General features: G+C 41.9%; 1 protein-coding gene across 1 annotated transcript; it reads left to right on the top strand.

Annotated features, from left to right (window-relative positions):
• The first annotated feature begins 97,493 nt into the window (after window positions 1-97,493).
• On the top strand, window positions 97,494-142,169 carry LOC136879143 (uncharacterized). Its single transcript, XM_067152896.2, has 3 exons — window positions 97,494-97,782; window positions 127,069-127,238; window positions 141,097-142,169. The coding sequence occupies exons 1-3, from the start codon at window positions 97,728-97,730 to the stop codon at window positions 141,349-141,351; spliced, it is 480 nt and encodes a 159-aa protein (XP_067008997.1). The 5' UTR covers window positions 97,494-97,727; the 3' UTR covers window positions 141,352-142,169.
• The last annotated feature ends 2,010 nt before the right edge of the window (window positions 142,170-144,179 follow it).

Genomic DNA, 144,179 nt, shown 5'->3' with positions numbered 1-144,179 from the left:
TCGGTATTATTTATCCGCAAAAGTGTCGTCATTTGTTATTTCATAGGCTCCAGAACCCATCATGTGGCTTAGAATATATATTAGAACCTCCAAAGACTTGGACCAGTGAAACGTAGAGCGGTTGTGTTTGCTGTTGACATATCAACGAGACAATCACTCTACATCAGACGCTATCCTAGCAGGCCCGACGAACAGGTTCATCATTCACCTAACCATCAGGAAGAAAGCGAACGATCGCTAACCAGATGAGGTTCATTTGGAAAGTGGTGGTGGTGGCGATTGTTGTCTTAAGCGGAAGTACAATACGGCAACCATCCTCTATTAACTCTAATCAGAAAAAAATTGAAGAGATCCAACATTTAGGAAAATGAAGGTATCGGCCAAAGAAAGAAAAGGGGCTGGAAGGGTGTGAAAATGAAAGACTCCCTAAGTCTCGAATTCTCCCGAATGCAAGCTGAAAGCTACGTGACCAAAAACGCAGCCACTTGCTTGATCTCTCCGTATATATACTAAAAGAGTCTAATAAAAACTGCTTTGGCAAATCCGTCCGTCCGTTCTACAGGACCGATTTGATTCATTTTTATTTTATTCTTTCCGGAATTACCTGCCGGTGAATTGTGAGACATTAATAGGTCTCTAAGGTCAGCCAACTTTGAGTAATCATAAAATAGATTCACTAAATGATCACTCTAATAATTGCAGGCGAAGGCTTCCATAAAGCCGCAATACATTCTGTACTTAGCAGGTTGCTAACCGCCTAATACTTTCATTAATATTCTGATATATGTTCGATTACTACCTGTCAAACCAGACCGTATACATACACTTCGTCTGATCATGGATGAATTCTCTTCCCTGCCAGATACTCTTTGATTCTCTAGCCCTTTCAAACTTCCAAATATATTCAGCAGATGGCAGAGTGCTCCTAATAACCTACATGCTGCTAAGAGAAAAAAGTCCACGTACAAACAGACCCTATCATGACATACGCTTTAGACATTATCTGGGAAAACCTATCGAAGGATTATCTAGCTGCACTAGAAAGAGTGAATGCAGTGAATTTTAAAAAAATTCTCCACCTGGCAAAAAACGCTTCTTCAAGACTAACCTATGAGCTCACAAGACAACCGTTCTATATAGAAGATCTGCGATTAAAAATTCCGTTGCCAAAAACGACACAATACGACACTTTACATCAAGAACTGCATGATGAAAAAAAAAAGCGAAAATATGGATAGATGATGGATGATGAATTCTGACTACGAACTGCTGCATGACATAACGCGCTTCTTATTGAATGCCCATAAAACCAGTGAAAAGCACAGCCAAACAATATGACTACGACAGACATATCAGGACGAGTTATCTGACCTATGTATAACTAATGCTGTGAAGTACCACGGGTCCTCTAGTGTATAAGCTGCTTTCCAAAACAGTTAAGCACCCAGAAAGAGTGGCTGAAAGTGAATGAAACTACATATGCTGAAATTTGTGCCCTTATTGAACTGATTACAATATGGGATGAAAGAGACAAGGCCGTTGGCATTTACAGGTGGAATGTTGGTGCCAGGTCAGTTGAGTATCGCACCCCGCCCTGGCCTCAATGCATGCCCTTTTGCGGTTCGGAATAGTTGATATACACGTTGATTCCCATAGGGTAGTGAGCTCTCACAGTGCATTGGCACTGCCGGTGGCTACAATTAGCCTACGCAGTGGCCTCCACGGTATGCACTAGCCATGCATCTTGGTAGGTGTGCTAGGTTCCAACTGATGAGCCCAGCCTAGCAGATGGGGGCGAAACGCTGGCAACCAGGAATGAGTTAGCTGTAAAATTTAGAATGTCCAATAACAGACCATTTATATTGGTTCGGAATGGTGTCAAACAGGGTTTGGATCTTCTCCTGAGGTAAGTTTGTCCACAGCTGTTGAAGTTGTTCTTCCAGATCCCGCAGGTTGGTACTGGGACGCAGTCCCATTCCAATGTCATCCCGCACATGTTTAACGATCCGGGGATCATACTGGCCATAGGAGGACATCAGCATGCTCTAGGCGGTCCATATACACATGTGCTGTGTGTGGACGTGCTTTACTGTCCCAGGTTGCTGTGCCATAAGGGGTAGAACATGCGGACGCAGCATTTCTGTGACGTATCGCTGTGCCTTAAAATTCTCACGAAGCACTATTGGAGGTGTCCTGAAAGCATATCTTATGGCTCCTCACACCATGATGCCAGGGTTTTCGCCTGTGTGTCTTTCCGCAATATGGGCAGGATCTAACCTCTGTCCTAGACGCCGCCAAACCCGCACACGATGGTCGTCGGAGGTTATAGAGTAGCGGAACTCATCACTGAACATGATCCGATGCCAGTCGTCCTCTGTCAATGCCTCCCGGGCAAGGCACTACTCCAAACTCAGGTGTTGGTGTTCTGGTGTCAATTGTAACCAATGCATGAGGCGGTAGGACCCAAATCCGGCGGATGCGAGTCGTCGAGACACTGCAGAGTCTCCAGTACATGTTCGTGGATGGCGCGTGCCGAAGTTGTGGGATCCCGCAATGCTTGGCGCACCATACGACGGTCCTCACTCGGGGTGGTGTTTCTTGGTCGACCCAAACCTGCACGACGTGATTGGGCACCACCATGTACCCATTGAGTTCAACATCGGTCCACTGTGACATCTGAATGGCCCACATGCCTGGCAGTTGCACGATACGACTAACCACCTCATGCAGTCACACAATGCGGCCTCTGTCAAATGCTGTCAGTTGGTGGATAGGCTGTATAACGCGTCTGCGAGGCATCGCGAGTGCTTCGTAGGCTACTGTATGTAGTCCTCTCTGTACGTCTTGCTTAACTGTCTGATGTGGTGGTAGTGGTGGTGGTGATTATTGTTTAAATAGGAAGTACAACTAGGCAACCATCCTGCATTTAACACTAACCAGAGAGAAAAACTGCAAGGGGTCCGACACTTCGAAAAATGAAGGTATGGCCAAAGGAAGACAAGGTGGTGGTGGTGGTGATTATTGTTTTAAGAGGAAGTACAACTAGGCAACCATCCTGTATTTAACACTAATCAGAGAGAAAAAATGGAAGGGGTCCGACACTTCGAAAAATGAAGGTATGGCCAAAGGAAGACAAGGTGGTGGTGGTGGTGATTATTGTTTAAATAGGAAGTACAACTAGGCAACCATCCTCTATATAACACTAATCAGAGTGAGAAATGGAAGGATCCGACACTTCGAAAAATGAAGGTATCGGCCAAAGGAAGACAAGGGCCACGAAGGGCGTGAAAATGAAAGACTCCCTAGCCCTCGCAAACCTAATAGCGTCGGGGTCGGAAAAGAACAAGAGTTGACCAAGGGAGGTCGGATAGGATAGATAAAAGTGAGGAGCCTGGCACAAGTAAGTGGAAGCAATGCCAGGACTCAGCTGAGGGCCCCGTGGTCGCCAACCCACGCTCCAAAGTTCAGAACCCCTGAGGCCCCTTTTAGTCGCCTCTTACGACAGGCAGGGGATACCGTGGGTGTTATTCTACCACCCCCACCCACAGGGGGAAAAAGGAAGACAAGGGCCACGAAGGGCATGAAAATGAAAGACTCCCTACGCCTCCATACGTAGTACCGTCGAGGTCTGAAAAGAACAAGAATTGACCAAGGGAGGTCGGATAGGATAGATGAAAGTGAGGAGCCTGGCACAAGTAAGTTGAAGCAATGCCAGGACTCAGCTAAGGGCCCCGTGGTCGCCAACCCACGTTTAACTGTCTGACTCACAGCAGTTGACTGGAAACAACTTTTCTACAACAGGACGGTGCCATCACGAATGAACTCTGGTGGACGTTCTACACATTACAAATCCTTGTAAATCTAATCATTTACTCACAAATCAATGGTATGCATGTATCCCGAAATGGGATAATATAGGATCACACCTTCTGGGTGCTTAACATTTCTTGTCGGGGGAGTGTTTATGATGTAATGTTTAGAAAATTATATCCTGCAGTAGCCTGAACTGTAAACAGTACCCTTAATACAGATTTCTTTTTATCTATTCATGTAGCTTGCATTTCATCAATGTTCTTTTTCGTAAACGACTGTGACTTTCCACTAAGCAAGTCTTAATCTACCTCTATTTCTATATGGTACCTCTCCATTTCCTCTTTTTGTATGACTATAAATTATTTGTAGGGATTGTTGAAAGAACTTCGTAGAATTTGTCATTCTCCCTAACAATCAATATCTTTAATTCTACTTCAGAATATGTAATACTGAATTGTATAGTTTTGTTCATGTTGTACTCCATTGTATTGTGCTGTATAAATATAAAACCTATTATCTTTTATTGCTATTGGCCTTTCGTCGCACCGACACAGATAGGTCTTATGGCGACGATGGGATAAGAAAAGCCTAGGAGTTGGAAGGAAGCGGCCGTTGCCTTAATTAAGGTACAGCCCCAGCATTTGCCTGGTATAAAAATGGGAAACAACGGAAAACCATCTTCAGGGCTGCCGACAGTGTGATTCGAACCCACTATCTCCAGGATGCAAACTCACAGCCGCGCGCCTCTAACCGCACGGCCAACTCGCCCGGTACCTATTATCTGAGAGCGGATTATTCTCACTAACTGGGACAAACTGGGTATGTAATCCTGAATCGATCAATCCAACAATGAATCAATCAATCAATCAATCAATCAATCAATCAATCAATCAATCTCCTTATGAGTCAGTTACTGTCAACGATTCACTTGCATACAATGCCACGCTCCACACACAAGCCTTCAAAAACATCTTTCTAGTAAGCATTTCTGTGCTTCATGTACGCAAATTCCTTTTCTTAAGAAAGCGCCTCCTTGCTTGTGCTAATGTGCATCTTATGTGCTCTTTACTTCTGTCACTGTTAGTCATTCTGCTACGCAAAGGAAAACATACTCGTCTGCTTCCTTTAAGACTTCATATCCTGATCTAATATTTCTTGCGTCACTTGACTTCGTTCGACGGCATTCCATTACTTCTATTTTGTATTTATTTACTTTCATCCGGCACTTCTTCTCCTGTGCCATTTCGAAATCTCTCCAGACATTCTGTAGTCTCAGATAAAATAAAAACATCATCGGCTAACCTCTCAGCATTCATTTCCTCTCCTTGAATTTCGCATTCATTTCCATATTCCACTCTGATCTCCATTACCTCCCGTTTACAGAAAGAAAATTGAAGCCCTGTTTCACCACTCTCATGATAAATGCATCCTCCTCACAGCCCTCAATTTTTACCATTGCAGACTTGATTTTTGCACAAATTGTAGGTAACGCTTACTTTTTCCTATTTTATTCCTTCAGAATCTCAAATATCTTCGTCAATCAACTTTATCGAGGTATTCCATAATTAGAATACCATATAACTGTCATAGCAAGTTTACTGCGTGGTTCAAGTTGTGTAGCAGTTAGCTTGTATTCGGGGGATAGTGGATTCAAACCTCACTATCGAAACCCTTGAAGATGGTGTTTTGTGGTTTCTAGTCTTCATGGACGTCAAATATTGGGTCTGTACTTTAATTTAGGGTACGTTCGCTTCGTTCCCCGTCCTATCCATTTGTCCCCATAAGATCTGTCTTGAGTCGTTGCGACGTAAACCCATATATGTCCTTCTTAATTTGATCCTTTGAAATCAAACACAGAGTCGTAATTTTTAGCGTATTCCTACGTTTCTTCGAAAGCCGTTTTCTCCGTACTCGGCTTCAACTCACGTCCTCATTCCTTTGCAAATATTACATTATGTGTTAGAAAAACAGATATCGAAACTACAATAGTCCGTACGCCTGACGGACACATTATCCAGGCCATTTCAAGTGAGCATCCCGCCTCCTTGGCCCAGAACACGTTGAGCACTTCTACATTGTTCAAAGCACCGCCGCATGGCTATGTAGGGCCAACTGCGAGATGGAAGATCACCTCGTGTTCCGTGGCGTGTCCACTCACAGCAGGAGGCAATCTCCAAAATATTCGAACGAGGTCGGAACATTTCGGAAGACATCGGGTAATTAATAATGAATTTCTGGCTAATAACCTTCATTGTGAGAGATGTCGACACTGTCAGTAACGAGGAAATAAGTAATTAAGAATTATGGGAAACGTTTGATGAAGCTAACTTCACAGGGTGCAAATGTATTTGATTATGCTCAGGAAGAAGTTAGCATGCTTGAAGGCAGAGTGGAATTACACGTGACAAGGACATACGATCAAAATACGCGGAAATCATCGTACACGGAATTAATTAATTACAACCGTGAAAGAAGTAGGAGAAATCAGTGAAAACCACCATTGAGATTGAAAAAATAGACGGAATCTCTGGGGTCCAGAGATCATCAAATGGAACGATTGCAGAATAATAGATAATGAAACGTACCGCGTCTCTAGAGAATGCATAAATGCCCCTTCTACCAGCGAGACAGGCAGTCATAATTCAGTTGTCCGAGGGAGCGAACCTTCGTCAAGGTTTATCAAGAAGAGGACTTCCGAAGTTAAAGTGTGGGAGATAGACTGGTAAATCTCAAAATCCAGTTGGCTTGAGAGACGAAAATTCTACAAAGTAATAATGAGGAGTGAAGACAACTTAGATGTTTAAACATTGTATTTACGACATCCATTCTGGTAGGTGGGAATATCATAGGATGTATTTGTAGGATTCATGAACTTCTGCGTAGGAAGACAGCAAAGTCACAGATAGATCTTTGGAATTATTGCGGACAAGGTTATTTTGATAATCTGTAAGGGAGGACAGTTGGGGTCTGGCAGAGATAACATCGCCTGTCTCAAGGCCATTCACATCTGTGGAACACCTGGTGAGGAGGAGGTGGAAATATTCCACAAACTGCGTCAGTTGAATACTCGACACGAGGCTGTGTGGTTTAATTTTTGTGTATACTGTATGTGTATAATAAAATTTCTTATAATAATATTCACGTCATGATCATCATCATCATGATTAATGTGTGTTGCTTCAAGACGAGTGCATAATCAGTATATTGATAAGGTAGTATTTAAGCGAAGAATGCCTCGTACCATTATATGAGGGGCTAAATTCAGAGGTTGCTGGCTAGCAAGATGCAACCGGGATAACACCACGTCAAACGGTACAATTACAGGTCTGTCTAATTCAAATATTATGTGTTTGTAGTTAGACATGTAAATGCTCTTGTCCCTTTAAATTAATTAATAAATCAAAAAACCGCGTTGTATATGTGGCGTATGTAGAATTAAGTATGTTGCGATCATGATGATGATGATGATGATGATTATGTGTATTGTCGGTATTCCATTGTAGAAGCGAATTATCTGTTATTTATATCACTACGTGAGACGTTAAACTATGTTTAAATTTCTTAAATATATGAAGTTAAATATTACAATGAAGTTCAGTGAAATGACATTCGAGCCGGTAAAAGTTATAATAATGATACTGATAAAAAAACGTTATAAGTGTGATTTATTTATTTAGCGTATGATGAATACAATATTATTTACAATATATACAACTACCATCTCAAGCTCGTAACTAAAGTTCCATGTCAAAATTTAATAGCCAGAGAAGAGCTTCGTTTGAGACACAGTTTAAGTCCTCAATAGAGCCTCTGTAACTACGCAAAGGACTCTCAAATGCAAGGTGTTCCACTGTCTGTTCCCCTTGTCCGCAGTCACATTGCGGTGATGTCTTCCATCCCCATTTGAAGAGAGTATAAGTGTGATAAAGTCAAATAATAAAATAATAATAATAATAATAATAATAATAATAATAATAATAATAATAATAATAATAATAATAATAATAGAATTAAACTGAAATAATAATTGTACCGGTTGGTACACCTATACGCCGCACATTTGAATTTTCCGCCTTCAAGTACTCCTCTACAGCTGAAACTCTGAACTTTAAAACTGAATTAATTCAACCGTTTATCAGAAGATGTCACTGTGTTAATTTCGAATTGTTTTTGTTTACTAATTATCAAGAAGTGTGGACATTCTCTCACAGATGTCTCTACCAAAAACTATGATCATGCACCCTGGTGCGAAGTGAAGGAACTTTTCTTGAAGATATTTTGTTATCATAAGTTTGTTCTTTACTAAATGTTGTTCTTTCATTTGTGGGTTGGCAATATTAATCTCTCTTTCCGCCAGTTTTGAAATTAGCCAATCGTAAATTTCTGTCATTAATTTTCAGCCAATGGTGTCTTTCTTCCCCAATGTTGATGTGTAACTGTAAGCTACCCAATAAACGACTGTGGGTGTGTCTTAATCATGCATGAACGGTCTCGAATCTTCCCCGAGAGTATAAAAACTGCTGATTTTCATGGCTCTCTGCCACTCGTACAACATCTAGCTTAGTGTATGGAAGTATAGCAGGAGACGGGAAGCGCCTCTTTCATCAGCCAGCAGCTCTTCTACAAGGTAATGGCCTTTTAACATCTTTATTTCTTGCTAGCTCAGCAGTTTAGCCCTCGGGGAAGGTCCGAAACCTTTTCAATGTAACCTAACTTTTTAAAAATGTAACTTAGTGCCGGCTTATGTAAAAGTTTCTTATTACTTTAACGGTAAATCGGGGATACAGAGTGCTTTACCCTCTCGAGCTCCCCTTCATTTTGAGTTGAGGTGACTACGTTTTCATAACCGATTTTCTACTCTTAATGTATTAAAGTTTTCTCATACGAGTCACTTCTCTAGTTTGGGAATAGCCCCTGTGTCATCAGCCTAGTGCCCCTTAGGTTTTATAAGGTTTCATGTAGGAGTGCAAGCAACGCCTCCATTCATATTGGTATTTTTGGGCCATTTAATTAACCTATTAATTTTCTTTTAAGGCCCTGTAAGCTGGGTACGAGATACCCCTGTTTAATTCTTGTAAGTTGCGCCTCTATGGCAAGTGATTGTAAAGCATTGTATTGCCTTTAATAGGCTTGAAAGATTGAGATCGGGTCAGCTGTTTATGGTGTTTTGGAAAGGTGCCTCTAGAAGGCTTGACATTACCAGGTGGGAGCAAGTGCTCCATATAATGAGGGGTTTTCTGCCCTTTGGTAATTTGTGGTTGTGAGCTGAGGGCTCAGGAATTATAAACTTGGGGCTCGAAGCCCAGCCTTTGTAAAGACCCCTTAACTTGTGCTTTCGTTTGTAAAGTTATAATTGTACCTGATTTTTCATTGTTATTTCACCTAGTGAAAATTTGTTAAATCTTGTTGTCTATTGAAAATATAACCTTTATTTAAATTTTAATTAATCTTTCGGCCTTGTAGTTAGACCCATTCCAGCCCGCACCTTCTTTCACATCTGTAAGTCTGTATTTTATGAGTGATGTAGAATAAGCAGGATGCCGAGGATAAGAGGCCCTGTAGTTCGATGGAGAGGAAACTTTTTGACTTGGTATATATGTTGATGTGAAATATTTCTGAGACAGGCTGTATAAGAGCAGCGATGTCCTGTAAAGAGTTGTCAAATCCAAGTGAATGCGTTGTAACGCCTATTTTAAGTACAAATTGATGTTTTTCCATGACTATTATTTTATGCAAGATCGTAGGTAACGGCAGCTAAGTCAAGGTGACGATTCTATTTTATACCAGCGAAGTGCCTTTTGTGATAGCCGTCCTCACAAACAAAATACGTTATTACACACGGTCCAGATAATACCTATTGTAAACTGAATTTTATTCTATATCTTTACGAGATGAAAACGTCACGGATTGGAAACATTGCTGGTAAGAGAATGAAGTTTATTAGATTGATAGTTTAACCTGCGTATGTTGATGACAAGTTACTTCCCTGGACAGTTCACGATGATATATATTTGGAGTGTTGACATTCCAGGTCACTTGGATGGTGGTGGTGATTATTGTTTTAAGAGGAAGTACAACTAGGCAACCATCCTCTATATAACACTAATCAGAAGAAAATAATGGAAGGGGTCCGACACTTCCAAAAATGAAGATATCGGCCAAAGGAAGATAAGGGCCACGAAGGAAGTGAAAATGAAAGACTCCCTAGGCCTCCATACGTAATACCGTCGGGTGGTGGTGGTGATTATTGTTTTAAGAGGAAGTACAACTAAGCAACCATCCTCTACATAACACTAATCAGAGGGAAATAATGGAAGGGATCCGACACTTCGAAAAATGAAGATATCGGCCAAAGAAAGACAAGGGCCACGAAGGGCGTAAAAATGAAAGACTCCCTAGCCCTCGCAAACCTAATACCGTCGGGGTCGGAAAAGAACAAGAGTTGACCAAGAGATGTCGGATAAGCTAGACGAAAGTGAGGACCCTGGCACAAGCAAGTGGAAGCATTGTCAGGACTCATCTGGGGGCCCCGTGGTCGCCAAACCACGCTCCAAAGTTCAGATCCCCGGAGGCCCCTTTTAGTCGCCTCCTACGACAGGCAGGGGATACCGTGGATGTTATTCTACCGCCCCCACCCACAGGGGTCACTTGGAGCCTCACACTCGAGTTATACCGTGAATATCGTGATGGTTGTGATTATTGTTTTCAGTGATATTATGTAATATCAAACGAGATATGAGTGTACTTTTATTTAGCGAACTTCGCCGCAGGTGTTTAAATTGTAATGAGTAATAGATCAAAATATTCGAACGTGTTATTTAATTTCGATCTCACGCTTTATCGTAGAAAATAGACGCAGTAATATTTCCAGATTCGAGTTCATTTCTGAAGCGAATTTTACTTTATGTGTTCGAATTTCAACGAGAATCAGATTTAAATATCCGGACATTGTGTTAAAGTTTCGATTTCGCCCGGCAGTATGAGCTTTGTGTAGATACCATAACGTTGGCTCAACGATAGATTTAGGATGCCGCGTGTATTATAATTATCCTTAGAGGTTGAGTAGACACTGTACCGTTGACTCAACGACAGGATTAGGACGCCGTCTGTACATATCCAAGTCGTAGGTTTTACATATTTGCGAGTTGGTGGTGGTGGTAGTGATTATTGTCTTAAGAGGAAGTACAACTAGGCAACCATCCTCTATATAACACTAACCAGAGGGAAAAATAGAGGGGATCCGACACTTCGAAAAATGAAGATATCAGCCAAAGGAAGACAAGGGCCACGAAGGGCGTGAAAATGAAAGATTCCCTAGCCCTCGCAAACCTAATAGCGTCGGGGTCGGAAAAGAACAAGTGTTGACCAAGGGAGGTCGGATAGGATAGATGAAAGTGAGGAGCCTGGCACAAGTAAGTGGAAGAAATGCAACGACTCAGGTATGACCCCGTGTTCGCCAATCCACGCTCCAAAGTTCAGAGCCCCTGGGGCCCCTTTTAGTCGCCTCTTACGACAGGCAGGCGATACCGTGGGTGTTATTCTACCGCCCCCACCCACAGGGGGAATATTTGCGAGTTGACTTGAACGATTTTTGTGTCTGCAGTAGTGGATACAGATACAGAAGATATTAGCAGGTACTATTTAGGTCGTGTTTCGACATAATCTTTACTAGCTGAAAGGTGCCCCCATAATAGTGTTGCATCAGTAGTGACATGAATGTAAGAGTTGTCCCGGGTAGAAACCTGGCTAATGGAGACTGATCCCTACTACTTAGCCGCGTGCGTTCAAGCTCGATGAACTTTGGTTTCTATTTGTATCTTTTCCTTTACTTCAAGATTTATGGTTCGGGTGTACGGTATTTTTGATACTGCAGTGTGTTGACAGTTATTTTTTGTAGGATTTATACTACTATACCAGGCAAAGTATTCACTGGCATCTTGGAAGGGAGGGTGCGATCAGTCGTTGAGAGGAAGCTGGATGAAAACCAGTGTGGTTTCAGACCACAGAGAGGCTGTCAGGATCAGATTTTCAGTATGCGCCAGATAATTGAAAAATGCTACGAGAGGAATAGGCAGTTGTGTTTATGTTTCGTAGATCTAGAGAAAGCATATGACAGGGTGCCGAGGGAAAAGATGTTCGCTATACTGGAGGACTATGGAATTAAAGGTAGATTATTAAAATCAATCAAAGGCATTTATTTTGACAATTGGGCTTCAGTGAGAATTGATAGTAGAATGAGTTCTTGGTTCATGATAATTACAGGGGTTAGACAAGGCTGAAATCTTTCAAATTTGTTGTTCGTAGTTTACATGGATCATCTGCTGAAGGCAGGGAGGGATTCAGTTAGGTGGAAATGTAGTAAGCAGTCTGGCCTATGCTGACGACTTGGTCTTAATGGTAAATTGTGCCGAAAGCCTGCAGTCTAATATCTTGGAACTTGAAAATAGGTGCAATGAGTATAGTATGAAAATTAGCCTCTCGAAGACTAAATTGATGTCAGTAGGTAAGAAATTCAACAGAATTGAATGTCAGATTGGTGATACAAAGCTAGAACAGGTCGATAATTTCAAGTATTTAGGTTGTGTGTTCTCCCAGGATGGTAATATAGTAAGTGAGATTGAATCAAGGTGTCATAAAACTAATGCAGTGAGCTCGCAGTTGCGATCAACAGTATTCTGTAAGAAGGAAGTCAGCTCCCAGATGAAACTATCTTTACATCGGTCTGTTTTCAGACCAACTTTGCCTTACGGGAGCGAAAGCTGGGTGGACTAAGGATATCTTATTCATAAGTTAGAAGTACCAGACATGAAAGTAGCAAGAATGTTTTATGGTACAAACCGGTGGGAACAATGGCAGGAGGGTACTCGGAATGAGGAGATAAAGGCTAATTTAGGAATGTCGTAGTTAGCAGAACGGGAAAGATTTCATAGTTTGTATTATATTGTGGACTTGTATTTTAACTAATGTAACGACGTAAATGTTTCATAACCTGAAAGCTGGTTTAGTAAGGACACTTTTCGAGTGATTTATCACTTTCATTTAACTTCAGTGTTTGGGGTTTCGTCTAAACGCATATTGAATTAATGTTTCCTTGCACTTCGCAGTTTTGTTCCTTCAGAACGATAAAACGTAAGATCCCCTCCAACAAGTGGTGTTTGGTTCATTCTGAACATGTGTTTGGGGTGATGCATATTTCGGCATCAGGATTCCTCTGTAACTTTAGCGTGTCACGAAATGACAATACATGGTGGAATTTCATTTTTGACTGTGATAATTGCTGTTAACTTGTAATAAACACCATGCTTTCAAGTAAGATTTCGTAACCTATCAAAAACAACTGCTAGTCAATTTGGTTCGATTAAGGATCCATTCGGGGGATGTTCCAATATCCTAGAGGGTGGTCGACTGGTGGATAACCTTAATTCAGTGTACATATAAATCTGGATTACTACTTGTTGAAAGTCAGATTTTCCACGGATCGTGTGGGTTAATTCTCAGTTGTCGTTTAGATCAATGTTGCCCCATTTTCAGGTTTTCTGTTCTTTTTCTGGTTTTGCTGTCCACAGATCTTACATTGCGTTTTCATTATTTGGAAGACAATAGTATAAACAATTTCAAGATAGTTTTACCACTCACTTTATGCATTGTGACTGCGTTATAACCCGTTGTGACAAAATTTAACTGATATTTTTTCTTGCCTGTTTAGTACAATTATCGTGATTTCATTGAATAAAATGTTAGTAAGCACAATTTTGCTCCTCATTTGAAGTAGTTATACTCTCCTCTACACCCTACCGATTGGTCAATGAAGTGACACAAAACACTGTAATGACCCCAATATCCGAGAATCGACGTTACTCTACCGAAGTACCGAGGCAGACGACCAACAATGGAATGGTAAGTTCAAGAGTTCAAGGTGGTGGTGGTTATTATCGTTTCTAAGAGGAAGTACAACTGGACAACCATTGTCTATTAACACGAAAAAGAGAGATAATATTGAACGGATCCTACACTTCGAAAAATTAAGATATCGACCAAAGGAAGACAAGGGCCACGAAGGGCGTGAAATTGAAAGACTCCCTAGGGTCGAAAAGAACAAAAGTTGACCAAGGAAGTTCGGATATGGTAGATGAAAGTGAGGAGCCTGCCACAAGTAAGTGGAAGCAATACCAGGACTCAGCTGAGAGCCCCGTGGTCACCAACCTACGCACCTAAGTTTAAAGCCCCGAGGCCCCTTCCAGCCGCCTATTACAACAGGCAGGGGATACCGTGGGTGTTATTCTACAACCCCCACACAAAGGGGGATCCAAAATTTTACAGTTTTATAATAACGTGGTTTATTTTCAGCTGGCGTAAAATTAGGATTTTATCCTAACATGGTACTGGTTCTTATATGTGTCCATAGATATTTGGCATTCGTAACTCGTTACTCTAAAATTAACGTTATAACTGGCGGGGGAGGCGGGTGGAGGGGTATCTTTCCTTTTCCTACATTAATCAATGAATGCACATCTTCTATTCTCGTTGTGTTTACAAAAATAATTGCTGTACACGCGGTATTAGTTAATCACTAATGTTTAATTATTTTCTCACTAAAATAATAGGAATATAAAGGCAAGAAACAACCTACGGCACGAATTAGTTGATTTTTCGTGGTGGTGGGGGTGGTGGTGGTGGTGATGGTGATTATTGTTTTAAGAGGAAGTAGAACTAGGCAACCCTCCTCTGTATAACACTAATCAGAGAGAAAAAATGCAAGGGATACGACACTTCGAAAAATGAAGCTATAGACCAAAGAAAGACAAGGGCCACGAAGATGAAAATGAAAAACTCCTTAGGCCTCGAGTGTACTATTACGGCCGGGGTCGGAAAAGAACAAGAGTTGGCCAAAGGCGGTCTGATAGGATAGATGAAAATGAGGAGCCTGATACAAGTATGTAGAAGCAATGCCAGGACTCCGCTAAGGACCCCGTGGTCGCCAACCCACGCTCCAAAGATCAAAGCTATTTGGTCCCCTATTAGTCGCCTCGTACGACAGACAGGGGAAACCGTGGGTGTTATTCTACTGCCTCGACCCACAGCGGGATCGTGGTGGTGGTGATGGTGGTGGTGGTACGATTATAAGGGAAACAGGAGGATTACCTAAAGTTCAGAACTGAATATGAACAGACTGGCCATCTTTATAATACTCCGTTGGAGTATGCAACGCTGCTTCACAGGAACGTTTGGTGGGTTGCCGATGATGCCGGCGTCAGATTATTACAATGCAGGATTTTATCCTATGGTTTTTACACTCGATAACGCAGCATTAGTATAATATGGGCTAATAACCTAGAAGAACTATGGTCTGAACATGGCGGGACATTTTATTATCTATGGTGAGGCACACATTTATTAATACCAAAGAATGAGCAAGTTATGAACAATGAATGATGTTGGAATGAATATTGTTGCAGTAGAGAGAAGAAGTCTCAGATCGCGTGTGTCTGACAACGCTGACGCAAGTAGAACAAACTAAATTGCTGTTTCGCAGAACAAGATTGAGTTACAGAAAGGAAGAATAGAGACCGGAACTCAGATCGTACCAATTACAGATCCCACATTGTCGTGTAAGATATATCACTGTTCTTCTCCTTTTAAAGCAGACCTTCAGAGATCCATTGTAACATCCTGAAGAGCAATATATTCATCTCTCGAAGGGTTTCTGCTAAGAAACTGGATGGAAAATACCCTTCAAATAATATTGCATTGTTTCCCTTTATGAACCAAGTGACATTTATAGGACTATGAAATAATATACAGCTCCTGTTGATTGATTGATTGATTGATTGATTGATTGATTGATTGATTGATTGATTGATTGATTGATTGATTGATTGATTGATTGATTGATTGATTGATTGATTGATTGATTGATTGATTGATTGATTGATTGATTGATTGATTGATTGATTGATTGATTGATTGATTGATTGATTGATTGATTGATTGATTGATTGATTGATTGATTGATTGATTGATTGATTGATTGATTGATTGATTGATTGATTGATTGATTGATTGATTGATTGATTGATTGATTGATTGATTGATTGATTGATTGATTGATTGATTGATTGATTGATTGATTGATTGATTGATTGATTGATTGATTGATTGATTGATTGATTGATTGATTGATTGATTGATTGATTGATTGATTGATTGATTGATTGATTGATTGATTGATTGATTGATTGATCAATGTATAGGGCGTATCAGGATGAAAAGTAAATACATTGTGAAAGGATGTTATGGCTATTTCTAGCAAAAGAAGGTTATTTAAACGTGTGTCCAACTTAGAATGTGTGCGTAATTAAAACTGTTTCCATTACACACATTTTAAGAAAGAGGTGATAGCGATTATTGTTTTAAGAAGGTGGTAGTGGTGGTGATGGTGGTGGTGATATTGTTTTAAGAGGAAGTACAACTAGGCAACCATCCTCTATATTACACTAATCATAGAGAAAATATGGAAGGGATCCGGCACTTCGAAAAATGAAGGTATCTGCAAAAGGAACACAATGGCCGCGAAGGGTGTGAAAATGAAAGACTCCCTAAGTGGTGGTGGTGATTATTGTTTTAAGAGGAAGTACAACTAGGCAACCATCCTCTATATAACACTAATCAGAGGGAAAATATGGAAGGGGTCCGACACTTCGAAAAATGAAGGTATCGGCCAAAGGAAGGCAAGGGCCACGAAGGGCGTGAAAATGAAAGACTCCCTAGCCCTCGCAAACCTAATAGCGTCGGGGTCTGAAAAGAACAAGAGTTGACCAAGAGAGGTCGTATAGGATAGATGAAAGTGAGGAGCCTGGCACAAGCAATGCCAGGACTCAGTTAAGGACCCCGTGGTCGCCAACCCACACTCCAAAGTTCAGAGCCCCAGGGGCCCCTTTTAGTCGCCTCTTACGACAGGCAGTGATACCGTGGGTGTTACTCTACCGCCTCCAACCACAGGTGGTGGTGGTGGTGATTATTGTTTAAAGAGGAAGTTCAATTAGGGAACCATCCTCTACATAACACTAATCAGGAGAAAAATGGAAAGGATCCAACACTTCGGAAAATGAAGATATCGGCCAAAGGAAGACAAGGGCCACGAAGGGCGTGGAAATGAAAGACTCCCTAGCCCTCGCAAACCTAATAGCGTGGGGGTCGGAAAAGAACAAGAGTTGACCAAGAGAGGTCGGATAGGATAGATGGAAGTGAGGAGCCTGGCACAAGTAAGTGGAAGCAATGTCAGGACTCAACTAAGGGCCCCATGGTCGCCAATCCACGCTCTAAAGTTCAGAGCCCCTGGAGCCCCTTTTAGTCGCCTCTTACGGCAGGCAGGGGATACCGTGTGTGTTATTCTACCGCCGCCACCCCAACCTCTGGGGGTAGATAAGAGTGGAGATTCCGTTTGTATATAATTTTGTGGAGTAGAAGTAAAGAGGGTTAGCAGGATCTGATTTAGTTTAATCCAATTTAGCTCATGGAATGCAGGAGTTATGTAATGAAATTCTGTAATGTTCATTATAAAACAGACAAAAGCATTCCGAACACTCTGAAGACTATTAGAGAGGGTGCCATTTAGTCCGCCACACAGGTGGTGGTGATGATTATTGTTTTAAGAGGAAGTACAACTAGGCAACCATCCTCTATATAGCACTAATCAGAAAATGGAAAGGGCCGACATTTCGAAAAATGAAGGTATCGGCCAAAGGACGATAAAGGCCACGAAGGGCATGAAAATGAAAGACTCCCTAGGCCTCCATACGTAATACCGTTGCGGTCGGAAAAGAACAAGAGTTGACCAAGAGAGGTCGGATAGGATAGATGGAAGTGAGGAGCCTGGCACAAGTAAGTGGAAGCAATGCCAGGACTCAGCTAAGGACCCCGTCGTCGCGAATCACGCTCCAAAGTACAGAGCCCCTGGAGCCCCTTTTAGTCGCCTCTTAGGACAGGCAGAGGATACCGTGGGTGTTATTCTACCGCCCCCACCCACAGCGAACAGGACGTCACAACAGTCAAGCAGAGGCGATATTACCCGTTGAACAACAAGTTTCTACCTTTAAAAGGATGTGCGCCTCTGTCAGCCAACGGGGAGGTGCTTTCCATTTCTCCTGATAAAATAATTTTGTATGATGGTGGTGGTGGTGATTATTGTTTTAAGAGGAAGTACAACTAGGCAACCATCCTCTATATAACACTAATCAGAGGGAAAAATGGAAGGGATCCGACACTTCGAAAAATGAAGATATCGGCCAAAGGAAGACAAGGGCCACGAAGAGCGTGAAAATGAAAGACTCCCTAGCCCTCGCAAACCTAATAGCGTCGGGGTCGAAAAAGAACAAGAGTTGACCAAGGGAGGTCGGATAGGATAGGTGAAAGTGAGGAGCCTGGCACAAGTAAGTGGAAGCAATGCTAGGACTCAGCTGGGGGACCCGTGGTCGCCAACCCACGCTCCAAAGTTCAGAGCCCTTGGGGCAATTTTGTATGAGCCAATGTCGCTGGGTTCATTCTCTTCGAATATCCATAAGATATCAATCACCTCTCTCCTTTGAGGTAGTGATCCCTTCGGTCGTGTCGTGTAATAATTGCTCTTTGGATTTTTAGTGGAAGACAAATTCTTCTGACACTTGTAAAGATCCTAAAATCTTTCCGTGGAAGGATCTTTTATTTTGACCAGTTCTTCGCAGCCTAGTGACATTCTGGTTGAACTACTGTGCGATAGTGTCTTACCTTTGCCTGGCAGGAAGTGGGGCTGGGTATGTAAGTACCACGGCACAGTTTAAAGCCTATTTCTGGCGCACACGTATTTGAAATACAACGCACATAAAATCGTCAAGAAATGATTGAGCCGGAAGTTGTAGGCTGGTGGCAAGAAAACAAGGATGTATAATAAAGAGCTCAACTCTATTTTAACACATGAAGCCATTTAGAGAAAAAGAAAGATGTAAATTTCAAACGGTATTGGCCTATTGATTTAATACAGTAAAACAATTAATTCGGCTAGTCAATAGATTCATTTTTAATGAACTATGCAATTTAGGGCCTACAGGTTTCGCACTTCTTGAGGGCTCTCTCTGTATGATTATTTAGATTAACATCAAATTAAGGTATTTTTCTATGAATATGAATGATTTTAAAATATTTTGTATTGTTAAAATAAACAAGTATAGTAAACTTAAAAACTAAAAATATAATACGTAACTAACATCCAAAAATTAAAATAAGGTGATGAATGCATGACAAGTAGATGTTATGTAACCTTTACTGGTGGTAGTGCTGGTAGAGGAAGTACAACTGGGCAACCGTCCTCTATATGTCACTAATCAGAGAAAAAAAATAGAAAAATGAAGGTATCGACGAAAGAAAGAGTGGTGGTGGTGGTGATTTTTTAAGAGGAAGTACAACAAGGTAATCATCCTCGCTAAACAAATTAAGTGGAAAAGAAATTTAAAATAAAACAAATATGTTTATTCATTGAAGGAATTTGGGAATGAAGTACAAAATAAAACAAAAGATATTGATTTAAGCCGAAAAAATTACAAACGAATCAAAAGGGAACGTACGTTCCGTGAGTAACAGTATACTTGAAATTTATATACACTTGATTAATCCACTGTCGCAGATAAAGCGGATTACGAGATCAATAGTTGTCGCGTCATCGGCTATTATGTCCGATTCGTTGGTTGAACGGTCAGCGTACTGGCCTTCGGTTCAGAGGGACCCGGGTTCGATTCCCGGCCGGGTCGGGGTTTTTAACCTTAACTGGTTAATTCCTACGGCACGGGGGCTGGATGTATGTGTTCTCTTCATCATCATTTCATCCTCATCATGACGCGCAGGTCGCCTATGGGAGTCAAATAGAAAGACCTGCACCTGGCGAGCCGAACCTATCCTGGGATATCCCAGCACTAAAAGCCATACGATATTTCATTTCATCGGCTATTATGCGTTCGAGTGTTTGCTGCAGGCCGAGGCTCCGTCTTAGGCCAGAGAGATCGGCGCATTCTGTGAGCATGTGGGCCACGGTGAAGTCGGCAGCACAAGAACACAATGGGAGTGGCATCCCTCTGTAGGAAATATGAGTGCGTAGATCGTAAATGACCTATCCTCAGCCTACACAATACTACGGCCGGAAAGAGGACCGTCGCACGCTGGTTGTGTTCTCAATTGCTCTAAGCTTGTTGGGATAGATAGCTACTCCGATTTCCAGCAGGTACATTAATAGGTCTTGGAGGTAAAGAACCGTATCCGCAAGTTCATTTCCCGCAATCCCAACGTGGTTTGGAAGCCACGTGAAAGTGATTCTGGTGCCAGTATCAGTTAACCTGGTTAGAAGGTCATGAATCCGCTGCACCAGTGGGTGTTGCGAGAAACAGGTTTCAATAGTCGACAGAGAACTTAACGAGTCGGTACACAAACGAAAATGGTTTCTTTCGTCACCCACTTCAAATTGCAGAGTTTCTAAGGTGGCGTAAAGCTCCGCAGTATACACCCTGTATACACTAGGAAGCGAGATCTTCATGCTTATATCATTGTTGATGAAAGAGCAACCATAAGTTTCTCCGATTCTGTTGAATAAGGTGAGAATATCCTTGACTCATCGGTCACTCAAATGCTTAACCATTTGATTGTGAATTTTGTCCACTCCAGGAGCCGTGTCTCTTCACAGCGCTAGAGCACTCCGCGACTCCTACACCGTGAAAGGCACGCTATAAGAATGCGAAGCACTAGAGTCGCAAGAGAGATGGTGTGCCTCTGCTTCGCGCTTAATTGGTATAAATGCATAGTCGTATCTCCCAGAGCTGTATGTATCTGCGAAATGTGAAGCGATGTGCTCTACAATGACTGAACGAGTCATAATTATATCCCCATTAATGGAGATTCCGGGGACTGAGGGCATTTTCAGTACTCCGACAATACGGCGGAGTTTTGTCCACACTTGTGATGACGTAGTATGTGCCGTTATGGAAGACGCATACTTTTCTCACGTAGCCTTTGCGTGCAAACGCTTAAATGTGATATGATTCGCCATCGTAGGATTCCGACGATAATGTTTAAATGCCCGTTGGCGATCACGTGTGGCTGCTGCAATTTCGTCGGTCCACCATCGGACCTGTTTACGGCGAGGAATACCGGACTAGGAAGAAATTGTTTCCTCTGCAGCAGCCATAATTCTAGTAGTGGAAGAAACGTGGTCGTCAACAGACTCCAACATATCATCGGCTATCACTGCGCCCACCGAATTAACCAGCGCTTGGGTACTGCGGACTGTCTTTGATTCAAAAGAGATAGAATTATCGGGAAGTGATCACTATGACAGAGGTCGTCGTTTACTTGCCACCGTAACAGGGGAACTAGCGCATGGCGGCACAAAGTGACATCCAGGTGTCAGAATGTGGTATGTGCGCTGCAGAAATGTATCGATTCCCCTGTGCTTAGCACGCAATTATCGAACTGGTCGATCAATTGTTCGAGCATCACCCCCTAACACAGGAAGACGGAGAACCCCAGAGTGTGTTACGGGCGTTCACGTCTCCCAGTATGAGAAAAGGAGGAGGTAACTAAGCGGTCAAATCTTCTAGTGCATGCACTTGAAGATTGAATTCCGTTGGAATGTACACGTTGCACACCGTTGGCATTACTGGCCACGGAGCGTGAACTCTAGCTGCATCTACCTGAGTACTTCGTCGTTGAAGATGTCAGAGCGAACTAGTGTACTAACGCCCCCAGTCGTGGCGACATCCACAGCTACTCTGTCGTTGTATTAAAGACTATATCCTGTCATAGTCGTATCGTGTGCAGGCCTCAGACGAGATTCCTGTTGACAGATTATGGAGGCCGCAGAGACGGATATCAACTGAGGTACCTCAGCTGGGTGATAGTGATAACTATTGAAGTACCACTGCACTAGTGCTATTGTGTGCATAGGTAGCACTTTGTTAGAGCAATTTCTTGCTCTTCCTTTGGTCCACTACCTGCCAGGCTCCGATGTCTTTGACGGTGTCTTTTTTGTCATCATCACCATCCAAAACCATGAGTCATTCAGTCTCCATGGTCTCCTCAGAAAAGGGAGACGCGGTGACTGGGCATTCCGCGGATGGTGATCTCACTGATCGGGAACAGTGGGCCTTCTTCTAGAGAGAACTAGTTTCCCCAGAAACTGATCGAGTAGAGGGATGTCTAGAGCGTTCACTCTTGCCCACCGTTTTCGAAAATTTTTGGAGGAGGGCTGCAGATTATTTGTCAGGTGTTATGGCGGATCCAGTGTTCCCCGATTTCGTTGGAGAAGATTTCTTCTCCACTCCTATAGAGGAACGCTTGGTCTTCCTGTTCTCATCATTTTTCGGGCCAGTTGAAGAAGGGCTTGAAGGAGGCTTTCCAGTCCTTGTTGAGGATGTCATTCCCTCCGTCCCGGTGGGGGAGACTTCCAAGCCAAACGTGCCTGGGAAGTGTTCCTTCCAGACTGTCTCAGCAATAACGCGCTTGTTATTGTTTCGACCGTTTTGATCTGATCTTCTGTGTTTTGTGTAACGTTCTGGATGGCTTTCACTTTCATTGGTTCGCTTTCTTGTGGTGTGGATGGTACAAAACTTTGGGGTGATATGCGTACTGTAGCTGCCTTTTCAGCAAAGGAGGTGGAGAATTCTGGAGGTGCTATTGATTGGATCTGCCTCCGTGCTTCTGGATAAGAATTTTAATCCAAGGTCATAATTTCCTAGATCTTTTCCTCCTTATTATATGTACCGGGCGGTACACCTCCACGCCGCTAATTTAAAATGTGCGCCGGTTGAAACTCCTCTGCTGGAGGAAGTCTGAACTTTATTGACGGTATTAATTTTCAAGTTTCTCAAATTTTAGAGTTTTTGAACTGTGTCATTTTCGACATATTTTCGTTTTGCTTGTAGAAAGAAGTGTGAACTTTCTCTTCTAGAGGACACTACTGAAGATCAACAATAGTGCACCCTAGTGCGGAGTGAAAGAACTATTTTTTTTTGGAAAAAAATTTTATTTCAAAAGTTTGTTTCTTGTTAAATTTCTTTCTGTTATTGTTTAAGTTGGCTGTATACCCCTCTCTTTCCCCTTGTTTTGTATTTAGCCAATCCCGAATTTCTTTTATTAATTTCTGACCTATCAGAGGTATCTTCCCCCAACTTGAATATGTTGCTGTATCCTACCCAATAAAGAGTTTGTGGGAGGGTGTTTTCATTCCCCTAACGCCTCGAACCTTCCGCGAGAGGATATAAACTGCTGATTTTAGGGTCTCTGGGCCACTTCTGTTCCATCTTTCAGTGTGTAAAGTACATAGCAGGGGGCGGGAAGCGCCTCTTTCTTCGGCGACAGTCAACAACCAGGTAATGGCCGATTAATTACTTCTTTTCTTGCTTGCTCAGCAGTTTAACTCTCGGGGCGGGTCCGAAGTTTTTCCATTATGTAACCTTCCTTAAAATGTAAAGGAACTTGTATCTATTCCATCTTTTAAACTGCATATCGGGATAGAGAGTGCTTAACCCTCTCGAGTTCCCAATCATATTGTTTTGAGGTGAACTTATTTTTCTCAACCTATTCTTAGTTAACGTAAAACAAATTGTTCTTTTCTAAAGTCACCTCTGTAGTATGGGATTAGCCCTTGCATTAGTGGCCTAGAGCCAGATTAGGTTTTAGAAGCAAAGTGTATTAGGAGTGCAGATCGCCTCCTCTCAAATTGTTATTTTGGAGGTCATGTAATTACCCCTTTTCATTTAATAGACCTCAGTAGGTTGGGTATTTTACCCCCGTGTCTATGTCCAGTGAGGACAACTTGAAGGTGGAGTTTGGTGTGGCCTTTGAGAGGCTTAAAGTTGAGAGCGAGTGGCTCTTTTTCGAAAATTGAGTGTTGTATGCCTCGTGGAGGCTTTTCGGTGTAATTTGGAGCAAGTGCTCCTGAGCATGAATGGGGTTTTCTGCCCCTCTGTTAATACTTATTTTGAAGTAAGGTTGGGCTGATTGCCCAAGCATTGTGAAGTCAGGGCTCGAAGCCCAAATTCTGTAAATATTGTAACTACCCTTTTGACTTGCTACTCTGTACCTGCAATGCTTGTTATTTCTTCATTTTAAAAAGAAAATATAACCTTGTTAAATTTTACATTAACTTTGATTCCGTAGTTTGAGACCCGTTCACGCCCGCACCTTCTTTCACCTCTACCTACCACTAAAACACGGTAACAAGTGGTAGCAGAGCGTGGTTGAATGGGTCTCAATTTAGCCCCTTTTGACGGCTAAACATTGTTTTGATCCGAACTCTAACCATTTTCTCTGTTGCTGGAATTTTTTGAGTTTTTCAAAATTGTTCTGTCATCATGCCCGGCCCTCGCGATGTTCTCCATCTTAACTATTTGCGCAAGGAGGAGTTGATCTATGAATTGACTATTAGAAATGTGCAATCTGGAGGCACGGTTGCGATAGACACAAACAAGCTTAGAGAGTCCCTTGAGTTGCCTATTTCCATCCCCACCTTGGGAGAGAAAGAAATTGACGACTCTCTTTCCACGATCGTCGAGAATATTACTGGGCTAGCTTCTGTAGTTAGTTTTTTTGATGAAAATGATCCTTCTCCTAATCAAATTAAGCGTGTGCAAGCCAGGCTACATCACTTTTCAAATAGAGTTAACGATCTGTTGTCTCTGAAGTTGAATGACGTTCAGAGGAAGGAAGCTAGTACGCTGCTTGAAAATATTTCTGAATTGTCTAGCAAGGTCACTCAATTGTTAACGGGGGAGGTTCCTCCCAAAAGCGATCTACCCACCACAGTGAATGTAGGTAGTGAGGAAGAGCCTCCTAAGGGAGAAGCAAATAGGAAAACCATTGCTGCTCAAACAACCTCTGCCCCATTGGACGAGTCTGAACGCCGTAACTCATTAAATAATGTAAGTTCTGAATTAACTTCCTTGCCATTGAAACCTTTACCTACTATGTCACCCGGGTTTAGTAGCTTGCCTCATCCATTGGCAATGTTGCTCAGAGGTATCTCTAAGTTTTCCGTTAATACCACCAGTGACGTAATTTCATTTTTAAGATTTCTAGTTGAATTTCAGGATCATGCCCTTGTTCTTTCTCTTTCTCCATGCCAAATTTTGCAAATTATCTATCCTTATGCAATGGGTATTCTCTCTGACAAAATAGTAAGAGCCATAGCTGAACAGTCATCTATTGAAGATTTTCATGCACACTTGCTTGCAAATGTTATTCCCGCCCGCGCGAGGTCATCTCTGATTCAGAAGTACTATTACCGTGTACAATGCTTGGATGAAAACTTGGCTGATTTCATACAGGACATTAAGTTTTATACTAGGGTGTTTGCTCTTCACTTCCCTGAGGATCAGATTGTACAAGCCATTGTGGAAGGTATCTCACCATCCTATAGGTCATATTTGTGCTTCGCGGCGTGCCCGCAAACTTTCTCTGAATTTGAAGCATTGGCCGTCTCAGCGGAAGGAGTTAGATACGCCGATTCTTTGCGTGTCGCGAAAGAACCCCCTCCTTCTTTTAGTAATCCTCGGCCTCCACCTCGCCGACCAGTCAATTCCCGTAAATGTTATGCTTGCGGGTCGCCTGACCTTCTTCGCAATAAGTGTCCACTGATCAAGTCGAGTGGGGCAAATAATGGGGCTGGTTCATCACAAGGCTGTTTTAAATGTGGGACTTTCTCACATATCGCCAAGAATTGCCCAAACTCAAATAGCACCCCCTCCTGCTCAACTTCTGGTGCAAATTCCACCAATGCCAATAATAAAATGTGACTAGCGGCTTCGGCTGAGTCGACTAATTCTGCTTCCCTAGGCTCAGCCCCTGGCAAAAAGGTCGTGAATTCAGGGAACGATCAGTCTTCAAATTCATCTTTTGAATGCCCTAAAGAATGTCTTAGGATTGCGGCGGATACCCCCGCACCTGTTCCTTTTCTTAAGATTGAGTTAAATAACGAGCCTATAACCGCTCTATTAGATTCAGGCAGTGTTTGTTCAATTATTTCGGACCAATGGTATTCAAAATTTAAGTCTGTTTGTAAATTACCTGACTATGATTCATCTCCTGTTCAATATGTTTCGGCTAATTCATCCCCATTAGAAATTCTAGGTTCTGTAAATGCCAAAATTCGTATTTTTAAATTTACATGGAAAATCAAACTGTTTGTGGCTAAGCACTTGTCTTGCCCCATCATACTGGGAGCGGACTTCATTTCTCACACTGGTCTTGTGCTCGATCTCCAGAGTAAGTCGTGCACATTCAAGTTTGCGTCCAATTGTAAAATTCCCTTGTTAAAGTGTAATTTTGTATCATGTTCATCTATTTCGCCTACCCAGGATGAGATGTTGTTAGACCTTAGACATCTACCTGAGGAGCAGGCTGATAGTATTCGTAAATTATGTCAGTCATTTCCAGAGGTGTTCTGTGATACTCTTGGTGTTACTGACCTTATTGAATACAAAATTGAGGTCACGGATTCGATTCCTGTCCGTTTTCCACCATTTAGGTTATCTCCACCTAAAATGAAGGCTCTGAAAGAAATCATTGATCAGATGTTGAAGGATGGTATTATTAGGCCCTCTAAGTCGGCGTATTCGTCACCTATTTTTCTAGTCCCGAAATCCCAAGGAGGCTTCAGGCCTGTCATTGATTATAGGGCTCTCAATCGGAAGGTGGTGTTACAATCTGTGCCCCTTCCTGACCTTCATTCTTGTTTTTCATGGTTTCGTAAGGCCAAGTTCTTTACTATCTTGGACTTGAATCAGGCCTATAATCAAATTCCCCTTGCCGAAGAGTCTAAACACCTTACAGCGTTTGCCACGGACTGGAACTTATACGAATACAACCGCGTGCCTTTCGGGCTCCCCACGGGAGCAGCTGTACTCACTAGGCTACTAGATAGGGTCTTCTCCGACATCAAATTTGAGTACTTATATCACTACTTGGATGATGTCGTCGTATTTTCAGAGACTTTTGAAGAACATCTAGATCATCTGCGAGAAGTCCTCGATCGCCTTCGTAAGGCTGGGTTAACTGTCAAGTTGTCCAAGGTTGCCTTTGCTAAGCCCTCTATGTCATTCCTAGGGCATATTGTGTCACCTGATGGTGTGGCAGTCGATCATTCTAGAACACAGGCCATCCGTGATTTTAAACCTCCCAAGGACATTAAAGGTATCGCCAGGTTCATTGGTATGGTGAATTTCTTCAGGAAGTTTATTCCTAACTTCGCTAATAGAGCGGCGCCCTTAAACCTTCTTCGTAGGAAAGGCATCAAATTCGAGTGGGGACCTTCTCAACAAGCCGCTTTTGAAGATCTTAAATTAGCTCTCTGTAATGCCCCTGTACTTGCTATGCCTGATTTCTCGAAGAAATTCATCGTCCAAACCGACGCGTCGTCGTCAGCGGTAGCGGCAGTCCTTCTTCAAGAGACTGAACTAGGGAGGCGACCCATCGCCTATGCATCTAGGACTCTATCGGCTCAAGAAGCCAAGTATTCCATCTATGAGCTCGAAGGTTTGGCAGTCTTATTCGCCTTAGAAAAGTTCCGTCTCTATCTGGAACACGTCAAATTCGACCTGGAGACAGATAATCAAGCCCTAAGCTGGGTCTTAGGTAGGCCGCGTCGTACTGGTCGTATAGCACGTTGGGCCATCCGTATTTCTGCCTTCCAATTCGATGTCAGGCATATCAGAGGTACCGAAAATGTTGTTGCTGATGGACTCAGCCGTATGTTTTCCAACGACGTCGAGACCCATGAACCGGTCGACAGTTCATCACCTTCCGAGTCCATACTATCTGATGTTAATGCCATCTTAACAGATGCCCCCATGCTTTTTAGGGATATCGAGAAATACCAACGTGAAGATCCGACGCTGGCTCCGATAATGGAAACCCTTTCTTCTGGGGAACGTGTGGTCCCTTATGTTCTGAGGAATGGTGTTTTATGTTGCCCATCGAGGCATGATAAGATGATGAAAGTTGTCGTTCCAGCTGTTCTTGTATCTATGATCTTCAAGTATTATCATGAGACCCCATTAGGAGGGCATCTTGGTATCTTTAAAACTCGTGAAAAGATTCGTGAAAGGTTCATCTGGAAGGGTATGGACGGTGAAATCCGTGAACTTGTAAAAGCTTGTAAATTTTGTTTGCTCAGTAAACCCACCATGTCCACCAAGGTAGGCCTTTTGTCTTCGCATCAAGCGTCGCGCCCCATGGAACGCCTGTATATTGATTATGTAGGACCCTTCCCCCAGTCTAAGGAAAATGCCAACAAGTTCATCTTTGTATGCGTAGATGGCTTTACGAGATTTTCCAACTAAGCTGGCTACCGCGCAGTCCACCATTACTTGCCTAAATTCTATTTTTGCTTCTTTTGGTCCGTGCCAATATGTTGTATCTGATAATGCTAAGGCTTTTACATCTAATTTATTTCGTAAATTCTGCTTTGACCTGTCCATCTCTCATGTGACAACTTCTGCTTATTACCCTCAACCATCTCTGGCTGAACGGGTTAATCGTAATCTCAGGTCCGCGCTTATTGCCTATCATCATGAAAATCATTCCAGGTGGGACACGTCCCTGAATTGGTTAGCTTTTGCTTTGAATTCGGCGGTTCATGAATCTCACAAATTTACTCCAGCTTCTTTGATGTTCAAGTTCGTTCCCAACACGCCGCTCTCTAACCTCTGGTCTCTGAGTGACATTCTACCCGAGACAATAGATCCGGATAATATTAAAGATCTTTGGAAGAAGGCTAAAGCCAATCTTAAAGTGTCTCATGAAAAGGTTAGGGAAAGGTATGATCGTGGACGGAGACCCACCCCTTTGAAGGTAGGTGACCAAGTAATGGTCAAGAATTTTGTTCCCGCGGGCAAGCTTGCCCCCAGATTCCATGGGCCGTGTGTCATTCTCGATTTCCTTACGCCGGTCACATTATTATTAAGCAATCCAGCCACCGAGAGGATATTTAGGGTTCACCTGTCACAGGTGAAACCGGTGTAATTTCTGTGTTAACTTGCTTCATATTATCTTGAAAGGAATATGAAGGTTATAATTTTTATTTTTGAGTTTTCACGTTGAAGGCATTCTGCCCCTTCTATAATATTTTGTTTCATATGTAAGTTTTGTAAACCTTCCCCGCGCGGTTAAACTGCCATTCTGTCCTTACCTCGTCCATTACCACGCTCCCGTCTCCTGCTATACACACTGTGGCTTGCTTATATTAAATGCCATGGATATCTGCACGCCGCTGGCCCCTCAACCTCTCCACCAAGCCTGTGCCCTCAAAAAATGATGATGGTCCAACAATTCTGCCGCCTAGTTTTAATGTTTCAGTGCCCCCGCAGCCGCGTGGCGCCGTGCCGCGACTGGGCTAGAGGAAGGGCCCCCTCGACCCCAGCGAGGACGACATGTGCACGGCGAGCCGGAGTTCTCCTCCCGGCCAAGGCTGATGTGCGGCGCACGACCTGCTACTTGCCCGCAGCCTGTATATGTTCACCGCGGGCGCGGCGTGCTTCAACACCACTGCTCCCCTCATAGTGCGGGCGAGCGGTATCTCAGGGTACTTGAGGGGTCCGAGCGGCCTCCTTTGGACGCAAGCTGCAACGGCCGGTCTGGCCATCCAACTTAATCAACATCAACTACATGGACAGTTACTATAAGCAATGACTACACTTGGGAATTCAACAACAAAATCTGGTGGACTTGGAAAATTTTTCCTCGACGTTAAAACTAAAGTTTTCCTTCTCAATTCAACCTTCTACAAACATTAAAACAGTACTTCCGCTGTTACTACAAAAAATTTTGAAACTGAGTCAAACCAAATTAAGAAAATCTTATAAATGCTTCTGCAATCAATCTTCATATCCACATCATAACTTGGACCTTGTCTCAAACAGATTTCATGTGTCACCCCTGGAGGAACTTTTGGGGGGGGAGGTCTGTACCGGGCGGTACACCTCCACGCCGCTAATTTAAAATGTGCGCCAGTTGAAACTCCTCTGCTGGAGGAAGTCTGAACTTTATTGACGGTATTAATTTTCAAGTTTCTCAGAAGATGTCACTACCTGGAAATTTTAGAGTTTTTGAACTGTGTCATTTTCGACATATTTTCGTTTTGCTTGTAGAAAGAAGTGTGAACTTTCTCTTCTAGAGGACACTACTGAAGATCAACAATAGTGCACCCTAGTGCGGAGTGAAAGGACTTTTTTTTTTTTTTGGAAAAAAAAATTATTTCAAAAGTTTGTTTCTTGTTAAATTTCTTTCTGTTATTGTTTAAGTTGGCTGTATACCCCTCTCTTTCCCCTTGTTTTGTATTTAGCCAATCCCGAATTTCTTTTATTAATTTCTGACCTATCAGAGGTATCTTCCCCCAACTTGAATATGTTGCTGTATCCTACCCAATAAAGAGTTTGTGGGAGGGTGTTTTCATTCCCCTAACGCCTCGAACCTTCCGCGAGAGGATATAAACTGCTGATTTTAGGGTCTCTGGGCCACTTCTGTTCCATCTTTCAGTGTGTAAAGTACATAGCAGGGGGCGGGAAGCGCCTCTTTCTTCGGCGACAGTCAACAACCAGGTAATGGCCGATTAATTACTTCTTTTCTTGCTTGCTCAGCAGTTTAACTCTCGGGGCGGGTCCGAAGTTTTTCCATTATGTAACCTTCCTTAAAATGTAAAGGAACTTGTATCTATTCCATCTTTTAAACTGCATATCGGGATAGAGAGTGCTTAACCCTCTCGAGTTCCCAATCATATTGTTTTGAGGTGAACTTATTTTTCTCAACCTATTCTTAGTTAACGTAAAACAAATTGTTCTTTTCTAAAGTCACCTCTGTAGTATGGGATTAGCCCTTGCATTAGTGGCCTAGAGCCAGATTAGGTTTTAGAAGCAAAGTGTATTAGGAGTGCAGATCGCCTCCTCTCAAATTGTTATTTTGGAGGTCATGTAATTACCCCTTTTCATTTAATAGACCTCAGTAGGTTGGGTATTTTACCCCTGTGTCTATGTCCAGCGAGGACAACTTGAAGGTGGAGTTTGGTGTGGCCTTTGAGAGGCTTAAAGTTGAGAGCGAGTGGCTCTTTTTCGAAAATTGAGTGTTGTATGCCTCGTGGAGGCTTTTCGGTGTAATTTGGAGCAAGTGCTCCTGAGCATGAATGGGGTTTTCTGCCCCTCTGTTAATACTTATTTTGAAGTAAGGTTGGGCTGATTGCCCAAGCATTGTGAAGTCAGGGCTCGAAGCCCAAATTCTGTAAATATTGTAACTACCCTTTTGACTTGCTACTCTGTACCTGCAATGCTTGTTATTTCTTCATTTTGAAAAGAAAATATAACCTTGTTAAATTTTACATTAACTTTGATTCCGTAGTTTGAGACCCGTTCACGCCCGCACCTTCTTTCACCTCTACCTACCACTAAAACACGGTAACATTATATATAGGATATTCCTTGGAACGAAGGGCAGGCTCACCAGTGCAGTTAACGCGCAATTGTGGTGGTGCGCATTCTCCGCCGTCATGCACCCCTCTTCCACGTGCCCTGCATGTTGCTGATCCTTAACAGCGTGGTGAGGTGTGGCCAAGGGGTTGGCGGTTGTATCACGTCATGGGTCATGGGTGAAAGAAATATTGTCTCACAGTAAGAGTATACTTAATACTTTAGGACAATGTCTCACTCTCAAAAGTTAAGATAAAACACCAGTGTCGTACATTGTGTCACCGATACGCCTCTTGAGACGCTTAACGCCGGAAAAACCTCGACGAGCAAGGCTTCAGTTAAGGGCGTCATTCGATGCTCTGATCAGGTCCCTATTAAAGATAACCCCTTTGCAGGAGTTAAGGGACTTGAGCTTTTCAATCTAAACGGGCAGTGGCCCGAACATAGTGGCATCCAAGAGTTTCCTAATCTGCTCAATTGTAGTTGTCTTAATAGGCACGCCACCATACCGCAATTTCCTCATCTCATCCACTTCACCAACGAGACCTTCCACAGCATTACTGATTAAGAAGGAGTTCTCCGGAAGAAAGTTCTGTCCACCGACACTGGCTGCAACCAGAAATCGAGGCGGACGATCTTCAGGCACTTCTTTTCTATTCAGTCTGTTGAAACGTTTGCGTTTCTTCACAATACGATTTAAGTACGCAGTTTTAAAGCCTGCAACCGTAGATTCATTAAAACTAAGAAACCCGGATAGCATGGACGGTCCTACGAGTACCCGGGATATAAGAGGTCGTCCTTCGGCAGAGCTCTCACGTACCAAAGGCAAGGCTGTGTACTCCAGAGGGCGCCCGGTATCTGTAGGGGGTCGCCATTCATCATCTCGCCACGATCCGAAACTTGTGATTTGGGTAGGACGCTAAGAACTACTCTCCCAGTAGCCATGCATCTCCTCGCCACGACCCGAAACTTGTTATTGGGAGAGGGGAAAAACCTCCATATAACGTTACTACCAGAGGCAAAGAGGTTGGCTGGACAGGAAGAGGAATGAAATTTAAGAGTTTGAGACTTGAAAGGTAGAAGTATTAATGAAAAATAAAGAGCACAGACACATCTCAGGCAACTCGGGGGAAACCTTGTTAGTCTGGCCCTACACCGAGGCCAGTCCACCATGGGTAACCCTGAGCTGGCACAGCCCTCGGGATCAACAAGCACATAAGCCCCCACAGCGACGTCCAGGTATTAGTGTCCCTAGAGGGGGAGCCTGCCCCAAGTAAGTGGAATTAGTGTCAGGACTCAGCCGAGGGATACAAACTTAAGAGTCCCTGGAGCCCATTTTAGTCGCCCCTTGCGACAGGCAGAGGCTACTGTGTGTGTTATTCTACCACCCACACCAACAGGGGGATAATCTTTACTATTCGAACATATAATACGTTAAACAACGTCGTTGACAGTACTGTTACCTAATACCTAAAGATGAATTTGTTGTGTGTGTTTGACCCCAATCACGGAAAAAGTGCGAGAATTACGCCTGCGTTGGCGTGGACATGTACTACTTAACAGGGAAGCCTCAGTTGCAAAAGCAACTGAAGTTGGAGGGTCGCCGACCTCGAAGGTGACCTCTAACAAGTTGGCTGGACGATTGAGAGACGACATGTGCCTCACAAAATTCAGTCCCCGGGACGCTACGGATTAATTGAAGTTGAGGAAACACTGTATGAAGGCAGACCTCATATAAATGAATAATACAAAGTAGATTATGAGATTAAAATACCCATTGGCGTGAGAGAGCAAACTTGGTGGTGGTTATCATTGTTTTAAGTGAAAATACAACTACCCAATCATTCTCTGTTAACAGTGTGGCAAATATAGGGCAAATGGGAAAGGTCCGACACTTCGAAGAATAGTATGTTTATTTGTTTATTTTTCCCTATGTGGTTTACGTTGCACTGATAGAGAGATTGTGCTGGTGGTGGTGGTGGTGGTGGTGGTGAATATTGTTTTGAGAGGAAGTACCTCTAGTTAACCATCCTCTATGTAACAATAATCAGAGAATAGACCTCTTATTTACCCTTGGGAATGTCGATCAGCGGTAAGCTCCTTTATCTTCTTCTAACACGGCGCTCTGTAATAAAGTATACTTATCGCTAGGAGACATTCATCTGCTTGGGGCGCCATCAGTTTGTTATAGGCCTACTTCTTCTTTCTCTTCTTCAGGTACACAAGGATATCAAGTACTACGATACTTCGATAAATGAAGGTATCGGCCAAAGAAAAGCATGAGCCATAAAGGGCATGAAAAGAAAATACTCCCTAGGTCTCACGACCTAATGCCGTCGGGGTCGGAAAAGAACAAGGGTTGACCAAGGGAGGTCGGATGGGACATTTTTAAGTGAGTTGGTAGTGGTAGTGGTGGTGGTGATTACTGTTTTCGAGGAAGTACAACTAGGCAACCATCCTCTATATAACACTAATCAGAGAGAAAAAGTGGAAGGGATCCGACACTTCGAAAAATGAAGGTATCGGCCATAGAGAAACAAGGGCCACGAAGGGCGTGAAAATGAAAGACTCCCTAGGCCCCCATACGTAATACCGTCGGGGTGGTGGTGGTGGTGATTATTGTTTTAAGAGGAAGTACAACTAGGCAACCATCCTCTATATAACACTAATCAGAGAGGAAAAATGGAAGGGATCCGACACTTCGAAAGATGAGGCTATCGGCCAAAGGAAGACAAGGGCCACGAAGGGCGTGAAAATGAAAGACTCCCTAGCCCGCGCAAACCTAATAGCGTCGGGGTCGGAAAAGAACAAGAGTTGACCAAGGGAGGTCGGATAGGATAGATGAACGTGAGTAGCCTGGCACAAGTAAGTGGAAGCAATGCCAGGACTCAGCTAAGGGACCCATGGTCGCCAACCCACGCTCCAAGGTTCAGAGCCCCTGAGGTGGTGGTGATTATTGTTTTAAGAGGAAGTACAACTAGGCAACCATCCTCTATATAACACTAATCAGAGGAAAAAGGGAAGGGATCCGACACTTCGAAAAATGAAGATATCGGCCAAAGGAAGACAAGGGCCACGAAGGGCGTGAAAATGAAAGACTCCCTAGCCCTCGCAAACCTAATAGCGTCGGGGTCGGAAAAGAACAAGAGTTGACCAAGCGAGGTCGGATAGGATAGATGAAAGTGAGGAGCCTGGCACAAGTAAGTGGAAGCAATGCCAGGACTCAGCTGAGGGCCCCATGGTTGCCAACCCACGCTCCAAAGTTCAGAGCCCCTGAGGCCCCTTTTAGTCGCCTCTTATGACAGACAGGGGATACCGTGCGTGTTATTCTACCGCCCCCACCCACAGGGGGATACCTTCGGGGTCGGAGAAGAACAAGAGTTGACGAAGGGAGGTCGATAAGCATAGATGAAAGTGAGAAGCCTGGCACAAGTAAGTGGAAGCAATGCCAGGACTCAGCTAAGGGCCCTGTGCTCACTAACCCACGCTCCAAATTTCAGAGCCCCTAGCGCCCTTTTAGTCGCCTCTTACGATAGGCAGGAGATACCGTGGGTGTTATTCAACCACCCCCACCCACAGGGGGTTGGTGTGGGAAATACCACAGTAATCTCTCTGTTACACTGAACAGTGTTCTTCCACTGTCGAGGCTTTGACAACCCGTAGGCTCTTGTTAACTGAAAGGACACTGACCAAACGATATGCGGCCACGTGTCAGCGTGACTTGCCCCAGTTGTACCACGAGGGACGCTCCACGTGTGAACTCCCGAGTCGATGCAACCTTCTATCGATCTCAAAAAAACCGTCACGCAAAGGTAAACTACACTGTGAACCAGGACAGGAACTAAAGGAGCAAGTGACTAATAACTGTGTACGTAGCGAAATCTGACCACAGGACATCGCGTGATTGTTGTGAATGATACTGAGAACACGAGAAAAATATTATCGGACAGCATGAAAGTTGAGTAAGCTGGAAACAAGTCAAATTATGTTTTCTCTATATGCGAGTGTACACATAGCGATTGTTGATTTCAGAGTCACCCCTCATAGGATGTCGCATGGTGGTGGTAGTGTTGGTGATTATGGTATAAGAGGAAGTTCAACTTGGCAACCGTCCTCTATCAACACTAATCGGAGAGAAAAAAATGGAACAGATCCGACACCTCGAAAAATGAAGATATCGGCAAAGGAAGACAAGGGCCACGAAAGGCATGAAAATGAAAGACTCCCTAGCCCTCGGAAACCTAATAGCGTCGGTGTCGGAAAAGAACAAGAGTTGACCAAGGGAGGTCGGATAGGATAGATGAAAGTGAGGAGCTTGTCACAAGCAAGTGGAAGCAATGCCAGGACTCAGCTAAGGTGGTGATTATTGTTTTAAGAGGAAGTACAACTAGGCAACCATCCTCTATATAACACTAACCAGAGAGAAAAAATGGAAGGGATCCGACACTTCGAAAAATGAAGGTATCGGCCAAAGGAAGACAAGGGCCACGAAGGGCGTGAAAAAGAAAGACTCCCTAGCCCTCGCAAACCTAATAGCGTCGGGGTCGGAAAAGAAGAAGAGTTGACCAAGGGAGGTCAGATAGGATAGATGAAAGTGAGGAGCTTGGCACAAGTAAGTCGAAGCAATGCCAGGACTCAGCTGAGGTCCCCGTGGTCGCCAACTCACGCTCCAAAGTTCAGATCCCCTGGGGCCCCTTTTAGTCGCCTCTTACGACAGGCAGGGGATACCGTGGGTGTTATTCTACCGCCCCCACCCACAGGGGGACAGGACTTAGCTAAAGGTCCAGTGGTTTCCAACTCATGTCCCCAAATCAAGAGCTACTGGGGCATTTTTAAATCGCATTTTTGCCACAAGCAGAGTGTACAGTGAGTGTTATTCTACCGCCCTCACCCACAGGGGACGTGGCAGCCATCCCACGCTGCGAAGTTAAGAGCCCTTTGATCTGATCAATGGGTCAATAGTAGCGTATCGGGTAACAAAATGGTGGGTTTGGATTTTTGAAAGGTCGAGAAATGGGTTCAGCGGATGTCATGCTGTCGACAACACATCAAAATAAGACGCGGGGGTTTCCTTTTCTCCCGTAGGCCTATCTTATGACCGGCAAGGGATAACGTGGATGTATTTTGCCCCCTGTATCCTGAAGAGCCCATTCAATGTAATAGGAACCAATTTTGTCGTAGGTGGTAGTGATTATTGTTTTAGCAGGAAGTACAACTAGGCAACAATCCTCTATAGGTCCTTAACACAAATCAGAGGGGGGGGGGGAATAGAAGGGAATCGACTCTTCGAAAAATGAAAGTGTCGGTCAAAGAAAGACAAGGGCCACGAAGGGCGTGAAAATGAAAGATTCCACAGGAATCGAGTGTTTTAGTACCGTCGGGGTCGGAAAACAACAACAGTTGACCAATGGAGTAAGTAAGTGAAAGCAATGCCAGCACTCAGCTAAGGGCCCCGTTGTCGCGAACCCACGCTCCCAAGTTCGGAGCCCCTTGATCCCCTGGGTGTTATTCTACCGCCCCCACCCACATGGGGGGCCCCACAGGGGATTCATTTCATGAAGCTTTAACCTCTATGGATCAACTTGCTTTGGAGGTAGATATGAAGAGGTTTGCCGCAGGTCCTAGTCTCATGAGAGATCGTAACGCTAGAAAAGAGCTGCGAAGGAAGAGCATTTCCATTCCGGTGATCTCTCCTACATAACAGGGAATGGTATGTGTGGTGATTATTCTTTTAAGAGGAAGAACAAGTTTGCAACCATCCTTTATTAACATTAATCAGAGGGAAAAGTATGGAAGACAACGAGGCTTCGAAAAATGTAGATATCGGCCAAAGAAAGTCAAGAGCCACGAAGGACGTGAAAATGAAAGTACGGTTCTAACAGCACTGATATTAGATATGATCTTGATAGCTTCTTTCCACTACTAAGGTTTGCAAACATAATGCAGTCTGGGTCAGAAAAGAAAGTTGAAGAACCAGGCACAAGTAAGTGAAAGTAATGCCAGGTGGTGGAGGTGATTGTTTTTTTAAGGGGAAGTACAACGGGGCAGCCATCCTCTATATAACACTAAACAGAGAGAAAAATGGAAGGAATCCGACTCTTCGAAAAATGAAGGTATCGGCCAAAGAAAGACAAGGGCATGGTATGTGGTGAAAATAAATGCTCCCTAGGTCTCGAGTGTTCTAATACCGTCGGGGTTGGAAAAGAACCAGAGTTGACCACGGAAGGTCGGATAGGATAGATGAAAGGGAGGAGCCTGGCACAAGAAAATGGAAGCAATGCCAGGACTGAGCTAAGGGCCTCGTGGTCGCCAACCCACGCTCACATTTCAGATCCTCCGGGGCCTCTATTAGTCGCCTCTTGTGACAGGCGAAAATAATGCCAGGGCTGACCTAAGGGCCCCGTGGTTGCCATTCCACGCTCCAAAGTTAAGAGCCCCTAGGGCCCCTCTTAGTTGCTTCTTACGGCAGGCAGGTGATGCCGTCGGTGTTATTCTACCACCCCTTAACCACAGGAGGAAAAGGGGAAGCCTGAAGAGCTCAGCGGTGGGGAGTGGAAAGAAGCTATCAAGATCACATCTAATATCAGTGCTGTTAGAACCGTACTTGGCAATCACATGTTTAGGGTTCTTGATGGTACGGGGAACCACTTTATAATTCGAGGCATCATGAAATAATTTCTGCCGTTGCTGTCGCTTTAAGAGGAAAAGGGTTTTCTTCTTCACGAAAAGGGCCATGGGATCTCAGAACACACATCACAAGGCGTATCGACATGATAGACATCTACCCCGAGACGAGAATAGGTAGTATTATAGACCCAACCGTAAGGACAGAGTCGTGCTGGTGATGGTGGTGGTGGTGGTGGTGGTGGTGATTAATTTTTTTTTTTTGCTTTACGTCGGACCGATACAGGTAAGTCTTATGGCGACGGTGAGATAGGAAAGGCCGGAGAATAGGGAGGAAGCGGCCGTGGCTTTAATTAAGGCACAGCCCCAGCATTTGCCTGGTGTGAACATGGGAAACCATGGAAAACCATCTTCAGGACTGCCGAAAGTGGGGCTCGAACCCACTATTTCCCGATTACTGGATTATAACAAGGCACCCATCCTCTAGCACTAACAGAGAGAAAAAAGGGAAGGGACCCGACACTTCGAAAATTGAAGGTATTGGCCAAGGAAAGACAAGTGCCATGAAGGGCGTGAAAATGAAAGACTCCGGTGGTGGTGGTGGTGGTGATTATTGTCTTAAGAGGAAGTACAACTAGGCAACCATCCTCCATATAACACTAATCAGAGGGAAAAACTGGAAGGGACCCTACACTTCGACAATTGAAGATATCGGCCAAAGGAAAACAAGGGCCACGAAGGGAGTGAAAATGAAAGATTCCCTAACCCTCACAAACCTAACAGCGTCGGGGTCGGAAAAGGACAAGAGTTGACCAAGAGAGGTTGGATAGGATAGTTGAAGGTGAGGAGCCTGGCACGAGAAAGTGGAAGCAAGGCCAGGACTCAGCGAATGGCTCCGTGGTCACCACCCACCCTTCGAAGTTCAGAGCCCCTGGGGCCCCTTTTAGTCGCCTCCTAGGATAGGCAGGGGATACCGTGGGTGTTATTCTATCACCACAACACACAGGGGGATGAAAGACTCCCTAGTCTTCACAACCTAATATCGTCAGGGTTGGAAAAGAACAAGAATAGATGAAAGTGAGGAGCCTGGCACAAGTAAGTGGAAACAATGACAGGACTGAGCTAACGGCCCCGTGGTCGTAAGTTGAGAGCCCCTGGGGCATGACAGGCAGGGGATACAGTGGGTGTTATTCTACTGCCCCATCCACAGGGGGAAAACTATGGCATGCTTCAGCAAGGATTTTTTCTAACAATGCCTTTGTTCTGAAAGGCTTAATTCAAATATTACGCAATCACTTTAAGAGACCCTAAACTAAAAGATTTTTAATGGTTTTCCAAATTATCTCATTTTATATTACGAAATCACAGTGTTCAGTAGGGTTTGACTTACGATATGCCATGAGTTCCTTTCTCATGCAATAAAAGTAAATATACTTTCTAACTCAGTATTTCTTATGATTGAGGAACGTTGACCAGTATCATCAAATAAAGGAATTCTCTAACGTTATATTTTCCAGGGTTCCACACTATTTTCTGCTAGTTCCCTCTGTGGATTAATTCAGTTACAATTGAAATACTAGTATTTACGATTTAATGTTTGCCTGGAATATCAGTATTCGAGATATTTGGTTCATATGTCGGCTAAACGTTACGATACGACTGTTATATTTGCCGTGAAAGCCAGCCATTCGTTCTGTATGCATTCCATTACGCTGGTGTGTTATTTTGAGCAGAAGAGGTCTATCCAAACGCTGTAATGCATAAGTTAAACAGAGGTAGTATCTCACAGCTGAGCTAATCGCTTTTTGACTGTTGGAGCTAAGCACACAAACGCACACAGAACATAGACAAGAAGGCCTAGAGATGTTTACTTCTGATTACAACCTATGTTTAGATTTGGTGTATTCATATCGATGTAACAACAAATAAAAGGTTTAATTATGGTGTCCTTTGTCTTCATAGTAATCGTATCTTCAACAAAATTCACTCTTAATAAAAAATACACTCATAATGATTACCTGTAAACTCATTGTAGAATAGCAAAGGCCGAAGTTGTACATACAGTAAACTAGCAACAAAAGTGGTAAGGTTGTGATGGTGATTATTGTTTTAGGAAGTACAACTGGGTGACAATCCTTTCAAAGAGAAAAACGTAAAAAAAGTCCGACAGGTGGTAGTGGAGATTGTTGCTTTAAACAACAGAAAATACAACACAAATAGGCAACCATCCTCTATATAACACTAATCAGAGAAAAAAAATGGAAGGGATCCAACAATTCGAAAAATGAAGGTACCGGTAAAAGAAAGACAAGGGCTACGAAGGGCGTGAAAATGGAAGGCTCCCTACATCTCGGGAATAAAATACCGTCGATTTTGGAAAAGAACAAGTGTTGACGAAAGGGAGAACCCTGGCACAAGTAAGTGGAAGCAATGCCAGGATTCAGCTAAGGGCACCGTGGTCACCAACTCACGCTCCCAAGTTCTGAGCCCCTGGAGCTATCGGCCAAAGAAAGAGGTGCTGGTGGTGATTACTGTTTTAAGAGGAAGTACAACTAGGCAACCATCCCCTATATAACACTAATCAGAGGAAAAATATGGAAGGGATCCGACACATCAAAAAATGAAGGTATCGGCCAAATGAAGACAAGGGCCACGAAGGGCGTGAAAACGAAAGACTCCCTAGTCCTCATAAACCTAATAACGTCGGGGTCGGAAAAGAACAAGAGTTGACCAAGGGAGGTCGGACAGGTTAGATTAAAGTGAGGAGCCTGGCACAAGTAAGTGGAAGCAATGGCAGGACTCAGCTGAGGGCCCCGTGGTCGCCAACCTACGCTCCAAAGTTCAGAGCCCCTGGGGCGGATTCTGCTGAGGGCCCCGTGGTCGCCAACCCTGGCTCCAAAGTTCAGAGCCCCTGAGGTGGTGGTGGTGGTGGTGATTATTGTTTAAGAGGAAGTACAACTAAGCAACCATCCTCTATGTAACATTAATCAGAGAGAAAAATGGAAGGGATCCGACAGGTGGTGGTGGTGATTATTGTTTTAAGAGGAAGTACAACTAGGCAACCATCCTCTATCTAACACTAATCAGGGGGGAAAATGGAAGGGATCAGACACTTCGAAAATGAAGATGTCGGTCAAAGAAAGACAAGGGCCATGAAGGGCGTGAAAATGAAAGACTCCCTAGCCCTCGCAAACCTAATAGTGTCGGAGTCGGAAAAGAACAAGAGTTGACCAAGGGAGGTCGGATAGGATAGATGAAAGTGAGGAGCCTGGCACAAGTAAGTGGAAGCAATGCCAGGACTCAGCTATGGGCCCCGTGGTCGCCAACCCACGCTCCAAAGGTAAGAGCCCCTGAGGCCCCTTTAAGTCGCCTCTTACGACAGGCAGGAAATACCGTGGGTGTTATTCTACCGCCCCCACCCACAGGGGGAAAGGGATCCGACACTTCGAAAAATGAAGGTATCGGCCAAAGAAAGACAAGGGCCACGAAGGGCGTGAAATTGAAAGACTCCCTAGGCCTCCATACGTAATACCGTCGGGGTCTGAAAAGAACAAGAGTTGACCAAAGTAGGTCGGATAGGATAGATGAAAGTGAGGAGCCTGGCACAAGTAAGTGGAAACAATGCCAGGACTCAGCTGAGGGCCCCGTGGTCGCCAACTTACGCTCCAAAGTTCAGAGCCCCTGGGGCGGATTCTGCTGAGGGCCCCGTGGTCGCCAACCCTGGCTCCAAAGTTCAGAGCCCCTGAGGTGGTGGTGGTGGTGGTGGTGATTATTGTTTTAAGGGGAAGTACAACTAGGCAACCTTCCTCTATATAACACTAATCAGAAAAAATGGAAGGGGTCCGACACTTCGAAAAATGAAAGTATCGGCAAAAGGAAGAAAAGGGCCACGAAGCGCATGAAAATGAAAGACTTCCTAGGCCTCCATACGTAATACCGTCGGGGTCTGAAAAGAACAAGAGTTGACCAAGGGAGGTCGGATAAGATAGATGGAAGTGAGGAGCCTGGCAGGGAATATGGTGGTTGTTATTTTACTGCCCCACACCAAGTTGTTGTCCTACAGAAGGATGCATGATATCGTTATGGTAAAGCCCATTATCCAAACAAATTGGTGGTGATTACTTTTTAAGAGGAAGTAACACTGGGCAACCATCCTCTATATAACACTAATAATCAGAGAGAAGAACTGGAAGGGATCCGACACTTCGAGAAATGAAGGTACCGGCCAAAGAAAGACAAGGGCCACGAAGGGCGTGAGAAATAAAAGACTCCCTACATCTCGGGAACCTAATAACGTCGGTTTCAGAAAAGAACAATGGAGATCGGATAGGATAGATGAAAGTGAGGAGCCTGGTAGAAGTCAGTGGTAGCAATGCCAGGACTCAGCTAAGGGCCCTGTAGACGCCAACCCACGCTCCAAAGTTCAGAGCCCCTGGGTCTTTGAAGTGAAAATGGAAGGTAGGAGGAACAAATGAAGACCTAGAGTGCAGTGTATAGACACTTTAATGGCAAGCACACCAACGAGCGGAAACATTCATATTACCAGCCAGTCCTAGGATTGAGGAAAAGAAGAAAAAGATGCATTTATCCTTTAGTTATTTTATTTATATATTGTTTATTTATTTATCAGATACTTTTTTTTCTTTTTCCAGGTGGAATGTTTGTTATAAAGCTAGGTGGATAATTGGATTAGAAATATGCAGCAATATTAGGATCAGTTTCGCCAACATTCATTGTACAGTATATTATACTTTTGTCCTTGAAGCTGATGTTCTAAAATCTCATCTTTGTTGCCAAATGTAATTAATATTATAATTATTCATTGTACAGTATATTATATTTTTGTCCTAGAAGCTGATGTTCTCAAATCTCATCTTTGTTGCCAAATGTAATTATTTGTACTGCACCATTATGAGCCTTGGCTCAGGTGCCTGTTTTGAAAAAAAAATGAATTGTTTAAAATATTTGTCAATAATGCAAGAAACTTGCCGTTGTTTCTAGTAATCTTTAAACGGAACTCAATGACGAAGTCTATTCATAATTTGAGCATTGATTCCAGATACTCGACTCATATCTCTGCTAGGCAATCTCCACTCATGTTACAATATTTACGTAGCTGAGATAATAAACCTTCGTAGAAAAGCTGCACTTCATAACCACGTTCCATGTGATCAATAACCCTCGGTAGACAAGCGACGGTACGAAGAAAACGTGGTCAGAGAACGTATTAATACCGGAATAACGATCGTGCTGGGGGCGGATAGATTAATCCCATCTCCCATTGCGATTCAAATCCGTAGACCAACTTGCTAACGAATAAACCCCGAAATGATTCTGTGATTTTCGCGTGTCAAATCTTAATTCCATCCTCACAATTGTGCCTTCTCGAACATTCTTGAGAGGCGATGGTGGTGATTATTCTTTAAAGAGGAAGTACAGCTACTCAAGCGTTCTCTATTAACACTCATAAGAGGGAAAAATGGAAGAGTTCCGGCACTTCAAAAAATGAAGGTATCGGTCAAAGATACGTCTCGGTACCTAATACTGTCGGACTAGGAAGAGAGCAAGGGTCGAGCAAGGCAGTGGTGGAGGTGGTGGTGGTGATCATTGTTTTAAGAGGAAGTCCAATTAGGCAACCATCCTCTATATATTACTAAACATAGATTAAAAAAATGGAAGGGATCCAACACTTTGAAAAATGAAAATATCGGCCAAAGAAAGACAACGACCATTAAGGGCGTGAAAATTAAAGACTCCCTAGGCCTCGGAAACCTAATACCGTCGGGGTCGGAAAAGAACAAGACTTGACCAAGCGAGGTCAGATAGGATAGATCAAAGTGAGGAGCTGGGCACAAGTAAATGTAAGTAATGACAGGACTCAGCTAAGGGCCCCGTGGTCGCCAACCCACGCTCCCAAGTTGAGAGCCCATGGCGCACCTTTTAGTCGCCGCTTACGGCAGGTAGGGGGTGCCATGGGTGTTCTACAGCCCCCACCCTTTGGGGGGGATCGCCTACCAGATATTCAAGACCTGGTGAAATGGTTTGGATTGATCTCTTATAATTTTTAAATGCTTTTCTGTAAGCTGATTAGTTATTTTTGATTGGCTCATTTTAAGACGGAAAACATTCGTGGTACTGAACATTGGAAGTATCTTAGAGGGAATTACGTACTGCCTCCAACAAAGCCTATATCCTATAAGAGTGACGTAGCTGATTACTTTCAAATATTTCAAACGAATGTTTTTCTGTATTAGACCAATTAATTGTTAGTACCTGCCAAAAAATAAGTACCGGTATAGTCTTGAGTGATTTATTTATGTTTCGTTCCTACAATCCAAAGCAGAGCTGAACGAATGAGGTCAATTTTGTGAAAACTATGTATTTTACCGCGGGGGCCGTATGTTGACACTTCAATAAACTAAAAGTGAATCAGAAGATTTTAGTTTTATTGCATTTAAATTAATCTGCAGTCATTCCACTGAAATTTCTTTCAATTAAAGCTATTATTCAGGTTTACAATACGAAAAATTGACAGATGAATGAACACTGAACTCTTGCGGTGTCATCTCTTGTAGTTTGTGCGATTGTCAAATAAGTGACCATGTATGCCGTAACATTACGAGAGACAAGGGCCACGATGGGCATGAAAATGAAAGATTCCCTAGGCCTCCGTACGCAATATCGCCCTGGTCGGAAAAGAACAAGAGTTGACCAAGGGAGGTCGGATAGAATAGATGAAAGTGAGGAGCCTGACACAAGAACGTGGAAGTAATGCCAGGACTCAGCTAGGAGCCCCGTGGTTGCGAAACCACGCTTCCACGTTAAGAGCCCCTGAGGTGGTGGTGATGATGGTATTATTTTAAGAAAAAGTACAACTTGTCAACCATCCTCTATTATAAAACTAATCACATAGAAAAAATGGGAAGCATCTGGCACTTCAAAAAGTGAAGGTCCAAAGAAACACAAATGCCGCGAAGGGCGTGAAAATTAAAGACTCCATTGGCCTCGAATACTCTAGTACCATCGGGGTCGGAAAGGAACAAGAGTTGAACAGGGGAGGTCGGTTAGGATAGGTTAAAGTGAGGAGTCTGGCACAAGTACGTGGAAGCAATGGCAGGACTCAGCTGAGGGCCCTGTGGTCATGGTAGTGGTGGTGATTATTGTTTTAAGAGGAAGTACAACTACGCAACCATCCTCTATATAAAACTAATCAGAGGGAATAAATGGAAGGGATCCAACACTTCGAAAAATGAAGATATCGGCCAAAGGCAGACAAGGGCCACGAAGGGCGTGAAAATGAAAGACTCCCTAGCACTCGCAAACCTAATAGCGTCGGGGTCGGAAAAGAACAAGAGTTGGCCAAGGGAGGTCGGATAGGATAGATGAAAGTGAGGAGCCTGACACAAGTAAGTGTAAGCAATGCCAGGACTCAGCTAAGGTCCCCGTGGTCGCCAACCCACGCTCCAAAGTTCAGAGACCCTGGGGCCCCCTTTAGTTGCCTCTTACGACAAGCAGGGGATACCGTGGGTGTTATTCTACCGCCCCCACCCACAGTGGGGGCCCTGTGGTCACCAACCCACGTTCAAAAGTCAAGAGCCACTGGGGCCTCTCTTAGTCGCCTCTTACGACACATAGCGGATACCATGCGTGTTATTCCACCGCTTCCACTTATAGAGGGAGATCTATCGATAAAGTTGCTAAGTTGGCAGCACTGAAATTACCAAATTCATTGCTGCATGACTGGCAGGCTCATTTCGACAGCACAACGTACCACATCCTCTCCATTTTGCTGGAAATTCAATAATGTTGACAGTTGAAGCTGTCACATTTGTTGACACTCGATGCAGGAGGGGATCACTGGCTATCTCACGTTAACGCTTAAATAAATAACGAGCCCGTCAGTCCGAAGCGCAAACATCAATTAACTCTATAGCTAATGACGTAACCAAAGAATAATCCGGAAATACAAAGCGGCCATATTGTTCGCATTGTTCTGTTTTGCTACGGTACCGACCGGACACGAGTCTAACGCATTGTCAAAATGAACTTTAAAATGAGAGATGTATTTTCTCGGAAGTAATATGCATTTCGTAGTGGAGGCGAATATTGCTTCAATAAGAAATCAATATTAATATCGGGCTCACATGTAGTTATTCACCGAGATGATTAGAAAGTGTCTGAAATTATTATTTTAAGGGGTAACAGGCCTACTACTGGATAATAATCCCCTCTAAACACTTAACGAACGATAGCAGGCAAGTAATTTACTTTTTAAAATAATGGAGGTATTTACTGCAGAAAGGGAATGTCAACAAGGGACATGGTAACGTCAGATTCCCTAGGTCTGACTAACCCAATACCTTCGCCGTCGGAAGAGAAATAGAGTTGACCAAACAGGTCGGATAGAAAGGGTGAATGTGAGATGTCTATATAATTTGAAGCAATACGAGGCTGAGCTAGCAGCTTCAGTGTTCTCCCTAGGACCTTTTTGATGGGCGCACCGCCCTCCTGTTTTTACAGGCCGCCCGGCTAACATAACCTAGGTAATTGCTAATTACATAATATTTATACATATTTGAATCACTGATTGCTCCAAATTAAATTGTACATACTGTAAAACTGTTTATTTGCATGATATATCACTTTTTTATCAGCATAATTGCTTCAATTACATCGGAGGTTAAATGTTTAGCTTGACTATCATGTAGTGTAGTACTCGAGCAGTTGTCTGGATTAACGTGGAATCGCATGCGTGCATTCGATTCCGCATGACGTCACAAAACCCGTATGGCACTCCACAGCAACGGAGTGGTAAGCCCCGGTCTCAGGCCTATATGATTATGAACGAGCAGTAGTCGAACCCCACTTTCGGCGGCCCTGAAAATGGTTTTCCGTGGTTTCCCTTTTTCACACCAGGCAAATGTTGGGGCTGTACCTCAATTAAGGCCACGGTCACTTCTTTCCCACTCCTAGCGCCTTACTATCCCATCGTCGCCATAAGACGTATCTGAGTCGGTATGACGTAAAGCAACTTGTAAATCAAATATGAAAATAGCGAGCTGTAGAACGCCAGAAGTTCGAAATACTCTTATATCTTGTTCGTGATAATAACACTAAAATAGTTATATTTTGCAGTTAATGTATACCTGTCTGATATTATTGTCAATACCTGGGAGGAATAAACTGAAATATTAGCATGTTCATTTTTTACGTAGTATTCTCCGCCCGGCTGCTCATTCCTGCCACCCAGCTGACGAAAATTTCTGGGGAGAACACTGAGCTTATATCCGCCGCTACACTAATCAGTTTTTCATACTCAGAGTCCCTGGGACATTTATTCACTTGTTACGGCAGGAAGGATATAAAGTGGAGCATAAGGTGGTGATTATTGTTTTTGAAAGGAAGTACAACTAGGCAACCATCTTCTATATAACACTAAACAGACATTTAAAACAACGAAGGGATCCGATACTTCGGAAAATGAAGGTATCGGCGAAAGAAAGGCAAGGGCCATGAAAGGCATGAAAATAAAAGACTTCCTAACCCTCGCAAACGTAATAGCGTCGGGGTCGGAAAAGAACAAGAGTTGACCAAGACACGTCGGAGAGGATAGATGAAAGTGAGGAGCCTGGCACAAGTAAGTGGAAGCAATGCCAGGACTCAGCTACGTGCTCCGTGGTCGCTAAACCACGCTCCAAAGTTTAGAGCCCCTGGACCCCTTTTAGTCGCTTCTTACGACAGGCAGGGGATACCGTGGGTGTTATTCTACCGCCCTCATCCACAGGGGGACAGGAGGGGGAGAAGGGGGGAAATGTCTCTAACTTCGAAAATAAAAGTTACATTGATGTTCGACTACAAAAAATTTGTCAGTATCTGTTGCTAAAACGTTTTGATAACTAAACTGTATTAACAATTGTTGGTAACAATCGTTGTAAACGCGGCTTTAGATTAATGATAAATACATTTTGTGAATTTTAGTTCTTACAACTTGCTTTCCCTCGCACCGACACACATGTCTTGTGGTGACGATGGGATAGGAAAGGATTAGGAGTCGAAAGGAAAGCGACCGTGGCCTTAATTAAGGTGTAGCCTAAGCATTTACCTGGTGAGAAAATTGGGACCCACTGAAATGTCCGGCTCCATGGCTAAATGGTTAGTGTGCTGGCCTTTCGTCACAGGGGTCGATTCCTGGCAGAGTCGGGAAATTTAACCTTAATTGGTTAATTTCGCTGGCACGGAGGCTGGGTGTATGTGTCGTCTTCATCATCATTTCATCTTCATCACGACGCGCAGGTCGCCTACGGGAGTCAAATCAAAAGACTTGTCCTCGGACACTCCCGGCACTAAAAGCCATACATCATTTCATTTCATACCACTGAAATACATCTCCGGAAGTGCCGACAGTGGGGTTCGAACCCTCTATCTGCCGAACCCAAGCTGATAGCTACATATCCAAACCCCACAGCCAAATGCTCGGCAGAGATGATGATTTTATCCATGTTTCCTCTCTGCTGCTGCTTCTTGATTCACGGTAGTGCTTTTGCATTTGTCTGTTAGAACAAACTAGAGCATTATGTAGCTTCCAGTGAAGGTTCAGTCTCATTTACTGTATATCTCTGACAGTACGGAAGATGATGAGGTAAGGATCATAGTGATGGTGGTAGTGATTATTGATTTGAGACGAAGTAGGCTACTACTGGTCTGCCATGCTCTATTAACACTAATCAGAGAAAAAGAAAAAAGAGATTTAATCTTCGAAAAATGCAAAATGCTAGCCATAGAAAGATAAGGACCATGAAGGGCGTGTTCGTGTTCTAATACCATCGGGGTCGGAAAAGAACAAGGGTTGTCCAAGAGAAGTCGAATAGGATAGATGAAAGTGAAGAAACCTAGCAGAAGTGATTGGAAGCAATGCCAGGACTCAGCTATGTGACCCGTGGTCACCAAGACACGCTCCCAAGTTGACAATGTTGAGGGTGATTATTGTTTTAAGAGAAAGTAGAAATGGGCAACCATCCTCTATATAACACTAATCAGAGGGGGAAAAAATGGAAGGAATCAGACTCTTCGTAAAATGAAACTATCGGCCGAAGAGGACAAGGGCCACGGAAGGCGTGTAAACGAAAGACTTCTTAGCCCTCGGATACCTAATAGCGTTGGGGTCGGAAAAGGACAAGAGTTGACCAAGGAAGGTCAGATAGTGTAGATGAAAGTGAGGAGACTGGCACAGGTGAGTGGAAGCAATGCAAGGATTCAGCTAAGGGTTCCACGCACCAAAGTTCAGAGCTTTTGGGGCCCCTTTTAGTCGACTCTTACGATAGGTAGGGAATACCGTGGGTGTTATTCTACCGCCCCCACCCACAGGGGGGCCTCAGAACGAGACCCCTAAAGGTGGTCACCTCGTTGGAAAGGTGGTGGTGGTGATTATTGTTTTAAGAGGAAGTACAACTAGGCAACCATCCTCTATATAACACTAATCAGAAGGAAAAATAGAAGGGATCCGACACTTCGAAAAATGAAGATATCGGTCAAAGAAAGAAAAGGGCCACGAAGGGCGTGAAAATGAAAGACTCCCTAGCCCTCGCGAACCTAATAGCGTCGGGGTCGGAAAAGAACAAGAGTTGGCCAAGGGAGGTCGGATAGGATAGATGAAAGTGAGGAGCCTGGCACAAGTAAGGGGAAGCAATGCCAGGGCTCAGCTAAGGGCCCCGTGGTCGCCAACCCACTCTCCATAGTTCAGAGCCCCTGAGGCCCCTTTTAGTCGCCTCTTACGACAGGCAGGGAATACCGTGGGTGTTATTCTACCGCCCCCACCCACAGGGGGGCCTCAGAACGAGACCCCTAAAGGTGGTCACCTCGTTGGAAAGGTGGTGGTGGTGATTATTGTTTTAAGAGGAAGTACAACTAGGCAACCATCCTCTATATAACACTAATCAGAAGAAAAAATAGAAGGGATCCGACACTTCGAAAAATGAAGATATCGGTCAAAGAAAGAAAAGGGCCACGAATGGCGTGAAAATGAAAGACTCCCTAGCCCTCGCAAACCTAATAGCGTCGGGGTCTGAAAAGAACAAGAGTTGACCAAGGGAGGTCGGATAGGATAGATGAAAGTGAGGAGCCTGGCACAAGTAAGTGGAAGCAATGCCAGGACCCAGCTGAGGACCCCGTGGTCGCCAACCCACGCTCCAAAGTTCAGAGCCCCTGGGGCCCCTTTTAGTCGCCTCTTACGACAGGCAGGGAATACCGTGGGTGTTATTCTACCGCCCCCACCCACAGGGGGGCCTCAGAACGCGACCCCTAAAGGTGGTCACCTCGTTGGAAAGCCAGTGGCTACTGTTTGGTTATCATGTCCCTTGAAATTTCTATTCCGTTGTCTAGGGAATGCGTTGCATTGTAAAACGGGGTATTTCTCTAGATACAGGGAGTTATCTAGATCGACACTTGTTGTGCGGGAACTTGGCGGACTGGAACACACCTGTTGCGCGACTCCTGACTAGCCACTTCACTCCATTATTCCGCTGCAAAAAGTCTCGCTTGTCAAATTAATAAATGACCGTGTTGCTACATGGCGTTTTTACCTTGTAAATTAAAGTTAATTCGTTCACCACAAACACATTGAAACTACCAACAAACCCTAGATGAAAATAATTTCGCGTACTCTTTCACGTAGGATCGTAAATTAAAATAGTTAGACCTAAAAGTCCAGAATATATCGCATAAAAATTGCATAGCATTTAAATAGTATGGATATGTTTGTGAGGAGTTACAAATTAAGATCCTCCATCTTCCTACTTTTAAACATAGCATTCTTGAAAAGTTCTAGTCATTGTTGAGGTTATGCAAAATACTTGTTTTTCGAAGCAATTTTATTTAGACATTTCAGAACTGTGAACTCTTCCTTTATTAGCTCTACGGATTTCATTTCATTGCTCAGAAATCATTGGTACAGGCTATAACTCTTGCAATTTTAGGACATTATAAGAATAACGTACTCAGAAAAAATATTTTAAGCCGAAATTATACATTTCATTGTTTCGATATGCTTTGTGCATTATGGCAACTTTCAACTGAGAGGTGTTTTATAAATAAAAAAATATTTTCTGAATGCTTTTATTTAATTCATTCCCATCCCAAATAAATATAATATTGAAATTCAGATAATAAACGAAATAGGAGTTCAAATATCTCATAAACAATTAAAGCAATGATTTAGTCACTCCAGCAGTAAATTTATCTCGCATCTGTCATTTGTGTAGCGGTAGAAATTTGAAGTCTGAAAGTTTATATTTATAAAATGTATTATATTTATTAAACTATCTTATGTACTTTAATAGCCCTTGGTCATATTTCTTGCTTAATATTATTTTGGTTAAATATTAAGAACAAAACATCTTCAGAAATATAAAGTAACTTACTTTCGTAAAAAGCATTTGAAAATTCTGGAAGTCACGGATACTAGAAAACAACCTAAATTCACGGAATAAATTAGCATGTAAAGACACCATTTTAAAATTATTTTATAATGCAAAGGAAAGAGAAGTGTGTAAGATTTATACCATTATTTTATATTTTCAAGAAATGTAACTTCATCTCGAACAGTGACGAATAACCACGAGTGTTATTAACGATAACCGATATATAGCAAATCGATATTTCTCTGTAATCATAGTGCCGAGAAGAAGAATTCCACCTTACTTTTTAAAAATACTCATTTCATGATTTGATTAATATTTTTGAAACTCATTGTTTACTAATACTAAAGTGTTTTTTTTTGTTTTTTTTATCAAAGGCTTTACGTATCTTATATCCTTGGTATTCCATATTTTGCAGCTAGAACTCTGAGAATCAGAACTACGGTTCGTTAAAAACTATTTTCAACAAGCACAACATGAACACAGCCGTGTTATCGTCATATGGGGGCAGGGAACACCAGAACATCTACTACACACAAGCTAGAGGCGAGTTTGGCTGTACCTGGAGTCACGGCCAGCAGGCGAGCAGGCGATATTCCGTACGAACACCCGTAGCGACAGTCGCGGCTACACTGGCTCATCCAGCTCGCCTGCCTGCCTGCCTGCTCCAGCCCCACACCCCTCTACCAGGTCAGCGCGCGTCGCGGCTTTCGGCGTCCAACTCGCGTCACGGACACGCACAATATTCCTCCATTAACTTCCATGATTAAATAGCAGGATTTTTTTTTCTGCCAGCATACATGAACAAAACCTAAATCATCTTCAGATTATACTGCTATGAAACATGTAATCAAGAGAAAGTCAAAGGAATAAAACTATGTCACACGATTAAGAGAGACCTTTACGGCGGAAAAAAAAACATAGATTAATTTGTTCTCTTCTTTGTTGGAACGCATTATTTCTTGAAAAGAATTTTTTTAATATATCTTTTTTTTTTTTTTTGCTAGGGGCTTTACGTCGCACCGACACAGATAGGTCTTATGGCGACGATGGGATAGGAAAGGTCTAGAAGTTGGAAGGAAGCGGCCGTGGCCTTAATTAAGGTACAGCCCCAGCATTTGCCTGGTGTGAAAATGGGAAACCAGGGAAAACCATTTTCAGGGCTGCCGATAGTGGGATTCGAACCTACTATCTCCCGGATGCAAGCTCACAGCCGCGCGCCTCTACGCGCACGGCCAACTCGCCCGGTTTTAAATAATATGTCAAAAGATTGAGTATTTATAGTGATATTCTGGTGTCTTATTAGGATATAACCATCAATCAATCATTCAATCAATCAATCAATCAATCAATCAATCAATCAATCAATCAATCAATCAATCACCACTGATCTGCATTTAGGGCAGTCGCCCAGATGGCAGATTTCCTATCTGTGGTTTACCTACTCCTTTCTTAAGTACCGGTAATCGCAAAGAATTTGGATTTTTTTTTTCTTTACAAATTTGCTTTTCGTCGCACCGACACAGATAGGTTTCATGGCAACAATGGGATACGAAAAGTCTAGGAGTGGAAAGGAAGCGGCCGCATTTGTCTGGTGTGAAAATGGGAAACCACGGAAAACCATCTTCAGGGCTGCCGACAGTGGGGCTCGAACCCACTATCTCCCGATTACTGGATACTGGCCGCACTTAAGCGACTGCATCTATCGAGCTCGGTCCTAACTCCACTACGGTGTACATTGTCTAAATGGCTCAGCGTAGATTTTGATGCTGAACCATAAGCCGCACTACCATAGTCCGTCCGGGAGATGATTGTTGACGTGATGGTGGTGGTGATGATTATTGTTTTAAGAGGAAGTACAACTAGACAACCATCCTCTATATAACACTAATCAGAGAGAGAAATGGAAGGGCTCCGACAGGTGGTGGTGGTGATTATTGTTTTAAGAGGAAGTACAACTAGGCAACCATCCTCTATATAACACTAATCACAGGGAAAATATGGAAGGGGTCCGACACTTCGAAAAATGAAGGTATCGGCCAAAGAAAGACAAGGGCCACGAAGGGCGTGAAAACGAAAGACTCCCTAGCCCTCGCAAACCTAATAGCGTCGGGGTCCGAAAAGAACAAGAGTTGACCAAGGGCGGTCGGATAGGATAGATGAAAGTGAGGAGCCTGACACAAGTAAGTGAAAGCAATGTCAGGACTCAGCTGAGGGCCCCGTGGTCGCCAACCCACGCTCCAAAGTTCAGAGCCCCTGGGGCCCCTTTTAGTCGCCTCTTACGACAGGCAGGGGATACCGTGGGTGTTATTCTACCGCACCCACCCACAGGGGGAAGGGCTCCGACAATTCGAAAAATGAAGGTATCGGCAAAGGAAGGCATGGGCCACGAAGGGCGTGAAAATGAAAGACTCCCTAGCCCTCGCAAACCTCATAGCGTCGGGGTCGGAAAAGAACAAGAGTGGACCAAGGGCGGTCGGATAGGATAGATGAAACTGAGGAGCCTGGCACAAGTAAGTGGATTGTTGACGTGAAGAAACGTAGCAACACCGCACGGTCAGGCCCCCGCGAAGTGCCACTGAGAAACTTAAGCATTTTAAGTCTCTGCATGCAGGCAGATCCAGAAATCAGCAGATGTCTACCACTGGTAAGACACTGTTTCGCAACCGGAGCTTTGGTTCAGGATGCACAAGCCGACGTTGGCAGAGGTGTACAGCTGCGATTTTCGCCGCTAAAAATCGATAACCATATTGCAGGGCCCATCTGTCGACTTGGTTATTAGCTTGCTGTAGCTGTCTCTCAGGTGGTGGTGGTGATTATTGTTTTAAGAGGAAGTACAACTAGGCAACCATCCTCTATATAACACTAATCAGAGAGAAAAAATGGAAGGGGTCCGACACTTCGAAAAATGAAGTTATCGGCCAAAGGAAGACAAGGGCCACGAAGGGCGTGAAAATGAAAGACTCCCTAGCCCTCGCAAGCCTAATAGCGTCGGGGTCGGAAAAGAACAAGAGTTGACCAAGAGAGGTCGGATAGGATAGATAAAAGTGAGGAGCCTGGCACAAGTAAGTGGAAGCAATGCCAGGACTCAGCTGAGGGCCCCGTGGTCGCCAACCCACGCTCCAAAGTTCAGAGCCCCTGAGGCCAGCTGTCTCTCAGGAAACGCCATCCTTCCGGAATTCTAATATAGAGCTAAATCGTCTACATACAGCGATGGAGCGACAACGGGACCATCAGAGGCAACTATCCGCTGATAGCGTGACACTCTGTACAGATCGCTGAGGGACTCCATTTTCTAAAACATAATATTGAGAAAATTCATTCCCTACTCGCACTCTAAAGAACCGGAGGGACATGAAATTCTCAATAAACGTCAGTAAATTTGCCCGAAATCCCCAATAGCGTAGTGAGGAGAGAATTCCATATAACCGGGTAGTATCGTAAACGTTCTCAAGGTCAAAAAACACGGCGACTAGGTGTTCCTTCCGGAGAAAGGCCACCTGAATGGCGCTCTCCAGGCTGACCAGATGATCGGTGTCAGACCTATGAGAGCGAAAACCACACTGGTAGTTAGTCGGGAGACCTTTTTTCCATGGCCCACACAAGACGCCGTTTAACCATCCTTTCAAATAGCTTACAGAGGCCATTTTTAAGGTTTATTTTTCTTTTACACCTCTCTCCCAGTCACGGATGAGCACCAGCTGGGGAGAGAGTATTCGTTTATTGTAATCTAAAAGAGTACATGTAGTTAGATTTGAACGTACTACAAACAAACAAACAAACAAACAAACAAACAAACAAACAAACAAACAAACAAACAAACAAACAAACAAACAAACAAAATCAAGAAACAATATCCAAAGATTATTCCAATTCTTTAATGTTGGTGTATGTTGCATACCCCATACACATTGTTACGTGCAAGCCCCGTGATAGCCCCTTTCGGTACTTCCAGGAAGGGGATAGTGACTCAGACGACCTGGGATCTCCCAGCTAGCTTGTGGAGTGGGGCCGGCCTTCCCGTATATTGTTCTCGTCGGCCGGCTTACCTGTGAGTTTCTTGGAGATTCAAGGGGAATGTTCTGCATCTATTGGCATCGCGAAATTTCTGGCAAGCTGTAAAAAGGGAGGTTAGCCGCGGACTGTCAGTCAGTGTTGGACTCCGTGTGAGACTTGGTGTGTTGGGTTTCGGTGGCTGGGTTGAGGGTGACAGAGGTGTTGGCTGTCCCTAATGTTCCAACCGAGGTGTGCACCAAGAGCTGTTGTTGTGGTGTCGGAGAGTCGACAAAACGGAAGACTGTACTGTGTGTTCGTGTAATTCTGTGGACTGTGGATCGCCGTGAGCCAGCGAAGAAACCCGCTATCGTGAACGCGATGATAAATGGACCTGTGTTAATGTTCGCTGTTGTGAGTATTGTCCTGCTGTTGAGCTGTTTAGTTGTTGCTGCATGTGACTGTGTGAATTACTGAACTATCTTTGGAGACGAACCAACGAACAGTCGTCGTGTGTCGACTGGCCCGTATCCCTGTGTTCGGATACAGCGGTCTACACACAGCTGCTGCATGAGGCGATTAGACTTGGGGAAGTGAAAAGTGAGGATTAAGTGTCCCCAGTCCCCAGGTAGAGTAACGAGCTGGACCTCCTGCTCGAACCCCACTGTCGGCAGCCCTGAAGATGGTTTTCCGTGGTTTCCCATTTTCACACCAGGCAAATGCTGGGCCTGTACCTTAATTAAGGCCACGGCCACTTCCTTCCCACTCCTAGCCCTTTCATGACCCATCGTCGCCATAAGACCTATCTGTGTCGGTGCGACGTAAAGCAAGTAGAAAAAGACCCTTTTCTGAAACGGAAGGAGATGCTTCTTTTCCCCAGCCGCATACTCGAGCAAATGTCAAAAAATCTTTTTAAAGTGTTTTCTTGACTTCCATGTTTGAGGCAATAACCACTTCTAAGGTGAGCTTTTTCGTCGTTAGGGACCCTTGAGTTCAAAACATCGAATACATAATTTATTAATTCAGTACTATTCCCCTCATTGTGTTGTTGTAGAATATTTTTAATTGCTTGGGCAGTGCGACGTGAAAACAGCTGTGCAGCCATTCTGACGAGCACGTCCAGTAACGTTCAGGTGAACTTCTGATACAGTATATGGTGTACGATTGAAAGGTAACTCTTCTGATGCCTTAGGAGATCTTCTATTGGAGTCTTTGTCACTGTAGTCCCATCTGACAAAGTGATTCCTTCATCAAGGAAATGATTACGTAATAGTTTTAACAAGTGAGGGACGTCGAAGAACACCCAGACTTTCTTATTAGGGTCCACAGGGTTGGAAAAATATGTCTTACTGGTTGATGCCCCAAGTTCTTTCCATACTTTTGAATTTCTTCCCCCATGTCGCAAGTAACAGCAACGACACGCACTCCAGCCCCTTCAAGCTCTTTGATAATCGTTTGCAACAATTTGCTTGTCATCGTAACATCGAAGTCGTAATACACAGGCTGTTTCCATTTTGAAAATAAACTGCGAATCATCGCCACCTGAACATTTTTGTGCGTCCCGAGTATCACATCATCGGAGGAATCATAACTCACGCGACCGTCGATATTCGCTTCATCGAAGCTTAAAACAGCCATTGCCTGGAATGGTTTAAACATTTGTGGCCTAGCTTTGATTAAATTTAACACTTCTTTCAAAATGCCCGGTCTGCATGTAAACTCTTTTGTCCACTTCTGAAGATTTGACTGGCAGGGTAAAGGGTATTTCCTTTTCCTCAAATAAGCGAACGCTTTGGGGGAAAGTGCTCTTAAAGAGAGTAAATTTGCAATATCTTCAGGGCTCCATCTGACACGCTTCTTCCTTTTCAGCAAACATCGTATTTGACCTGGTGTAAAACACTGGGACAAAATTACCATTACTTCTTTACTTATAGTTTCACGTCTCATTTTGTAAGGCACATGTCTCTTGGCAGATATCGCGTGTTTCTTACATTTATCTTTCCTCAGAGCAACAATTATTTGCGCCAGGAGAGTATTTTCCTTTCGTAGAAACACTAATTATTTCTTTAGCTCGAAAATTTCCTGGTCTTTCATTAATATATCTGGATGAGGAGCGAGTTCTGTGCTGGTTGCCTGGTCCAGTTTCAATTTCTTCGGAGATAAGGAGTCTAATGCTGTTACGGGCCTTTTCCTAACTGATCTCGTGTCACTGCGGTGTTCTCGCTCCGTTATAACCTAAACAGAAAAGAAAGATATTGTTGGTTTCTGAGTATGTTACTATTTTTTTACAATTGGCTTTACGTCGCACCGACACAGATAGGTCTTATGGCGACGGTAGAAGAGGAAAGGGCTAGTAGTGGGAAGGAAATGGCCGTGGTCGTAATTAAGGTACAGCCCCAGGATTTGCCTGGTGTGAAAATGGGAAACCACTGAAAACCATCTTCAGGGCTGCAGACAGTGGGATTCGAACCCACTATCTCCCGGATTAGTAAGTTTCGACCACTCCACGGTATTTCCTTTTTTTCTTTTTTTTCTTTTTTATCTTTTCTTTTTTTTTTCTTTTTTTGGTATTTGCGTGAGTGTGTATTGTCTGTGTTACTTGTTGGTAACGTTGAATGATGTGCGTTTACGTATTTTTTGACTGTATTTCATTAGGCCTGAAGGAGGGTAAGTGTTGGGTAGATTACTTAGGTATATCTTTGAAAGTATAGAACCTTATCCTTATGAGGTTTTTCCTGGATTTTAACTAAGTTATACAGTCCACGATACCTCTTCTTTAACTACATGTAATTTTATTTGATTATTTACATTTCTTTTCTAAAATACCTCCAATAATACTAAATAATTCTGCTGTTTTCCAGGTTCCTTCCATTCTCTATTTAATAATTTAGTAATTGTGTAAAGTTCCTGTTCATTTAGAATTTTACCCAAATTTTTCCCATCTATATATTTCTCTCTAATATTTATTGCTTCTTTACAGTCCTTAATCAAATTTGCCACTTTCATAATTGAATTACATAATATACATTTATTTTCTTCGTTTTTATCTTAAAGCTTTATTTTTGTAAACTCCCATCAACCACCAAATTACTCCTCTCATTTCCCTTTTGGTTAACATTTGCGTACTTATAGTCATATTTTCATTTATTTTACAAAATTCTATTAGTGTTCTCTTGCTGTGGAATTGCTTCTTTACCCCATCCACCCAATGACCTTCGTTTAGATGTTTCATTTCGTCCTGATAAGCTATGCCTAAAATTTCACCACTTTCTCCCGTTTTTAATCTCAACCAATACTCGACGATGCGTTTCGCAATATCAGCCCGTATACTCACCCCTTCACACATCATTCTTACTCCACTATTTGCAGTACAGTTTGGCAATCCCATAATAATTTTGGAAAATTTACTAACGACTACCTTTCAGGCTACAATTCCATGATTTATTCCCCCAAATTTCCGCTCCATACAATGCCTTAGCTTTGACTACTGAATTAAATACGTTTGCCTGTACTTCGTATTCTATCCATTATTTTATACTAGCCTTCATTTTTGATCTTTTTATTTGATCTGCCCAAATACCAGTGCTGCTTATAATCGTCCCTACGTATTCGATTTTTTAACTACTTCTAACTTTGTCTTACGCATCCACCACTGTTCACTCTCTTACAAAACATTACTCTGGTTTTCTGTGAATTAACTTTTAAATTCCACTCTTTACAGTAGTTTTCTATCTCATTAGTACTATTTTGCATCTTGATGGGAGTTAATGTGAGTAGAATGACATTGTCCACAAAAATTAGGCCTGGAGTATCTTGATTCTCAAGAAATGGAGAAGCTCCTTTCTCAAAATAATCATGTAAGGCATATTGGCCCGTAACTATAAAGACGTTTTGTATCTTTACTTGTCTTGGGAATTGGTATTGTACCGGGCGGTACACCTCCACGCCGCTAATTCAAACTTTGCGCCAGTTGAAAATCCTCTGCTGGAGGAAGTCCGAACTTTATCTAATGTATTAATTTTCAAGTTCCTCAGAAGATGTCACTACTTGGAAATTTTGAAGTTTCTGAACTGGGTCGTTTTCGACGTATTTTTGTTTTGCTTGTAGTAAGAAGTGTGAACTTTCTCTTCTAGAGGACACTACTGAAGAACTACAATAGTGCACCCTAGTGCAAGGTGAAAGAACTGTTTTTTGGAGAAATTTTTATTTCAAAAGGTTGTTTCTGGTTAAATTTCTTTCTGGTATTGTTTAAGTTGGCTGTATTCCCCTTTCTTTCCCCTTGTTTTGAATTTAGCCAATCCCGAATTTCTTTAATTAATTTACGACCAATAAGGGGTTTCTTCTTCAAATTGGATATGCTGCTTAACCCTAACCAATAAATGATTGTGGGCGGGTGTTTTCTTTCCTGAAACGCCTCGAACTTTCCGCGAGAGTATATAAACTGCTGATTTTAGGGTCTCTGCGCCACTTCTCTACCATCTTTCAGTGTGTAAAGTACATAGCAGGGGGCGGGAAGCGCCTCTTTCTTCGGAATGCAGTTCAACAACCAGGTAATGGCCGTATAATAACTTCTTTTCTTGCTAGCTCAGCATTTTAACTCTCGGGGCGGGTCCGAAGCTTTTTCACCATGTAACCTTTCCCTAAAATGTAAAGACTCTTAGTATCTATTCTCTTTTAAGCTACGTATTGGGATAGAGAGTGCTTAACCCTCTCGAGCTCCCTCTCATATTGTTTTGAGGTGAACTTATTTCTCACAACCGATTCTTCCTTAATGTAATGTAAATTGTTCTTTTCTAAAGTCACCTCCGTAGTATGGGATTAGCCCTTGCATTTGCGGCCTAGAGCCAGATTAGGTTTTAAACCAAATGTATTAGGAGTGCAGATCGCCTCCTCTCAAATTGTTATTTTAGAGGTCATGTAATTTACCCCTTTTCTCACTTAATAGACCTCAGTAGGTTGGGTATTTTACCCCGGTGTCTATGTCCTTAGAGGACAACTTGAAGGTGGAGTTTGGTGTGGCCTTTGATAGGCTTAAAGTTGAGAGCGAGTGGCTTTTTTTTTTTTTTTTTTTTTTTTTTTTTGAAAATTGAGTATGTATGCCTCGAAGAGGCTTTTCTGTGTAATTTAGAGCAAGTGCCCCTGGGCATGAATGGGGTTTTCTGCCCCTCTGTTAAATCTTGTTTTGGGGTAAAGTTGGGCTAGTTGCCCAAGAATTGTGAGTTCGGGGCTCGAAGCCCAAATCCTGTAAATACTGTAATTGTACTTTTGTTGCCTTGCTACTCTGTACCTGCCATTTTTGTTATTTCTGCATTTTGAAAAGAAAATATAACCTTGTTAAATTTTTCATTTTAACTTCGTAGCCTGAGACCTGTTCACCACCCGCACCTTCTTTCACCTCTACCTACCACAAAAACTTGGTAACAGGTATCATAATTCCCTAACGCCAATGAGATGGAAACTCTCCCTCACTCCATATTCTGTTGAATAGGGTGAGAATATCCTTGAGACGTCGGTCACTCAAATGTTTAAGCATCTGACTGTAAACTTTGTCGCTTCCACGAGCCGTACACTCCGCACCTCCCATTGTGTGAAAGGCACGTTATAGGAATGCGAAGCACTAGAGGCGAAGGAGTATGTTGTGTCTCTGCTTCGCGCTTAATTGGTAGAAATCCCGAGTCGTGTCTCGCAGAGCTGGACGTATCTGCAAAATGTGACGCGATGTGTTCTGCAATAACTGAAGGAATCGTAACTGTATCACCCCCTGCGGGTGGAGGACGCACATGTAGAATACACTCGCGGTATCCCTTGCCTGTCGTAAGAGGCGACCAAAAGGGGCGCTAGGGGCTCTCAAATGGGGAGTGTGGGTTGGCGACCACGGGGCCCTTAGCTGAGTCCTGGCATTGCTTCCTCTTACTTTGCCAGGCTCCTTACTTTCGCCTATCCTGCCCGACCTCCCTTGGTGAACTCTTAGAGCATTCGAGGCCTAGGGATGGTGGTGGTGGTGATTATTGTTTTAAGAGGAAGTACATCTAGGCAACATCCTCTATATAACACTAATCAGAGAGAAAAAATGGAAGGGGTGAGACACTTCGAAAAATGAAGATATCGGCCAAAGGAAGACAAGGGCCACGAAGGGCGTGAAAATGAAAGACTCCCTAGCCCTCGCAAAACCTAATAGCGTCGGGGTCAGAAAAGAACAAGAGTTAACCACGAGAAGTCGGATAGGATAGATGAAAGTGAGGAGCTTGGCACAAGTAAGTGGAAGCAATGCCCGGACTCAGCTGCGGGCCCCGTGGTCACCAACCCACGCTCCAAAGTTCAGAGCTCATGATGCCCCTTTTAGTCGCCTCTTACGACAAGGGCCCCGTGGTCGCCAACCCACAATCCAAAGTTCAGAGCCCCTGAAGCCCCTTTTAGTCGCCTCTTACGACAGGCAGGGGATACCGTGGGTGTTATTCTACCGCCCCCACCCACAGGGGAAAGAGGCCTAGGGAGTCTTTCATTTTCACGCCATTTGTGGCCCTGGCCTTTCTTCGTCCGTTACAACATTTTTCGATGTGACGGATCCCTTCTTTTTTATTTTTCTCTTTGTCTACCCCCTGTGGGTTGGGGTCGCAGACGAAAAATACACCCACGGTATCCCCTGCCTGTCGTGAGAGGCGACTAAAAGGGGCGACCAAGGGATGATTTTATTAGAACCATGAAACTGCTTTTGATTAGTACCATCTCGCGGGGAACACCATGGGTCGCCTTTACCTTCGAGTAGTACCACTACATTAGGTACACCAGACGTTTGTGATTAGTAGCAACAGAGAGTGGGTCACTGTGGGTTTCCAGTACCCGTGATTAGTATCATTGTGAGAAACACCACAGGTCTGGGCGTTGCCTGTTATTAGTACCACTATATGAGCGACACCGTAGGTCTGCGTGGCCTATGATTAGTACCAACCATATGAGGAACGCCACGGGAATACCGGCGTCCGTGATTAGTACACGTAGGCGAGGAACATCATCGGCTTGCGTTGCCTGTGAGTGGCGCCATTATATGAGAAACGCCATAGGTCTGCGTTACCTGCACGACGTACAATACTTGTGAGTGGTACCATCATGTGAGGAACACCGTGAGTCTACGCTACTTTTGATTAGTACCGCAACATGACAAATAACATGGTTATACTTTCCTAGCGATAAATACCATTATGAGGGGCCGATGATCTGGATGTTGGACCCCTTTGGACAACAAGCCTCCTCCATTCAAGATTGTGCATTAAAAGTGGTCCCTTCGTAAGTAATACTATTTTTTTTTTTTTTGGTGAGATCCACTGATTAAATTCATATCCATCCATCCATTCATTCTTCATGACTTTTTTTTTTATTTTGGCCAATGGATGATTTTGAACTTTTAAATTGTTATTACATTTCGTACCATTAGGGGCCGATGACCTAGATGTTAGGCTCCTTTAAAAACAAGCATCATCATCATCATTCATCGTAACTGTATAACCATTGATGGAGATACTGTGGTCTGTGGGCTGTGCCTTAATTAAGGCCACGTTCGTTTCCTTCCCGCTCTCAGCCCTTTCCTATCCCATCGTCGCGGAAAGACTATTTGGGTCGCTATGAAGTAAAAAATTAAAATAATAATAATAAGAAGAAGAAGCATGGAAGTGATTCGACACTTTGAGAAATGAAGGCATCGGCCAAAGAAAGACAATGGCCGTAAAGGGCGCGAAAATGAAAGAATTCCTATGCCTGGAATGCTCTAATACCGTCGGGGTTGGGAAAGAACAATTGACCAAGGGAGGTCGTTTAGGATAGATGAAAGTGAGGAGCCTGGCACAAGTAAGTGGAAGCAATACCAGGACTCAGCTCAGGGCCCCGTGTTCTACAACCTACGCTCCCCAGTTGAGAGTCCGTGGTGGTGGTGGTGGTGGTGGTGGTGGTGGTGGTGGTGGTGGTGGTGGTGATTATTGTTTTAAGAGGAAGTACAACTAGGCAACCATCCTCTATATAACACTCAGAGGGAAAAAATGGAAGGGATCCGACACTTCGAAAAATGAAGATATAGACCAAAGTAAGAGAAGGGCCACGAAGGGTGTGAACATGAAAGACTCCCTAGCCCTCGCAAATCTAAAAGCGTTCGGGGTCGGAAAAGAACAAGAGTTGACCAAGAGAGGTCGGATAAGATAGATGACAGTGGCACAAGTAAGTGGAAGCAATGCCAGGACTCAGCTGAGGGCCCCGTGGTCGCCAATCCACGCTCCAAAGTTCAGATCCCCTGGGTCCCTTTTAGTCGCCTCTTACGACTGACAGGGGATACCGTGTGTGTTATTCTACCACCCCCACCCACAGGGGGTCATGTGCAGAGAGGTGGTGGTGGTGGTGGTGATTATTCTTTTAAGGGGAAGTACAACTAGGCAACCATCCTCTATACAGCACTAATCAAACGGTAGAATGGAGGGGATCCGTTACTTCAAAAAATGAAGGTATCGGCCAAAGAAAGCCAGGGGCCACGAAGGGCGTGAAAATGAAAGACTTCTAGGCCTCGAATGCTCTAATACCGTCGGGGTCGGAACAGAACAACAGTTGACCAAGGGAGGTCGGATAGGATAGATGAAAGTGAGGAGCCTGGCACAATTAAGTGGAAGCAGTGCCAGGACTCACCTAAGGGACCCGTGGTCACCAACCCATGCTCCTCTTACGACAGGCAGGGATTACTGTGAGTGTTATTCTACCGCCCCCAACAACAGGGGATCTTGTACTGAGATCTGTACCCTTTCTTTACAATCCCTTTTATGTGAATACCTCAGTTAATTTCTTGACAGCCCTCCTATCTTACACACTGATCAAAGGAAGAAGTGAAACAATAGTGGTGGTGGAGGTGATTATGGGCACTGAGAGGAAGTACAACGAGGCAAACATACTCTCTTATCCATGGGCGGAATTTGAGCATTTTGTTTGGTGGGATAGAGGAGTGCGACAGGCTTCGGCAGCCGGCACAATTCCTATCCTCGCCGCAGATGGGGGCTTCATTCATTCCGTTCCTGACCCGGTCGAATGACTGGAAACAGGCTGTGTATTCTCATTTTCATTGGTGGGGTTTGGATTACCCGGGAAAGGGGGTGTGTCCGTGAGTACTCACTTCTGAGAACAATCTGTGACTACGAAATTATTGTTAATATTCTATTTTAACCACTTGAATTTAACAATCAAACCTCTGTAAAGTAAAGAACATACGGAATTAAAAAGTAGACTTAGACTAATTCAAATGAATTGATATCTTACTTGGCCTGCTTTTTACCCTACAAAATAAAAATCAAACAGACGACCTAGACTAAGAACTTTTATTATACTTTATACAATCTGATCACATCCTAGATTTACACAAAGTGATGTCTTGTCTTTCGATATGAATTAAAGTCATGAATTACTTTTGAAATGACAACGTCAGTACTTCTTTCTAGAGCCAAGCAGCCATCGTGTTTCTGCAGTATCTCTCACAGGTTGGTAAATTCAGTGTTGTTTGCAGATGAGCTACTAATATGGTGAACAGTGAGAGTGGAGTGCAGGAACAGCTAAATGTACGGCAGGAAGTTGCGTCATCTTATGGAATGAAGTTTTCAGTCCAAAAGAGCGAAGTGCTGGTAACGACGCGAAACAAGAACCGAGGCGTATAATGGCATGACATTAGGAGGAGAGCAGTTGAAAAGAGCGGAAAGCTTTAAATACCTGGGAAGTGTAATTGAAGAAAATGGGGGAAACAGGATGGAAATCAGTGAAAAGAGGTGTGCAAATTGATTCTTTCAGAGTGTGGGAGGAATGCTATGGAACAAGGATATACCGTAGAGATGTAAAGGACTCATTTACAAGATTTATTTTGTGCCAGTATTGATATATGGAACAGAAACGTGGGTGACGGTGAGGGATATAAGTAGAATACAAGCATTGGAAATGAAGTTTCAGAGGTTTAACAAGAATGGACAGAGTAGGAAATGAGATGGTGGTGGTGGTGGTGGTGATTATTGTTTTAAGGGAAGTACAAAGTAGGCAACCATCCTCTATATAGCAATATTCATAGAGAAAACGAATGGTAGTGATCCGACACTTCGAAAAAGTGAAGGCATCGTCAAAAGAAAGTCAAGGGCCACGTAGGGCATGAAAATGAAAGACTCCCTAGGATTCGCGACCTGATACCGTCGGGGTCGAAAAGAGCAAGAGTTGACCAAGGTAGGTCGGATAGTGTAGACAAGTGAAGAGACTGGCAGAAGTAAGAGGAAGCAACGCCGGGACTCAGCTAAAGATCCGCGGTCGCCAACCCACGCTCTCAAGTTGAGATTCCCAGCGGCCCCTATTTGTCGCCTCTTACGACAGGCAAGGGTCACCGTGGTCGTTATTCTACCGCCCCCACGCACAGGGAGTTACGATGGTGGTGAGGTGGTGAGTATTGTTTTAAGAGGCTGTACAACTAGATAACCATCCTCTTTTTTTTTTTTTTTTTTTTGCTAGTTGCTATACGTCGCACCGACTCAGATAGGTCTTATGGCGACGATGGGACAGGGAAGGGCTAGGAGTGGGAAGGAAGCGGCCATGGCCTTAATTAAGGTACACCCCCAGCATTTGCCTGGTGTGAAAATGGGAAACCACGGAAAACCATTTTCAGGGCTGCCGACAGTGGGGTTCGAACCTACTATCTCCCGAATAGTGAATACTGGCCGCACTTAAGCGACTGCAGCTATCGAGCTCGGTATAACCATCCTCTATATAATACTAATCAGAGGGAAAAAATGGAAGGGATCCAACACTTTCAAAAATGAAGATATCGGCCAAAGGAAGACCAGGCCCACGAAAGGCGTGAAAATGAAAGATTCCCTAGCCCTCGCAAACCTAATATCGTCGGGGTCGGAAAAGAACAAGACTAGACCAAGAGAGGTTGTATAGGGTAGACGAAAGTGAGGAGTCTGACACAAGTAATTGGAGGCAATGCCAGGACTCAGCTAAGGGCCCCGTGGTCGCCAACCCACGCTCCAAAGTTCAGAGCCTCTGGGGCCCCTTTTAGTCGCTTCTTACGACAGGCAGGAGATACTGTGGGTATTGTTCTACCGCCCCCACACACAGGGAGTTAAGAAATGAGAGAGTTTGCGAAATGGTAAATGAAGTATCTCTACATGAAAAGATAGAAAAATCAAGGCTGCAGTTGTATCGACATGTTAAGAGAATGAGAGAAGAGAGGATACCAAAAAAAGATGTCAGAAATGGAGTTGAAAAGGAAACCAAGAGGAAGACCATGTGACAGATGAGTAAAGGATGTAAAAAGAAGAGCATGGAGGGAAGAGGAGGAAACTGGACGACACACACACAGAAGAGAATTGGTGGATGGACAGGAAACGACAGAGCGGCTTATGTTCCAAGCAGAACCTTTTCTTGGCAACTACCAACTCTAAGTCAACATTACTCTCTACCTCAGTAATCGAACAACTTGGAGCAAAAAGTTCTTCAGTTCTAAAAGATCGGAAGACTTCCACTGTCCTGTTCTTCACTGATTTTACGACTCCTTAAGTCACACTGCTGGACTCAAGGATCTTTGACAGTAAGTCACATTGCATTAGAACTCTTCTGAGACAGACCGAATCAAAAAAAATAATGTGGAGCCGACGGAGTTATCTAAAATTATTAATATACTAATTTATTTCCAAGTAAAATAATAATGTTATTCATGTCTGAAAAATTAATCTTACATGAACATTTTATTTCTTACAAATTGCTTTTCAAGTTGCTTTATGTTATAGCGACGTACATTGCGTCTTGTGGAGACAAAGGGATAGGAAAGGACTAGCGGTGGGAAATTGGTTGTGGGTGGTGGTGGTGGTGATTATTGTTTTAACAGGAAGTACAACTGGGCAACCATCCTCTATATAACACTAATCAGAGGAAAACATTGAAGGGATCCGACACTTCGGAAAATGAAGATATCGGCCAAAGGAAGACAAGGGCCACGAAGAGCGTGAAAATGAAATACGTCCCAGGCCTCCATATGTAATACCGTCGGGGTCGGAAAAGAACTAGAGTTGACCAAGGGAGGTCGGATGGGATAGATGAAAGTGAGGAGCCTGTCACAAGTCAGTGAAAGCAATACCAGGAGTGGTGGTTGTAATTTTGTTTCAAGAGGAAGTACAACTAGGTAATCTTCCCCTCTGAGCAAATTAAGTGGAAAAGAAATTTAAAATAAAACAACATTATTTATATGTCGAAGGAATTTGGAAACAAAGTACAAAATAAAAGAATAAATTATTGAATTAAGCCGAAAAATTACTAACGAATCAAAAGGGGACGTGAGTTCTCTGAATAATAGAACACTTGCAATTTACACACCCTTGATTAATCTACTGTCGCACATAAAGCGGATGACGATATCAGCAGGACGACAACGACGACGAACCCGGTCTTTCGTCAGCACTGAGGCGGAGCCCCTGGAGCCGCGAAGTTTATGGCTTGTCGACCTCTAAAAGGTCTTGAATGCCCTGTCGTAATGTTTCTTCTCTGGCGGTGATGGTGTTGGTTGTGGAGACGTGTCATTGGCTAATATACGTTTGAGTGTCTCCTGCAGACCGAGGCTCCGTCTTAGGCCAGAGAGATCGGCGCACTCTGTGAGGATGTGGGCCACGGTGAAGTCGGCACCACAAGAACACACTGGGGGGGGTTACCTCTTTAGGAGTTCACAGTGTGTAGATCGTCCGTGACCTACCCTCAGCCTGCGCAATACTATGGCCTTTCTCCGTGCAGTTCACAGTGTGTAGATCGTCCGTGACCTACCCTCAGCCTGCGCAATACTATGGCCTTTCTCCGTGCAGGCCGGAAAGAGGACCGCCACACGGTAGTTGTTTTCTTAATTATTCTCAGCTTGTCGGGAGTTCAGATAGCTAGCCAATCCGATTCCCAGGACGCCAAATTAGTTACACATGGATATCACCCGCCGATAACGACGTAAAGATCATAAGAAATCAAATTGATTTCATTTTGGTAAAACAACAACTGAAGAAATAAGTGACATCCGTTAAGACGTATCCCGGTGCTGATGTAAATAGTGACCACAATCCAGTTGTAATGGACCTTAAAATGATACGTTTTAGAAAAATTAAAAGAAATGTTAAACTATCCAAGCATATATATATTAAGAAACTATTGGATCCTAAAGTAAGAACTAATATTGGAACTGCACTGGAAAAAAAATGGAATTAATAAGATACACTGAATCATCAGAGGCAGAATACACATGGAACGCCATTAAAGATAGTGTGATTGAAATCAAGGAAAATGAAATTGGACACTGCAACAACATCAAAAGACAGAGATGGATTACAGATGAAATTCTAGAACTTACGGATGAAAGGAGAAAGCACAAAAATACAAATCACATTCAATACAAAATTCTAAACAAAGAGTCCAGGAAAGCCCGAGAATTGTTGATGACAGACAGATGTAAAGAAACTGAGGTCCTTCAAGAAAAGCACGACTATTTTAACTTGCATAAGAAAGTGAAAGAACTTGCTGGTTTGAAACGGAGACGATATGGTCAAATTTTGAGAGATGCCAATAATGAAATCATCTTGGGTGCAGAAGGGAAACTCAAACGATGGAAGGAATATATATAAAATCTCTTCAAAGATGACAGAAATGATCCTCCTTCACCTGACGAGAGAATAAAATGAAAATAGCCCTGAAATAACAAAAAGTGAGTTGTACATGCCGTAAAACTTCAAGAAAATGGTAAAGCAACTGGTGGTGGTGGTGGTGATTATTGTTTTAACAGGAAGTACAACTGGGCAACCATCCTCTATATAACACTAATCAGGGAGAAAAAATGGAAGGGGTTCGACACTTCGAAAAATGAAGATATCGGCCAAAGGAAGACAAGGGCCACGAAGGGCGTGAAAATGAAAGACTCCCTAGCCCTCGCAAACCTAATAGCGTCGGGTCGGAAGAGAACAAGAGTTGACCAAGGGAGGTCGGATAGGATAGATGAAAGTGAGGAGCCTGGCACAAGTAAGTGGAAGCAATGCCAGGACTCAGCTGAGGGCCGCGTGGTCGCCAACCCACGCTCCAAATTTCAGAGCCCCTGGGGCTATAAAGCAACTGGACCTGACAGCGTGTACTCTGAAATTCTCAAAGTAATAGCAGAACAGGAATCTACCGGCCTCAATATCTTAACATCATTATTCAATCAAATATATGTATCAGGAGAAATGCCATCAGAATGGCTGAAACCAACCTTCATACCACTACCGAAGAAGCCTAACTCGTCTCAGTGCGATGATTATCGTATGAAAAGTTTGATGTCTCACGTGCTCAAAATATTCTTGCGAATCATTCACACTACAATATACAAAAAATGTGAATCCTACATGGATCAGAATCACTTCGGTTTCCGAAATGGCGTTGGTACACGTGAGGCACGCTTCTCGTTAAATGTGTTGTTACAGAGGTGCTGAGATATGAATGTTGATGTCTACGCCTGTTTTATAGACTATAAAAAAGCCTTTGATTGTGTCAGGCACAATAAGCTGATAGAGAGGTGGTGGTGATTATTATTTTAAGAGGAAGTACAACTAGGCAACCATCCTCTATATAACACTAATCAGAGAGAAAAAAGGGAAGGGGTCCGACACTTCGAAAAATGAAGGTATCGGCCAAAGGAAGACAAGGGCCACGAAGGGCGTGAAAATGAAAGGCTCCCTAGCCCTCGCAAACCTAATAGCGTCGGGGTCAGAAAAGAACAAGAGTTGACCAAGGGAGGTCGGGTAGGATAGATGAAAGTAAGGAGCCTGGCACAAGTAACTGGAAGCAATGCCAGGACTCATCTGAGGGCCCCGTGGTGGTGGTGGTGGTGGTGGTGGTGGTGGTGGTGGTGGTGGTGGTGATTATTGTTTTAAGAGGAAGTACAACTAGGCAACCATCCTCTATATAACACTAATCAGAGGGAAAAATGGAAGCGATCCGACACTTCGAAAAATGAAGGTATCGGTCAAAGAAAGACAAGGGCCACGAAGGGCGTGAAAATGAAATACTCCCTAGCCCTCGCAAACCTAATAGCGTCGGGGTCGGAAAACAACTAGACCGAGGGAGGTCGGATAGGATAGATGAAAGTGAGGAGCCTGGCACAAGTAAGTGGAAGCAATGCCCGGACTCAATTGCGGGCCTCGTGGTCGCCAACCCACGCTCCAAAGTTCAGAGCTCATGATGCCCCTTTTTGTCGCCTCTTACGACAAGGGCCCCGTGGTCGCCAACCCACGCTCCAAAGCTCAGAGCCCCTGAGGCCCCTTTTAGTCGCCTCTTACGACAGGCAGGCGATACCGTGGGTGTTATTCTACCGCCCCCACCCACAGGGGGAAGCTGATAGAGCTTCTGAGATCAACAGGTATTGACTCCGGTGACTTACGTATAATCAGTAACCTGTACTGGAATCAGTTTGCAAAAGTCAAAACTGATCAAGGAACTTCAGAAATTGCTTCAATCAGGAAGGGCGTCCGCCAGGGTTGTGTGCTGTCACCTCTGTTGTTTAACATTTACTCAGAGGCAATCTTTAAAGAAACATTGGAACAATATGGTGGGATCAAAATTAACGGGAAAATCATCAACAACATCAGATATGCAGATGATACTGTTGTCATAGCTGAAGACATGCCTGCCCTTCAGTGCAGCACAGTGAAGAGTTTGGATTATACAGTATGTTAACCCCTCAAAAACGAAACTAGTGGTGTTCTCTAAGAAGACAATTCGGAGAAATCTCACAATAAAAGATAAAATAGTTGAGCAAGTGTCTTCTCTCAAATATCTGGGTACCATCTTGGATGGCCAATGTAACTCCAAACGGGAGATAATATCTAGAATTGAGCAGGCCAGGAAACAATTCATTACCATGAGGAAATTCTTTGTGAGGTCAGATCTCAGTCTCCAACTACGAATTCGTATGATCCGCTGCTATATATTTTCTGTTTTCCTATATGAATGTGAAACCTGGACTCTGGATCCATTCATAGAAAAACGTATTGATGCCTTCGAAATGTTCCTGTATCGCGGATATTCTGGGTAATGAAAATCTCAAATGCCGAGGTCCTTCGTCGGATGAAAAATCAAAAAGAACTACTGCTCACCATAAAAGAGAGGAAAACGCAATACCTAGGACATATCATGAGAGGTGAGAGGTATCAGATATTACAACTTATTATCGAAGGGAAGATACAGGGTAAGAGATCTGTTGGAAGAAGAAGAAATTCATGGCTGAAAGACCTTCGAAGATGGCACTGCTGTACTTCAGAAATGGCATCCCATTCTGCGCTGTCAAGATCAGAGCTAGATACGTGGATCGCCAACCTCCGCTCGGAGACGGCGTCTTAAGAAGAAAAAGAAGAAGCTGAGAAAAAATATATCTTTAGCAGGTACATTCATAGGTCTTGAGGTAAAGAACCGCTTCCATTGCAGCTTCATCTGCAAGTTCATTTCCCGCAATCCCAATGTGCCTTGGAAGTCACGCGAAAGCGAAATTAGAGAGAAAAAATGGTGGTGGTGGTGGTGATTATTGTTTTAAGAGGAAGTACAACTAGGCAACCATTCTCTATATAACACTAATCAGAGGGAAAATATGGAAGGGGTCCGACACTTCGAAAAATGAAGATATCGGCCAAAGGAAGACAAGGGCCACGAAGGGCGTGAAAATGAAAGACTCCCTAGCCCTCGCAAACCTAATAGCGTCGGGGTCGGAAAAGAACAATAGTTGGCCAAGGGAGGTCGGATAGGATGGATGAAGGTGAGGAGCCTGGCACAAGTAAGTGGAAGCAATGCCAGGACTCAGCTGAGGGCCCCGTGGTCGCCAACCCACGCTCCAAAGTTCAGAGCCCCTGGGGCTGAGTAGGCTGGGAATTGGGCTAGTACGGAAATCTCCCGCTGCCAGCCTAACTCCAATATGGTGAATATTGTCTAAATGGCTCAGCGTAGATTTTAATGCTGAGCCATGAGCCGCGCTACCACACTGCATTCGGGAGAGGACCGTTGCCGTGTAGAAACGTGCCAGCACCACATGTTCAGGCCCCTCGAACTGCCGCTGAGAAACTTAAGGATGTTAAGTCTCTCCAGCATGCAACCTTCAGTTGAAGGATGTGGGGATGCCACGTTAGACTCTTATCAAAATGGATACCCAGAAATCTGTAGGTGTCTACCACTGGTAAGCCACTGTTTCGCAAGCGGAGCTCTGGTTCAGAATACACAAACCGACGTCGACAGAAGTGTACAACTGAGGTTTTAGCCGCTGAAAATCGAAAACCATGTTGCAGGGCCTAACTGCCGACTCGGTTAATAGATTGCTGTAGCTGCCCCTCAGCAATCGCCACCCTTCCGGAGCTGTAACGAAGAGCTAAATCATCTACATACAGCGATGGGACGAAGTAGCGGCAACTATTCCACTGATGTCTATTGCGAACAGCGTGACACTCAGTACAGATCCCTGTGGTACTCCATTTCCTTGAGCGTAATATTGGGGAAAAGCACTCCCTACTCGGACACGAGAGAGCCGAAGGAGCCTGAAATTCTCAATAAACGTCGGCGAATTTGCCCGAAATCCGGAATTTCGTTAGTGTGGAGGGAATCGCATATCGCCAGGTAATATCGTAAGCTATCCCCAGGTCAAAAACACAGCGACTAGGTGTTTCTTCCATAGAAAGGCCTCATGAATGGCGCTCTCCAATCTGACCAGATGGTTGGTGGCAGGCCGACCAGAGCGAAAACCACACTGGTAGTTTGTCAAGAGACCTTTCTATCCCATGGCCCACACAAGACGCAGGTCAACCATTGTTTCAAATAGCTTACTAAGGCCATTTGTAAGGTATATTGACCTATAACTATCCAGAACTACCTGAGAATTGGTATCGTAATTCCCTCTCGGCACTGAGAGGGAAATTCTCCCTTTGTTGAATCGGGTGATGATATCCTTCAGACATCGCTCACTCAAATGCTTAAGCATTTCATTGTGGATTTTGTCTGGTCCAGGTCTCGTGTCTCTGCAACTCCCACTCCGTGAAAGGCATGTTATAGGAATGCGAAGCACTAAAGCCGAGAGAAAGATTGTTTACTTCTTGTTCGCACTCAATTGGTAGAAATGCAGAGGCGTATCTCCCAGAGCTGGACGTATCTGCGAAATGCAACCCGATGTGGTCTACAATTACTGAAGGAATCGTAATTATATCTCCACTAGTATATATACCAGTTACTTGCACGGGAATTGGTAATCGATTTCACGATTCCTTAACGAATTTATGCGAAGTTGCATGCCTGTGTTCAAACGTTTAATACGGCATGTTAAACTGATATTCTTCTAGGAAAGCACGTGGCAGTAACGTAAAGTAAAGTGGAAACAGAATGTGGTAGATCCGAGTTTAATGAACGATACTGTTCCTGGTCCGAAGTCGTGCGTAATTCTATTTCTCGGTTACATGAAGTTTGGTAGAAATATATACAACAGTTTCCCAGTTATAAGAACTCAACGAACGGACGAACAGACACACCGACTAAAAAAAGCTAAAAAAAAAGGTCCGCTCGAAGTTAGACTGAAAAGCGGTCTGTTAATGTAATCTCCCATGGAAGACTACTGGCAAAAATGAGTGCTATTGGACTAGAAAAAAAGAGTGACTGAATGGGTGGCTATATTTCTAGAAAAGAGAATTCAGAGAATTAGAGTAGGCGAAGCTTTATCTGACCCTATAATAATTAAGAGGGGAATTCCACAAGGCAGTATTATTGGACCTTTGTTTTCTTATATATATCAATGGTATGTGTAAAGAAGTGGAATCAGTGATAAGGCTGTTTGCAGATGATGTTTTGTACAGAGTCATAAATAAGTTACAAGATTGTCAGTGGCTGCAGGGTGACCTCGATAGTGTTGTGAGATGGACGGTGGGCAATGGTATGATGATAAACGGGGTTAAAAGTCCGATTGTGAGTTTCACAAATAGGAAAAGTCCTCTCAGTTTTATTACTGTGTTGATTGGGTGAAAGTTCCTTCATTGAGGTAATCACATAAATATGATTGTTAATAAAGGGTATAAATCTCTGCACATGGTTATGAGGGTATTTAGGGGTTGTAGTAAGGATGTAAAGGAGAGGGCATATAAGTCTCTGGTAAGACTCCAACTAGAGTACGGTTCCAGTGTATGGGACCCTTACCAGGATTACTTGATTCAAGAACTGGAAAAAATCGAAAGAAAAGCAGCTCGATTTGTTCTGGGTGATTTCCGACAAAAGAGTAGCGTTACAAAAATGTTGCAAAGTTTGGGCTGGGAAGACTTGGGAGAAAGGAGACGAGCTGCTCGATTAAGTGGTATGTTCCGAGCTGTCAGTGGAGAGATGGCGTGGGGGGACATCAGTAGACGAATAAGTTTCCGTGGTGTCTTTAAAAGTAGGAAATATCACAATATGGAGATAAAGTTGGAATTCAAGAGGACAAATTGGGACAAATATTCGTTTATAGGAAGGGGAGTTAGAGATTGGAATAACTTACCAAGGAAAATGTTCAACAATTTTCCAATTTCTTTGCGATCATTTAAGAAAAGGCTAGGAAAACAACAGATAGGGAATCTGCCATCTAGGGGACTGCCCTAAATGCAGATCAATAGTGATTGATTGATTTGATTTAATTAATCCTCGTATCGAAATGATGCACCGAAGAAAAATGTTTTTAGAAATTGATTTCCATTAAGGCAGGTAGATTTCCAAAATGTTTGGTTGTGTATACTTTGTAGCAGTGCAATATCACGGTTTTCGTTTCGTATAAACCCCCAGATAATTCAGGGAATTAATATGTAGATGGTCATAATTACACCTGAAAAGGATAACTGAATGAAAATTTCACCAAAATAGTCAATGTACAGACACACGGTCATTACGATTTCATGTATATAGATAATGGATCTGCTCCAAGTACAACACCTTTTGGGCTATATCCATTGGACTTAGCCTGTAAAATAGTCCGTTAATTATATCTCCCTTATTAATTATCCCATAGAAAATGTGCACGCATGGAAATGTTTTAGAAATGGATTTCCATCAAGACAAGTTGATTCTCGTCCAGGTTGGTCTGGTATATTTTGTGGGAGAATACGATCACTGCTACGGTTTCCTATAAACCCCCAGTCCACTCCGGGCATTTGAAATGCCATGGATCTTGAAATCTACCTTTGGACAGGCAGATGGTAAATATGAAGTATGGTTAAAATATTTCCGGTAGTTTTGCAGTTATAAGAAATACAATTTGCAGGCACCGGGTTTTAGGCTAAGTTCGCTTGAACTTGGAGCGGAAAACGGTCCGTTAACGATATCCCCGTTATTAATCCTCGTATCGAAATGATGTACATGAGAGTGGTGATGGCGGTTATTGTTTTAAGAGGAAGTACAACTAGGCGACCATCCTCTATGTAACACGAATCAGAGAGAAAAAAGTAAGGGATCCGACATTTCGAAAAATGAAGATATCGGCCAAAGGAAGACAAGGGCCACGAAGGGCATGAAAATAAAAGACTCCCTAGGCCTCCATACGTAATACCGTCGGGGTCAGAAAGGAACAAGTGTTGACCAAGGGCGTTCGGATAGGATGGTGGTGGTGATTATGTTTTAAGAGGAAGTACAACTAGGCAACCATCCTCTATATAACACTAATCAGACGGAAAAATGGAAGGGATCCGACACTTCAAAAAATGAAGATATCGGCCAAAGGAAGACAAGGACAACGAAGGGCGTGAAAATGAAAGAGGTGGTGGTGGTGATTATTGTTTTAAGAGGAAGTACAACTAGGCAACCATCCTCTATATAACACTAATCAGACGGAAAAATGGAAGGGATCCGACACATCGAAAAATGAAGATATCGGCCAAAGGAAGACAAGGGCCACGAAGGGCGTGAAAATGAAAGACTCCCTAGCCCTCGCAAACCTAATAGCGTCGGGGTCGGAAAAGAACAAGAGTTGACCAAGGGAGGTCGGATAGGATAGAAGAAAGTGAGGAGCCTGGCACAAGTAAGTGGAAGCAATGCCAGGACTCAGCTAAGGGCCCAGTGGTCGCTAACCCACGCTCCAAAGTACACAGCCCCTGAGGCCCCTTTTAGTCGCCTCTTACGACAGGCAGGAGATAGCGTAGGTGTTATTCTACCGCCCCCACCAACAGGGGGAATTCGGATAGGATGGATGAAAGTGAGCAGCCTGGCACAAGTAAGCGGAAGCAATGCCAGGACTCAGCTAAGGGCCCCGTAGTCGCCAAACCACGCTCCAAAGTTCAGAGCCCCCGGGGCCCCTTTCAGTCGCCCCTTACGACAGGCAGGGTATACCGTGGGTGTTATTCTACCGCCCCCACCCACAGGGGGAAAGGCGGTTAAGAATTAGGACTTTCACGAAAGTTTAAGCCCATGGAGGCTATAGGTTAACGTTTTGGATAAATATATCCGACTGCGTTTAAATGCTGAACCCCAAATTTGAGACTCACAGCGAGGCCCCCCTCAGGGAATATTAAGAATTTTCGATTTTTCTATGATTGCTGAAGTCATCAGCTTCTCTAGTACAAAGTTTTAAGTTTTTCGGAAGTGGCTCAATAATTCACTTCCATTTTCATTTTTATACCTTAATTTATATACAGGGTTATTCACCTAACATGTTACACAGAAATAACTTCTAAACCATTAAAGATATCGGCATGCTTTTTTATATTCGTAAATGGTACCCAGGGCCTTGTAGAATAACGTGCTACTTAGTCTCATGGGGTGATTAACAACCGATATATTGATACTAACTCCATATTTTTAAATGGAACGGCACAAATTCTTACAGCTGATTTAAAAGTTCATCTGCGTACAAGTTCAAATATGTAAGTATTTTCAAAATCGGACAATTACTTTTTGAGATATAAGTAAGAACAGCACGCGGTGTTTTGCATGCCGCATCAGACGGCGTGAAGTTAGGCAAGGACATATTGAGGCGCAAGTAGTTTCCTGGAAGTGAGTTCAGCCACAGAACGATACCAGGCATGTAAGGTGGTGGTGGTGGTGATTATTGTTTTAAGAGGAAGTACAACTAGGCAACCATCCTCTATATAACACTAATCAGAGGAAAAAATGGAAGGGACCCGATACTTCGAAAAATGAAGGTATCGGCCAAAGAAAGTCAAGGGCCACGAAGGGCGTGAAAATGAAAGACTCCCTAGCCCTCGCAAACCTAATAGCATCGGGGTCGGAAAAGAACAAGAGTTGACCAAGGGAGGTCGGGTAGGAACCTGGCACAAGTAATTGCAAGGAGTTCTTTCGCGTGCCAGTAAATCTACTGACACAAGGCTGACATATTTGAGCACCTTCAAATTCCAACAGGATCGAACCAGCCAAGTTGGAGTCAGAAGGCCAGCGCCTCAACCAGCTGAGCCACTTATCCCGGCCACAAAGTGTTCACCCGCTGAGTGCAGGGGAAGTGGAAACAGTGGTGTAAGGGTTGTAAATAAGCAGTATCATAAAATTAGTAGAATAATTTCATGCCAATGGAGTCCCGGCATGCGCAGAGGAGAGTTCCCGGCCACACCGAGCCCCGCCGTCTGCCAGGGCGACCAGCTAGACGTCCCTGGGAGAGTAACACAATCGATGCACAATCCCTGCTCCCCGGCCGGGACACTACGTACAACAATGTAATCAACGGCGTTAAAGTTGCTCTTTTCGCACTCCTCTCATGCGACTGACAACCGAAATGAAGACTCCACTTCCAAAACTGCCTACATCCTTCATAAACGATTTAGTAAAAATCGCGAAAAACTAATAATTTTCCTTAATGGTGGCAGTGGTTAATTTCTTCAGCTGCGTAATCACGCATTTATTACTCGTAATTATGAAAATCAAGGCTCGATATTTGCGAACTTATTATTTTGGTTGGATGTAGATACTTTTGCTATTGTACTCTGGAATGAGAGAGTTATGAAAATGACTCACCATTTAGATTCAAGTAATATTATAATTATGTGCAACCCTGTAAGCAGAAATATATAAACTTGAAATATTATTACCACTACCATAAAAACTTTAAAATATAACAATAGCTTCCTGAAACTCAAACAGTGTTAATAATATTAAGTACGCGTTTCTTTGTGACAACATACTCATTTCCTTCCTTTGCTATGGAAAAGGTTTGGTCATTAAATAAAATTAAACTTAACAGTTCAAATTCTCAGGTCATCGTCCTCTTCAGTTGGATGCTGCAGGTGGTGGTGGTGGTGATTACTGCTTTAAGAGGAAGTTCAACTAGGCAACCATCCTCTATAGAACACTAATCACAGAGAAAAAATTGAAGGGATCCGACACTTCGAAAAATGAAGGTATCGGCCAGAGAAAAACAAGGGCCACGAAAGGCGTGAAAATAAAAGACTCCGTAGCCCTCAGAAACCTAATATCGTCAGAGTCGAAAAAGAACAAGAGTTGACCAAGAGAGGCCGGATAGGATAGATGAAAGTGAGGAGCCCGACACAAGTAAGTGGAAACAATGCCAGGACTCAGCTGAGGGCCCCATGGTCGCCAATCCGTGCTCCAAAGTTCAGAGGGTGGTTGTGGTGGTGATTATTGTTTAAAGAGGAAGTACAACTAGGCAACCATCCTCTATACAGTATAACACCAATCAGAGAGAAAATATAGAAGGGATCCGACAGGTGGTGGTGGTGGTGATTATTGTTTTAAGAGGAAGTACAACTAGGCAACCATCCTCTATTTAACACTAATCAAAGGGAAAAATGGAAGGGATCCGACACTTCGAAAAATGAAGATATCGGCCAAAGGAAGACAAGGGCCACGAAGGGCGTGAAAATGAAAGACTCCCTAGCCCTCGCAAACCTAATAGCGTTGGGGTCGGAAAAGAACAAGAGTTGACCAAGGGAGGTCGGAAAGGATAGATGAAAGTGAGGAGCCTGGTACAAGTAAGTGGAAGCAATGCCAGGACTCAGCTGAGGGCCCCGTGGTCGCCAACCCACGCTCCAAAATTCAGAGCCCTTGGGGCCCCCTTTAGTCGCCTCTTACGACAGGCAGGGGATACCGTGGGTGTTATTCTACCGCCCCCACCCACAGGGGGTAAAGGGATCCGACACTTCGAAAAATGGAGGTATCGACAAAAGGAAGACAAGGGCCACGAAGGGCGTGAAAATGAAAGACTCCCTAGGCCTCCTTACGTGATATCGGAAAGTGATGAAGAAAACTTCTAGTGGCTGTATCCGATGCAGGATGCAGATGGTGGTGGTGTTGCCGATTATTGTTTTAAGAAAACGTACAACTAGACAATCATCCTCTGTTAACATTAATCAGAAGGAAAAGACAAGACGTTCGACTCTTCGAAAAATACAGATATCGGACAAAGGAAAACAAGGGCCACGAGGGCATGAAAAGACTCCCTAGCCCTCGCAAACATAATACGTCGGGGTCGGAAAAGAACATGAGTTGACGAAGGGAGGTCAGATAGGATAGATGAAAGTGAGGAGCCTGGCAGAAGTAAGTGGAAGCAATGCCAGGTCTCAGCTGAAGGCCCCGTGGTCACCAACCCACGCTCCAAGGTTCAGAGCCCTTGGGGCCCCTTCTAGTCGCCTCTTACGACAGGCAGGGGATACCGTGGCTGTTATTCTACCGCTCCCACCCACAGGGGGATGGGATAATGCAATTCCTCGTGGTTATCATTTGAGTAGGCCTATATCTGAAAATCGATAAATTAAAAGTAATTAATGCTTATATTATTTTGTATTATTTATGCCAACTATTTACACGAAGTTGTTGAAAGCATAGGACTCGCAACATCGGATTTCGATATTATAAGTACCATTGCCTCTTATCCGATATTTCTCTTTGTTTTTCCTCCATTTTGACAGAACATTCCGTTTCTATCGCCCTCTGCAGGAGGTGACAACAATAGCCTGTAGCTTATACTGTGTTAGTAATAATTGTTGACCGGGCGAGTTGGCCGTGCGGTTAGGGGCGCGCAGCTGTGAGCTTGCATCCTGGAGATAGTGGGTTCGAACCACACTGTCGGCAATCCTGAATGCTTGGGCTGTACCTTAATTAAGGCCAAGGCCGCTTCCTACCCACTCCTACCCCCTTCTTGTACATCGTCGCCATAAGACATACCTGTGTCGGTGCGACGTAAAGCAGCTTGTAAAAAAAATGTTGAAAACATGAACTAAAATTGACTTTGTAGGAAAAATAAAAGACAGAATGGACAGAGGTTTAGAAGCCAAACAACAAATAATAGTAATTTTGGCTATAGATGAAAAAGTTCTGAAAATAATACATGTAGGTAAAGAGATCATTTTGGAGCAGTACACATGGTATTAGGAGAGAGTTTTGAAAACTTATGCCTCTTTGAAGCAAGCTACGCAGGGAAAGAGCAAGTCTGGTCATGGAATGGGTAACGGATTTGATAGAAGAGTTCATTGAGAGATTGAAACCGCCCTTTCCTCACATTATTTAAAAAGTGGAAGGAAGAAGTTTTGCAAGTGGAGTCTTACATGACGGTCACTTTGTACTCGAAAGGCTGCGGAACCTCCGCGGACCAATAAAAGAATGCCTGTTCAGTAATAGTGATAAAACCAAACCAAACCCCATGGCACTACAGCCCTTGAAGGGCCTTGGCCTACCAAGCGACCGCTGCTCAGCCTGAAGGCCTGCAGATTAGGAGGTGTCGTGTGGTCAGCACGACGATTCCTCTCGGCCGTTATTCTTGGCTTCCTAGACCGGAGTAATAGTGATAAACAAATGAATAACTCTTTCACAAATTCTGCTCATGCACTTAATTAAATCTTAAAATCGAATCCCATTGTGGTGATGACCGGGGAGTTCCGTTTATGTCTAAGTGACTGCTGTTCTTGCTCACACCTTGTGAAAAAGTAATTTAACACATTATTCAGCGATTATTTTATGTGCAAAATAACGAGTTCACCAGCCATTCCTTACATTTAATGAAGGTGTATATTAAGAATTCCCTCCATTCCAGGAATGATTATGATAGTTTTAAGAGGAAGTACAACTAGGCAACCATCCTCTATATAGGCCCAACACTAATCAGAGAGAAAATATGGGAGGGATCCTACACTTCGAAAAATAAAGGCATAGGCCAAAGAAAGACAAGGGCCACGAAGGGCGTGAAAATGAAAGACTCCCTAGGCCTCCATACCTAATACCGTCGGGGTCGGAAAAGAACAAGAATTGATCGTGGGAGGTCGGAGAGGATAGATGAAAGTGAGGAGCCAGGCAAAAGTAAGTGGATCAATGCCAAGACTCAGCTGAGGGCCCCGTGGTCGCCAACCTGTGCTCCAAAGTTCAGAGGGTGGTGGTGGTGATTATTGTTTTAAGAGGAAGTACAACTAGGCAACCACCCTCTATATAACACTAATCAGAGGGAAAAATGGAAGGGATCCGACACTTCGAAAAATGAAGATATCGGCCAAAGGAAGACAAGGGCCACGAAGGGCGTGAAAATGAAAGACTCCCTAGCCCTCGCAAACCTAATAGCGTCGGGGTCGGAAAAGAACAAGAGTTGACCAAGAGAGGTCAGACAGGATAGTAGAAAGTGAGGAGCCTGGCACAAGTAAGTGGAAGAAATGCCAGGACTCAGCTGAGGGCCCCGTGGTCGCCAACCCACGCTCCAAAGTTCAGAGCCCCTGGGGCCTCCAAAGTTCAGAGGGTGGTGGTGGTGATTATTGTTTTAAAAGGAGAAACAACTAGGCAAACATCATCTATATAACACTAATCAGAGAGAATAAATTTGTTACTTTCATTGACCTGTCACAGTCCCCTCCTAGGGTTTAACAATATGAAAGTGACTGAGGTTTGAGCGATGCTAGTAATACCATTCCTTATGCAGCCAGTCCCTGTTATGAATGGTGTGAAAATATCGCTCATAGTGTCGGTTGGTGCATGCATTTCAGTGGGCTTAGAGGACTGACATGTAATAGCAACTTCTGACTCAGTGAGGAAAGCAACGGGAAACTACCTCACTCCTCATTTCCCTGATACTTTTCTTCAGTGTCAACTAGGCGCTCTATGGCAGCTGTTGTTGAAGCTGTGGAGGATCAAACAAGCCTTCGGGCTGAATACCCAACATACACACTGAGATAAAAATGGAAGGGATCCGAAACTTCGAAAAATGAAGGTATCGGTCAAAGGAAAACCAGGGCCACGAAGGGCGTGAAAAGGAATGACTCCTTTGGCCTCGAGTGTTCTAATACCGTCGGGGTCGGAAAATAACAAGAATCGGACAGGGTAGATGAGACAAGTGGAAGCAATGCCAGGACTCAGTTAAGTGCCCCGTGGTCGCCAACCAACGCTTCCAAGTTAAGAGCCTCTGCGGTCGCTTTTAGTCACTTCTTACGTCAGGCATGGGATACCGTGGGTGTTATTCTACCGTCCCCACCCACAGGTGGTTATAAACGCCAGAAACCATCAGTAAGAAGCAGTAAGAGGATCGGAAAGTGACGAAGACAACTTCTAGTGGCTGTATCCGATGCAGGATGCAGGTTGTGGTGGTGTTGCTGATATTTTTTTAAAGAAGACGTACAACTAGGCAATCATACTCTATTAACATTAATCAGAAGGAAAAGACAAGACGTCCGACACTTCGAAAAATGAAGAAATCGGTGAAAAGTAGACAAGGAAGAGGAAGGGTGTGGAAATGGATGACTTCATGGTCCTATATATGTAATACCGTCGGAGTTGGAAAATAATAAGTGTTAACCACAGGAGGTCGGATAAGGTGGATGAAAGTGAGAAGCCTGGCACATGTATAATCAGTGAATGTCAGGTGGTGGTGATTATTGTTTTAAGAGGAAGTACAACTAGGCAACAATCCCCTATATAACACTAATCAGAGAGAAAAAATGGAAGTATCGTCGCCATAAGACCTATCTGTGTCGGTGCGACGTAAAGCCCATAGCAAAAAAAAAAAATGGAAGGGGTCCGACACTTCGAAAAATGAAGGTATCGGACACGAAGGGCATGAAAATAAAAGACTCCCTAGCCCTCGCAAACCTAATACGTCGGGGTCGGAAAAGAACATGAGTTGACCAAGGGAGGTCAGATAGGATAGATTAAAGTGAGGAGCCTGGCACAAGTAAGTGGAAGCAATGCCATGACTCAGCTAAGGGCCCCGTGGTTGCCAACTCACTCTCCAAAGTTCAGAGCCCCTGGGGCCCCTATTAGTCGCCTCTTACGACAGGCAGAGGATACCGGGGGTGTTATTCTCATTGCCCCCACCCACAGGGGATTATTATAAGGCGGCCGGACAAGAAAGATGAACGTGAGGTGGTGGTGGTGGTGGTGGTGATTATTGTTTTAAGAGGAAGTACAACTTGGCAACCATCCTCTATACAGTATAACACCAATCAGAGAGAAAAAATAGAAGGGATCCGACACTTCGAAAAATGAAGTTATCGGCCAAAGGAAGACAAGGGCCACGAAGGGCGTGAAAATGAAAGACTGCCTAGCCCTCGCAAACCTAATAGCGTCGGGGTCGGAAAAGAACAAGAGTTGACCAAGAGAGGTCGGATAGGATAGATGGAAGTGAGGAGCCTGCCACAAGTAAGTGGAACCAATGTCAGGACTCAGCTAAGGGCCCCGTGATCGCCAATCCACGCTCCAAAGTTCAGAGCCCCAGGACCCCCTTTTAGTCGCCTCTTACGACAGGCAGGGAATACCGTGTGTGCTATTCTACCGCCGCCACCTCAACCTCATGGGGTAGATAAGAGTGGGGATACCGTTTGTATATACTGTAATTTTGTGGGGTAGAAGTAAAGAGGGTTAGCAGGATCTGATTTAGTTTAATCCAGTTTAGCTCATGGAATGCAGGAGTTATGTAATGAAATTCTGTAATGTTCATTATAAAACAGACACAAGCATTCCGAACACTGACACAAATAAGAGGAATTAACGTTAGATGCAGTTTGAGGCTTCGTAGTTGGCGACTAACCCACATACTCAGAGATTCAACTCTAGACCTTGCGTAGAGTTACTTTTTTAATTATATCCTTTTGCTATACGTGAATATGTTGAATGTACTCCAAATCCAAATTATAAGGGTAAATTTATTAATCATTGAAGGCTATCAATAAGCGTGTACAATGATTGCGTTTTGTCATTACCCTGAAAACGCGAAGGTGAGATCAGAAAAAGCTCGAGAAGTTTGTCAGTCACTAATATATTAGTGATTCTTACCTCCATAAACTAGCAACAATAATAATCATTTTATTACTTTTTGTCCTACTAATTACTTATTGGATTCTGAGGCCGCCCCTGAATCTATTTCATATGTTGCATTAATAAACAACGGAAAGATGATACATTTATCAAAAAAGGGATAGAAACCATATAAATCTTTGTATAACTCAAAGGGGAAATAGAATAAGATTATGTTACCGACCTAAGTCCATTTGGAGGAGAAAGGGAAAGAATTAAATAATTGGTTTCAGAGAGACACCCTCGGCCTTACATACATAATACCGTCGGGTTCAAATGATTGTAAGTGTTAAACAACGGAGGTCAGATAGGAAAGTTGGAAGTGAGGAGTTTGGCACAAGTAAATGGAAGCAATGCCAGACTAAGCTAGATGGTGGTGGTTATTGTTTTAAGAGGAAGTACAGCTGGACAACCATCCTCTATTAGCACTACTCAGGAGGCAAACATGGAAGAGGTCCGACACTTCGAAAAATGAAGGTGTCAGCCAAAGAAAGACAGGGGCCACGAAGGGCACGAAAATGAAAACTCCCCAGGCCTAGGAAATCTAATGTGGTGGCGGTGATTATTCTTTTAAGAGGAAGTACAACTGGGCAATCATCCTGTATTAACGCTAATCAGAGAGAAAAAACTGGAAGGGATCCGATACTTCGAAAAATGAAGTTATCGGTCAAAGGAATACAAGGGCCACGTAGGACGTGAAAATGAAAGACTCACTAAGAATCACAAACCTAATACCGTCGGGTTCGAAAAAAACAATAGTTGACCAAGTGAGATCGGATAGGATAGATGGAAGTGAGGAGCCTGACACAAGTAAGTGAAAGCAATGCCAAGACTCAGGTATGGGCCCCGTGGTCGCCAACCCACGCTCCAAAGTTGAGTGTCCCTGAGGCTTAGGAAATATTATGTTAATTGGGTCGGAAAAGAATAAGAGGTGACCAAGGGAGGTCGGATAGGGTAGATGAAGAGGAGGAGCCGGGCACAATCAAGTGGAAGGTATGCCACGACTCAGTTAAGTGGTGGTGGTTATTGTTTTAAGAGGAAGTACAACTAGGCAACCAACCTCTATATAACATTAATCAGAGAGAAAAAATGGAAGGGATCCGACACTTCGAAATATGAAGGTATCGGCCAAAGGAAGTCAAGGGCCACGGTGGGAGTCAAAATGAAGGACTCCCTAGGCCTCCATACGTAATGCCGTCGGGTCGGAAAAGAACAAGAGTTGACCAAGGGAGGTCGGATAGGGTAGATGAAATGTCGTATGGCTTTTAGTGCCGGGATATCCCAGGACGGGTTCGGCTCGCCAGATGCAGGTCTTTCTATTTGACACCCGTAGGCGACCTGCGCGTCGTGATGAGGGTGAAATGATGATGAAGACACCACATACACCCAGCCCCCGTGCCAATGGAATTAACCAATTAAGGTTAAAATCCCCGACGCGGCCGGGAATCGAACCTGGGACCCTCTGAGCCGAAGGCCAGTACGCTGACCGTTCAGCCAATGAGTCGTATGGATAGGATAGATAAAAGTGAGGAGCCAGGCACAAGTTAGTGGAATCAGTGCCAGGACGCAGCTCCCCGTGGTCGCCAGCCCCCGTTCCAAAGTTCAGAGCCCCTGGGGCCCCTTTTAGTCGCCTTTACGACAGGCAGGGGATACCGTGGGTGTAATTCTACCGCCCCACCGACTGGAGGACGGCTCATTTAAACGCTCCGTTTTCGCCAACTCATGCTCCCAAGCTAAGAGCTGCTAAGGCCCATTCTAGTAGCCTCTTATGACAGGCAGATGACACCGTTTATGTATTCTACAGCACTAACCACAGGAGTAAGGGACATTGCTTCAGGCGACAATATAATACGGCAATTACGTACGGGGAAAACTGTTTCTGGAGTAATTACCGGCAATCGATCGCACTCGAGGAAGATGTTTTTAAACTTTCGACATGTCTAAGAACATCATCACAGATGATCCCTTTACTGTACTTGACTACGTCCGTAACTTACACATCTTCACTCCATCCACCCGGAACTCCTACGGAGAATCTTCCGAGTACAATAAATACATGTGTTGCGTGACATAGACCTCTAACAGATCATTTGGAACACACCATCCTTCACTGTATCATCTTCTCCAGGGCCTCTAATGTCTAACTGCTAATATACATCGGAACTTGGAGCTGTTGCATTGCGGGCAATCACTGCCACGTAAAAACAAGAAATACGTTGATGTCAATACTAGGACTGCCCAAATCGTGGAAATATATCAATAATACAAAGACGAGAACAATTCGGCTGGGCTCTTGGAGTAAAGATCATTGACTTCGCGGATAACAGAGAATGTAGGAACAACTATAGCAAATATATATGCTCCACGGTGTTTTGAACTGCTTATTGTCTTAGCTCTGAAATTCGAAACTGTAACGAGATCCATTCTGTCACAAAAATAACCACGGCTGAAATAAATTCTGTGACAAAACACATTGCTGGTGGTGATTATTGTTTTAAGAGGAAGTACAACTAGGCAACCGTCCTCTATATAAAACCAGAGAGAAAAATGGAAGCGATCCGACATTTCGAAAAATGAAGGTATCGGCCAAAGAAAGGGAAGGGCCATGAAGGGCGGGAAAATGGAAAACTCCCTAGGCCTCGTGTGTTCTAGTAGCGTCGGGCTCGGAAAAGAACAAGAGTTGGCCAACAGGGTTCGGATAGTTTAAGTGAAAGTCGGAAGCCTGACACAAGTAAGTGGGGACTCAGCTAAGGGCCCCATTGTTGCCAACCCACGCTCCAAAGTTCAGAGTCCCTAAGACCTCTTTTAGTTGCCTCTTAAAGACAGGCAGGCGAATACCGTGTGTGTTATTCTATCGCCCCCATCCACTGGGGGTGGTGGTATTGTATAAGTTTCTCGTAGGTGTACTTTTCTCAGAATCAATCGAACTTGTAGATGCAATGTTTGTTATGGGTATCCACGTTGCTTGTATCTGCGTGGGAGGTGAATTAACCCTGTAAGTCTAATAAAATATACAAGAACATGCACTTATTCTTAGAGCGATTACACGTGGTTGTGCAGTGTAACTCAATACTCTGACATTCCATCACCACCAACGATAAACAACAGCAAGAATCCTAAACTTCAAATGATACTTACGATTCTAATAGGAATTTGAAGCCACTCTAGGAATGATCTTCTTACACCCGTTGAATACTAGAAGGAATTGGCAATTCCACACTAAAACAAAAAAAAATGTTTAAATATAATGTATTAACATAATTGGTTATTGAGACATAGCTTCATTGGACGAAGCTTTGGAGTATTATCTTTAAGACAAGCTTCTTCTTGAATGGTGTGGTTGGTTTAAGACAAGCTAATACCAAATGCTTTGACAATATACTGAATAAATAATTAATCGAGTAGGTGAAGGCATAAATCTCCATACTGGTAGTCTGTACATTAGCGACGCAGCACGCATGTAATGTAAGTTATTACTACAGCCATCTCGATACAGACACCTTCTATCAAAAGCTGTGACATCACATAGGTAGTGGTAAGTCTACTTTATCGCTTGTAATTCCTATACTACTGATACCATACGTTTTAATATATAACGTCCCCCTGTGGCTCGGGTCGGTAGAAGATAACACAAGGTATCCCCTGCCTGTCGCAAGTGGTGACTAAAATGGGTTCAATGGACTCCCAACTCGGAGAGCGTGGGTTGATGACCACGGTGCGCTTAGCTGAGTCCTGACATTGCTTTCACCGAGCTCCATAGCTGCAGTCGCTTAAGTGCGGCCAGTATCCAGTATTCGGGAGATAGTAGATTCGAACCCCACTGTCGGCAGCCCTGAAAATGGTTTTCCGTGGTTTCCCATTTTCACACCAGGCAAATGCTAGGGCTGTACCTTAATTAAGCCCACGGCCGCTTCTTTCCACTCCTAGCCCTTCCCTGTCCCATCGTCGCCATAAGACCTATCTGTGTCGGTGCGACGTAAAGCAACTAGCTAGACATTGCTTCCACTTACTAAGTTATTGTCAGGCACGTCACTGTCATCTATCCTATCTGAACTCCCTTGGTGAACTCTTGTTCTTTCCCGACCTCGACGGTATTAGGTGTCGGGGCCTAGAGAGGTTTTCATTTGTATGCCCTTCTTTGGCCGATATCTTCATTTCACGAAGTGTCGAACCACTTCAGTTTTTTTTTTTTTTTTTTTTTTTTTTTTTGTCTCTGATATTAATGTTAAGAGAGGATGGTTGTCCAGTTCCCTGGTTATCTGTATATGCCACCTATCTCCGGAGTGTACTTCCTCTTAAAACAATAATCACCACAACCACCACCACCAACAACAACAATTTTTAACCTAATATGACAAAGGAATGCAACAATAAGCCTAGAAACACACAAAAAATTACATACAAATACACAAATATTCGAAACCAACCATTCAGCTGGCCCGAAGATTGTTTTTCCGTGCTTTCCCATTTTCACACCGGATAAAATACTTAAGGCTGTACCTTAATTAATTAATTAATTAATTAATTAATAATCTTATTGGCTTTACGTCCCACTAATTACTTTTACGGTTTTCGGAGGCACCGATGTGCCAGAATTTAGGCCCGCAGGAGTTCTTTTACGTGCCAGTAAATCTACCGACACGAGGCTGACGTATTTGAGCCCCTTCAAATACAACCGGACTAAGCCAGGATCCAACCCGCCAAGTTGGAGTCAGAAGGCCAGCGCCTCAACCGTCTGAGCCACTCAACCCAGCGTGTACTGTACTTTAATTAAGGTCATGGCCGCTTCTTTCCCTATCCCAAACCTTTCCTATTCCATGCGCCACCGAAATTCTTCTGTGCGTTAACAATAATATTGGTAATGAATTTTCGTCCCGCTAACTACTTTTTCGACGGTTTTCAGAAACGGCGAGGTGCTGGAATTTTATCCCGCAGGACCTCTTTTACCTGCTAGTAAATTTACCAACACGAGGCTGGCATATTTTAGCACCTTACAAATACCACCGGACTGAACCAGGATCGAACCTGCCAAGTTGGGGTCAGCACCCCAACCGTCTGAGCCACTCTGCCTGGCTTTCATGTGTTATTACAGCGTTAAAAAATACATAATAAAATAATAAATAATACACAAATATATGCACACAAGGCATGTTACTTGTTTTTTTTTCTTTTTTGCTCGTTGCTTTACATTGCACCGACACAGATAGGTCTTATGGAGACGATGGGATAGGAAAGGCCTAGGAGTTGGAAGGAAGCGACCGTGGCCTTAATTAAGGTACAGCCCCAGCATTTGCCTAGTGTGAAAATGGGGAAACCACGGAATACCATCTTCAGGGCTGTCGACAGTGGTATTTGAACCCACTATCTCCCGGATGCAAGCTCACAGTCGCGTGCCCCTGACCGCACGGCCAACTCGCCCGGTAAGGCATGTTACATACTGTAAAATGTTCGAATACTCACCTGAACTATGCAATAATGGTCACTAGGCGAATTGTTGTCTCTCAAAACAATGTCATTATTTTACGCTTATTTGAGCACGTATTGCTGATTATTTACTTTTTAATAACCTTTACCAAAAATATTTCCCAAAATATGGACAGATCTTCGACACACACGCGCGCAAGCCACAGAAATTGCTAGATTCTTCAAATTTAATTTTCAAATTATTAAAAAAACATATCATCCCTGTGGTATCCACTGTCTACAAATAGTCTTGATTCGGATATCAAGGTTCGTCTCCTGAAGGGTGTCAGTAAAATGTTTATGATTGCCATCGACCCTATAGTTATCGCACTGGGCGAGCTGGGCGTGCGATTAGGGTCGCGCAGCTGTGAACTTTCACCCGGCAAATAGTGGGTTCGAACTCCACTGTCGGCAGCCCTGAACATGGTTTTCCGTGGTTTCCCGTTTTCAAAACAGACTGTACCTGAGTTAAGGCCACGATCGCTTCCTTCGCATCCCAAGGTCTCTTCTATCGCATCGTCGCCATAAGGCCTATATATGTCCGTGCGACGTAAAATAAATTGTAATTTTAAAAAAATGATACTGCAAACTGAACGTATATTCTCTATCCTGCATGAATACTCATTTCAATCTGACCGCGCAAGTTAGCCGTGCGGTAAGGGGCGCGCGGCTGTGAGTTTGCATCCGGGAGATAGTGGGTTCGAATCCCACTGTCGGCATCCCTGGTTTCCGTGGTTTCCCATTTTCAAACCAGGCAAATGCTGGGGCTGTACATTAATTAAGGCCACGGCCGCTTCCTTCCAACTCCTAGGCCTGTCCTATCCCATCCTTGCCATAAGACTTATCTGTGTCGGTGCGACGTAAGAGCCACTAGCATTTCAATGTGGATTATCTGTCCGTCGAATCTTCCGCGGCTCTTCGAGGTACAATAATATAAATGCTAATTAAGCACGTACTATTGACGTCGATCTTTTGCCATACGTATATTATTATTTTCTCATATCAAAGACCTATAATACGTCGATTTTGTCTCGATAATGTGTAAATTGTTTTAGGCCTATTAGGAAATTAAATGTAAACAGTAGCATTTCAAATACTTTTACTACTGTCTACTGTATGCCTTTGCTGGCAGGATGTAGTGTTTACAGTGCACTATGTCTTCTGGTATGGGCTACAATAAATTTCTTACTTTCATTGACCTGTCTCAGTCTCTTCCTTGGCTTTGACAATATGAAAGTGACCCAGGTATGAGCGATTCTAGTAATAGCGTTCCTTATGCAGCCAGTCCCTGTTACGAATGGTATGAAAATATCGCTCATAGGGTCGGTTGGTGCATACATTTCAGTGGACTTGGCAGACTGATATGTATTAGCAACTTCTGCCTCAGTGAGGAAAGCAACGGGAAACTACCTCACTCCTCATTTCCCTAGTATACCTCTTCAGTGACACCTAGGCTATCTATTACCGCTGTTGGTGGAGCTGCAGAGGATCAAACCAGCCTTCGGGCTGAATACCCAACATACAACATACTATCTACTGTAGATACTTCGACAAAACCATCGTGTGATAGGTTATAATAAAACTTGCGGTCGTTACGTGAGCATAGGCCCATTCAAATTATTATTATTATTATTATTATTATTATTATTATTATTATTATTATTATTATTATTATTATTATTATTATTATTATTATTATTATTATTATTATTATTATTATTATTATTATTATTATTAAAGACTTTGGCCATGCTCCACAAAACAATACACCACACCCAGGTATATTACCAACTAAACCTTTAATCTTTATCGTTGAAGTGTAGAAAAGAACATCGATGGATTCGTGTTCATTTTCAGAACACAAACAGAAATGTCCAAATAGGGGTGAAAACAAAGTGATAACAGTCCTCCAGGGTGGATTATTATCACAGTTGGAGAGCTTCAGAATGGTGTATGTCGTCCACGAGCATTTATCAGAGCTTGGCACCTAAGTGGCATGCTCCGTATAAGTCGACGGGGGTCACGTTGCGGTATCAGGTCCCATTCATCAATGAGAGCCTGTTCGAGGTCTTGGAGAGAGTGTGGTGGAACAGGACGCTCACGAACACTTCTGTCAACCCTATCCCACACATGTTCGATGGGATTAAGGTTGGAACTCACTGTTGGCCATTCCATCTCTTGAATGTCCTGTTCTCGCAAGACAGCTGTGGTAATGCGTGCTACATGAGCCCTGGCATTGACGTGCATGAGTACGAATCCAGGGCCAACACCGTATGCATCAACCAACACATGCTGAGCAGTATCTGCTCGATGTACCCCGCAGCGATAAGATTACCGCGGACGACGACAAGATCCGTACGGCCATCAATACTGATGCCACCCCACACCATCACAGAAGCTTGTCCGAATCTGTCCCCTTCCTGGATAACATTTGGCATGTACTGCTTACCACGACGTCTTCATGCACGTTGACGTCCATCACGCTGTGTCAGGGGAAATCTGGACTCGTCTGTGAACAACACAGGTCTCCATTGGAGAAGTTGCCGGTTGACGCGGGTACGGGCAAACAGAAGGCGAGCTGCGCGATGTTGTTGCGTTAAACGGGGCACTCGAACAGGATGTCTGGATCATAAGGACACTTCTCTTAACCTGTTTCTTACTGTCTGGTCAGGCACCATGACTCCAGTGACCCTCTTGGCGTCTTGCTGCAGTTCTCTGGCAGTTGCTGAACGACGCCGCAACGCACAGATGCTCAGATATCGGTCATCCTGTGTGGTTGTCACGCGTCTAGGAACTTGTCCAATCCTCGTCGTGAAATGGCCTGGCTCACTGCAGCGATTCCACAAGTGTTGAATAATTGATGGAGAGACATTGAGATCCACAGCAACGCGACGCAAAGTCCATCTTTCTGGATCAAAGTGACGACCCTTGCGGTTTGAACTTCCTTAAAATGTCTCATGGGATGCGCTGGTTTTCGTACAACGCGCTCAAATGACCGCAAGTAGTCTGTGCACCTCACAACGACAAACGGACGCACCGATATTCACTTTGTTTTGAGGGGTCACCTGAGAGTTCAATGCATAGCTACGCCTACAAAGGAGTATAATTTCGATTTGACATACCCTGAGTAGCCAAGGTCTCAAGGTATGCTGTACGACCATTGGAACCCCATCTACCAAATTAACGTTCACATGCCAGACGTTACAAAACATGTTCCTCTAATTTTTTGAACTGTGTATATACCGCGAGATGCATGACTCCATACAGTCTGACGCGCACAAGTGAAGCCAGGTATGGCGCCATTCTGTACGGCAAAACACACGTTTCCGCATTCCTTGAACGGAATTGCCACTGATAAACAACATAATCCCCTAAATATTGTCCGGACTTATAATGCATGTTGGCCAAACAATAAATGACCATGATTTGAAATGGGGATACGGGATAGGATTATTAAATGAATAACAACGAGAGCAATATAGTACTAAAGATTATCTATCATACATATTATTTACACTTTTACATACTATTGGCATGTTGAATGAAGGGCAGTGTTTATATAAAGTGGTGATGGTGGTGATTATGCTCTGGGCTATATAACACTAATCAGAAAGGAAAAGTGGAAGGGATCCCACACTTCGAAAAACGATGATATCGGCCAAAGAAAGACAAGGGCCACGAAGGGCGTGAAAATGAAAGACTTCCTAGGCCTCGAGTGCTCTAATACCGTCCTGGTCAGAAAAGAACAAGAGTCGACCAAGGGAGTTCGGATAGGTTATATGAAAGTGAGGAGCCTGACACAAGTATGTGGAAGCAGTACCAGGACTCAGCTGAGGGCCCCATGATAGCCAACTCACGCTCCCAAGTTAAGAGCCCCTGCGTCCCTTTTAGTAACCTCTTACGACAAGCAGGGGAGACCGTGGGCGTTATTCCACCACCCCAACCCACAGGGGGAGTATTTATATAAGATCACAGTCCTTTAAACAATACAATACTGACGTGCCTGAACCCACATGTCTTTCTCTGAGTCACTTCTGTGTAGTAGTGTTTTGTCGGTCTCCATGGCTAAATGGTTAGCGCGCTGGCCTTTGATCACAGGGGTCCCGGGTTCGATTCCCGGCAGGGTCGGGAATTTTAACTACCATTGGTTAATTTCTCTGACAAGGGGCTGAGTGTATGTGTCGCCTTCTTCATCACTTCATCCTCATCACGATGCGCAGGCCGCCGACGGGAGTCAAATCAGAAGACCTGCACCTGGCGAGCCGAACATGTCTTCGGACACTCCCGCCACTAAAAGCCATACGCCTTTGATTTCAGTAGTGTTTTAAATATTTATACCCTATGCACCCTTTTCATATGACCTGGTCGATGACTTCTTCATCCCGGGTTCTGGCTCGGCTGCACTGAAATAAAAATACTCACCGTTGATGATCCTCTTCCTTAGGGCGCGGTGACGTTCTCTGGACTGTCGGGGTTCTCTCACGATAGGAATGCAAGGTTACTAGGCTACAGGCTAACTAACCTACCGAAATAAATGTGAGTTGGCCCAGACTGAATTTAAATGTTTTATTAAAGAAAATGAATGATAATATGACTGAGAGAAAACATAGGGAGACATACGCACCCATACTCCGAATTAGCACTTTTTTTAAAAAATAATGAATTATCTCAATCGATGTGTGAGAACATGAGACAGCCACTGCGCTAGATATTTCAGCAGGCGGCATAGGATGTATTTTATGGCGCAGATATACCGTACGCCTTTGATTTCAGTAGTGTTTTTAAGTCGTATGTGGTAATACATATGACATCAGTCTAGTGAGTTGACATCTGTGACTATCTTCACATGCTACATCAGTCACATGGTGATCTGCCAATTTTCAGAAGTATGTAATTGGCAACACACTTGGAACTGTATTTGTAATTGGTGAGCATTTACCACCATAAGGGCTGGGCTGAGTGGTTCAGACGGTTGAGGCGCTGAGTCCAACTTGGCAGGTTCGATCCTGGCTCAGTCCGGCGGTATTTGAAGGTGTTCAGATACGCCAGCCTCATGTCGTTAGATTTACTGGCACGTAAAAGAACTCCTGCGGGACAAAATTCCGTCGCTTTATCGTCTCCGAAAACCATAAAAGTAGTTATGGAACATAAAGTCAATATCATAAGGTCGTGATTTATAATCCTCGGGTACGAAATGTGCACTACTTCCTACACTTGTGGGTCGAGGGTGTGAACTGTGTCGCACATGTGGATGTATCTTTTTTACGGCCGGATGCCCTTCCTGATGCCAACCCTATATCGAGGGATGTAATCATTATTGCCTGTTTCTGTGCTGATTGGTAGTGTGCTGTCTGAATATGAAGAGGAAAGTGCTGGGTCAAACATAAACACCCAGTCCTCGACCAAGAAGGTTTGATCAGACGCGAATAAAATCCCTGACTCGGCCGTGAATCGAACCTGGGGGATCCTCTGAACTGAAGCCCTTAACGCTGGCCGTTCAGCCAGGGAGTCGGACACAAATATAACTCCACTTACTGGCCACAAATCCTTTTCGCTTGATAGCGATTACCCACCTTTCCAATAAATCTTTATTATTCTTTTTTTTTTTTTTTTTTTTTTTTTTGCTATTTGCTTTATGTCGCACCGACACAGATATGTCTTATGGCGACGACGGGATAGGAAAGGCATAGGAATGGGAAGGAAGCGGCCGTGCTCTTACTTAAGGTACAGCCCCAGCATTTGTCTGGTGTGAAAATGGGAAACCACGGAAAACCATCTTCAGGGCTGCCGACAGTGGGGTTCGAACCCACTATCTCCCGATTACTGGATACTGGCCGCACTTAAGCGACTGCAGCTGTCGAGCTCGGTCTCTTTATTATTTAACGGGAATCTGCAAATAATAATAATAATAATAATAATAATAATAATAATAATAATAATAATAATAATAATAATAATATACCCGACGTGCACTGCAACGCCTCAATAAACAGCATGTATTTTTAATAATTAATTATAGCTTATGTAATGTTTAATAACATATTCCTTCATTACTTTTTTAATTTACATTTTTCTTATTATAGTTACTTTCAATTTCACTTGCAAAACAAAACATTTACCGGAAACATGTTCTATTTTCTAGATTCCTATGTCTATTAATTTGATCAATCTATATCTATTTCTATTTGCGTACATTAATGTCGATTTAATTGCGTGATGTCCATTGCGACGCGAGTGGATACACGACTTTTTTTTTGTTTTTCCAGCTGGTGCGAAAGTGAACAGATTCCTCGGCAGTGAGTTGCCTATCTACATAAAAGTACATCTCGATCACGGCATGTTTGATTGCTATTTCCAAATAACAGGCAATGAGTTGCCTAGTTACATGAACCTCCTAGCAAGAAAGGTACTTCATAAAACATGGCGCTGGTTCCCATCCTCCTATGATGATGATGATCATCATCATCATGTCCCAACTTCAGTTTCCCAGGTGGGGTGTACAAACGCTCGCCATCTCCTTCGGTCTTCATACGTCTTTTGTTCCATTATATCTCCCCATTTGTGTCCTTTCTCCTCCACATCTGATCTTACAGTCTCTTCCCAGCGTTTTCTTGGTTTTTCCTGTGGTCTGAAAGACTACCGTATGTAAATGAATGTAATTTATTGTATTTCAACTAGTACTGTATTTCATAAATACAGGAAAATCTCCATTTACATAGACTTGTGTTGTAAACCTGCTCTAAACTGTTTAGAATCAAAGATTTTTAGCATTAAAATATGCATTTCCTCTTTCAAAATGCTTGAATGTTCCTAGAGGAACTAACGACGTTGTAAGAAACGTCTTCAAATCTAATATCGTATTCTCCTTCGCGACAGTTCGTAAATAAGATTGTCTTCTATGCAACGAGCGTATAACTCTGATTCTGGGCTTTTGTTGCTTTCATATCTCGCTAGCGCCTGCAGTGCTATTTTTAGCCCGGGAAAAATTATCGAATGTCTGAACGCCTGATAAACCAGGACATAGAACACGCTCTACCTCAGAGAAACGCTCATGCAATCTAGCGGCATACACGTCAACTACTACACCAAGACCACCTCTTCGTGACTGAAGTCCCTGTGGATCAATAATGAGTGTGCCATGATTGGAAATTCGTGTTAGGGGCGTGAAAAACTTCTCCCTGCACTAAAATAATACAAGCTTTGTTTAAGAAGATGTTTATTAAACAAAATATTTTAATAATGTGATCGGGAATTGGTATTTAATGCGTTTATTGATATAAAGATGGTTTTAATTTCAAATTTTGTATCAGGTCTCTCGAATTTATCTCATTTCTGAATTCAAATTATTCTTTGTAGAATTGTTCTATCCAGTGTTACTCAAACTGTACATTAGTGTTTACACATTTATTTCTTCACAGAGTTGCGCATGCGCTGTGGCATATACCAAAATGGTGGCTTAGATAATGTTATGATTTTGTAAGAGGTGGAAGTGGGGGGGAAAAGAAGACTAATCAAGTTTCTAATATGAAACTTAGAAACTGTTTCCAGTTCACTGAACATTTGAACTATGTAGGATAGGTCATGATTCAATCTAAATGTCTAATTCGAGATAAAATAATTCTGAAAGCAATGGTGGGAGTTTGGTGACTATAATATTGTGTCTTCCTGAAGCTTTTATTAAAATCAGCGAACTATGGACTTGGTTCGAGCTTTCGTCACTGTTTACACGTTTAGCAACGTGGTTACAGGTGAGTACATTTAAGAAGTTATCCTCAGTACACAAATGCATATGTGTACAGTTTTAACAGACCTTTCAGGTCATGCAAGTATTTCGTTCTAAATATTAAGGCCTACAATATTTTACATTTTTTCATGGATTCAAAAAAGTATTTCTAGGTTTCATTTACTAAATTACACCTAATCATCGTGAGTACTAAGTAAGAACATATTCTAATGCTTCAAGAACTTTTGAAGTGAGAAGTATTATTTGGTTTACTTTCTTATCTGTAGCGGTTGTATATTAAATTGTTATAATCATTACCAAGACTTTGTATAGGCTTCTAATTAAGTTATTTTAAACAACTGTTTTCTTTCATTACAAGCTTGAGTATAATGGATAATCAAGGAGCACCTAAGAATATTCGCTTTCTTAATAATATTGTCAGTAGAGATGTGTCTAATATCGGTATAAAATAACGAGAGCGTACTTTAATGTTATGCAGTGGTGAGTGTTGTTCTCAAAGACAAAGTTACATGTTTATATTATATCACCTTATGAAGTACTGTAAGATGAACAGAGTTTGAGGTTAGAGTCGACACACGACTTAGGTTAGGATCGTGTATCACCTCGTATATCGAAGTATAGCCTATCTATATACAGGCCCCGATTTCAAGGAGTTAGCACCCTGGGCAAACAATATTTAGCCCCCCCCCTCCCCATGCTCGTTTTCCTGTTCGTCTAAAAAATAATTGTTTACAAATTAAATATTACAGCTTTCAAGATTATGAGTTTTAAAACAGCGCATTATGCAAATACAGTTAATTCTCATAATTAAACTCATCAAGCCAAATAAAGGTAACAGCCAAATAAGAATCAGGCTGCTTTTATTTTTATTTAAAAAGCCGTTGGTTCAGTTTGATAGTTTGTGTGTAAGTGAATAATTTTAGAAATAAGACACATTTTCTTCATAAAATTTAAATATATCGATTAAATTCAGGTTTTAAAGTTACAATAGTTTAAAGTGTTTTATATAGGCTAATAAAATAATTCGAATTATGCGTGGAATGTAAAAGTAATTTGAGTGCAATTAATTTAAGACGCAATTCACGCAGGCCATAATTACTCGATCCGCCGGCCGCCGCTCCTCAAAAACTGGCGCCCTGGGCAAATGCTCAGTCCGCCCATTTGTAAATCGGGGCCTGTCTATATATGAACATAAGTATTTAGATAGTTCATCAAATTATTTTAGGGGTGAGTGATAGCCGAATGGCTTTGTACCTGTCTTCTTATCAAGACGGTCAAGATTCGAATTCTAGTTAATGCATGGGAGTCACATCCCAGTGGTTCGGATTCAAACTGGAGATCCTGTGGTGGCATTCATGATTTCAACATACATGAAAAATTGCAGGATATCTTGGTAGTTTTGTTTTGTGCAATTTTTGTTATTATTGAGCATTTGTAGAAGTGAATAGGGTTATTTGAAAATTGATTTATTTGGGGACGTAGGATATATTGACGGTATCTCCTGCCTAAGGGACTAAAAGGGGTAACAGTCGAAAGGGAAAGAGGGTAGCACTCACGCAGCCCCTAATTGCGTCTGGCTTATTCAACTTACTTGCGTAAGCCTCAACACTTTCAATTTACCAATCTGATTTCCCTCGATCAACTCCTGTTCTCTTCCTATGATGATGGCATTAGGTTTTGAGAGGCCTAGTGAGTCCTTTATTTTCACACCCTTCGTTGATTCTTTTTACTCATTAAATTGGTCGCACATCTTCTTTCCATTCCGATTAGCATTAGGAATGGATTTTTTCCTAAGTATTAATTCTCCTGGAAAAAAAACAAATCACCACAACCATCATCTTTCCAAAGAGTAGGCTAACTGTATGTGAAATTTCACAAATATTCATTGCTAATTAAGCTTGTCGTTCTAAATTTAAATATGCCACTAACACTGCGATCAACAGCCATTACTCCACTGTTTTCGTAGTCTGTAAATAATAATAATAATAATAATAATAATAATAATAATAATAATAATAATAATAATAATAATAATAATAATAATAATAATAATAATAATAATAATAATACCCTGAGTTGTACCATTGCACGCCATCAGAGTTCTTGAATTATAACCTGAAGAGCAGAATTACCCTGTTTTAACGTTCTTTGGTATGGTACTGTAAGCTATAGTTTGTATTCGGCAGATAGTGGGTTCGAACCCCACTGTCGGCAGCCCTGAAGATGGTTTTTCGTAGTTTTCCGTGGTTTCCCACTTTCACACCAGGCAAATGCTGGGGGCTGTACCTTAATTAAGGCCACATCCGCTTGCTTTCCACTCCTAGCCCCTTACTGCCCCCTGATGAGAATTAATGAACCGCGGTATTTTGACCATGCAAAGGTAGCATAATCATTAGCCTTTTAATTGAAGGCTGGAATTAATGGTCTGACGAACAATTAAGTGTATAATTGCAAATCCTGCTCCTATAGATAGATGGATAAGACATAATGGAAGTGAACATGAACGTAATATGTGTCATGTAAGATAATATCAATTGAGGAATTAGCTAATACTATTCCTGTCAATCCACCGATGGTGAAAAGAAAAATGAATCGTTTATTTCAGAAACCACCTAAGTGACACTTTTATCAAAATTGAATTTTTGACGGGATTGTACTATTCGGAGATAAATACATTGTTTTTATCAGAAACAAACCATATTCCATACAAGCAATGCTGTTAGGCAGCTGTGTAAATAATGTGTTTATTTCAGAAAGAACCTAAGCGACGGCGCTTAGGTTCTTTCTGCGGTAAATTCATTCCTCCACTCATGACGGTTGGTGGCCCTGCTAGGATAACCTGTTTTGTGACTCACACAGAATCACACAGTTGTGCGTTTATTATTGAATCCCTGCGACAGAGGTCAGTTTGAGACGATTACGCATAACTTCCCTGTCCGTGGCCACTCTTTTTCGCCTTGTGACAGGGATTTTGGAAGTATTAAACGGCTCTTGAGGAAGGTGGTCAGAATTTATACTCCAGATGAGTATGCTGAGCTAGGCAGGTGTGTCAGGACGTTTTACCGTTTATCATCTTACCTCGGACGATGTCTTAGGTTTTAAACATTGGTGGCCTATATCGTACAGGAAAATAACAAACTCTAATGAAACATCAGGCAGGGAAGTACCAAGAGAACGTAAGAAGCCATTCAAAGTTTCTAGTTGCAAACAGTTTCTGCACTATAAAGGTATTTCAGGACAAGTTGTGGCAAAGGCGTTTATTGGAGGATTTTCATCTACTTCCGCACGACTGAAAACTGACAGCCCACCTGAGCTACCTTCCGAGAAGGCCTATCCTTTGGGAAAGGTATGTTGATTACAATAATATTATTAAAGGGATATAAAATTATTGAGCAAGTAAAAACATTTTATAGCCTATAATAACTTTATAAACTTTCAATGGGTTCTGTACAACGCAATTTTTGGTTTTAAGTTCCAATCAACAAAAAGAAAGTAGAAGACTTGAAAACATTAATGGACTACACCGTTGGTTATGAAGAATTTTATGACAGCGTCATTCAGTGGCCAACAACTGAGAGAGAACCTGCTGAGGATATGCCAGAGGCTGAATAAAGCCAGAAAGGGTTTTACTGTTCTAATTTGAATTTTGTGGTTCATTAACTGATGTCTATTAAATTTTGTATGAATAGAACGGCGTTATTTACGTAACCTTTCATCTTACAACTTGCATAGATTAATCAATTAGCTGTTTTCTTTATAATTGCTACAAAAATTAACAGGAAAAATTGTTTATTTCAGAAACAACCTAAGTGCAATGTTTTAAAAAAATTGTTTATGGCATTTAAAAAATGTTAAACTTATTTCTTGTTTACTACACTTTTCTAGAACATTAAAGTTTAATTTTAAAAATTTAGAAGGAGAGCAGACTTCAACTTATACTCCCACACAGTTATTTTCATTTTCCCAACAGTTTGAAAAAGTGCACTTAGGTGGTTTCTGCAATTAGCGATTCAAATACAAATCCTAATACCCAGAGTAAGGATAGGCTATACGATAATTGAGTACCGTGGAGAGTTGCTAATCATTTTAATACCGGGCGAGTTGGCCGTGCGCGTAGAGGCGCGCGGCTGTGAGCTTGCATCCGGGAGATAGTAGGTTCGAATCCCACTATCGGCAGCCCTGAAAATGGTTTTCCGTGGTTTCCCATTTTCACACCAGGCAAATGCTGGGGCTGTACCTTAATTACGGCCACGGCCGCTTCCTTCCAACTCCTAGGCCTTTCCTATCCCATCGTCGCCATAAGACCTATCTGTGTCGGTGCGACGTAAAGCCCCTAGCAAAAAAAAAAAATCATTTTAATTCCTGTAGGGACAGCAATAATTATAGTGGCAGAAGTGAAATAAGCCCGCGTGAGCAAGACTTATCTGTGTTAGTGCAACGTAAAGCAACTTGTAAAAGTAAGCTATAGTTTCTTTCGCAATACATTGAAAATGGTCGCGGAAATAATACTAAAAACTTAGCACACAACGTGAGGTGATAGAACGTAAATTTATCTGAAATACGCAATGATCGTCGGTTGTTTAACCACGAAGACATAAAAATACCAAGGGATTTCGTTTAATTTTGTATCACATTTGCTTAACTTCTACCTCTTCCTGCTGCGCTCTCTTTTAAATGTTGAAGAACTACGGCCCAACAAGCTCCACGAGAAATTCAAACTTCTCACTGTGAAATTTAAAGTATATTACACAGTAGTCCTTAAACTGTTACCATATAGTATGACCGCATACCGTAAGGTAATTCAATAGAAGGTGAGAAGAGTAATATATACCTCCTAGGCGAAATAAGTAGGTAGTTCAATAAGTAAGATAATAAGGACGCTCTCATTGATTTTTTTTCTCTTTCATTACAATTTTGCGGGGCTGAGTGGCTCAGACGGTTGAGGCGCTGGCCTTCTGACCCCAACTTGGCAGGTTCGATCCTGATATTTGAAGGTGCTCAAATACGTCAGCCTCGTGTCGGTAGATTTACTGGCACGTAAAAGAACTCTTGCGGGACTAAATTCAGGCATCTCGGCGTCTCCGAAATCCATAAAAGTAGTTAGTGTACGTAAAAATAACATTATTATCATTTCAATTTTACGCCAAAGTAGAACAGCCACATCTTGACTTTCTCTCACGACCTCAAGACCACACATTACAACAACTGTTAAATTACGATGCTGATAGATATATGATCATACATTGGGATCGTAGTGTAATCCTACTTTTCCATCTAAAGGACACACATCATCACCTCAAAATATCGCAGAAAATGACCATAAAACCATAAAACTAAGCCATACTCAGTCAGATGCACACGTGATTTATTGGATCTTCCTATCCAGGTATGGCATTGACTGTGATCCAACTTATTCGATCATAGTAGGAGCATCTAGGTGAAAAGAGATTAAGACCCGACAGTGATATTCAGCGAGCTGTCGTATCCAGAAATCCGGCATTTGATCCTGATTCCTTCCATGCCCACATAGACTTTTGGACGTAATATATAATTATTTTATTATAAGACAAGGAAAACTTACTTTTAAATAAACGGAAGCCAAGAGGAATAAAAGCAACGAAAAATAAGAAAGACGAAGTTTTTAAAATATGTAAGCTGTGTCACTGAAGTCTTTCTACAGACTTATTGTCCTTAGACATGAGGTGATAGAACGTAAAGTTATCTGAAATATATAGTGGTCGTCGGTTTGTTTAACCATTTAACCATGAAGCCTTAAATACCAAGGGATTTCTTCTCATTTAGTTTCATATTGCCTAACCTCTACCTCTTCTTGTGGCAATATAGGCCTACTGTAATTTAAGGCAATGTGTAAGAATAACATGTACAAAGTTCATACAATATTTTTATGCGTGTAGAAAGGAGTTGCGTGCAAATACTCAGTAAGATACTGTATATTGAACCGCCCTCGTATAAGGAAGAAATACTTTTTATCACATTGTTCTCGGGTGCAGCCGACTTTTGGTTTAATGGATTGAACTGAAAAAGTCACTTCCATGCCACAGAAAAGGGTTGTTGTGTGGGGTGAAGGAGTTCTTCGTGTTTTGCTAGTGGCTTTACGTCGCAGATAGGTCTTATGGCGACGATGGGATAGGAAAGGGCTAGGAGTGGGAAGGAAGCGGCCGTAGCCTTAATTAAGGTGCAGCCCCAGCATTTTCCTGGTATGAAAATGGAAATCCACGGAAAACCATCTCCAGGACTGCTGACAGTGGGATTCGAATCCACTATCTCCCGGATGCAAGTTCACAGCTGCGCGCCCCTAACCGCACGGCCAACTCGCCCGGTGGGTGAAGGAGTAGGAGATCACCATTAGGGCAGTTATATCCAATCCATTATTTTCAGTCAAACCATTCATATACATAGATTCGTGAATATATCTCAGAGAGATATCGTACATCAAGTTATCGCTAACTTCCAATCCAAATAATAATAATATTAATAATAAAAGGTATACACAACAAGAAATCCCTTTCATGGGGGTCCAAAATATAACATTCTAAAACAGTGATTAAACCAGAAACAGCAGAAACGCTAAACATGAATTTCAATGGCCAGATGGAGAAACTCCAGCTAAAAGAAAAGTTAAATTTTAAGAAAAATCATAGGAGCAGAATTTGAGGATAAAAAGGTAATACACATTTAGAATAACACACACTGTAATTGAAAGAAAATGTCAGATGCTATGCGATAAAGAAGGTCATCTTCTCAGAATAAACTCTAACATTAAGCAAACAAATCTTTGACATCTTCCGTAACCGCAAAACAAAACCCAATTGATTTAAAAAAAACTGAAAAAGACCTAGTAGAATTAAAAATTACAGAAAATTCACTATTCAATCGAACAGCTAAAGCAATAACTAAACACAAAAATATAAGTTTCCAAGGAAAACCTAAGTACGTTAAAAACCAAACCTATTACCTCGGAAGATGAGAGGAAATGATCAGAAAGAATGAAGAAATACCGGTCACTAAGAAAAGAACAACACACAGAGAAATGATTGATTCAACGTACCTCAATGGGGATGAAACGAAAGAAGAAGAAGAAGAAATAATAAATTGCCGCCTCTGTGGTGTAGTCGTTAATGTGATTAACTGCCATCCCCGGAGACCCGGGTTCGATCCCCGGCTCTACCACCAAACTTAAAAAGTGGTACGAGGGCTGGAAGGGATCCACTGAGCCTCTGGAAGTCGATTCACATTTCAGTCATCCTCGAAGTAGTTTTCCGTGGTTTCCCATTTCTCCTCCAGGCAAATGCCGGGATGGTACCTAACTTAAGGTCACGGGTACCTCCTTCCCTCCCCGTTGTCTATCCTTGCCGAGCTTCCTATCCCCCACAAGGCTTCAGTTGAACATAGCAGGTTAGGCCTCATGGGCGGGGTATTGGTACTCCTCCCAGATTGTATCCCCGACTCAAAGTCTCACGCTCCTGGGCACTGCCCTTGAGGCGGTATAAATGCGATACCTCGCTGAGTCCGAGGATAAACGGATTAAGAAAGAAAGAAATAATAAAAATGTTCTTGGTTTTAAGCTCCAAGAACTGCATTTACGGTTATCGACGAGGCCAAAGAATCGCAACTTTGTACTGCAGGATTTCTTTTACGAGGTGGTGAATCTACTGAAACGAGGTTGGCGTTATTCAAGCACCTGCATATACCACCGGTCTGAGCTGGAGTCGATCCCACGAACATTGGTTCAGAGAGCCAACCCTCTATCTTCTGAACCGCTTAGTCCTGTAATTCCCTATGCAAACTCAGTGATTTATGAAAGACGTTGCGACGCTTCACACCCCTCATGTTCTGCTGGACTCTCAGAAATAACGTTCGCCGACTACTGTACTTAGAACGACGTAATGAGGGATACTTTGACACGTCTTGATCCAGATTTAAACCCCTGTGGCTTCTTCATAAATGGGTTTCTAAAAGCGGCGACCCTCTTATTTCGACCTAATAATTCTATTGATTTTTTCTGATGATTTAACATAACACTGAATGTTCCCGGCGAAGCAAAGATGGGACTATGGTTCATTCCACGTTAAGAAAACAGTATTGCTCTTATGACAACAGGGTTGCCATATCGAACGGTTCTGCGCAACACAATCACGGGGAAACGGCGGGACATAAATCTGCGAAATTCAATATTTAACTTCAAGATAACAAGCGGAATATACTAAGCGACAAATAATTTGTATGAACTAAAGGGGACGAGGAGTTTACAGGGGCTATTTTTGGTTTGTACAGAATCAGAGTTAAACTACGGCACATACAAATCCTCAGCATTGAAGTGTATGGTAAATCGGCGGAGAAAATAGACAAATAATATTTTTATGGGCTCGAAGGGTGAAGGATGCATATAATAAATTTCTCCAGACAGGCTGAGTGGCTCAGACTGTTGAGGCGCTGGCCTTCTGACCCCCACTTGGCAGGTTCGATCCTGGCTCAGTCCGATGCTATATGAAGGTGCTCAAATACTTCAGCCTCGTGTCGGTGGATTTACTGGCACGCAAAAACTCCTGTGGTACAAAAATCCGGCACCTTGGCGTCTCCGAAATCCGTAAAAGAAGTTAATGGGACGTAAAACTATGGTGATTATTATTGTTATTAGTAGTAGTAGTATTAAATTTCACCAGGCAACGCGGGGTACTACTGCGCTGTCGTATCGCTTAACAAAAGACAATAATAAAAATTAAATGCGGTCTTAAAGAAAACAGCGGTAATTAAAATACGCTCAAGAAAGAACAACTAAATAACAAAGCCAAGCACAAACAAAACACATGACAAATTTTTGTATCAGTACAAGTTATCCCATGACTTATCGCTGCACACCACAGCATCGAAATCTTTAGTAACAACTTCTGTACAGTACGAAAATAATACAACACACACACATACTATGCAATATACAACCAAAGTAAAATATCTGCCATTAGACAATTTTATGGTCTCACTCAACAGAAGACAAGTACGCACTGATTTACAGCCTAAACACACACATGCAATAAAGAAACATGGTACGTGACTTCACTACAGAAGTGAGCTGCCTGCGGTTCACAGATGCTTATACCAGAGGAACATAGAAGACGAATGAAGCAAGGCAATGAAGCGATGGCTGTTCCTGCCATTGTACTTCCTCCCTACGAATGTATTTATGAAAACTAAAACGTTATATAGTTATTTTAATATCTCACGGGCAAAAATGCCTCATCCTTTTTATCTATCTTTCATAATATATTATTCAGTACAGTATAATATCTCTTAATCACGGGTAATTATGGGTGTCTCAGAGGGAGTACGTTCACTCGTTGTAGGTCCGTAAGAGCAATACTGTTTTCTTAACGTGGAATGAGCCAGACTGGGCCCGTGTTGACTGAGACCTTAATTAAAGTGCAGATTTCATAGTGTAAAAGTGGGAAACCACGGAAAACGAGGGCTGCCGATGGTGGGGATTCGAACCCACCATCTATTGAATGCGAGATCCGGGCTAAGTGACACGAATCGCATAGCCATAGTATGATTGGTCTCTTTTGTTGTCCCCCACAATATTGAACGGTTTAAATTCTGTATTTCCATACAGTAAGCAAACCGCATGTGACATTTCAAAAAAAAAAAAAACATTTACTGTGAATAAGCTTGTAATTGAAATTTAAGGCAAGTAAAGGCAGAATATGTACAGTTCTCTAGCCAGTTATAGAAAGACTTACGAGAAATTTGCACACAGATTTTTGGTAATGTCTTACAATCAGTTTTTCATCTAAATAAGTTACATTTTATTGCATTTTACCATTCGTCGTACTATTTGATATTTAACATTAAAATGAGAACAGCTGATCCTTAATGCTGTCAGGTACAATATGTAAAAAATTAAAATGTTCAGTTTTATCTTCCTTAAACATTTGAAAGAAATACTGAATGTCAGTTTTGACAGTCAAAAGAAATTAATAGTGTTCCTTTGATCACAAGGGAGAAAGCAAACCCCATGGAGATACAGTCCCGAAGGACCATGACCTACCAAGTGACCGATGCACAACTCGAAGGCCTGCAGATTATGAGGTGTCGTGTGGTCGGCACGCCGAATCCTCTCGGCCATTATTCTTGGCTTTCTAGACCGGGACCCCTATCCCATCAATTGTAATCACATAGGCTGAGTGGACTTCGAACCAGCTCTCAGATCAAGGTAAAAGTTATTGTCTTTGGGCGATCCCGGGTCCTCCGGGTAAGCGACAGGTACGCAAACACTGCGGAGCTGGCTCATAAGAATGCGTAGTAACTTTTAATTCTTATACCTACCGCAAAATTTCCTGGGAGTTTCATAAGAAAGTGATTGAAAATGTGATGCAAGGAGCATTTTGTATATGATAAAGTTCTGAAAAATACAACATTGAGAAAAAAGCAACTGAAGGCATGACCGCCTCCTTTTAAAAATTGGCGCTTGGAGATTTAAATATGTTGGTAGTGTGGAAGTCCTTATATTTTGTGAAAGAGGAAGAACTGAAGAATGTTTAAGTTCAAAATTGAAAAAATCTATATTTTGAACGGAAATGACCAAAATTCCGGTCATTGCGCCCCATAATTGTGTCGGTAACATCAAGTTCTACTGTTATGTTCTCTTACTTTAATAAATTGTATTCGTATGCGTAAGAAGAGCAGATAGAAGGAGAAGAATCAAAGCTATCTCCGTAAAGAGTACGAAGGCTCTAGGTAAAGTGGAAGGTACAAAGTACAAATAGAAGAAAATGCAAGAGGGCTTAAAACTGAACATTCTGAATTCAGTAACAGGAATATTTTCTATAAGGAAAATTGTAGGCGACCCCATTTTAAGGATCCAGTAAAATACACAACTGTAAAATATGATCACAGTAAGAAATCCAAGTTCCAAATTACTGGAAGAAACAGCCTGTCCAACTTGAGGGTTCCTCGATCTGGTTTACAGACAGACTTGGGAGCAGGTTCCGGGCTATAACGGACCATTATATTGGTATTGTATGGAGTTGACCAATAAGAAGTATAAATCCTTCGCTCAGTAAATATGCCAAAGTATTCCAGACTTAAATAATTGCAATCTTGCAGTGCGCAAATAAAAGATAAGAAGAGCTTTTGTAAGCGTAAAAGTTCATATATTCTTAGGGCTTTACTGATTCCCAAATTTAACTTCAAACTGGTACAAGAAGGCCTCAATGCGCTGTCGAATCTTGGAGAAGGCTATGACATCAATCTATTGCAGGTACCGGGTCACAGAAGCATTGAGAGAAACGAAGAAAGCTGCCGAACTTGCTAGGCAAGGCTCAGCATCGAACACCAGAACCAACCCTTGGAATACCCAAGTGTACCATTGGGGAAGTTATCACGAGCTGGTTCGGAGAGGACCATCTGCGGAAAGTAATGACAGATAACAAAATCTGAAAACTATATAAACAGACCTATCTAGACTTTGTAGGCCTCACCAGTTTGCTTGCGGTCACCTTGCACCACAAATACATTCATAGTGATAACAACTTCAAAGAAATCCATTCGAACGCATTTCGTACCAGTCTCATAAATATAAATTTATCTTCGCATTTTTAAGTTCTGCACTAAATATTGGACCTTCAAATTATGCATAAAATATACGCAAGTTATGCATGGAAAATTCCGATTATTGTAATAAAAATATTTTTAGTGGATGTATGACACCTTGGCTGAGTGGACAGCGCTGAGGTCTTCGATTCAAGGGGTTCTGAGTTCGATTCCTGATTGACCCGATGATTTTAATCGCGTTCGGCTAATTTCTCTGGTTCAGGGAATGGGTGTTTGTGTTTGTCCCAATACCCTCATCTTTATGCACATAAGACACATCACATTACCAACCACCACAGTAACACGTAATACTGAGTATCGTATATGGCTCCACATAGGGATGGCGTCAGAAAGGGCATCCGGCAAAACATCGCCATGTCCACATGTGTGACACACTTCGCACCCGAGACCCCCACCAGGGTGTGGGAGAAGAATAAAATTAAGTGTTATTTAATGGGTGCTTATATTTTGTGTTTATTTATATACATTCTCGAGGGTGTTCGGCACAGTAATTTACAGCTGATGTTTTATATTTAAATTTCTTTCTATATCGTTATCAAGTGTCCACGAACCGCTAGTTACACATAGTGACGGACGTTGCCGTCTGTGAGAGATGCGAACAACTTGGGCTTGATGTACGATTTTCACAGTTGGAACTAGAACAAAACATGGAAAACACTTTCATCTTTTCCATACGGAATCTCGGATACACTTTAGGAATATACGGCAAAACTCCTGCAAATTAGATGAGTTGATAAACCTGTCTATTAGTCCGGTATTGCAGTGTAGTTCTAACGGCTCTAATTACAAGGTATTTCGAATGTCTTCACATGTCACTAAAAATGTTCTGACAGTAAATCAGGGTTGGGCTTCGTCAATGAAGTGTGGAAAAGTTATCTTTCATACATCGAATGGCTTCCCTGTGTCTGACATAATGGCATTCAAAGTAATATTTCTTTAAATTTAAGATGGCAAGGCCATATAAAGGACATTCAGCATATGGAATAAATAAATAAATAAATAAATAAATAAATAAATAAATAAATAAATACATTTTTGATTCATCTCCGTACAGGCAACGAAGACCCCCCGGAGAGGTGGAAGGTAAAGGCTTCCTCTATTCGTAAACTCGGCACGTGAAAGGGTAGAGTGGTTAGCTCTACGCCCAGCCGCCTTTGCCCCCAGGAGTTAACCTGGTACTCATTTTTGGTGTGGGCTGAGTGAAACTCAGGGACATATGCACTTCCGGAAGTGGAAATCTCGTTTCTTAAATTTTACGATTTCCTGACAGGGATTCGAACCCACGTCCTTCCGGGTAAACCGAGCACGCATTTACCGCTCGCCCAGGCAGCCCCTAAATAAATAAATAAATAAATAAATAAATAAATAAATAAATAATTTCCACTCCCATTTGAAGAGTGACTATTCTCCGTTTCTTTCAAAACTTGCCATAACTGAAATGCTACAATCAAGCCCTGTAGCAAGCACTGCCTAAATGCTGAATAATTAAGGGAGAGACGGAGAGAGATAGACTGGCCCGTGCAACGCCAGCGCCAGGGTGCGCCAGGAGTGCTGTTTGGACAGCTCTGTATTACAGGACCATGTAAAGGAACAGTTAGAGTACTACACAAACGTAATAGAACTCAGTTAAGATTTATAGTGGCACTCCTCACAGGGTATTGAGCCCAATTGGCTCATAGCATTGTCTTTAGAATATGATAATTTAATATGGCATACAAGGGAATGAAACACAGTTACATTATAGGCCGGATGTGTGGCGCCATTTCGCTTGCACAAGTTTAAAGACGAGTTCCACGTGTCAGGGTCATTTGATGATGAAATGGGAAGTACTGGAATATTCCATGAGACGTGTGACCAAGGTCACAAAATTTTAAGTTGGCAACACTTTCAGGCAGCAAATAGCAGTATAGCAAGTTTGGAATGGTGGGAGTAAATTAAAGATGGATGCTGTCTAAATGACCTTTAAAAATAATTAAATCCACCAGGGGATAAGGTGAAAACAATATTGAACTATTTTGAGGATAATAATTAAAGACGGCATATTTGCAACAACCTATTGGAATAAATAATTGCAGGCATATGTGACGGGACGTTACATCATTGTTAATGGGGTTCCCCGAGCTCCCTATCTAGGATCCGGCGTGCCTGAAGAGGACGCGAGCCGCTAAGAACAGTGACTCTGCTACGGAAATTTGGACGGGTCGGACGCATCGTATATGTGGTTCATGAGGAACCCTAATCTGGAGCATTCTTTAGTCCGCTAATTGGTAGTCGATAGCATACTACGGGCAAAATAGACTACGTTGTTAATTCAATAACGACCAGAATCTGGTAAAACTCAAGAAAGTGATTTTTACGATATTATCCGAAAATAGGATCGGAGCGAGGTCGAAAACAAGGACGCTTTTCAGTGCTACGTGAAACTCGCGGAAAACAGAGCAGAGACAAAGTGTTTACTACAATTGTGAATAAGTGTTTGTGTGTTAGAATAACTTAATTATATCTGTGTTTTTTTTCTTCATATGTGTTTTAGTGTATTCAGAAGTGAAGTTGTGTAAAGTCATTTAAGTTACAAATGAAGACCATGGTGATGAAGAATGGTATTGGTTCAGGTATTGAGGCCGTTAGAATGATGGCTTAAGCACATCATGGGGCCAACCTGAAACCATGAGGCCGTGGAGCTGAGTATGGAGCGTCGCCGAGTCGATAAGTACCCTGATTCATTATATCTGGCATGTGCATGATTAGCTGTTAATGTGTAAATAAATTAATGCATGGTTATTCGTTTATTTTCTTTCTAGTACTGTAGCAAGGATAGTCAGATTTTAGGTAATTTATACTGATGCCTAGGGGGGAATAAATCTTGTGATATTACAGCGTGTGTTGAGATGGTCTTCGCGAGTGAGGAAATAATGTGTGTAAATAATGATCTTCTATCACGTGTGTGAAATAATGAGTTTTCTTAGTGCGCGATCTTCTAATAAATACTAACGTGTGTGTGTGTGTAAATATTTAATGAGTTAGGAGGCATCAGTAAGATATTAGTCAGAGGGAGCAGATAGTTTAATTGGCATGTCGCATGATGTTCGTCAAGAAAATTTTCACTGACCCAAGATTCGAACCCGGGATTTATGGCACATTACAGTGGGATTTTGGAAAATATATGTCATCAGTAAGTAACGTGCACTGTTAATCAATGAGAAAATTTTGTGCTGTAGGGAATAATTGTCATCCTAAAAATTTTCCGAGAAGTAGTTAGCTAGTGTTGAAGTAGGGACCTCTAAGACACAAAATGCCGACCGCAAGAGTCGAACCAATGATTGTGTAGCGCCACATGTGTGTAAATACCGGCATAATGATATACGTGGTCCTGATAATGGAGTGAGAAATGTAGAATAATACGTGAAATATGAAATGAATAAAATATATTGAGAGTATTATATAATTAGTAACTGTTCGCACAGACGCATGATATTGTGGAGGAACATATGGCTTCATTTAGAGTAGAGAGAGAGAGAATTTAAGTGGGTGCGGACAAAGTTAAATGCCGTGTTGACGAAATGAGTCGGGGCGTGAGATAAGGCTACAGACCGGGTCGGCGCGTTGTGTATTAGAGAGAGAGCCTTGTAACGTTGGTAAGGTCTTATAAGTAACAAAATATCGCATTCATCCGTAAGAAAAATTCTGTTTGTGGAACTCAGGACAGCACAATTAGATTAAATAATGATAGCTAGACTTCGTGACAGATCATTGCGGCAAGTGTAATGATAGGTCACTGTAATGATGCCATGTTGAGGGTCGGAGTTCGTTGCCCGGCCGAGTCAGTGGATAAGGATTTCCCTTGTGACTATATGATTGTATTATGTTGTGTTTGTCATATTATATGTTCTTCAGTGTATGAGCAATGCAAATTCTGTTTTGCAGTTGCAATATTTTCTTTTTTGTTTTGATGTTGAATTCAGTTCATGAGGTTGTATGTACTTGTGACAATGAGGTTCTAACCCTTGTCTGTAAATTCAGTGTAGGTTAAGGTGTACTATCATTGTTGTGTAGGTCTTGCTACAGGGTAGGATATGTTTTGTGTTAATAAACAGCTAATTAAGCATATGCGAGATATTTATAATTTTAGATGAATTGGTGAATTAACTTAATTTAGTTATGTCAGGGTTACTATCGATTTCGTGCGTACGTTCCATATTATCGGCATTCATATGAGTGGAGGATCGTATTGAGAAAGAATAAGTAAATAGTTTCGGACTCAAATAATAATTGGGATTATTTATATAAATTTTTGTGATGAATAATTTTAAGATATATCGAATTCTTGATTAATTTATCAAATATTACAAACGTAACCGGAAAAATTTTTGATTTTAGAGGTAACAAATTCTACTGACGTGATGGTCACGGATTTAGTGAATTATAATGAATTTAATGAATTAATTAATTTAAAATGACGAGTTCATGGATAACACGGCGGATGTTGTGCTTAATGAATTTACATAGCTTCATGCATTTAAAATGGAAGGTTGTAATCAAGTAGATAATTTGGTATTTAGTAATTGCAATTACAAGGTTTATAATAGTGATGTTAAAATTTTAAGGAGAGAGAGAGTAATTGAATTTGTTTACTCAGAAATGAATGAAGAAGTATGGTTGTATATTAATATTTCAAGGGTCACTATGACGAATTCACGAAAAATATGATGGTAAATTATTATAATGATTATTTGTTTTATGGTTGAAAATTTGAAATATGGTGATGACCAAATGTGAGTAGAATGGAATTGAGTTAAATTTGAGGTATTGGTGTAGAGTTGGAAAATAAGATAAAGGAAATAGTGGTCAAATTTGAAGAATGTCATTTGGGAGAAAATTTAAAGTTTTGAGTCATGATGTTAAAATTTATTGTCGGAGTGGACGAAGGTTACAAACAATATTTGGTCCGAAGGGTTTATTGATTTGTACAGAAATATTTTGCTTTGCCAAAGTCTAGTTTAATAAATTTGTGTTCGTAAAGGTTCTCATTCAGATTTTATTTTTTTTTTCTTCTCTTTTATCCTTCCTGTATAATTAATTTAAGGTTAGTTTTATAATATTCGAAGAGGTTTCTGTGGGTAGTACCCAGTCAGCGACCCTGTGATGTCTCAAGCCGGTGCCACATTTCAAAGGCAGGAAGGGTAGAGGGTTGAGTATGGACCTATGAAGAAGCACTTGAATAAAAGGGGAATTCTAAAGAAGAACCCAGAATGCAGATTACAAAGGAAGGAAATAGGAACTACAAATCGTATCATCTGTACATCCAATGCTCTAGCCCGCAAGAGGTACGACATATTTTGAAGTTCAATTATCAAATCAAAGGAATTAAACATAGATTTATTACAGGGATTATATATTTTAAATAAGATCACAGACATGATTGAGTGTTGATAAGTCCAAACAGGGTGATAAAATAATCCTAAAGGCAATGCAGGTGGCCCCTTGTTACGAGAAAACAGAAAGAAAAAGTTGGTGGAGTGCTTAACCGAATTGCAACCACCTTCACAATATTAAATACATTCAGTACCAGTCGTTCATTTTTTTGGAGCGACTGTACCTTAATGCAAATTATGTAATGTGATGTGATGGTGTACGGCCTAGTGCAGGACTTTCTAGTTCACGCCCATAAGCGACCTGCGCGTCAGGGTTGGTGGTGGTGGTGGTGGTGGTGGGATGGTTTCTTTACGTCGCACCGACACAGGTAGGTCTTATGGCGACGATGGAACAGGAAGGACTAGGAGCGGGAAGGAAATGACCGTGGCCTTTATTAAGATACAGCCCTGACATTTACCTGGTGTGAAAATGGGAAACCACGGAAAACCACCTGCCTCCTGAATACAAGCTGATAACTACGTGACGCAAACCGGGCAGCCACTTGCTCGGTAATGATGATGAAGAGGAGGAAGTGATGGAGAGAGGATGTAAACCTACATTCGTGTCTGTTAAAGCCAGGTAATTAATAAGATACCTACGTCCGCAATACGTACTGCACGTACATTCGTACATACATAGATAGAGAAAACATACAGTTTTCAACATAGATTTTTGGTTGTCATCGTTCCGTCAGCAAAATCCCGAGAGTGAATGAGGCACTTTGATTGTCCTTTTCAACTTCCGCATTCCATATCTCGAAATAATGCAAAATTAGTCTGTAATCTTTAATTTTTGTGTTCAGATGGCCTCATATGACCCGGAGAATTCAACAGATTATTAAAACGATTCATCTACCATCTTTATTCATTTGCCCTTTTCCCTTATTTTATTAGCACTGATTCTTGGTACATTTATGTTCATTAACGCCATAAAAATTTCACCCCAAACAGAATAGGAATATTTATCTCCCTCTACATGAGGGTCCTAATGCTCTTGCAGTAAATGATAGCGATAACGCCTTATCAGTTGCTAGTACTGACACGCCGCTGGGCTCTCGAGATAAAAACAACCATTCAATCACTACAGGTCTTCGAATAATAGCATCCATTCCATAGCATTTACCCCTCCGAGCACATTTTCCATTTTAGAGACCGAATAGCTCGCCAGAATAATAATAATTAAGGCCAGGTTACCCCGAACAGCATTTCATAAGAAATCGACCGGATTTCCATCTGCAATCATAACCGGTTGTCGGAAATAGCCTCCAAAATTTCGTAAGATAGCATTGTTCATTGTGAATATTAGCTTATTAGGTTATTTTCTGTACGTATGGTGCATGCCAAGAGAGATGTTGCGCACAGAATAAAAATGGGCGAGTGGACATCAGTGGGATCCGAATCCAGAACCTTTCGATTTCCTGCAGGATGCTTCACGGATTGTGCAACGGTATCCTAGGTCCTTTTGCTTTAAGTGAAGGGACCCGACCTACACTGCCACCACAACAGTAGAGTGCACGTTTTTCGTTCGCAGTGGATCAATTTGAGCGAACATTTAGATTTTTCACAACCTCACTGTACTTGATATAATACCGGGCGAGTTGGCCGTGCGTTTAGGGACGCGCACCTACGACCTTGCATGCGGGAGATAGTAGATTCGAACACCACTGTCGGCAGCCCTGAAGATGACTTTCCATGGTTTCCCATTTTCATACCAGGAAAATGCTGAGGTTGTATCTTAATTAAGGGTACGGCCGCTTCCTTCCCACTCCTAGCCCATTCCTGCCCCATCGTCGCCGTAAGACCTATCTGTGTCGGTGCGATGTAAAGCCAATTGTAAAAAAAAAAAAAAATTGATATAGGCTAATATTACAGATTTTTTTTTGCTAGGGGCTTTACGTCGCACCGACACAGATAGGTCTTATGGCGACGATGGGATAGGAAAGGCCTAGGAGTTGGAAGGAAGCGGCCGTGGCATTAATTCAGGTACAGCCCCAGCATTTGCCTGGTGTGAAAATGGGAAACCACGGAACACCATCTTCAGGGCTGCCGACAGTGGGATTCGCACCTACTATCTCCCGGATGCGAGCTCACAGCCGCACGCCTCTACGCGCACGGCCAACTCGCCCGGTTTACAAATTGTTAGACTGTGTTGAGTACATATAGTAGAGTTAAGCAGAGAACATATTATAAGAATTATATAACCCGTCCGATAGGCCTATATAATTTAACATTTCTATCATTGTTTTGACATAGTCTGACTCGTTGGCTGAATGGTCAGCGTTGAGGACTTCGGTACAGAGGGTCTCGAGTTCGATTCTCGACCGGGTTGGGGATTTTAATCGCCTCTGATTAATTATTCTGGCATGGGGACTAGGTGTTTGTGTTTGTCCCAACACTCTCCTCTTCATATTCACACAACACGCTACACTACCAACCACCACAGAAACACGCAATAGTGATTGCATCCCTCCATATAGGGTTGGCGTCAGGAAAGCCATCCGGACGTAATAAGGGGCCAAGTCCATATGTCCGACACAGTTCGCACCCGCAATCCCACAGAGGTGGGAAAAGCGGTATAAGAAGAAGAAGAATATAATTTTTTGACATGAATACGCCTTATGACGGGGGGGGGGGGGTCATCTGGAAATTTACGTCGCGATATTAGCGATGTTACCTAGCAACCGTGCAGGCTGTGATGTGAAGTATTGATGGATTACCATGACTGAGGCTCGTTTATCAAAGAGGCCTCATCTTATCATACTCTGGACACGTGGTAGTTTCATAGGTCCACCCCTCTCGAAGCACTGAATCCCACACTTGTCGACTCCAAATTTCATACGAATGTCTCTCGGAAACGATTCTTTACATTAACATAAATTAATAATTATGAATTTGAGTTTCATTTATTGACTGACAAGCCAGCCGTGCCTGCCTTTTACCCGGAGGCACCGGGTTCGATTCCCGGATAGGTCAGGGATTTTTACCTGGATCTGAGGACTCGTTCGAGGTCCGCCCAGCCTTCGTGATTGCAATTGTGGAGGTATCTGATGGTGAGACAGCGGCTCCGTTCTACGAAGTCAAGAATAATGGCCGAGAGGATTCGTCGTGCCGACCACACGACACCTCATAATGTGCAGGCCTTCGGGGCTGTTGCGCCAAGGGGTTTGGTACTTTTACTGAAAGACATACAGTCGAACCTGGATAACTCGAACCTCCATTAATCAAAATGTCAGTATCCCGGAGTAACTTCAATTTCCCGGCCGATTGTCCAGGATGGTTGAGGTGAGAATCGAACCCACTTCTACTCAGTTGCCCCCCGAGGCTGAGTGGACCCCGTTCCAGCCCTCGTACCACTTTTCAAATTTCCTGACAGAGTTGGGAATCGAACTCGGGCGTCTGGGGGTGGCAGCTAATCACACTAACCACTACACCACAGAGGCGGACTAGTCCTATTTTCCAGCAATCGATTTCGTACTTCTCGGGCTAGGTCCAGGTATTCCACGCGGTCAGTTGGGTCCCTAAATCTTTGCCATCTTTTCCTATAAGCATTTTTAGTATGGATCAAATCCCGAAGGAGATCCGGCGTGGTGTCGTCCTGGGTGACTTGGCGGTACTGAAATCGCTGCCGGACTGTATTCGTTGTCATTACCAGACCAGGAGCCGTTTCCAGCGTGGTCCGCACAATTTGACGACGGTCCAGAACATTATTATTATTATTATTATTATTATTATTATTATTATTATTATTATTATTATTATTATTATTATTATTATTATTATTATTATTATTATTATTATTATTATTATTATTATATGTTTTGGACCCCACGGCAAGACGCAAGACCGCTACTTGGCGGTAAATTACATCTGCTGCTGTTGACAATGTGACCAGCACCATTGCCGCGCGTAGGCGAGTGTGCGGGATTTCTGGCGATACGAATGACATACTTCCATGCATTATTGACCTTATTATAGAGGTGAAGAATTGGACGGTCAATCTCATTCCTATCGTTTATTTCAAATGTGTTTAAATTTTTATTTATATGCCAGGAGAGTCTACTGTAGTCTAAGAACGTTCTCCGAAGGAAAAGATGGCTGTTGAAATAGAACCCAGCAAAGATTAAAAATGATCGATTTATGATCAGCATAAGTACATCGAAAATCTACAGCCTGTTTCCAGTCATTCGACAGGGTCAGGAATGGAATGAATAAAGCCCCATGTAGCGGCGACAATAGGAATTGTGCCGGCTGCCGAAGCACTCATCTGGGGCAATGATCGATGAATGACAAATGAAATGAAATATTGGACAGTGTTGCTGGAATGAATGATGACAGGGAAAATCGGAGTATCTGGAGAAAAACCTGTCCAGCCTCCGTTTTGTCCAGCACGAATGTCACATGGTGTGACCGGGATTTGAGAGGCCGGCGCGCTGCCGCCTGAGCAACGGAGGCTCCTTATAAGTACATTATGAACGGTAAAATCAATTGGTCTCACCTCCTTTTACACCCCACTACCGTTAAGTTTATATCCCCCCCCCCCAAAAAAATAATATTAAACGAAGGCATGTTTCTTTATGTTTAAAGGAGATTCCAAACACAAATGTTTACGTCTAATACCTTCAGTTTTGAGATATAAGTATCCCCATAAAAATAATTAACTTTTTTCACTTCCTATAACCCCCCGATCAAGGGAATTTTCCGGCAAAAAATACTTGTTTCTTTTATAGTAAAGGATCTTCTAAATACAAATTATCACGACTCTAACTTCTTCAGTTTTTGATTTATGTGTCCTCGTAAAAGGAATTCAACTCCTTTTCACTCCCGCCCTGCAAGATGGTTCCCGCCCCCCTCCAAACCGCGATTTTTTGTTTTTAAAGGAAATCCAAATACCAATCACGACTGTAACAACTTTATTTTTATAAGATGTATGTATTCACATACAATTAAATCATTTAATTTTTCAATTCTTTCACCCACCCCCCTTCATTGGATTTCCCGAAAATACGTGTTCCTTTACTTTTAAAGCATATTCCAAATATTAAATTTCACGTCTGTAACATCTTCATTTTTGAGATATCAGTAGCCTAATTAAAATAATTCAACACCATGTTCAGTCACTTTAACCCCCCCCCCTCCTCCCAAGTGGTATTACCGAAAACTAAAAATACACGTTTCTTTATTTTAATAGAGATAAAAAATACCATTTTTCACTTCTGTAACTTGTTAGTTTTTTATATATATTCTGTAGAAATTCTCATTTTAAAATTTCACCCCTTTTAATTTCCCGTTAAGATGAGTTTCCAAAAAAAACCAACTATGTTTCTTTACATTTACAGGAAATTCCAAATACCCACTTTTTACGTCTGTAACATTTTACGTGTCTCAGATATTCTTTAGATATAGCCTTTCGAAAAATTCACCCCAATTTGTCTCTCCTGTTTAACCGCCATTAATCGGATTTTCCAAAAACAAAAAATGCATGTTTCTTTATTTTTAAAGGAGATCCCATATACAAATTTTCGGTTCTGTAATATCTTCAGTTTCTGAGATATATGTATCCTCATTAAAGGCATTCAACCCTTTTACACCCCTCTTATTGGGATTTACAGAAAACAAAAAATACGTGTTCCTTTTTAAAGGAGATTCTAAATACCAATTTTTACATCTATAAACTTTGAGAATTTCAAGATATAGATACACTCATTTTAAAAATTCACCCCCTTTTAACCCCCCCCCCATTAATTGGATTATCCAAAAACAAAAAAATACATCTTTCTTTATTTTTAAAGGAGATCCCAAACACCAATTTTCAGGTCTGTAATATCTTCAGATTCTGAAATATAAGTACCCACATTAAAGGCATTCAACCCATTTTTCACCCTTTTCCATCCTTCCTATTGGAATTTTCCGAAAACAAAAAGATACGTGTTTCTTCATTTTTAAAGGAGATTCTAAATACCAAATTTTACATCTCTAAACTTTAAACGTTTTGAGATATAGATACACTCATTTTAAAAATTCACCCCCTTTTCACGCCCCCCCCCATTAATTGGATTTTAAAAAACGAATAAATACGTGTTTCTTTATTTTTAAAGGAGATCCCAAACACCAATTTTCAGGTCTGTAATATCTTCAGTTTCTGATATATAAGTATCCTCATTAAAGGCATTCAACCATTTTTCACCCCTTTTCACCCCTCCTATTGGGATTTTCCGAAAACAAAAAATAGGCCTACATGTTTCTTCATTTTAATGAAGATTCTAAATACCAACTTTTACATCTGTAAACTTTAAAAGTTTTGAGATATAGATGCACTCATTTTAAAAATTCACCCCCCTTTTTACCCTCCCATTAATTGGATTTTCCAAAAACAAAAAATACGTGTTTCTTTATTTTTAAAGGAGATCAAAAGTACCAATTCTCAGGTCTGAAAAATCTTTAGTTTCTGAGATATAAGTATCCTCATTAAAGGCATTCAAACATTTTTCACCCCTTTTCACCCCTGCTATAGGGATTTTCCGAAAACAAAAAAATACGTGTTTCTTTATTTTTAATGAAGATTCTAAATACCAATTTTACATCTGTAAACTTTAAAAGTTTTGAGATATAGATGCAGTAATTTTAAAAATTAACCCCCTTTTCACCCTCCCATTAATTGGATTTTCCAAAAACAAAAAGACGTGTTTCTTTATTTTTAAAAGAGATCAAAAGTACCAATTTTCAGGTCTGCAATATCTTCAGTTTCTTAGATATAAGTACCGGTATTCTGATTAAAGGCATTCAACCCCTTTTTCACCGTTTTTCACCCCTCCTGTTGGGATTTTCTGAAAACAAAAAAATACGTGTTCCCTTATTTTTAAAGAAGATTCTAAATACTGATTTGTACATCTGTAAACGTTTTAAGCTTTGAGATATAGATACACTCATTTTAAAATTTCAACCCCCTTTTCACCCCCTTAGCGAAGGCATATCCAAAAATCCTCTCTTAGCGAGCACCTACATCTTAATATGAATGTATTCCCAAAATTTCATTTCTTGATGTTCAGTAGTTTTGGCTCGGCGATGATGAATCAGTCAGTCAGTCAGTCAGTCAGTCAGTCAGTCAGTCAGTCAGTCAGTCAGTCAGTCAGGACAAGTTACTTTATATATATATATATAGATTTACACGTTACTAGTACACAAACTAAGTGAAGACTCGCTGAAGGAGAAATGTTGAATAGAAACTGACTTGCAAAGTCGAAATGCTCATTCAAGAGCTGAAGACTTGAGAATGTAAAGTTTGGAGAGATGTCAGCGAGTCCAGAGATAGAAACTTTACGAGCTAGGTTCAGTACACTCGTTCAGTAAGCTGCTTATACAGAGCATCCTTTGCGCTTCTGAACTACTACTACTACTAATACCACTACAATGTTCCAATCCTCCCCTGAAAGGGGAGGCGGGCCTCTTAGTCGGTGACGCTACCTCACAGGTCGGGAGGCTTGGTACTGTACCGTTCCCGTCTGAAATACAGTCTACCGGCGCCAATCGGAGAGCTGCGTGTTCGGTTCTAAAAAAAAATTGATCGGGCTAAAATAAATTAAAAATCTCAGGATAAAATAATACCATGAGTATATGAACGGGAAACAGTATCATATTTCCGAAATAAAATACAAAATAAAGGGGTAAGGTGGATTTATTGACTAATAAACATTATTGAAATTCGAGATAAACAAAAAATAATTAAAATATGGCTCAAATAAATGCCAAAAAAATTAATATGTGCCGAGCACATAATTAACATAAATTTACAACAATTTACAAAGGACGGGCAATGTCCCGTTTCAAAATGAAAACATTTACAAAATAAACGCAACGACCTGGGGAAGAAATTCACACTTCGCTTCGACTTACGCAGTTAAATTCATTTTTAACGCATCCTGACGGATATCATTAAAATTATAATTACAGGACATACCGCGACAGAATAAAATTATGCTAAATCCGATCCATAATAAAACTATATGTACATCACTTAGCATCAAATCAATATTTCAGGGACCTTAGCTTACATCTACACTGAATTTACTTAACAGACCGTTCTGTTATAAATTGGATGGCTTAGAAGCCTGCTTCCCAATAGAATGAGTTTCGGACTCATATTTAAGAACAAATCTTTTCAACGCTGGCCATGACATAATCAACAACAATCCAAGTAGCACAAATTAATACCAAAAAAAAACACTCTCGGAGAAACCTGTAATGACATGCAATAAAAAAATAATATCATCTGTGCATTCAATATCTGAAATATAAACAATAAGATACTAGATTCCTTCATATAAAAAGAACACCGAACTCCAGGCTCAGCTATCCGTCTGTTGATCTTTCACTAGCACGCTGTAATATAAATCACGGAACACTTCTAATGCTCCAGCTATGAGACATCTTACTTCGCCAGAAAAGACTCTAACTAATTGGTTTGGTAAATCTTGCCTGAGAAATTCTAATATGTTTGAAAACATAAATTACGCTGCCATTCACTTCTCTGTTCATTTAATTAACACAAGGCCACGACCTCACACTAAAGAGCCAATACACATTCCTATGGCCTTAACTACATATTCCAATATAACACGGCTTGCAGATATGATACTCAACACATCTGGCCTAACACTTTGGGGTCCGTGAGTTCGATTCTCACAATCAGAATGAACACTTGAGGCAAATCAAACCTCTCTCTTTCCATGCAGCTGACACCATTATATCTTTCCGATATTCACACATTGTAATCTCAGAATTAGGCTAATCTTGCCTTTTTCTCGTAAAACATAACTCAATACCAATTAGCTAGTTCTATCCGCGGATCTAGAAGATATTAGTTCGACGGTGCACTTTTACGTTGGTCATCACTGCCATGTACTCCTATAAACGTGCTACATGCAGGAAAAAAAATACCTTGCTAAATTTTATTCCCAGACCAAACTTTAGGCTGTGTAGCCTTCATACTAAAAGAGTCTACATCTTGTACCAAAATGGAATACACAGTTACCTTTAGACATATATATCCTCATCTACACCTAATCATTTCCCTCTTTCCCATCTTATAAAAAGGTAATAAAGTAAAATATAAAAATCAGGGTTCCAAACATGCATTTCCCTGAAACATGACACTAATCTATAAAAATACAACATAGCTCAGTCACAACAAGACTGACATTTACATTTACATTACACTGGGATCGAATTAGCCTAATTCCTTCTATCTAAGCATGCCTATAATTAAAATGAACTTAACTGGTAGCGTCTCAGCTTCTTCATGATTCCAGGCCACAGCGTCCAGCAAATTACGCCATTATTGCACCAAACTGCATGGCGTTATCAACTACTCTGCAAGTCTTTTCTTCTCTCTTCATCATTATGTAATAGTACTTCGCACACACCATTTAATTGTACCGATACGATGACGACGGTTCGTACGAGTTCTTCGCGAAACCGAACGCGTACCGGACACGGTATTTGCACAAACCGTATGCAAATTACGCATACACGGGTACGGAAATATCGACAGTAACTATCGTTTTATTGATATTATCCCGTGTCACCACCGCACTTTGACATACGTGATACCTAATATTATTTATATAGCAAAGGTATTTGCTCTGTTAATATACTATGCACACTCGTAACTGCAATCTAACACTTGCATTCATGTAATGCATATTTTCAGAAAGGAAAACGTTTCAGCTTCACAAGTTTACTACTCATATGTTCAAACTGGTCACTTAGAAAAAAGTTACTTTCCTATACCACTGGCTTAATATCAAAAACACCGACCCGCGCGGTTCACACTTCAAAAGCAGAGTGACTTTCCATGTCCAGAGGCTACTATATACACCAAACTCCCGGTATTAGTCATGTCTTAGGGGATTCCACTGGCGTGATGACGTTACTGCTCACCCACTACTCTACAAAGCGCTGATTCAATAAAAATATGTTAATTATTTTATTAATTCAAATTAAGTATTGCAACTGTCTACAGGTAGTTCTATTAATGTTTAACTGGCTTCTCTTTCATATTAAAACCGTGGAGTCTAGCTTTATAACAAATTTCCTGATAAAATAAAGAGTAGTGCAGCACTGTAAATTTAGAAGTTGGTAAGACTGACTTAATTTGTTTTGTAAATCCCTTCATTCTGCCATATCGCTTCCAGGGCTGTGATTGGTCCTTTTATAATCGGCCGCTCTCAAACACTCTCGTGCATCCCCGATTGACTCATACGGAGTACGCGACATATTCACTGTTGCTATGCTTAGATAAGAAGCTATTACTGATGTCACCCGATGACGGAATACTGCATTACGCAACTTCTAGGTCGCATCATGACTCCAGCTTATATTAAATGCACACTATTAGACCATATTATATAATTAATCTTTGGGGCATATATGATATGGCACAGTACGGTGGAGGAGAGGCTCGGAAAAGGTAGGGGATTGTCGGCTGTGGACTATACTAGGAATTGTCCCGGCATTCGCCTTAGTACAGGAGAATGTAAAACCACGGAATACCATTCTCAGGACAACCGACGGTTGGAGCCAGCCGTGACGTCCAGCCCTGTCCCGTCTCCAGAATGCAGAGACGCAGTGCCACGGTAGAGCTTTGGCCACCCCTCCTCTGCTCGGTTGGTCGGTCAGAGTGCAGAGCTCTCCGACCACGGACCAGCCGTTGGCCACTTATGGGCCGAGACCAACTCTGCATCTAGCGACGCGCTTCTGAAGTAAGGTGTAGCTAGCCGTTGGACGACTAATCATCTATCTATCTATCTATATATATCTAACTAACTAAGCTTTCATTGCACCCCTGAGGGGAGAGGCGGGCCACCTAGTAGAGAACACCTATTCTCTGGCCAAGGGAGTTGTGGGGGGTTAAAGGTGATGTGCTATATGTGGGAGAGGGTAAATATAAGTGATGGGAATGGGAGAAATGATTGGGGGGCGTCTTGGCTTAGTAGCTATATTATTTTTGTTATTTTTGATGTTTTGTATTTTTATCACTAAATTAGCTTGTTGTTTTAGCCGTGTTGAAGTTTTTGTTTGGTTACATAAATACACAAAATATAAGAATACAGAAATACAGGCTTATTTCTTAATTCTTTAACTGCTTAAACTAAGACAATTTGCAAGTTTCTTCAGTATGAAGAATGAGAGATTTTAAATAACTAAGTCTAGTAAGCTTACTGCCACATACAAATATGAAATTACATTGATTGGTTACTAAAGGAATGAGGTCTGGAATGTGAAAAAATAAAATAAAAATGAAATTGATCTATACAGTTATATATCATACAATTTGGAAAGGATAGTGCTATTTCGTGGTCAGTGGTGAGGTGGTCGATGTGGCATCTTAGCGACCGTAATATCAAAGAGTAAGAGGGGCCTATGAGATGGACTATACTAGACTTAACTAAAGTTGACGTCTGACAGGTAAGGTTGGAGGGAGGAGCACTGCACGTGCCATTTCACGATGTTGCCACATTCCAGCATTCCTTCCTCGCTTCCGGCTCACTTGTTCCCTCCTTCATTCTGACCCCTGTGATCTGTTGTAGGGTTGAAGACTACCTGGCCAGGTGGTGTCGTCCCATTTGCGATCACTCTTATACAAACAATCAAGTTCTTATCAGTGACAGTGACAGGTTTGGCAACTCCCAGCAAGACGAGCTGCCCTGAAGTTTTATCTCCATGGCAACTGCAGTCGCCCCACCCTCGTTTCCATGGAAACCACACAGCCACTCCCTTTATCCCGCCTCGGCAGGCAGTAAATGGACCTCCCTCTAAGAAATGTCAGACATCAACTCTTATTATTAGCAGTATAAGCAGCTACTGGTGTGGAGAGAGTGCCCATTTCTCTAATGGCCCATTCGCTTGTATAGGGTCTCGAACGGTGATGTGGAGGGTCAGCTGGTCGCCTGGCCAGCTCTGCCGGTAAGAACTGGACACAAGCTGCTCTGGGCGCGAGATTCGAATACCGGCACCACAACAGTTTGGTACTCTTGTAGAATCATTTCTGAGCAAGAGCCACACTTTGTGAGCAAAACTACAATTAATGTGAATGATCCGTGGGACATCTAGTGTGAAATCACAGAAATGTTAAGTTTGTATCTGTTATAGAAGAGAAGCTCAGCAAGTAGTCAAGAAAACTGCAGATTGCTGATTAAATTGCACTGAATGTGATATCTGAAGAGCAGCCTATCATTGTTTTCTGTCTGTTGTAGAACAGTTCCTGAACAAGGAGCAGCACGTGACCACCAAGGCTGCAGGAAAGCTGGATGACCTGTGGTGCTACACGTGTGAGACCATGGAGCAAGAGGACCACTGTGTGGACTTGTTGGGAAACCAAACGGCACTCATGCGTAAATGTCCTGAAGATCATAGGATATGTATGGTAGGTAACTATGTGGTTGGTTGTATAAGTTAGCATGTTATTGACCATTTTATCCTTTTATCCCTTCTTTTCACACAAGTTTGACAACCATCATGTTATATTTGTCCTTGTTTTAAATTTCCAGTATCAGGGATGTCGTATCGTAATAATAATAATAATAATAATAATAATAATAATAATAATAATAATAATAATAATAATAATAATAATAATAATAATAATAATAATAATAATATTTTTCTTAATCCCTTTACCCTCTAAGGTCGGCTTTTCCCTCGGACTCAGCGAGGGATCCCAACCCTACTGCCTCAAGGGCAGTGTCCTGGAGCGTGAGACTCTGAGTTGGAGGATAAAAATGGGAAGGAGGACCGGTACCTCGCCCAGGCAGCCTCATGCACTATGCTGAACAGGGGCCTTGTGGTGGGAAGGAAAAATTGTAAGGGGTGTGCAAGGAAGTGGGAAGGAAGCGACCGTGGCCTTAAGTTAGGTACCATCCCGGCATTTGCCTGGAGGATAAGTGGGAAAACACGGAAAACGACTTCGAGGATGGCTTAGGTGGGAATTGAACCCCTCTCTACACAGTTGACCTCCCGAAGCTGAATGGACCCCGTTCCAGTCCCCGTGACAGAGCCGGGAATCGAAACCGGGCCTCCGAGGGTGGCAGCTAACCACACTAACCACTACACCACAGAGGTGGAGATAACAATAATAATAAACGTATGGCTTCAGCTACCATGTGCAGAGATTTTAATTTGATGCCATCTGGCTGTCTGCTCGTCAATTTCGACGTTCCGTTTTACTCTAGGCTACTAGATGACAGACAGTGAAAATCGAATCTATCTTGGGCGTCTGGGGTTGAGATTTAATGAATTTTGTCGGGTAAACACCGAATGTGTCACCAGAGATCTTATACATGCCGACATCGTACGACATCGCCCTTCAAAACTCCGACTACCTCTGCCGGGTTTGAACCCGCTATCTTGGGATCCGGGGGCGAAAATCTACCATGATCCATAGAGGCAGCTGTCATGTCGTTGATGTTGAGCCACTGTCGGAGGTTCCGCATCCAGGATAATTTTCTCCGCCCCCGTCCCACTATGATTTGTTGTATCGGGCTGTATTTTTCATCTTGCAAGACGTAATCAAAACAGGCCGCTTTCTACATTTTAGGGAGGATCAGTATTTCGCCTGATTTTCTGGCACGACGGAGTTGATGCTTCGTTGGTGACGTGGTCTACCCGCGGAATATTCAATATTCTGGGATACATTTCAATTTCAAACGCCTGAAGTCGTACTCATTGACGAAATCATGTGTTCAACTTTCGATGTAGCAAACCAGCACCGTTAATACCTAACATTGTTATACACACGATTCCAGAAGAGTTTTATGATATGAACAAGCAGATATAAACCTCAGAAACACTCATCTGGCAATGTCCATTCTGATTGCGTTCCCTTCATTTGGATCCTAGGTTTCCATCCGGCTCCCGGTATCCATTACAAATTTCTATGGCATGTCCGGCTCCATGGCTAAATGGTTAGCGTACTGGCCTTTGGTCACAGAGGTCCCGGGTTCGATTCCCGGCAGGGTCGGAAATTTTAACCGTCATTGGTTAATTTCGCTGGCACTGGGGCTGGCTGTATGTGTCGTCTTCATCATAATTTCATCCTCATCATGAAGCGCAGGTGGCCTACGGGAGTCAAATCCAAAGACCTGCACCTGGCGAGCCGAACATGTCCTCGGACACTCCCGGCACTAAAAACCATACGCCATTTCATTTTTTTATGGCATTTCACCGATACCAATGGTAACAAAAAATTATGTTAGCTAAATTCAGACTGAAGATCGTGTTCTTGACGTAATTTGAAAGATCAGCCACGTTTTGAATCTCTGATAAGAATCCCCTATTAACTTTACTCACGAAGAATTCTGCACTAAAAGTCAGACACCTCATCGTCTTCTGACGACGATTTAATGTCATTCTTGCGGGTAGGCAAACCTTATTCACATGTCTTGTTCTATTGCAAAGTTTGCACCTTATATACTTGTATCATCTATAGTTCTGGGATATATGATTGCTGTTACCTGAACGAAGACATATGGCTTCAACTCCAAGTTATTTAAACCGTATCCCTTATTTTAGAAACTGCTACTAAATTGTATGTTTCTCTTCGCAGTAGCAAATTTTATCGATATCTTGATTTCGAATGGAACTGTTTGCATAAGTGTCCTTGTTATGAATCTTTGACACTTCAATGTCTACAACAGTGTTCTTCGGTTCCTTCTTCTCTCTCTCTCTCTCTCACCGATCTGTTGGTCATGTAGTTAGGGTCGCGCAACTGTGAGCTTGAATTCGGGAGACAGTGGGTTCGAACATCTCTGCCGGCAGCCGTGAAGATAGTTTTCCGTAGTTTCCCATTCTCACACATTCCATCCATCGTCGCCACAAGAGCTATCTGTGTCGATGCGGCATAAAGCAAAATAGTAACCAAAAAAAAAAATGAAAAAGTTACTCCTCGAATGAATATCAGCGTATTGTTACATATGTTCACGTATTTCCCGATCATATAGACCTCGTATGAGTTAAGCACGTAATAAAGATTCTATGACTGCTTTTTTGTACGTACTGTCGTCTCAGTTTCTATATATATATATATATATATATATATATATATATATATATATATATATATATTTTGCTAGTTGCTTTACGTCGCACCGACACAGATAGGTCTTATGGCGACGATGGGATAGGGAAGGGCTAGGAGTGGGAAGGAAGAGGCCGTGGCCTTAATTAAGGTACAGCCCCAGCATTTGCCTGGTGTGAAAATGGGAAACCAAGGAAAACCATTTTCAGGGCTGCCGACAGTGGGGTTCGAACCTACTATCTCCCGAATACTGGATACTGGCCGCACTTAAGCGACTGCAGCTATCGAGCTCGGTACCTGAGGAGACTGCTTGTGGTTGTTGACATTGTTGTTGTACCAGATTACGTACGAGGCTGTCCAGTGCTCTGATGAATTGTGAGAGTTATTACTTAACTGCCATACTTGAAATATTGAACATTTGCTAGTATTTTAAAATGATATTATGGTTAAATTAATTTTTTATCATAACAAAATCCTCAGCAAGTTAGGTTGTGTTGGATGTCAGAGGATAAACTCAAAGGTGAAAACCTAGGGATATTTGACGAGGAATTCCACAACAAACCACATTGCTGAGACTGAGAAAACATTGAAAAACTTCAAACAGAAATAATAGCTACTGCAATGAAATATTCTTCTTCAAGATAGAAAAATCGTAATTGTTGGATCAGCAATCACACCTGGCAGCTCATACAACATCTGGAAAGCTTAAAGGGACAAGTTTGCAGAGCCAACACAAATATACTGAAATGTGTCGTACAATTTAGCTTCACTCTCGTGAAGACAAGCATAAACACCTGTCAGAAATTTGTGAAGAAATTGAAGCTCATAGCCATCACAATGAGACATTTGTTCTGTTCTTCAATGTAAAACAGTTGTTAATTGAGTGAGTGAGTGAGTGAGTGAGTGAGTGAGTGAGTGAGTGAGTGAGTGAGTGAGTAAAACATGGAGTGTGGTCCATAGAAGAAGATACTAATGATGAAAGGATCCATGATTCTGAGGTCCTGAGTAGACGGAGTGTGATATCTGTGTTCAATGAAGTTCTTTGCTTTCGTTTCATTGCTTCACTTGTCAATGACATCATTTCATGAATTGTATCGCGATATGCAATATTTAATAGGCGACAAAATGGTATGGCCAATGTACATAAGAAAACTTCAGTAGACTAGTGATTTATTGGTCCAGGGATCGAGCTACTTTCGTTCGAACAGAAATAAAAAAATTTATTGGTCCAGGGATCGCGCTATTTTTCTGTTGACCTCCATTTTGCTGTTTGAACTGGCCGTTCTAGTCATATGGACAAAGATAATGAGAATCTACAGACATAGCACTCCCATTCCAGGGTGCTAGCCCTGGACCTGAAGGAAGTAACAAAAGACGGCACCAGCAGCGGAGTACGACATAAACCAGTCCTGTCTACAAGCCTTAAGTATGTTTTCATATTGCTCAAATAACGACGGTATTTCTTAATTTGCCGCAGATTTTTCACTTGATATGTGTAAAAGCAATTATTATGTTCCATTTGTGACAAATTTTATAGTGATATTTGGGTGATACCAATGCGCATCGTACCCTACTAGTGTAATCATTTACAATACAAGTTTTAATGAGCTAATACCTTGAGAAGAATGCACAGTATCTTGTGAAGAGCGTAGAAAGATTACTTTCATCAGACATTGCTGTATGCATCTAGAGAATCAGACAGTGGTGCTATGTTCAAATTTTGTTTACAAGTAACGAGAAAGTTTGAAGAAAGATTGGACCATTGAGCGAACCGTTCCATCGTCGGTCGTCTGCCTCAGCTGCTTCGGTAGAATATTATTGATTCTTAGATCTTAGGGCGTGTATAATTCTTTCTTTTCACTTCATCGACCGATCGACAGAGGAGAGCATAACTACTTCAACTGAGGAGCAAAATATGCTTACTAAAAATGTATTTAAGTCACGATAATCTCGGTTACTGAAAAACCATTAAAAAACGAATGAATGTTTTCCAAAAAATGTTGTTTTAAATCAGTCACATTGCATAAAGTGAACGGCGAAAATATCTTGAAATTATTTACATAAGGGCCTTCCAAGGTTTGGAAACGCCATATAAGACATGTGGACAGCAAAATCAGTAAAGAACAGAAAAGCCTGAAAATCGGGCAACGTTGGCTCAAACGATAACTGAGAATTAACCTACACGATCCGTGGGAAATCTGACCTTTAACAAATATAATTCCATACTTACATTTAATTAAATGTATCCACCCGTCGAATATCCTCTCGAATACCTAACATCCCCCAAATGCATCCCTAATCAAACCAAATTAACTATCAGTTACTCTGGACTGGTTACGAAATATTATTTCGAAGGATGGTGTCTGTTACACGTTAACAGCAATTATCAAAGTCTGAAATAAATCACACCATGTGTTGTCATCTCGTGATACCCTAAAGTTATACATAAATCCCGATACTGTAATTTGCATCACCCACACAGATGCTCAGAATGAACCAAATAAACTTGATCCGAGAAGATCTTACGTTACCTCGTTCTGAAGGAACACTACAGCGAAATGTATGAAAACATTAACTCACTGTGCGTTTAGAAGAAACACTGAACCCTTGAACTTACCATTCCATCGTTGGTCGGCCACAGCTGCTACAGCAGAGCAATATTGAACTCTTAAATCTTGGGTCGTTACGGGTAGAAATTCGGTCACGATCTTAACCAAACGATGTGGTTCAGAAGAGTGCGTAACTACTTGCAATGAGGAGCAAATATGTGCTTACTAACTTTTATTAAATTCGAAATGGCACGACAACATTATTATTTTATATAAATCATTGAAATAAAAAAATTATTTATTATTGAATGTTTCAAACGCAGTCACATTGCATAGCGTTGATTTATTTCTCACAATATCGAAGAGTTGCTTCGGGGAAAGTAATAAATTAGTGGACAGCGAAACTGAAAAACTGAAAAAGGAAAAACCTGAAAACCGGGCCCTATTACTCCAAACGAGAATTGAGAATTAATCCACACGATCCGTGGAAAATCTGACTTTCAACAAGTAGAACGCCTGATTTACTCTCAATTAAGGTTATCCACCAGTCGAATACCCTTGCGGATACGGAACACCCGCCGAATGGACCCTTAATCGAACCAAATTGACCATCAGTTGCTTTGGATAGGTTGCGAAATATTATGGGAAAACATGGTGTTCACTACGAGTTAACAGCAGCATTCACAATTGAAATAATATTCCACCATGTATTTGTCATTCATGACACCCTTAAGTGATAAAATAATCCCGATGCTAAACGTGCATCAGCCAAACAGCTGTTCAGAAGGAACCAACAACACCATGATCCGCGAGGATCTTACGTTACGTCGTTCTGAAGGAACAAAACTGCGAAATGCAGGAAACACTTATTCATCACGCATTTAGAAGAAATGCCAAACACTGAAGTTAATTAAAAAGTGGTAAATCACTTGAAAAGTCTTATTATCAAACCGATTTTCAGGTTAGAAATGGTTACGTTACGCTTAATAAAATTACCAGTCCACATTGAAAAATACAACAACTTAAGAATTCTTTCCTTCTTAAACAATGACTACCATTACAGATCCATCTACTTATTGTTTGTCCCAACACACATCTACAAAGTTATCACTTAATCGAATTCAAAATACGTATAAATATGAAAGAACGACAAAGATTGAAAATAAAATATATTACTGGCTGACGAATCGAAACCACATTCGCAACTCAAGTCTCTCACTAATACATTGAGTGTCAATATGCACACTATCAAAGCGAAACGGACGTCAGAACGACAAAACAATTAAGTCCGTAAAATAAGATAAAATATCGAAGTTATTTTAACTCAACACGCATGGAGAATTACAGTAAAATATTCAATCCCCGCTAGGTCGATATCCAATGTTGGGCAACCCTAATTTGCCGATAATGGTCCCATATCACAGGGAGCACCTTCCAGCTGTTGGGAACCGCGCGCAAGATTGGCCTCATTATTACCGATCTAACCCTCGTCATATTTCGTATTTTACTGTAGATGCTACCATCACACAGGCCACTTCGCAAAAACATCTAATCTGAGGCTTGAGTATGTACGGCTGACATCCCAGACCTATCGTCGGGCTTACTTAAAGTCTGTATACCCTAACACTAATCTCTATGTACACGTACCCTCCTAATTCTATCGTTGAGCGTGAACTAGGACGTCTCATCATCAGTATACTCCTAGGATAACATGTGACGTCCTAAATCTATTGTCGGGCGGAAACTGGGTCGTATTATGCTTCCCCTAGCATATCAGGCGAACCAGCAATTTCAAACAAACCCTGACATTTCAGTTGTAAACCTGGTCAGACTAATAACACGCAACGGAACAACGTCTCTTACTATTAAACGAACGCAAGTCGGAAAATGCAGCAAGTCCCTATCTCGTTACAAAGCGTGAACTCGAAAATAAATATTGTGTGGTGAGCAATCCCCCAACTCAAACACGATCTCAGCATGCGCAATGAAGTTTTACGGAAGAATAATAGTTCCCAACACACGTCTACATTTTAGTGGATGTTGTCCAAAAATAATAATCATCACTACCGCATTGGAAACCCTCAAATCGCCTACCGTCATATCCAAATATTTATATCCATGACTATCCAGTGAAACGAAATTCAATATATTTACACGGTCAAACAACACCAACCGTGTATTCTAAATGCTCTTTTATCCTTGAGATCACATTATCCTAATATTCATACTGACTTTACGTAACTAGTCACTTGAAATTGTTACTACCAAGAGTTACCCACCAGAATCGTATTTCACTTGGGATCTTACTTGAACTCTACTGTGCATCACACAGTAGTGTAGTCGTCTCAATTTTCGGATTGTCAGCGGAATACACTACAGCCTGCCACATAAAATCTCACATTTAATATACAGCCTGTCTCACAAATCCTTCCTCGGCAAACATAGCCTGTCTCAAAACTCATTCTCCTCGCCTTATCCCGGCGGTATTACTTAAAATCCAGGCTTCCTTTCACCTTCAATATTTCTACCAATCTCATCTCCACATATATAAATTCTTCGCTCTCAATCCATTTTTATATTTCAAGACCCTTTTCAAATTTCACTCCTCTTGTGAAAAACAATAACCATTATAAAATACACCTCTTTATTTTACTGTTACTACAACTTTCGGACCTCGAGAATACAAGAACACACCGCTATTTTCCGTATCATCGACATACACGATGTCACAAAATTTTACTTCCCATGAATAAAACATAACTTTATCGGATTTCACTGGAAGTTTTCTAAATGCCTGCGATCCTTGTAAAACATACTTGTTAAATACACTTTTAACATAGGAAAATTTTATCCCGCGGTAGACATTATTATTATTATTATTATTATTATTATTATTATTATTATTATTATTATTATTATTATTATTATTATTAATTTCGACAAAAATTTCTGAATTCAAATGATATTTGAAATTAAGACATTCGCCACGACTACTTTATCATGATCACCTTCCTAATTTTACTCACTTCGGACAATATCTCGAAGAACAATAACACAAGATTCCAACGTCGCATTTTAAAGTTTCTTGACGTGAATTTTACAAAACTAAAATTTTCACACGCTGACCAAAATTATAACACTTTTCGCCTGATAATTACAAATATCACCCGACACACGCCTTGAAAAATTGGTTGGGACAAACAACAGCCTAACTACAACATAATACAAAATATAGACAGACCTGCATTGATGTCATCTTCAATATTCTGGCTACATTTAGCCAGCTGCCCTCGTGCTTAGCCGCACATGGATACAAGGAACATCGTCATCTTAAACATATCTGTCTTACAAATACTGCCTTTTCACACGTTATTAAATGACAACACAAATCTCGCACTTCCTTCGTTAAGATTTTGTACAGCAAACCTCCTTCGTTCTGCAGTCGACTGCAACTGTCTCCCGTCTCCCAGACTCGGCTTTCATTCACCCTGATACAACAGGTGTTCCACAGATAACGAAATCAGAACTACTCTGACTAGCTTCCCAACTCCCTTAACACTTTTCAACACACACGAGGTGATAAAATAAAATCAGCTATGTATTTAAACAGACGCCTATGCTTTCACAATTTTGTCGGCGGAAGTTCAGAAAAATTTATATCACCTTCCCTTTCTAACAGTAGATGTAAACCGCAGTCACGAACATTCACTAAGTTATTTGGAGATCAATCTTATACACTTTTTCTGCCGACGACGGGCGCAAGCTTCCACTGCTTCAGAAACCAGACCGATACTGAGAAATATGCAGAGGGGGGGTTTCTTTTATAGTCTTATGAGGTGACGCTACTCACACCACTAAGCTTGATTATGCAATCCGCTAATTTCGCGTCCAATAGACCGATTTTCATGAAACTTGTTCCAGAATTCCGGACAGACTTTCGATTTATTTAGATGTTAATCTCATAATTTTACCACACACGCAACAGGTGAAATAAATTATTTCTGCCCGGGCTTTTCGCGGGTTTTCTTCATCCATTGACCTTGGCACGTGGAGCTAGTCCACTGACCTGACGCTGATTTGTACCTAGTCTTAACTGCATTTATATTTACCCTGGGGGTCCTGTCATCACGCAGGGTTTAAGAATAATTTGTATTATTTATTTCTGTATTTACCGTGTTGCCAAAACCTCTCGTTACGAAGAATTCCGTGAATATAAAATATTGTTGAATATTCGCAGTCCACCGAAGTGTCACGGTATTTCACGAGCTTGCGGCTCGGCCTGACACGGGGCGCTCACTCCATCGAGACAGCCAGACTCACAAAATGGCCGCCCTCAAACAAATAAAAGTTGCTTGTTATTTGAAATAGATGTTGATAAAAATAAAAAATAATTTTCTCATCGTAGAATTATGGGTTCAACATCATACACTAAAGTTACATGAAAGTGGTAAATCACTCGAAAAGTCTTCTTACTAAGCCAACTTTCAGGTTATGGGACAGTTACGTCGTTGAATTAATTAAATTACAAGTCCACAACATAATAAAAACCAACATGAAATCCTTCCAATTCTACATAACTACAACTATAATTATAAATGTGACTACCTACACTTGTCCCCTTAAACTAAACTACGAGTGATCGGTAGACAAACGTCTCACCTAATGATTCTAATGTAAATATCGTAAAATAAATTATTTGTAACAGCTAACGAATCAAAACCTCATTCGTAGTGTAAATCCTTTAATACAAAAAAATAAGTGAGTGCCAACACATTGCACTATCGTGACATACCGTACACCCGAACAAAAATCTCGAAGTAAAAGAAAAACAATGTAAAATAGAAAATGAGAGGTCATCGAGCTTGAGCGCACGCAGCTAAGTAGTAGGGACCAGCCTCCATTAACCAGGTTTCCACGAGGGACAACCATTATGCTGAAGCCAATACTGACGCAATGCTATTATGGAAACACTTTCCAGCTAGTAAAGGTTATGCTGAAATGTGTCCTGAATAATACCTGTTAATATATTCCATACCTGTATCCACCTAATGCAGACACTATCATCGTTCAAGTCGACTCATGAAAACGCATAACTTCTAACTTGAATCTATACACACGGTGTCCCGCTCCTGTCGTTGAGCCACCGCTAAGGTATTTGCACATCAATCACACTATTGGATGAAATCGAAAATATAAAACAATGTCCGGACATTTAAATCGAATTCTCATTTAAATTCAAACATACGAAGTGAAATCCGCTACAGAAAACGACCTCGAAACGAGAATAATAATTTCATGTATGGAAGTGAAACAGGGGTATCTTGTACCCAACCTACAGGGCCTTCACATGAAGAAAACAAAACATTGGGTTAATTAAATGGCCCAAAAAACCAAATTGACTGGAGGCGTAGCTTGCACTCCTACATGACACTTCTTAAAACCTAGGTGGCTCTAGGCCGATATACAGGGGCTAATCCCAAGCTAGAGAGGTGACACGTATGAGAAAACTTTAATGCATAAGGAAGAGAAGAAACGGTTATGAAAACATAGTCACCTCAATTTCAAATTGAAGGGGAGTTCGAGAGGGTGAAGCACTCTATCCCCGCTTTACAGTAAAAGAGATTTGAAGTTTTTACATACACAGAAAAGTTAATTTACATTTTAAAGGAATTGGTTACATATTAAAGGTTTCGAACCCTCCTCGAGAGTAAACTGCTGAGCTAGCAAGAAATGAAGATGTTAACAGGCCATTACCTTGTAGATGAGCTGCTGCTTGAAGAAAGAGGCGCTTCCCGCCCCCTGCTATATATATTCGCACACTGAGAAAGATGTTACTGAAGTGGCCCCGAGACAAGAAACCCAGCAGTTTATATACCCTCGTGGAACATTCGAGACCTTTCATGAATGATAACAACCCGCCCACAAACTTTTATTGGCTACCAGCAAAAACTAATACACACCTTATTGGTGGGAAATTAATTACAGAAATTTATGGTTGGCTAATTTCAAAACTGGCGGAAGGCAAGGATTTATATTGCCAACCCACAAACCACAGAACAAAATTTAGTAAAAATAAAACTTAGGAATACAATATTTCTTCAAGAAAGTTCATTCCATTGCACCAGAGTGTGTTACCATAGTTTTGGGTAGCGACATCTGTTAGAGAATGTTCAAACTTCTTGATACGGAGCAAACAAACACAAATCAAAATAGACACAGTTCAGAACACTCCCAAATTACCAAATTTACAATAGTGACATCTTCCGAGAAACCATTGAATTAATTCAGTTTGTTAAAGTTCGGGCTTTCTCGTGTAGAGGAGTTTCAACTGGTGCAATATTTGAATTAGCGGCGTGGAGGTGTACCGCCCGTTACAATTATTATTATTATTATTATTATTATTATTATTATTATTATTATTATTATTATTATTATTATTATTATTTCGGTTTACTCCTAGCGTTAATAATGTTATTATTACTAGTATTATTTGGACTTATCACACTTATAATTGTTATCTTTACTTTATCATGATTGCAACTTTTACGGAGATGAACATCTTTAACTGATTGTATTGTAATATTTAATTTCACATATTAAGAAAGTTAATACAGCTTTACGCGCCTCATGGCTACGAAATGAACAAAACTCGCACCTCTAGTGTTTCCTGAAACAATTCCTACAGACATGACACAAAATCACCATCGCAACAAACTTATATCTACACACGCTGCATATACAACGCAGTGTCATGATTTCTAACTAATTTAATTTACATTTCTAACTACAAATGCGTAATATTGGAAATGGATAAACCTGTAATTGTGCTGATGTGACGTCATCCTGGCTATATTTCTCAAGTAAGCTGCCTCTACTTAAAACATGATGCTGACCATATTGACAGGCATATTTATCATCCTCATTCATCTTTTAAATTACCTTATAATTTACACAGATTCTACACTAGTCTTGAGGTAACAAACTTACTGTTATTCTTGATTAACCTAACACAATAGCACTTATAACATGAAAGTCCTGTCCAACTCCATTTCACTGTGAGGACTGTATGGGTTACAGGAGGCTACTAACGTCTAAGGTGTGTATTAATGCGTCACCGTGGGAAGATAAGGATCACCTTGCTTTCTGAGTGTAAGTCTAATATTTTCCCCGTTCAGGTAACAAAAAATCCGTGTTAGCACATTCAGATAGTTAACTAGACTTAAATATCTCCTTCACAGAAATTCAGCAAAGCCTTCGAAATAGCTACCTCTATAGTTCCCGTCGTAGTATGGTGAATTTCGTAACTTTAGCAACAGATTTTATTTAATTTACTCTTCAACACTTGAAACTTCTCAGCGTTTATCTCAAGTCGAATGTGACTTCTAAGATTCCGAGTCTCTCCTCAACACTTTAAATTACAAAATCCACTTCTTGGCATAGACCATCACAGGTCCATCCTCTTGAACTGACAGATTATGAGTGTGTCCTTTCATGGAAAAGGGAGTATTTATCCCATTTATCCCATCTTCCAGACCATTAGACAGATTTTTTGAAACTCACACCAGAGATTCCGCCTATTTTGCCAGTCACAACGATGTTGTTCGTTGATTTCTTCCTGCGTCTTTCACTGGCGTAATTAATTAACCCCTCGTCTGTTCTTCCCGCGTCTTTGAGTTGGATTGCCCTGACACGTGTAATTTCCACTCTGCCTATAAACAGTTGAACTTCTCTCCGGGCATAATTAATTATGTTTCTTCCTATGAAGCGAACTTTACCAAATTATTCCAGAAATTCTTATTAATAATTTCCTTTCTAATGACATTGCCAAAATCTCTCTCTCAGTATTGGACAATTGCCAAAAATTTATTATCAATTCCCGAAGTCTTCCGAAATGTTCCGTTCTCAAAGCCCGATATACTCCTCGTTCAAGGGAAGCAATTAATTAAAGTGGATCTAACTTCGCTCAGAAGGCTTGCTCTACATAAAAATGGATGTACAAGTCACGCTCGCTCGCTCTACATATCAACTCGGCGGTTCTTTTGAATATGTAGGATTATGGGCTCAATATTATCTGCTCATCAGTAATTTGAGCAGAATTATTTAAAATAATAGTTAGCACCAACAACTCAGACTCGCATAATTCCTTCAAAAACCGCAAGAATTTTGATCATTTCTAAACTAATAAGTTTATAAGATTTTCATTTCGTTCTATTCTTTTTTCACATTCTCTCTTTTGTTTTTTCAGGATAGCAAGGAGTTTCTAAGTAAGGATTTGTTTCAAAATTTACTGACAGATACCCCACCCCCATCCTCCAAATCATTGCTTTAGATTTTTGCCTGTACGCTTCAAAGTAACCTAGGTTTATATTTTCAACTATTTGGTGCATATACACTGTATATATATATGTGTGTGTGGAGTGTGTGTTCAAAAGAAGTTTAGTATTTCATCCATATGCATTGTAGTAGTTGACTACTATCGAATGTCACGAGCAATCCAGACCAGAAAGATGTAATTTCTTAAAAGTAGTACCATACCCGAGCATGACACTTTATTATACGTTTCCTTGCGTTTTTTACAACCTACTTTGGGTGGAGATAATATTCTTAGTCCACATAAATCAACCTTCTACTCATGACAAATATTTTTTTTTTTCTGGCAGGTTAAACGTATATCTTACACTACAAGCACTGAGAACTCGACGTCTATCCCCCGCATGTGGTCTCTCGCAAGGAGCTGTTCTAGCAAGTGCGAGGCGGGCTGCATCATCGTAGGAGAGCGGACCAAGCTGTACGCCTGCACATCTTGCTGCGAGAAGTCGCTCTGCAACGTTGGAAAGGGAACTGCTCCAGACTGCTTCCCTACCAGTGGAGTGGTGGCTGTCCTGGCTGTGTTGGTGCGCCTGATGACATCGTGACAACGGATGTAATGTCACTGAACTTTTGAAACTGCCAAATGTACCATAATCATACGTAAACTCTCGGAATATTCAGGTTAAGTTACGGTAATACAAATAATACAAAGGGTACAGAAGATTAAGAATTAAGTTGATACTAACCGATGTTGACTATGGGTTTTATGGTATTCAAGAGGTAACACCTATCGCAATGACAATTTCATAGAATGTAAGGGACATGTATTAATTTAGAACAGTGGTTTTCAAAGCGTGGTTCGCATACCGCTAGCGGTACGCGAGGTTATCTGAAAGGGTACGCAAATTTAACGTAGCTTCTGTTTCAGTGAGCAGTTCAGGAAAGAGTCGATCTTGCTCATTTTCAATAAAATCTTGTTTTGATTTAGTGTTTTTGTCTACCAATACACATAGTCACCTTCCCGAACTATTGATTCAGTTTGTGCCTCCGATTGACTAGGTATGTAAAAATACTTACTTATGTTGCATTGTTCTTTTTAAATGTTTGTTTTCACCTATGCAACACATTCATTAATTATATTAGCTGCAATACTGGGAGGATCTAGTTCGATTCCTGTATCTGTTAGAGATTTAATATTAACGGAATGTGGTGGATAATATCGACAGCTCATTTCAATACTGTTAAATATACAAAATCTTATTTTTAGGTCCTTACACATATTTTCATTTTAAACAAAAATTACGAGTGTTTCGCGAGCAAGTGGAGACTTCTGGGAAGTGGACTTGTTACCGAAGTAAAAAATAAATAAATCATTTCCAACACAACGGCCATACTACAAAATATAGTAAATACAATATATATAAATCGTACATACAAGAACACAACTAACTGTATATTTTATTATTCATGTAATAAACAATTAAAAAGGTTTACCGTTATATTCATTGAACCTGATCAATTTTGAAACCCTGGGACTGGACAATCTACCTTTCCGCTAGTAGCTCTATTGAACTGAACCGTCGATATGCGGTTGAAAGTGCATATGCAGCTCACTTCTGTTAAAAGAGTACCTCAAATAGGCGCTATCTCCTCGAGGAATTTGTGGATAGAAACGTACATACTTACTTACTTACTTACTTACTTACTTACTTACTTACTCAATTACTTCGTAAGTAGTCCCCTGAAAACAGTAATAAGCATCATCATCATCATCATCATCATAAGATCCGAGATATTTATGTAGTAATAGGTAGAAATACAAAAGTTAACAGGTAGCAAGTCTCGGCTAGTCTGCTATACGATGATATAGGGAGAGTTGCATAAATAGTAGGGGTTCTAGAAAGATGTACCTTCCAATATTTATGCAAATTCCATTGTAGAACCGTTGCGTAGATTACATAATATTTCATAAATGTAAAACTGGTGCATTATAACCTAACACTATTTTCAAATATTCCTCAAACTAATAATAATTTTTATTAAAAAATAAGAGAAACATTTCCTTCGAAACTACAATTCACCATAAAATCCAAACGATTCAGTACTCCTTTTAAATGTGAGTCAATATTATCAGAGATATCAAATGTACACTAAATAATTAACTTTTTGTTAGTTGAGCAGAAGAAGTTATATCCCTTAATATATTTGAAGGAATGAGAGAACATAAAAAATAATCCTAATAAATTTATAGAAACACGAATCAACCATTTAAAAATCCTCCTCGAATTGTTTTTATAGAAATAAGTTACATATTATAGGGCACATGGATTTTAAAATTGATCCTTTCCATCTGCTGAATGCAAAGCTAAGCTACATACTTACATTCTTATGAACAAGTCATTGGAAAACAAGAGATGTTACAGTTTATGTAAGGTGATGTAATAAGGACCAATGTAGGCACATATAAGTTAAAATCTCTTATGTCCAGTATTACATACCCTCGATTAACTTCAAATAAAAGAAAAAATAATTTACCAACTGGTTCAATATTTTGTAATTTTCGTCGCCATAAGACCTATCTGTGTCGGTGCGACGTAAAAAACAAATAGCAAAAACAGAAAATTTGTCTTTTGTAACTGTTTTTTAGGTCAGAGATGAGCTTTATAATTTTCTTTTAGATGGGTGAAGCTCAATATGGTAGTTTTCTTATTGTAATCGTCAACAAATGTTTCTAACATAAATAAAATGTCTACTTGTATCACAAAACCCACTAGTTCAGAAGTAGTGAATTTTACATGCTCAATTTTTAAATTCGTCTTTAACATCTCATTGCAATTTTTAAATTGAGTATTTGTATTTTTAGATATTAAAGTCTTTCAGTTTGTCTTCAAACACTGGAAAACTTACCTACATCTGGAAGGATGGTGGTAATGAGGAAATAAAGTTTGAAAAAATAAAAATTAGTGCTTTGTCTCTTTACAATTATAGTCTGAAAAATGGAAAAATTGACTGAAGCTGTTCGGATAAATCCAATGAATACGAGGGCCATGGACGACTCGTCTGTTTCCGCATAATCGCTTCCTTCGTACAAAGTGACGTAATTTCCTGAATGCTTTTCTGATTTTTCTGATATTCTCACAGTTTTAAATTTTAGTGTATTCTTATTTCTTTTCTAGACTATTTTTAATCGCATCATACATTACTTAACTTCAATATTACTATAAGTAGATACTTAAATATATTAACATCATTACACTATGAGATCTTATAGCTTCTTCAAGGTGGGACATGGGAAATGATAAATATTCACCATTGACTGATTGTGTTCTCATAATTGTCTTAAATAAGGGCCAAACTCACGGTAAAATACATTGTTACAACACGCTAAGTGAAATATAATTCAGGGATGTAAACAGTTTTAATTATTTGAAAA

Source organism: Anabrus simplex, chromosome 8 (genome assembly GCF_040414725.1).
Source record: "Anabrus simplex isolate iqAnaSimp1 chromosome 8, ASM4041472v1, whole genome shotgun sequence".
Lineage (NCBI taxonomy): Eukaryota > Metazoa > Arthropoda > Insecta > Orthoptera > Tettigoniidae > Anabrus > Anabrus simplex.
The sequence above is the reverse complement of the archived record's forward strand: the minus strand, read 5'-3'. Positions and strand labels throughout refer to the sequence as shown.

Coding starts and splice junctions, on each gene's coding strand:
- LOC136879143 (XM_067152896.2), top strand. CDS start 97,728: ATGGACTTGGTTCGAGCTTTCGTCACTGTTTACACGTTTAGCAACGTG. Junction 97,783..127,068: donor GTTTAGCAACGTGGTTACAG/GTGAGTACATTT, acceptor TGTCTGTTGTAG/AACAGTTCCTGAACAAGGAG. Junction 127,239..141,096: donor AAGATCATAGGATATGTATG/GTAGGTAACTAT, acceptor TTTTTCTGGCAG/GTTAAACGTATATCTTACAC.